General features: G+C 38.6%; 10 protein-coding genes across 18 annotated transcripts; 4 read left to right on the forward strand and 6 right to left on the reverse strand.

Annotated features, from left to right (window-relative positions):
- The first annotated feature begins 25,615 nt into the window (after positions 1-25,615).
- hdac12 (histone deacetylase 12) lies at positions 25,616-29,689 on the forward strand. The gene is made up of 8 exons (XM_079481643.1): positions 25,616-26,032; positions 26,112-26,255; positions 26,353-26,512; positions 26,926-27,122; positions 27,782-27,932; positions 28,787-28,903; positions 28,992-29,134; positions 29,355-29,689. The coding sequence occupies exons 1-8, from the start codon at positions 25,883-25,885 to the stop codon at positions 29,376-29,378; spliced, it is 1,086 nt and encodes a 361-aa protein (XP_079337769.1). The 5' UTR covers positions 25,616-25,882; the 3' UTR covers positions 29,379-29,689.
- Positions 29,690-30,081: 392 nt separating this feature from the next.
- Positions 30,082-40,082, reverse strand: trmt9b (tRNA methyltransferase 9B). The gene is made up of 5 exons (XM_079480897.1): positions 39,877-40,082; positions 33,881-34,145; positions 33,410-33,583; positions 30,797-32,129; positions 30,082-30,650 (listed from the first exon to the last, which is right to left on the reverse strand). Exons 2-4 carry the CDS (start codon positions 34,032-34,034, stop codon positions 31,177-31,179), a joined length of 1,281 nt encoding a protein of 426 aa, XP_079337023.1. The 5' UTR covers positions 34,035-34,145; positions 39,877-40,082; the 3' UTR covers positions 30,082-30,650; positions 30,797-31,176.
- Positions 40,083-41,119: 1,037 nt separating this feature from the next.
- Positions 41,120-65,136, reverse strand: pds5b (PDS5 cohesin associated factor B). 2 transcript variants are annotated; one of them, XM_079482161.1, is made up of 34 exons: positions 65,017-65,136; positions 62,417-62,543; positions 61,917-62,120; positions 61,320-61,406; positions 61,136-61,233; positions 60,366-60,492; positions 60,203-60,283; positions 57,448-57,588; positions 55,834-55,949; positions 55,646-55,740; positions 55,398-55,543; positions 54,260-54,411; positions 52,981-53,094; positions 52,555-52,636; positions 52,433-52,481; positions 52,191-52,330; positions 51,979-52,094; positions 51,791-51,896; positions 51,438-51,598; positions 51,139-51,262; positions 50,718-50,876; positions 50,271-50,339; positions 48,552-48,688; positions 48,073-48,196; positions 47,206-47,410; positions 46,063-46,177; positions 45,654-45,786; positions 45,246-45,365; positions 45,054-45,116; positions 44,818-44,960; positions 43,504-43,962; positions 43,267-43,365; positions 42,668-42,779; positions 41,120-42,021 (listed from the first exon to the last, which is right to left on the reverse strand). In XM_079482161.1, exons 2-34 carry the CDS (start codon positions 62,522-62,524, stop codon positions 41,986-41,988), a joined length of 4,221 nt encoding a protein of 1,406 aa, XP_079338287.1. In that variant the 5' UTR covers positions 62,525-62,543; positions 65,017-65,136; the 3' UTR covers positions 41,120-41,985. The 2 variants fall into 2 exon arrangements, with proteins under 2 accessions (XP_079338287.1, XP_079338288.1); XM_079482162.1 differs by lacking the exon at positions 65,017-65,136 and adding an exon at positions 64,513-64,645.
- Positions 65,137-65,348: 212 nt separating this feature from the next.
- n4bp2l2 (NEDD4 binding protein 2-like 2) lies at positions 65,349-68,961 on the reverse strand. Of its 3 annotated transcripts, XM_079480874.1 has the most exons (7): positions 68,942-68,961; positions 68,570-68,628; positions 67,461-68,368; positions 66,924-67,048; positions 66,721-66,809; positions 66,421-66,497; positions 65,349-65,981 (listed from the first exon to the last, which is right to left on the reverse strand). In XM_079480874.1, exons 3-7 carry the CDS (start codon positions 68,366-68,368, stop codon positions 65,858-65,860), a joined length of 1,323 nt encoding a protein of 440 aa, XP_079337000.1. In that variant the 5' UTR covers positions 68,570-68,628; positions 68,942-68,961; the 3' UTR covers positions 65,349-65,857. The 3 variants fall into 3 exon arrangements, with proteins under 3 accessions (XP_079337000.1, XP_079336999.1, XP_079337001.1); XM_079480873.1 differs by lacking the exon at positions 68,942-68,961 and having other exon boundaries at positions 68,570-68,696; XM_079480875.1 differs by lacking the exon at positions 68,942-68,961 and having other exon boundaries at positions 65,399-65,981; positions 68,575-68,665.
- A 1,148-nt stretch (positions 68,962-70,109) lies between these two features.
- mmp13b (matrix metallopeptidase 13b) lies at positions 70,110-73,047 on the reverse strand. The gene is made up of 10 exons (XM_079482336.1): positions 72,939-73,047; positions 72,625-72,866; positions 72,401-72,549; positions 72,196-72,321; positions 71,794-71,949; positions 71,593-71,713; positions 71,327-71,460; positions 70,987-71,146; positions 70,774-70,877; positions 70,110-70,623 (listed from the first exon to the last, which is right to left on the reverse strand). The coding sequence occupies exons 1-10, from the start codon at positions 73,032-73,034 to the stop codon at positions 70,523-70,525; spliced, it is 1,389 nt and encodes a 462-aa protein (XP_079338462.1). The 5' UTR covers positions 73,035-73,047; the 3' UTR covers positions 70,110-70,522.
- A 1,765-nt stretch (positions 73,048-74,812) lies between these two features.
- Positions 74,813-81,532, forward strand: inpp5ka (inositol polyphosphate-5-phosphatase Ka). Of its 4 annotated transcripts, none has more exons than XM_079482300.1 (14): positions 74,813-74,985; positions 75,151-75,261; positions 76,413-76,517; positions 76,606-76,714; positions 77,144-77,260; positions 77,390-77,565; positions 77,725-77,836; positions 78,293-78,402; positions 78,481-78,507; positions 78,972-79,191; positions 79,274-79,411; positions 80,024-80,107; positions 80,224-80,328; positions 80,544-81,532. In XM_079482300.1, exons 2-14 carry the CDS (start codon positions 75,188-75,190, stop codon positions 80,622-80,624), a joined length of 1,458 nt encoding a protein of 485 aa, XP_079338426.1. In that variant the 5' UTR covers positions 74,813-74,985; positions 75,151-75,187; the 3' UTR covers positions 80,625-81,532. The 4 variants fall into 4 exon arrangements, with proteins under 4 accessions (XP_079338426.1, XP_079338427.1, XP_079338428.1 ...); XM_079482301.1 differs by having other exon boundaries at positions 74,823-74,985; positions 75,178-75,261; XM_079482302.1 differs by lacking the exon at positions 78,481-78,507 and having other exon boundaries at positions 74,823-74,985.
- Positions 81,533-81,751: 219 nt separating this feature from the next.
- Positions 81,752-84,973, forward strand: tekt1 (tektin 1). Its single transcript, XM_079482352.1, has 8 exons — positions 81,752-81,834; positions 81,945-82,135; positions 82,619-82,784; positions 82,879-83,007; positions 83,203-83,346; positions 84,032-84,257; positions 84,358-84,554; positions 84,632-84,973. The coding sequence occupies exons 2-8, from the start codon at positions 81,946-81,948 to the stop codon at positions 84,789-84,791; spliced, it is 1,212 nt and encodes a 403-aa protein (XP_079338478.1). The 5' UTR covers positions 81,752-81,834; position 81,945; the 3' UTR covers positions 84,792-84,973.
- Positions 84,974-87,010: 2,037 nt separating this feature from the next.
- Positions 87,011-104,598, reverse strand: mag (myelin associated glycoprotein). Of its 2 annotated transcripts, XM_079480726.1 has the most exons (12): positions 104,524-104,598; positions 97,382-97,503; positions 95,977-96,098; positions 94,905-94,983; positions 94,406-94,777; positions 93,991-94,281; positions 93,143-93,400; positions 92,434-92,697; positions 91,885-92,193; positions 91,711-91,810; positions 90,759-90,861; positions 87,011-88,929 (listed from the first exon to the last, which is right to left on the reverse strand). In XM_079480726.1, the coding sequence occupies exons 4-12, from the start codon at positions 94,951-94,953 to the stop codon at positions 88,768-88,770; spliced, it is 1,908 nt and encodes a 635-aa protein (XP_079336852.1). In that variant the 5' UTR covers positions 94,954-94,983; positions 95,977-96,098; positions 97,382-97,503; positions 104,524-104,598; the 3' UTR covers positions 87,011-88,767. The 2 variants fall into 2 exon arrangements, with proteins under 2 accessions (XP_079336852.1, XP_079336853.1); XM_079480727.1 differs by lacking the exon at positions 90,759-90,861 and having other exon boundaries at positions 87,017-88,929.
- Positions 104,599-105,533: 935 nt separating this feature from the next.
- lsr (lipolysis stimulated lipoprotein receptor) lies at positions 105,534-114,669 on the reverse strand. 2 transcript variants are annotated; one of them, XM_079480913.1, is made up of 11 exons: positions 113,850-114,669; positions 112,048-112,374; positions 111,660-111,779; positions 111,297-111,353; positions 109,057-109,203; positions 108,776-108,967; positions 108,637-108,687; positions 107,930-108,058; positions 107,242-107,530; positions 106,590-107,046; positions 105,536-106,406 (listed from the first exon to the last, which is right to left on the reverse strand). In XM_079480913.1, the coding sequence occupies exons 1-11, from the start codon at positions 113,887-113,889 to the stop codon at positions 106,371-106,373; spliced, it is 1,845 nt and encodes a 614-aa protein (XP_079337039.1). In that variant the 5' UTR covers positions 113,890-114,669; the 3' UTR covers positions 105,536-106,370. The 2 variants fall into 2 exon arrangements, with proteins under 2 accessions (XP_079337040.1, XP_079337039.1); XM_079480914.1 differs by lacking the exon at positions 111,297-111,353 and having other exon boundaries at positions 105,534-106,406.
- Positions 114,670-116,077: 1,408 nt separating this feature from the next.
- tmem106ba (transmembrane protein 106Ba) lies at positions 116,078-121,406 on the forward strand. The gene is made up of 8 exons (XM_079480915.1): positions 116,078-116,560; positions 116,975-117,160; positions 117,290-117,353; positions 117,979-118,138; positions 118,244-118,384; positions 118,669-118,718; positions 118,800-118,853; positions 119,095-121,406. The coding sequence occupies exons 2-8, from the start codon at positions 116,983-116,985 to the stop codon at positions 119,213-119,215; spliced, it is 768 nt and encodes a 255-aa protein (XP_079337041.1). The 5' UTR covers positions 116,078-116,560; positions 116,975-116,982; the 3' UTR covers positions 119,216-121,406.
- Positions 121,407-121,896: the final 490 nt, after the last annotated feature.

Below are 121,896 nucleotides of genomic sequence, written 5' to 3' on the forward strand. Positions count from 1 at the left end.
CACATGTCATTCCAAACCTGAAAGCTCTGTTTTAATAGCATGTAAACACTTCTGTTTTATTTCATTCAAGAAAGTGAATGGTGACCGAAACTATCAATCAACAAAATGATGCTTCACATCCCCTGTTGTGTTTTATATTCATTTTCATTTTCATAATAAAATATAATAAAACATACAAAAAATGTAATGCAATCATACCATCAATCAATGTCAATTTATCAAACATACATCTCTAAATGCATCTCTAAATTTAAAAATGGCAACCAAACTTTAACTTGCCTTTGGTTCTTGCATGCAAGAGTCAATACGATTTAAAGACTCATACTATGCATCTTGCATGGCATGAGGACGAGTAAATTATGACGGAATCTTCGTTTTCATGTGACCAGTTTATCCTAAAAAGATAGATCATCTCTGTCCAGTAACATGCGACTGATTTCAAACATTCTTGAAATACGTTTCATGCAAGCAATGAGTGGCATTCAATAACACCCCATCATCTGTTCCACGACCTAAGACTGTAACGCGTATCGTCACAACGACCCTTTCCGCCCTGTCAGTCGTGAGAAAATACACTCGTCATGGCAACTAGGCTGGTATGAGTAAGTCGGAGAAGATCAGCTCATCATTGTTATCTTCCACGGCAGACAGAATGAAAGAGGGCCATAACTGCACCGCCGCAAATTGGCCACATTGTAAATCTCAGCGCTGGTCCATTGACATGGAAATGAGGAGTCAAGTGCTTGGCTTTGGCATCGTTCTGGGCTTCCTGCCACGGCCATACCACCCACAGAGTGTGCCAGCCACCTCTACAGGGAGACGGGAATGTAGCAATATGTCATTCTTAAAGGCCACCAGCCATAATCCGCTCGCTGAACTGCTTCAAATGCAGGTCAAATAAGACTCTTTGGAGAAAGAAAATCCTCCTGGCTTGCTATAGGGATCGTTCACGATCAAACCAAATCCTTATTTTATCATGCACATATACATGGGTACAGTTTTACTCTCTAAGCATCCGACTCTTTTTAGATGCATACCCAAAACATATCCACATACACAGGAATAAACAACTCTAATGCGGCCTTGCCCAGCATCATTGGTAAAGCTTTGTATATAGCGCCATCTAAAGGTCAGCATGAAAAGCATTATCTTTAACACAGAAGAATTCAGTGGTGTATTACTTATTAAATATTGTACAGAGGACTATCATTCATAGTTTTAAAAGGAATTCAAATAATCTTTTGCACGGAGACAGCTCATCATTCTGGCGTTTCTTGGGAAGGTGCAAATGAGACAAGGACATGAGGCGTAGCACATTCTTTCACACGTTCCTCTTAAATCACGCATGAAGGAAGAACGAGTAACATGAGTAGAGAGTTTAGCACGTGCAGAGCAGACAGGTGTTGGGGTCTAACAAACATGAGTCATTACATTCTCATTTCAGAAAAATCATTTAAACCTCCGGACATCTTCCTAACTCCTGTTATTACACCACAGTCGAGTTCTTTGAAATCATTTCAGTCACATATTTAAAATAATCATTGTTTTGGCTTAGCTTAGTTTTGTCTTTAAGAAAATCTGTTAAACAATGGCAACCCTGACATGCTTACGACAATAAGAATGAGGGAGTGTTTGGTCAACTTTACTCTTTTCCTGCTTATCTACAGTTTGGTATGAAAGGTATGGAACATTTTTTACAGGAGCGAGCGTGATAAAATGAGCTGTGTGTATTTTACAAATATCCACGTGAAATCGTTTTAAAGGCAAATAAAAGAAGGGATGGGCAGAGGTAGAAAAAATGAGATCAGGTTCGAGGGAAACACAACACAAGCATGAAGTGAATGAAGTTCACTGCTAAAAAGAAGAAAAGTAAATCACGCATTATGTTTCCTAAGGTAGAGTACAAAGTATATGCAAGAAAGACAAATCACAATTTGGAATATGCACATAAATTCAAAATATAATTTCATCGTTTGGTATCCCGCTGCGACATATACAGTACGTAAAAACCAAAAGCACACTTAAAGGGACAGTTCATCCAAAAAGAAAAAATATTTTATCATTTATTCCTAACCTGTATGACTGTTCTCTTTCTGACGCACACTAAAGATGATATTTTGAAGAATGTCGGTAACCAAACAACACTGACCCGCATTGAATTCCTTCTATGGCTATAAAACCACTGTTACATTTCTCAAAATATCTTCTTTCGTGTTCCACAGAATCATATACAGGTTTTGAATGACATGAGGGTGAAAAAATGATGACAGAATCTTTTTTTCTCGGGTGAACTGTCCCTTTACGGCTGAACCAAAGGTCTGTTTGTTTAGTAGTCTGGACTGAATTTCAGTTCTCAGCTTAACGGATTTAAGACAAACCCTGAGCTGAATATTTGAGGACTATCAAAACAGCGCTGTAAAAATGTACAGATGTTGAAAACCAAACACATCACAGCTAAGCTTTAACAAACCTCAACAGGCCTTTTAACCGAACAAAAACAACATGGCTGTCACCTCTGTGCTACTGCTGTCCTCTTCTGCTTCATAACTGCTGGTGCTGATGGGCGGCAGGCCGATGCTGGAACCCGCCTGTCCACAAGCTCCCTTCCGTCTCTGTTTGTCAAAACCAGCTCTCTGCCATCTGGAGCAAGCGCGAACCTCCTTTGTCATGTTTGGAAAAACCTCATCCCCATGAAAAACCACATCAGGTCCTTCATCTTCAGAAGACGTCTCGCAGGTATCCGAGCTCTCGTTGAAACTTTGGATCAGTCTTAAAAAGCTGTCGTAATCTGCAAACGTGATGGAGCTGGGCTTGTGTTTGATGATCCGTGGTAGATCTGCATCCTTGGACACGGGCAAAGGTGCAGAGTACGGGTACATGAGGTGGGAGGGGCTTACCGGAGAGGAGTCAAGATTGAAGGCGGAGCTTGAAAAAGATCTGACCTTTAAAACAGAGATGTCATGGCTGTTAGCCACTGGATTGTCGGAGGTATTTAACAAACGTTTGATCAACGCGTCATTGTTCTCAAGGTTTGCTTGGTCAGATACATGATCACCGCCATTCATTTCATATTTTGAGCTTGATGTTGAAGTGTTTGGTTGTTCGCTTGGGTCTTTCTCTGTCACAGAGACACATTTCTTTCGATTTGGAAGCAGACGAGGCCCACACTTGCTGATTTGCACAGGAGAAAATCGATTCAGTTTGCTTAATGAACGTCTGCTAAATTTTTGGTCATCATTACCTCCGTTCTTCAGCTCAAGGGTTTGGTTCTCCACACTTGTACCTGTTAGAGTTTCGAAAGTAATATCTCTTGAAGTTGGACTTTCATCCACGATTGAGTCGGCCTCTACTGTCATTTTGGGGGCCTCTTGAAACTCTGATGACAGGTGCTCCTCTAAAGCCATGACGGGTGGATTGTCCATGTTTTAATTTACAGTTTGGAGTTAGCCATAAGGAATATCAAGAAGAGTCTTTGATTGAAGCAAGAAATCGCCATATTTGCCATGTTCCAACATTTGGAGGGAACTACATCCTCTGTGCAAATAGACACGTCACACCAATCATCCTGTGAAAATAAAAACAGAAATCAGATTGCTTTCGATAAATATTATGCAGTTAGCAAAAAATATGCAGTTGCAACTTTACATTTACTTGACTCAAATGTCAAAACGGAGAAAGAAAGAATTTCGGATAGGGAGAATCAGGATTACGATTCTCAAGCCGACATACTGGAGATTAAAATGAATCTTACGCAGGCATGTTGGAATAACAGGGGATCTGAGGGGTTGAACATCTGGCTCGACTGAGAGTGTTCAAGTCTGGATCTGTTGAAGGCAAGAGAGTGGTGACATCAGTGCAATGTGGAATCCGGCTTTGCTCTCTCCAACGGCTGATTTACACCCGTCCATTCATCAGAAGACCTAAATGTACCAGACCAGGCTGTGGTTAGCAGACCCGCTAACCCCGTCATTACCAGCCCCCCTCCCCACTAAACAAAAACACACATTTAACCATGAATTGTTCTGACTGGTGGAGAAAAACAACATTCCTTTCTGACACAAGAGTTGAAGTACTTTAATAGACAGTGAAGCGCTGTTATTATTCTTGGAGAGGTTTCTGTACACCAAAGTGATGTTAAAGAGTAAATGTTTTGTGACTTCTAAGGTCCTACTTTGGTTTACGGAGTGTTCTACCACAAGTTTACATACATACACGGTGTAAAAACAATAGGAAGTTATTACCTTACTTTTTGACTAACTCTTTTGTAGTCCTGGTTCGCTCGGTTGTTAATATCTGGGGATTTTTAAATGGATTCCTCACCGTGGCTGCGTGAGTGCACTTTGAAAAAATGCTCATTGATCAAATGATTCGATCGGCATATCATCTGTCAGCCTACTATGATCTGATTGGTCAGACGGTCTAGTCTGCTGTGATTGGTCAACTGCAGTGTCGCAAATGGAACGTAGGCGGGCATTACACGGAGTGACGCAAATCTGACCCGGAACTTAAAATTAGGACGACAGATGACTCGTTCGCGTGATTCAGAGTCTACTCCTTATTCTCAAGCCAATAACTTTTGTTATTCGTTCACTTTCGGCTTTTCAACTTGGCAGACGGCTTACATGCACACACTGAACTAAATTGAAATGTCATTTTGTAATAGTTATTCTTTAAAATGTGATTTGTTGTGTCATATTTATTAATTTGGTATAGGCCAACAGTATTTCTCAGTTGCATTTGACAGGTCACACCATTACAGAAGATAACCGTATGAAAAGAAACGATTCATTGATAAATCACTTGGATATATTTTTAAGGATAAAACTGATATGGATGTATAGTGCATAAGTGTTTTAAATAACGTATTCGTCTGTTTAAAGTGCTGTAAATGGTCACCAATTTCCATAAGTTATAGTAACACTTTTTAACTTTAAAATGATGTGTACCGTAAGTACAAATATTCCATGCGATCTCCTTAAAAAAATTTTTAGGTCACCCATGTCTGATAATGCAAAAAGTGCATTTATAAAAGTATATGATGTTATAAAATATTTAATGAAATATAATAACAACTACCAACATATATCACGATAACATAATTTTGAAATATCTTAACAGTCAGCTTAGAAATAAAAACCACATATTTCAATGTCCCGACCTTCCCCTATGGAACCGTCTATAGTGCTTATCAACAGATGCAAAGACGAAATATGAATATTCCCATGTGCTCCAAAGCATGCCTAGAAAATCTAAAGTCTCTCTGCTTTATCTGAGCTGTTAAATATGAGAAGGTGGGCAGCTGGCAGCCCTGACTTTGGCCTTCGCTCCTTTAATGCGTCGCTCTGTGCTTCTCGCTCATTCTATCCACATCACACACGAATCATCCAAGTTCACAGAGGCAGGAAAACACACACCTGCCCTTACAAATATCCTCAGGGTTTTAACTTTTCAAAGCTGATAAGAACAGTGACCAAACACTCGGCAAGGTCAGCAACTCACAGTCACCTACAGGCTTTCCACGCGTCTCTGCGCCCAGTTTCCCATGGTGTTTTAAAACATGTTAGCTCACTTCTAGCTGGTCTATCACTAGTTCATTGCAAATAGATTTGTGGCTTGTACACAAATCTACAGAAAGAAAGGGCCCAGAAACAGAAACGCAATGTCCCGCATGAGAAACAGTGTTGCAGAAATAACCCTGATTAGATCTCGTCGATTCACCTCCTTCCTTTTGGTTCCTTTCTCTATAAACTCACAGTAAAAGGAGGCCTCTTTATTCCCGGCTGTATAAAAGATTTAATCCAAACAGCCGGGCAGGATTCGACAGTGTGAATGGCACTCGAGCGTTCTACAAGACTCTCGTTCGGCCCCAAGTGTTGAAATTACATGAAAAGAGGCGAGCAGTGTTATCTTTACGTGCTGTATGTGACTGTAAACTTTGCCATTTTCATTCATTTTATAGAGATCATTATTATTTAACTACACTGGGAAGGTTCCACAAGATACTGTGTGTAAGGGTCTAATAAAACTGTAGCACTCGTGTAAATTGTGAATACTGTAACTGTACGACTCCTGTATGTCAGTACACATCAATACTTCTGTAATAACCAAATGTTTATTATTGGAGATGTATTTTTAAATGTGTTTATGTAAGCATTCCTGAAGTCAATGCTTAACATATATTTTAAAAAGCATCAGATTTTATATGACATATATTAAACTAAATGTTAAATACTCCCTCCCTTCTTAGTCACTTGGGATAAGTATCTACTAAACAAATAAATGTCAAAAATTTTTTACAAGTTAATTTATTTATAAAACTTGTAAAGTTTAGACCAATTCTGATCATCTTTTTGCCTCCATTAAATACAACGCATACATACAACATTCAAAGTCAAACAAAAAAAAGTAGTATTACTTGGCCGGTTCATAACTTCATCAGTATTTAAGAATCTAAGAGTTGAACTATACAAATTCACACTTGAAAATCTCAACAACTCTTAACTCATACATCCACCTGCGGAAAAGTGGTCACCAACAGTTCACTTTAAAGGACTTACATATGCACGATATGCACCTTCTTACCTTCAAAGAATTCTGCCTCTGCCAGGAAGTCCACAGGCTGTCAAGTCACGATAAGAAACGTGAAAAGTATGCAAGATCCCATTAAACCCAAGAAACGCATGTGCACGGACACACTGTGAATACAAGAGCCACTTTTACTTCTCTCTGTGGATATTCAAGGCAACTTCTGAGGTAGAGGTGCTGTCATTACACATTCCCCAGAATCCCCACAGGCAACGGGAAGCCTCAGCATGCAGTGACTAAGTCATTCAGAGCTGAAGTGGAAGGGGCAGAAGAATGTATAGTTGTTAGAATGATGGTTTGGGGGCGGGATTAAAGCTGAGGAGAGAGTGCGAGAGAGAGAGGAGAGATACTGTTGTGTAAACAAGATGCTGCACACGGGATATTGGGATGTAAATGACCTGCCCCGCACTGGATTTAATTGTGAAGGACATGTTTCGGTGTGTGCTGGTCCTGTGGCTCTGACCCTTAATCCAGGGAAAACACTTAATAAATAGAAGAGTAAAGAAGAAATTTTTTTTGAGAAGATGCACTGGATATATTCAGTTGGATAGGGGTTTTCTGTCATGATTCTGCTGCATCATGTCATGTTTCTCTTGGTTTTGTGGCAGGATCATGACAGAACCTCATGTTAAATGTGGAGAGAGACAATTATTGTTCTTATGGCCTTCCATACTCTCTCCGGTCTCGTCATTGTTCCCATCCTCTTGTTACCTCGTTATTGATTAATGCCCTACACCTGTTTCCCTCTTGATTTGCTCCCTTATTTAATGCCCTTGTGTCTTCTGTCTTGGGCTGGTTCATTGTGGTTTGTGTGGTGAGTTCCTGTTGTGTTAGTTTAGTTATTTGTAGTTTGTCAACAGTTTATTCAAGTCTTGTTTATGTGTAGTTAGTTTTAGTCCTGTTCTGTCATTATAGTCCCATGTTTTGTTATGTTACCCCCACGTGGGTCTTTGTTTTATTATTTATTAAATTATTGTTAACCCCTTACCCGCTGTCTGCACCTGGGTCCTCTCTCCGTGTCTCACCACTCGAGAATCATGACAGAATGAACCAGCCATAATCGGACCCAGCAGACAGAGGGATCGTTGTGGCAGCAGTTGAGGCTGCCGGATTCCCCTCCAGGGTTAGAGGTTGCCGGACTCCCTTCCAGGGTCGAGAACGCCGGACTCCCTCCTGAGTCGGGGCCGCCGGACTCCCTACCAGGGTTGAGACTGCCGGATTTCCGCTCAGGGCCGAGACCGCCGGACTGCCTTCCAGGGTTGAGACCGCCGGTCTTCCCTCCAGGGTCGAAGCTGCCGGAATCCTGTTGCCTGCAACCGATCCCCAGCCGGGCATTCCAGGTCGGTGCAGCCGGGCATTCCAGGTCGGTGCAGCCGGGCATTCCAGGTCGGTGCAGCCGGGCATTCCAGGTCGGTGCAGCCGGGCATTCCAGGTCGGTGCAGCTGGGCATTCCCGTCTGGTGGAGCCGGGCATTCCCGCCCGGCGGAGCCGGGCATTTCCGCCTGGTGCATGCGGCCATTCCAGCCCGGTGCATGCGGCCATTCCAGCCCGGTGCATGCCTGTTCCGTGTCTGCCGGCTACCCTGTTTCGTGTCTGCCTGCTGTCCCGTTCGTGTTTGCCGGCTATCCTGTTTGTGTCTGGTACCTGTCATGCCGGCTATCGTGTCCGTGTCAGCCCTTGTTTGGACTTCCCTTTGGACTCTTGTGTGCCCCTTCCCTTGGACTCTTGTGCTTGCCCGTTTTGATTTATTGTATTGTCATGTTGTATTATGTTGCCATTGTCACAGTCTGTCTTGTCTTGTTTGTGCCTTGAGGAGCATCAGGTTGCTGCTCCTTTAGGAGAGGCTTATGTCATGATTCTGCTGCATCATGTCATGTTTCTCTTGGTTTTGTGGCAGGATCATGACAGAACCTCATGTTAAATGTGGAGAGAGACAATTATTGTTCTTATGGCCTTCCATACTCTCTCCGGTCTCGTCATTGTTCCCATCCTCTTGTTACCTCGTTATTGATTAATGCCCTACACCTGTTTCCCTCTTGATTTGCTCCCTTATTTAATGCCCTTGTGTCTTCTGTCTTGGGCTGGTTCATTGTGGTTTGTGTGGTGAGTTCCTGTTGTGTTAGTTTAGTTATTTGTAGTTTGTCAACAGTTTATTCAAGTCTTGTTTATGTGTAGTTAGTTTTAGTCCTGTTCTGTCATTATAGTCCCATGTTTTGTTATGTTACCCCCACGTGGGTCTTTGTTTTATTATTTATTAAATTATTGTTAACCCCTTACCCGCTGTCTGCACCTGGGTCCTCTCTCCGTGTCTCACCACTCGAGAATCATGACATTTTCCAGTGAGCTACCTGATCCAACAGGATTGTGGGATATCATGAATTTAAACATACATTTGAATGACTTTTATCCAAAACAACTCACAGTTGTTCAATCTAATCCAGAGTTTCTGAAACTTCAGAGGCATAAGGCAGAAACTTAAAAGAGTAAAATGTCTTTACTATTTTGTCATCATTTACTCACACTTGTGTTTACTCAAACCTGTATGACATTATTCAAAATATCTTCTTTTGTGTCCTGCGGAAAAAATGAATGATGACAGAATTTTATTTTTGGGTGGACTAGCAAGATGTATCAACAGTTTATAGAGGTTTCATGTGAATTATGCTCTCGCATATGTGAAAATACTGCAGTGTTTACTATAGTAAAGTAAGATTTCTATAGATTCTATATTGATTTGCATTACTATAGTAAATATTACAGTACACTGTTTATCAGTTTACTACAGTTAAAACAAGATTAGTACAGTATACTATATAGTATAGTACAGTAATTAAAACGTTCCTATACTACACTATACTATAGTAAATACTATATACTTATCATATCTAGATGACAGTTATGACAATCAATATATATTTGTTTGTAAATTATAACACTGCATACTATTTACAAATGACAAAGTGTTTAACAAAACCACATGATACATTCACAAATCTTTTTGAAGTTAAATGTTATATTATATCGTTGCTATCCTTCTGGAACCTTCTATGTCCAAATTTGCTGCTTTTCAGGAAATGGACAAAACAGTGAGCTTTTTCAATCATTCCATACTTAAATTGACAAGATTAGATATTTAAAAACCCAAGTGACAAACATATAAAGGGTTGCTAATAATAATGATTTACAACAAAAAAATTGAAATCACGAAATATGGAATTTAGGTTTCAGCCGCGTTATTTTTATTGGAATATTATGCAGCAATTTCCTAGTGAGGGATTCAAACTAGTCCTAGACTAACTGAAAAGCTGAAGAGCTATCAAAACTAAAAAACAACTTGCACTGACTTATCTTAACATACGTCAGTGCCATTGTGTTGTCTCAAAATGCACACAATTCTTTTTTTTGTTTGTAAAAACAACTTAAATGTCTTAATTTAACGAAGACCCAGTCCTGGTTTAAGCTAATTCTTGACCTCTGTGAACACAATGCTCTACCAATTAAACTACTGGACACTAAGCGATGAAGAATATGATACAGCCTTCAAACACCAAACAGCTGGACTAATCTTAATGCACATGATATCCAATATGTGTCTGACTTCCTGCAAAAGGACCATTCATCAGGTTTGGGACACAGCCCACGAGTCTGCTGCGCTTCAGACATGCTGATGTGTACAATTGTCTGATAAGGTACCTTCCTAAAATCCAGTTAATCTTTATATGTGCTGAATTTCCATCTACTCGCTGGTTCACTGATGTCATCCTCGCTCACACCAAAGGAAGAAAGTGTTACAAATCAACATGGACTCATCCTGACCCCGTCCAGAGAGAGAGAAAGAGAGAGAGAGAGAGAGAGAGAGAGAGAAAGCTCTTCATTCACAAAACACTCCTTCATTCTGCCTGTAGCCATTTCAGATGATCAACAATGCTTTCATGTAATTTACTCAAAGATGTACTACAAATAAAGAAGCCAGATGTGTCATTTATCTCAATGTGCTTCTGTTGCGACATAGTTGAGGCTACATTTTCTAAAACTGCATGTAGGAAAGTAGTGTATTAATATACGATATATGCAGATAAACAGGTATGGCATGCCAAGAACACTTTCTTTTTTTACATTTTTAGAAGTGATATCAACAATGTCCCAAACTACGCTCCGATTCAAAATTCTGTATTCCATGAACACATTATTTGCACTATGCAACCCACATGTATAGATAGAGTATAGAGCTTTCTTGCTGTATGTCAAGAATTGTCCCATTTGTGTCTATTTGATATTCCTCTTTTCAAGAGAGGAATCAGAGACAAAGTCGATACATAAAACTTATTTTAGAACTCCATTAAGTCTCTTGTGCTACGTATATAAAAAAGCACACACAGACATCGTACAAATTACACATTATTAACAACACTAGGTACACGTGAATAAAGGTCAAACCTTTCAAGCTTTACAAAGGTTTGTATTGTAAAGTACATCTAGAAAGGACCAAAGACGAACTGCCCCTTTTATATAGCGTAGACCCAGAAACCACCTTGTGTCCAGATGATTCAAGCTAAAAATGTTCAATCATGCAAATTAGATTTCCAGCTTCTAATTTAATGCGGTTTTATTCCCCCAGCACCTCTTCAGCATGCTTATACCTGCTGGAAATATTTCCTCGTTTAAATCCTGTTTGATATTATAAGTCATGGTAATAACCCTCATAATTCATAACCAGCTAAATAATTAACCAAAGAAATGCTGAATGACAGCCAAAGCCGGCTCAGCACTGCTGCTGCTCAGCTCCAAACGGTCCAAGACTACTCGGAAGACCAATAAAATAACTGCATTTTTAAGACTACTTTGAAAACTATTTGGAAGACTACTTCGATGACTACATGCAAGATTACTACGAAGTCTACTTGGAACACTACTTGGAAGACAAATAAAATAACGGTATTTTTAACTTGGAACTGTTTTTGGAATATGTTTAAGACTACTTGGAAGACAAATAAAATAAGTAAGACGTCAGAAAGAGAGTGCTTGTCATCGCCGGTGTGTACTACATGGGGATAACCACTAGGGCGGATGAAAAGAATCATGTTGAGCGATTGGCAGAACTGTATGAATGGATGTCTTTATACAGTGGTGAAGCCCTGGAGGTGAGGTGACCCTCTTCTTCAAGCTGCGGGGTTACTGAGAGTCCTGCTCAAACACAGCTGGATCTTCATGTGGCTCAACCAAAGAGCTCCTCTGATCTCCCCACTACTGCTCTGACAGTAGCCTTGTTTCTCTCTCTCTAAGACCAGTGGTGTTACACGGAACCACCCACACGTAACAGTACAGTATTGCACAATCAAGCATACGCTGCAAGTTGGGCCTACTTTGTATTCCGGTTCTATAGAACCAAACTCCATTTCTGGTAGACTTTCATTATGTAATGAAACAACTCCGTTGGCAACCCATTTGATCTCTTTGAAGCAACACTTTAGAACTTCTGCTCACAGTTCCCCCATGTGGTTGATAAGCGCATTTGTCTGTTACCAGTGTCGTAAATAATGTCACGGTGTAAGCTTCCCTGTGGGGGCTGTGTGTATTGACCTTAACACCAAACTTACAGAGTGTGCTTGTAGCTGCTATGAGGCTGCTCAGGTAGATAATTCGTCTGAGTTGTTCTAATTTTAGATCCATTATTTTAAGCTTGAAAAACTACAAAGTGTTTCAGAAGACATCTCAACAATGTCAATATTATTAGGGGCCAAGCCCCGAAGGGGCCATGGCCACTTCTGCTTCTGCTTCTTACTCTTTTTCTTCTCGTTAACCAATGGGTGTCTACGGCAGTCCTATGAACCGTACACAGAAAATGATGAAACTGTGTAGTCCTCAGAAGTCCTGTGACCAATTATGGGGTCTCTTGCACTCACTCTATAGTGTCTACAGGTTCCTCGTGTCGTGCCGGATCGTACGATTATGTTTCTCTCATGATTGGATGATCATCATGTCCGCCATCAATCGTTATATCTTTCGAACCGCAAGTTATATTGGCACAAAATTTGACACGCATCACCAAATTAAAGTCCCAAACGTATCCTGGAAGTTTCAAGACAGCGTCCCCTAGGGTTTGTGAGATATTACCTTTTATATATTTTTTTATTACCCTTGAACGCTGCTCAGTGCAGCAAGCCAACTGAGTGGCGCACCTGATAAGTTGTGTCTGGTGAAAGAGGTCGCCGATTCGAACCTCATGTTGCGCATTTGTACATTTCAATTTGCAAGTTTGTGCACAAATAGTGCAAGTATGTAAACAAATGAAATGTAATGTGATTTTAGTAATGAACTAAAATAAAGTGCGATGAATGTAGTGCAACTCAAAGCATTTTACAACACACGTAAATATATGCAATCAGAAACGAGGTAAGTACAAAATGCCATTCTTTCGTTGTCACCTCTGACATCTGTTCCTCCAGTACGCCGTATTTTCGCTACTTTTGCTCTACTGTCTGATTATGTGTCGTGGGCAGCGTGGGGGGAGTGTGGGTTTCCCCAGCACGGGAAAGAGTGTGGGCGGGGTATGGTGGGTACGCTGGGCAAAGCGTGGGCCTGGCCACGGTGGTGCTGCTTGCAGCTCTTTTTATTGTATTATTAGTATTGAAAATGTCAATATCAACCTTAACATTTATCCAAATAGAAATTAGTTTACCTATATGCCTGTTGCTGGAATCAGCTTCCAAAAATGATCAGAGGTGCCGAAACATTATCAACATTTAAATACAGACTCAAAACTCATCTTTTTAGCTGTGCATTTACTGAATGAGCTGCACTATATTTCATGTATAATCAGTTTATTCTAAACTGTTTGAATTAACTTTAAATCAATTTGGGTTTTTAAATCATTTTAATGGTTTTTATATTCCTTGTTTTATTGTTGTGATTATTTTAGATGATTATATTAATATTTATATGTAAAGCACTTTGAATTACCATTGTGTATGAAATCTGCTATATATGTAAATAAACTTGCCTTGCCTTGCTTATATTTATACATTTTACAGCTTCATACTCTTAATGTATTTGTCCCATTTGTCTCGATTTTTATTTTGCAAAAGCAATTTTAGAAGACTTCTTTAGTTAATACTTAAAAGAAGTTAGTTAATACTCCATCAAAACTCCTAAGTTATATGAAGGAGCAACTTATGAGCAAAACATTTTCTTTTGAGAAGCATCTTTCTTTATTTGCCCTATGACATCCGGACCATGTTTTTACAATTACACAATTTGCCATATTTCAATATCAGCCAATTTTTATTTAGGACATCAAGCAGGTTGCGTCTCTATATATCTAAAAATGTCTACATCATACAGCACAGATCAGCTCATCAGCTTTCTGTTTGTCACAAAGAGTGTCTGATTTTTATTAGTATGTGTTGGTAAGCATCACAAGAACTCAAGGACTCATTTTGACCACAAATGTCCACAAAAAGGTTAAAAGAAAAAGTCTAGTTCATCATTAAAATCATAAGAGTGTCACTATAGAATCACAAGCCAGAGCTGGAGACTTAAAGCCATTAAGAAGTTAAGGCATCTGTTTTCAACATTCCACAAATTCAAGTGGAAACGGAGCTTTGTATTATTGTTTGCTCTTTTCTAAGTGCAGATTGTGCAGCTTTATTCAGCTATGAAAAGATTGAGTACATGGGTTTGTACATCAGTGAATACAGTGGGTGATATGGAGTGTTGTGGAAAAATGTGGGCATGCGGTTAGCAAATCTCCAAGGTGAGGAAAGAGACAGTCTGGCAATACTTAAATAGCTGGCTAACATCAATCTACTGTAAGCAAAAATAAGCGAGGGATGGGAAAATAATGGCAATCCTTTGTACGGAATTCTGCTGAAACAGAATTAAACCACCAGCACTTTCAAAAAGGCTCGACCTACGCTCTACCCACGGCCTCCGCTAGAGATTCAGACGCTTATGTAACATTTAACAGCCTCTGTAAAAACACAAAAGGAACAGATGAATAAATGAAACACCAAAGCACCACAACCTGTCAGAACATTCCAGCCATGCATTTATCTTTAACTCAATATTCCCGTTCCGTTTCAATTCTCTGACAGATTCCCAACATTCCAGAAAGCCTGGGCAGGTGTTCCGCATTATCTCTTCAGCTCTCACTCCGGTCCCGTATGCGCCCTAAAACTCCCGACCCATCGACATAAATCTATCTTAATGCCCCCGGTGGCAACTAACCCGTCGACCGCTTTGAGAGCTGAAGCTCATGCTCTCATTCTTCAGCAGAGGCCACGGATCAAAGTTCTCACTTTGTTCTTCAAACAGCTTCCAAGTCCGGAAGATCGTAAGGTTTTGATGTTGTGCTCGAGGAATCAGAAAAAGTGCTGGGACGGCATTGACCCATAAATTTCACTGCCGTATGAAAAGAGAGAGTAGGACGGTTTCAAGGATGGAAACTACTTTACATCCACTCCACTACTACAATGAACACGAGACACTTCACACGCTATTCTTATCAGAACTAAATGTGCCTATGGAAAAATTTGGTGAAACCAAATGTCAGACATACATCGCACATACGCCACATTTGAATTGAGGTTCAGATTATGAATTTTTAAAGAATCTACTGACATATATCTAGAATATGTGTTCTTACTTTTTTCAACTGCAGATTTCTTTGCCCCAATTCTTTGCTCGCTTGCTATGTTTAGTTATTTTGACATTAAAAAAGTGTGACAAAAAAACACCATCTTATGAATATGACTACATTCAAGATATTTAGCTAAAAAAGGAACACCGCTCATCTGTATGCCGTCTGATAAGATCCACTTTCGAATAGATTTTCTTAGAAGCAGTTTTTGTGTCTAATACGTTTTTAACCCTTTTTAAATACAGCGCCCTTCACTATTATTGGCAAATATGAGCAAAGAAGGCTGTAAACATAAATCTGCATTGAACTTTTATTTAAAAAATCTAAAATATTCCAACATTTCTTTTAAGTAAAACCTGGGGGAATATCACATTATGAAAAATGTGCAAAACATTTTGTTATATCTGAAACATTTTTTTTAAATGTTGATAACTTGAACATGAGTGTGTTTCTTATTATTCCAATAAAAAGTGCCCTGCATAACAATAACAGTGAATTATTATCAACATTACCACTTGTTGGTGATGTGTAATATGATTTGTTTATCTAAAAAACTGTGCTGTATACTGCAATGCAAATAACACTGATCTACGCTGCCTGATGTGATCCGTTGTGCACTAGATGTTCCCATTAGCAGTATTTCTGCATGGCACATTTATGTGAAAAACAGTTTTGAAATATCTCTGGTTTTAAATACTGGGTTGGGGTTTACATTTACGTTCAATAAAAACTGCAGCGTCTCATATTTGAAGTATTTTGCCCATATTTCAGGCCATGTGGCAACAGATGACAACATTCCTCAGATTTATGAATAACCAAAGTGTCATTGCTCTGGCTGTGAGGCTGACTCACTCCTATGTTCATGACAGTGTGATTGGTTGGTGACTTCCCCAGAGGATTATAAGAAACCTCAGTGTTGATGTTTTCCTCATTTGCGCTCGTGCGGTTTGTAGATTTCCAGATTCTTTGCAAAACCAACGGCAGGACTGCCGGGGCGTCTGACACCAGCTGAAAACACTCAAGGAGGAAGTGAAGAGCAGGAAAATGCCTCAGAATTAAAAGACGAGATATGACTTGAGATGTACTGAAAGAAATGTTCAGGATGCGCTTTGAATATAAAATTCTGTCTTAAATTCTTGTCATGTTGTTCCAAATCTGTAGTTGGTTATTCTTTCGGTAGAACACAAAAAAATTATTTTAAAAGGCGTCAATTGTGTACCGGTATGTGTGTGTATGTGTGTGTGCGCGTGTGTGGATCACACATCTCTCAATGGGCAGATGACAGTGAATGATGGACGCTTATGTAGTGACTCATCTGATAAAACACCTGAAACATATGATAACAGAAACCTGTCACAAAGCCTGTTATTTCAGCTGTGTAAATCTGTGCCTTCCTGTGATTATCACTGTGAAATTGTGACGGATTACAGACTGGTTGTGTGTGTGTGTATATGACCTCAGCTGTATTTGTAAAAGAAAAAGGCAACACGTCAGAATTATTCAATGGAATGATTGAAAATGCAGATTAATTCACCTTACAAACATACTCTAGCCTCACCTGCCTTGACTTGCTTGTTCAATGGGCAACATCAGGGAACAAATTCCTTCTAGTGAAAAGCAGAAGCCGACGTGAGGAACGTGAGCCGTGGTTGAGCAGGTCTTGTAGTCTGATCAATTTGTTAACTCAAAAGTAGCATTTCGAGTAAGGTTTCAGTTCTTTGCATTGAAGGACCTTAAAGAGGAGAAGAAAGTAAGACATACAGGGTTGCAATAACATGAAGGTGAGTTCATGACAGAATCTTCATGTTGGGGAAATTACATTTAAGTCTGATAAGTCTGTTTTTTTAATAGTTTCAGGCAAATTGCTGCAAAAAATATTTTTCTTGTCGCAAATATCTAAATATTATATTTCAAATATAACATTGTTTTTTAAAAAGATTGTTATGCTTAATATAAGCTTATATCAAAAATATCTGGCAATGGGGTTAGAAAACCATAAGTTAAGCTCTTAATAAAAAGGTCTACTTTCTTACCCCATTGGCTGATATTGATGCATAAATTGACTTAATTTGTATGACTTTCTTCAGAATATCTTAGTTCATTTCGCATCTGAAGGAAATGTTTGTGCTGCAAAACAAGACATAAAAATGACACATAAAATGTTCCATTCAAAGCATCAACAAAGACATCAGTATGAACAAGACAAGTTGCCCATTCTAAGATATACAATGCGCCGGCAATAAACACTGTGTTTGGCAACACATGAACATGGTTATGAGTCTCCCGTCCCGACTCAAAACCAGTAGCACTGAAGGTCAGAAGAGGTCTCTGATTAAATAATTCAGCTTGGCTTCTGTTGGGCTTACAAAGACTAAGCTTGCTTGAACATGGAAACAGGCGCATGCTGCTTGCAGCTGGGCACACTTGCAAGTCTTTTAAATTGATGAATCTTTATCAAAGCATTTAGTGCTTCACCACAGGAAGACACACTTTGCTGATCATCTGAGTCGCATACTGTACAAGTGTGCCTTGTTGCCCACGTAAAGACAAGAGTGGATTTATGACAGGGTTTAGGAATGCATGAGTCAGAATGAATTTTTATTTTGGTGGATTTCATTTACAAAGCCTTTTCCCTTTTCGGGGTATAGATGATGATGGTTGCAAAAAACTCGCTGCTATGATGCTAGGGGTTTGCCGGGGGTGTTGCTATGCCGTTGTTGGTGGTTGCTAAATAGCCATTTTTGGTAAATCCATCTGAAGCATTTTCATCTTCTACTTGACAAGTAAGAAATTGTGCAAGACACATTTTTCAGGTGACTTGCAGGTCTTATAACAGAAGTGATGCCGGAGGGGATACTTGCTCAGGATTGACTTTACTAAGTCAAGCACGAAAATATATAAGGAGTACGGTACAAATTGGAGAAGACAAACCTGGTTAAGGTATTTACCAAATGATTTGGCAAAAGGACAAACAACAGCGTATCAGGATAAAAGTAAATGGATTTTATTCCAAAATCCAAAAATAGCCTAAAACCAAAAAAGCCAAAACGTATTCATATTTTGTTAATCTTCTCTTTTTTTTGTTGGCTTTGATTTGGTAAGCTTTGCTCATGTGTTCTGTTTGATAGGACTTGGTCCGTTTACACTCCAAACACAACTTTGCAACAACCATACAAAATCTTAAGTACATCTTGAATAATTTGTTTAAATAAAGGGTGAAGAACTCAGTTGTTCCAGGTTAGACATCACTTTTGGCCGATTCTGTTTGTAGCGTGCAGGTTATGACAGCAATAGATGCGTTTACGGTGTTGGGTCTCTACGCAGACTAATGGAAAAAATGTTCTCCGTGGGTACAATCAATCAAACCATTCAATAAACAGAAAACAATCCTCTGAGGTGTTTCAGAAAACACAGGCATGTTGCCATGTGTTCAGGTACAAAACCGCTGATAACAATAATGACACAATAACATTAAGAGGTCACAGCTTCCAGCTTTAAATGCACACTGCGGCAAACTATTTCCTGTCACAGATAAAGCAGCGCAAGGTGACATTCAGCTTCCCTGTTATTTCTACTGTTCGTGTATATTGTTATGATTAACAACAAAAGAAGGGCATATGAATAGGACGAACAGCACACAGCAGGGTTTACAAAAGTGAAAATGGACATCTCACTTTATTTAAATAAATCAGGTATTGCAAATTGTGTACGAATGTCACATTGTTGTATTTGGAGTGTATACGGAAGCTCGGATGTGAGAAGAATGCGAGGAGGCTTGGCAAAAAAATAACACACGTGCACTAAACTCGGTCAAGGACCAAGAGAATGACTGCTGTACTCAAAAACAAAATATTAACATCAACAAATGAATGGTTGGCTTTACTGAAATAAAGAGAAAACATTCCTTAAAATTCTTATTTTTAAACAGATACCTTCGTAAAGTTTGAGAATAACGGCAAATAAACAGGGATGACATTTTTGTTTCTACAATTAGCAACTTGTCATTCCAAAGTGATATCACAAAGAACACAAAAACAGAAGAGATTTCAAAATAAAAATAACAGAAAACTAGCCAAGCTAACAAAAAGCACCATAACACGCAGCTTAAACGCACAGTTGGTCTTACTGTGCCCGTGAGGCTGTGGAAGAGCCTGCTGGGGGATGTTTTGAGATTCAGCATGTGTGAGACTGACACGGGTCTGCCAGGCGATGAGCGCCAGGATCGCAGTTGTACCGGCACCTGCTCGTTTTATTGTCCCTTCTACCCAAGCAGCCCTGCTCAACCGCACCAACTGAACGAGACAGCTGCCGCTCGCTCACGTGTATCAATGCAATGGATGGATTCACCACTCCTGATGGGCGAATAGTTTGATACCGAACTCACACAACACAGGATAAGTGACCGGAGGAAGTCTTTGTATATTCAGTAACTGGAGTGTTGGGACGTGAATGTGGTTATTGAGTTTTTTCATTTTCTGTTTTTAATGAGAGGAGCCACATCTAAGATCCAACCAGCTCTTCCCCTGCCACTCAGAATTCACAGAAATACTTTTTTCCACATTGTTACCGACCAAAACGAAATAAAAACGAATAGTTGATCTCTAAAAATGATCTTTGTTCACGTGCTTAACTCTAACGATGAGATGACAACGAATGCAAAAATCAATTTTCACTTTAAAAACTTGGACTTAAAAAGTGTTAAACCCCACATAACACATTTACTGTAGCATGCTCAAATCTGGCACCCACTCCTTCTCACATTCTCCAGGCAAATGAAGAAACCCCACCATGCCTGTGCATTTCTACTTAAAGATGAAAACATTAACATAAAAACGGCCTCCTTCACATTTATTTAAAATTCACAATAATAATACTAATAATAAAATAATAATAATAATACTTTTATTATTAATAATAATAACAATAAAAGGTCGCCTACATAACTCACCATCACTCATTAAAATTATTGTTTGATTTAGTTGACAACCTCTTCCCTTGCAAGAAACCTCTCCTCTTTTTATTCTGAACGTGTTTAGACTGTTGTGTCATTGTGTCAGATGTACGAGACTAGCTTACATGTGCGTGTGTGTATTTGCACAAAAAAGAGGGACGTGCCATATATAAGTTAAGGTACTACTGGACGTACACATGGTACCTCGAGCAAACGTTCAGTGCACATACAGCAAATACAGAAGGGACAGATATTAATCGTATTGTCCCTGCTGGGGCTTTGGAGAAATGATGGTTAAATGCGTGAGTACTTCCTGGGTTTTCTACCCATAGTGTATTGAATGCGAGGGTGAAATGTTGATAGCTTTCAGAAGTCCACAAAACACAAACAGAGGAAGGTCGCAATCTCATTAAAACATACTCAGCCGGTTATCCCCTCACAGATTGAACAATACCACCAGCATGAGTGCACTGAAAGCAAACAGCTACAGCAGGAGCCCTCTGGCGCACGGTAATGGATTTATTATGCAGTAACAGGGACCATTGAAGTATGTACAAAAATCTGAAGATCTAAAGCCTGGTGTGTGATACAGATTAAAGAGTAACTATTAAAATGTTCTTAAAATACATTTCAGGCAGTGTGTGAATGTAAGCCGTCTGCCAAGTTGTAAAGCCGAAAATGAACGAATAACAAAAGTTATTGGCTTGTGATCACTAGACAGATGAATCGCCGAATGAATCATTTGGGGGTCAGTCAAGAAGTGAGATAATAATAACTGCCCATTATTTAAAATGAAAGTGTTTTAACACCGTGTGTGTACGTTGTACACTTCATAAACTTATGCACAATAACAAAGTTTAAACATTAAAGGTCCAGTGTATGAAATTTTGAGGCATCTAGTGGTGAGGTTCCAAACTGCAACCAACGTATCACTCTATCGCTCCCTCTGCCTTTCGAAGCACTAAGATGGCTGATACAAAACTAAGATGTCGTCACATTATCTTTTCTTTGCCGAAGGAGATAACGTATTTACAAAACGTGTTCTGAGTCAATCACTTGGGACTTACCAAACACAGAGGAACTCGAAACATTTCTCTGATAGAAAGGTCCAAAATGTCATCTTCTGTGGCACGAGTTTAGGGCGGGACTTTCCGTTGTCCAAGCAATGGAAGATGGAGAGCTGGGCAGGAGAAACCTGTTGGAAACAGTGATGATTGTTGTGCCGCTAAGTGCAAAAGACACACATTTGGATCCCAAAACATCATATGCAAGAAAAACTTGCATGTTAGCTACCTCCCAAGGTGTTTGCTCATGCATTAAAGTTTGTGTAAAAGAAAAGGAAACTAAAGATGGCATCAATGAATCAAAAAAATCTTGAGTTACTTACTGATTGGGTCATCTGTATCATTGCGTTTGACTTCCTGATTCGTTACGTCCCTGTCACATAAGCCATTATGCTACCCGAAGGCTACAATGATCAGCCTCCCAAGGACGGTTGTTGCTAGAAGGGATACAGCAACGGCTGAAAGAGAAAGAGGCAGAAAGAAACCCAGATTTAGCGATACAGAGAGAGAATGAAGATGAATGTGCGGCCTCTAGCCAAATAAAACTGATTAAATTTTCAGCACCTTGGATTGTGATGTTTTATGGCCCTGTCAGGTGCTGACAGTTCTTCCTCATCTCTTCATCAATGGATGAGTCCATTCCAACACTCCTTGGAATATTAATACAGGAAAATAAGCAGCCTTCCTTTTTACATTGTATACCACATCGGAGAAAAATACTGCTGACAAAGAACTTTACTGATCGAAACATTGCCGAACATTTTCATTATTTTATTCACAAATATGACCAAATGTGCAAAAAATACATTATAATAATCTATAATTATTTATGTTAAAAAACTTCAGCTAAGCTTTAAACATTAAACCCTAATTCGTATTAAAAATAAACAAATGTCTGACAAACATTCGCTTCTAGAATAAAAGTCGTGTGTACATAATATATGTCTGTGTACTGTGCATAAATATATATTTAGGAAATGTATGTGTAAGCGTTAAGTAATTCTAAATGAATATGCACAGCACACATACAAATGTTATGTAAATACAAACTTTTATTCTGGATGCGATTAATCGCAATAAATCGTTTGACAGCCCGAGAACAAAAGGTTTTGATGAATCATGGAAACGGTTCTTTACTCATAGATACTCAACACCAACCTATGACTTCAACATTTAATCACACCAATCTTGGTTATGTGACAATAAATAAAAGATTTTCATTAAAATAAAGAACACCCATCACGTGTGCAGTGGACAGTCATTCCAGTGCACGCTTCGAGGAAACAGGGCAACGTTTCAACATGTACCTGGTACATACCATGTATGATGCGCTGGAGGGATTGAAACGTGACAGCCCGTCAACAACACATCTATGAAGATTTCTAAACACCTTGACTTAAGGACCTAATGTCCTTAAAATGCAATTTGTCATTGAGAGGACACCTTCTTATCTGAAGGAACCACAGGCATGACTGAAACAGGAAAAAGCCCCCAGATGAAACCAGAATTTAAGCATTTTGCTCGAGGACACAATGGCAAAAGGTGAACATAGTAACTCACGCATCCATCACACCTTCCAGGCTTTGAACCTACATCCTCTGGGTTATCAGGTCAAATCTGTCAGAATGTTGAATTTTCACTATTCGTTTGTACTTACGCTGAACTGAATTGTTATATAACCATCATAGACATTGATCACCCTGATATCCACAATTTTCAGATTTTCAATGGTAAAAGTAAATTATAACATTCAGTCTCACGCACACTGAATATAGTAGAATTCTTCCAAGACATGAATGGTTGTCATCGCACACTGGATTAACACAATCATACAAATGTTCAAAATGACACAAGCCAACTCATACCAACGTACTGATGCTACACATTTACAGTATAAGTGAATGAACCGGGTCTTATCCAGACACGCAGCTGCGTTCATGTGTCGGTGTTGACGGGTTGTGCACTTGAGGGATCTTTTATGTAAGCGTATTGAGGTGCCACCAGCCTGCTCTAACAGATGCACAGCACATACTAGCTGTATGATATAATTCCAGAGGCATCTGAAGAATGAAACTCGGATTTAAATCAACAGCCTCAGGCGAGGCACAGGAACATCTTGAGCGTCTACTGTAAACAGAAAGCGCCCACTCCTGAGAGAATGCAGAGATTATTCTCTTGCATCTGAGGATGTATATTCATCCCATAAATGGCCAGAATGGAAATATGAGCATTTCAGGAATTGGTGAGGGCAAAACACTATGGGTCATTTTATTCAACACAACATTTAAGAGGAAATCAGAGTACGGGCATTCCAGACATGTACCTCCTTGTGAGCGTCATACTTGACTGACATAAAGTCTAATGATGGAGATATGAGAAGTCTGTACATATGTGGCATATGGCTCAAGTCAAAAGCTCATTTCAGGCATGCTTTGAACAAGTGGTTCACTGATATTCTCTACCTCAGAGGAAACGTATGCAACATTTTACAGTCACTGTAGCGTATGAGATCCCTATGGATGCGTGTGAGATTACCTGTCTCAAAAGAGACAGAAAACGAATTGGACAAATACAGTGAACCAATGAAAGACACGTGGTAAAACAAGCACAGTTTTAACTGACAACGATCAACGATGCTTGAAAGTCACGTGGTGAGGAGTGTGGAAAATCACAGAACCTTTGACAAATTACACCAGTGCTTCCACAACGCTCATGCAGCAGTAACTATTAGTAAAATGTAGTAAAAATATGCTGCAATAACAAATAGCTTTAATGCAAACCAATATGCACACGGAATCAATGTCATGATGAAAACAAAAACTGCTGTACTATCAATATCGAGGATCGGCCAATCCTTCTGAGAAATGGTTCATCTGATGACTGACAGGTTTATAAATATTACGTTTTACACTCACAATGTATAACCATACATTATTAATAACAATATACACGGAATGGGTTTTAAGCTCGAGAGGTTTAGGTTTGTCACGTTAAACAAAAACATAAAGGCGACCTTTAGTGAAATGCAATGTGTGCCATATATGTAGGCCTACCTTTAGCAAAATATGAAGAGTTTGGTTCCAAAACGAGATAACTCCTTCTTTAAGAATTTTCTAAAATGATGTTTTTCATTATGACGTCATGTTTTTATTGCGTTTTATTGTGTTAGTTAGCTGTATTCTGTTAGTTATTAGTGCTTCAATCAAAACCAACCAACAGCAGTTTGACTTTCATCAATTGGAATGCACAGTAAAAAAACATGAGCTTTGACAATTTTGAGAGTTCTCTCATTTTGGAACCAAACTCTTCATATACACTTTGCGATTCATAAACTAACATAATTCATCTGATTTACAGTAACAAATGTGAAGCCAACGTGTGCTTTCAACCTAAAATATCACCTACCTGGATGCGTTAACGACACTGGCGACGCACTGCGCGCAGGCGCAATGCATTTTGTTGCCAATACGAACGTCGTTTCGGGTGCCCCGCCCATAAAATGCCGCAAACGAGTTTATCTGATACATCGAAAAAATATAGGTTTTGGTTTTCACGTTTCTCGAAAAAGGTTTTTTATTTTTAGTCCAAGATTTCTTTACAGCGTATTCGTGATTATGAATTGGGAATTAACATTCATAATTTTAAATACTTGTGTGAAGGTGGCCAAACAAAGTCACAACAGTTGGATATGTATACTAATATGTAAAATTCTAATATTTATTCGTTCTGTGAAAGAAACGTGTTTTTTCAAGGAAAGCATCACAGCCACCACAGACTTCCAAGTAGATTTCTGCATATGCAAAAGCACACTGGGGCATTTAAAGTCACAAGTCACTATGGCAAGCCGAATTAGCTTTTAATCATTCTCATGATATGAATTTTTTATATCAACAGTTAGATTTTTACTAGTGAAAATGTAATTACTGATATCGAAAAAGCAATTGTTACGATTAGAAATCATTTTCCTGATATCAAGAATTATAACTTTTACTGGTAAAAATCTAATTATTCATAACACAAATTGATATCCTGCGAATGATTAAAAGTCGATTTGGCTTCCAAGCGTTTTTCATATCGATGCAAAACTGTACTTGTGAAAATCCAATCACAGATATCAAGAATAACAGTTCAAGAATGTGATCAACATTTTCACATTTCTACAAGTGGGCTTTATATGTAATAACTGATATAAAAAATAGCAATTGTTACTAGTAGAAATTCTATTCTTGATGTAATGAATTATTATTTTCACTAGTAAAATTCTAATTGTTGATATCAAAAATTCATATCCTGAGAATGATTAAAAGCTAATTTGGTTTGCCATAGAACATACAGCTATTGACACCGTCACAAGGTTGCATTGAGAACTTCTCGCTCACTCCTCAACAGACGGTGGCAGTAGCACACTTCCATTAAAACATGTTGAAAACACAACAGACTTCAGATAGATACACAAGAGTCTCATTTAGTCTACACTCGTCGGGCGGCTTGGGGTTATTGGATATCTTTCTCATGCAGTAATCTTCAATAAGCTACAAAACATTACGTCATGCGCTTATAAACATGTTATGCTCAAACTGTCTTCGATTACAGCTGTTGTCAAGCGTTGGTACTTGTTTTATGATAGCGTGATAGCTGTATATAATGTGTTATGTTGTAACAATGTTTCATTTATCATGTCGCACATTCGCGCATAGAGCAGCCGTAAAGCCCACAGCATTGTTGCGCGAGGACACATTTCTGAAACGAAACCCATTGCGTAAGACACAGAGGAGGCTTTTCAACGCCGAACGTGTAAGAATTCCTCGTTATTATCACATCAGAACCAGTCCAGGCAGGATATTTTCCTTACAGGCTTGCTTCCTTTTTTCAGACTTGCCTTGAATCGAACGCACTTCCAATAGTTCATCATGTCAAGTACACATGCGACCTCCCAGAAAACCACAGGTTCCCCATGGGAAAGTTTCCTAAAGTTCTGGGGTGTCTGCTTAGAGATCAAGTCATTACAGATAAACAGGTTTGGGCTTTTTCAGATAATCTGATGTGTAACAAATGGATATTTAATGATACACCTTATTTCAACTTATTACAACTTTCACGTTGCTGTTTTGTAGGTTTGGGCCCCTAAAATTGCATCCAAAGAGCTTCTGGGCCGTGTGCACACCGAAGAGTATCTGACCAACTTTATTGGTGGAAAGATCAATGAGAAAGATCAGAGACGCACTGGATTTCCTTGGAGTGCTGGTTTGGTACAGCGCTGCAGATATGAAACGGGTATGTTATTTAACATGGGCAGAAAATGGGATAACTGTCATTAATAAAGCTCTGTATTTCACCCAAAATCAAGAGAAAATGATTGTGAAAAATAACTGCATCTAAAATATTAAGCCTATTGTTTTTATTGTGGTCTTACAGTATGATAGTGAAACACCCCACCCTTCAGAATTTAAATACAAGCATCTAATCTTCATTACTAAAATACAGTAAACAACATTCTGTCTAAAGTCATTTTTATATGATTAAAATTGCTATGAAATAAGATTTATATTAACATAACATAAATAATCGCTATGATATGCTTTCCCGTTATTTCTGAAGCAGCCAGTAGTTTCCACAGCTGTCACGTTGTTTTATTTTCCTGCCTTCCTGTCATGTTGTGTATTTCTCTTATCTGAGATGTGTTCCAGGCGGTACTGTCCTGGCAGGTGAGATAGCCCTGCAGAGGGGACTAGCGTGTAGTACAGCTGGAGGGACCCATCACGCTTTCCCCGGCTACGGCTCTGGATTCTGTCTGCTCAATGATCTGGCAGTGGCTGCCAAACAGCTGATGGGTGATGCCACTTCTAGGAAGAAGATTCTTATCGTGGATCTGGATGTACATCAGGTACAGGGTTACCAGTGATCGGTCATTAAAACTAAATGGATTGTGGTATACAGTCTGCATTTGTGTGTGTGCGCTATGCTCCAATTTTTATGAAAGTGGTTGTCTGAAACTGTGCCAGAAATCGCCCATTTGTAAATGTCTTTGTTCTGTTGAACGCAGATAAATATATTTGGAAGAATCCTTGTAACCAAACAGTTCATGGCCAACATTGACTACCATAGCAGGAACATTTCCTTAAAAGTTCTGTTGAACACAAAAAGATATTTTGAAGAATGTTGGAAAGCAAACAGTTCTGGGGCACTTTTGACTGCCATTGTCATTTTTCATACTGTGGTCAATGGTGGCCAAGAGCTGTTTGGTCGCAAGCATTCTCTCAAATATCTTTCTCTGTGTTCATCGGAACAAAGATATTTATACAGGCACAACTCAAGGGTGAGTAAATGATGACTGAAGTTGTATTTTTGGGGTGAACTGTCTCTTTAAATTACCAATGCTTCTGTTTTTCCATCCATATTACGTTTGCATGCTACACTGAAAGAACTGCTAACTAACTGATACGAGTCACTGCAGTATTTCTTCATTTTGAAACAGTGTTTCTTTGTTGTGTTTTGACAGAAATGCTGAATTATAGAGAATGTTTACTTTCCTCTTTTCACTAGGGTGATGGCACGGCGTTGATTTTTGAGGAGGAGTCAGATGTTTTTACCTTCTCGGTGCATTGTGGAAAAAACTTTCCTTTGCGAAGGCAGAAGAGTGACCTGGATATCAGTGTGGAAGACGGTACTGAGGACAAAGAGTATCTTTCAATAGGTATATATTTTTGGACTCGCACTTAAAGCTGCAGTCCTTATCTCAGTTTGATCCATAAAATGTCAGTTATACGCAGAGTTATTATTTGGTTTCTATACCAGATACAACGCGAAGCGTTTAAAAACTCTTCAATTGTAGCGTTTGATATCGCGTAGCCTGATGTAAATAAAAACTCGAAATAAAATAGAAAATACCGCTTACTTTACATCCTATAAGTCATATATCTGAAACATGTCGTCTGAAAACATATATTATCTACCGCTTTTGTTCTGATTACATGAAACAAAGACTTATCACGCTAGTGACGTCTTATTTAATAATAAAATTAATTTCTTATAAACAGTTTCAAAGTGACAACATTAACAAACGTTACTGTGCTTAACTTCCGGTACACCTACACAAACAATGGAGTGCCTGTAGATTATTTCTGACAACAAGCAAAAGAAACTGAGAAGAACCGTTAATTGGCTAAACTTGTCTCTCCAATATTTTAAATTAAGACTGCAATACCAAGCTCAACCGCTAGATGTCAATGTACCGTAAGCTTTTTTTAAATGCAACAAAACTACAGGACCCATTCAACAAATTGTTTAGTTAATAAAATGAACATACAACAAAATTGCACATCGTTTATTTAATACAATAAAATAGTAATATAGAGTAATATTATCGTAAATTAAATTAAATATAAATAGTCTTATTATTAGACACTAGCCAATCACAGACCGTAAGTAAACGGCAGTCCAGACACACACGTCCGATGAAACTGTCTATAGGTGTCTTTGAATATTAAATATGAATATTTGTGCTCTAATAGCATAATACCATTAACACATCGGTCATTCCCTGTGCAGTCCAGGAACACCTCCCTTGGTTACTGGACACGTTCCACCCTGATCTGGTGCTGTATGATGCCGGAGTGGATCCGCACCTGGAGGATGAGCTTGGAAGACTTCGCCTCACAGATCAGGGTGAACCGTATCACTTCATCATCCACATATATGATCACAATGAGAGCACAGATTTATTGTATTGATTTCATGCATTTACCCAACACAGGACTTTACCAGAGAGATCTTTACGTACTTCAGACAGTCATTAAAAAGGCCATTCCTGTGGCCACTGTTATCGGAGGAGGATATTCCAGAGATATCGATCGTTTGGCACAGAGGCACTCAATAATTCACAGGGCTGCATCCAAGGTGAGGTAGCAGAATTGGATGGGAGTAAAGAGGGCAGTTGATCTAAGGATGACACGTGATGCTCTGCTTTTTTGTGTTGACATTATTATGAAGCAGCGTGTTATGAAACATACTCTCAATATTTTCTCTCCCTTTTATTGCCTGAATGTAAACAGCAATATTGAACTGTCAGGGCTATTGTGTGCTCATAATGATCCATTATGATGATTTCTTCTTTCAGGTTTGGACGGAATATGGATTGTAATCCCATGATGGAAATGTACCTTACGGCAAACTGAGAGACCGTCTTTTAACTTTCTGCAAATACAGTCATCAATGTTGCCAAGGCAATTTCATTTATTAATAAAATGTAATATTAAAAATCAGTTATTTATAATTTATTGTTGTTTTGTTCTTTACAACAAGTTTAGTTAACTAACAATGAAAATGCTAGTATTTTTTCATCTTAAAGCTAAAACACATTTTTAAATTAGTAATATGCCATTGCATTATATATTGCGATACATCAAATGTATCATATTGTTTTTTTAACAATATGACATCTTTTTGATTTGCTTCAACATTTGTAATGTTTTCATATTGTTTCTATTTGGTGCATTTACTACTTGGGGTTTAACATTTTCACAAATTTGTTTAAAATCATTTTCAGAAACGTCCCTATATCATTTTGTATTCATTTACATCCAGAATGTATACATTTATTAAGCATTGGATGTCAGTTTGAACTGAATACATGTTGTATCTACAACAAAAATATTAATATAATAATATTATCTTAATTATATATAAAATTGTAAATAAATCTTATTTTAGGTTTAACAAATAATATAAATGTGTATGTTTTGCTCATTGTTTGTTTCTGTGAGCTAAAAGAGTAACAAATGTTAATAAATGAGACCTTTTTGTTTAGGGTGTTTTACAGTAGAGAATCCTTCTCTCAGTGGGTCAGATAAAAACAAAATGGTGCTTTTATTTTATTCGACAGTCAAAATACATAACCACAAATTAAAAAAATGGTTCAAGTTCAGAGGAAAATTTAAGACCATTGCTTTTTACATCAATACAAACACAATTTGCAATAGCAGCACTTGTTCAAGTTTCGCAATGGAAAGTGCAATGAAGTTAAGTAACATTAGAAAAAAGGTTGTTAAAAAGCTTCTGCAACAGACCACAACACAAAAGCTCAGTTTTACGGTATAGCTAAACACACAACACAACAACTACTACACAGATAAAGTCCTGAAGAGAATTCAATAAGAAAACTCTGGTAATGTGCTCACATTGTTTGGTTCAGAATAATGTGCTATCTTTTCTGTTTCAGGCAGACATTGCTTAAGACTGTTAAAAGTAACACACCATTAAAACCAGTGCAAGTTAAGTTCATTATTTATAATTACAACCAAAACTGATTGTGTAAGACATCACAGATTAGGTTAAAAATTCTGTCATCATTTACAATACATTTCTTAGTTCGGATGAACACAGAGAAAGACATTTGTAAAAATGCCAAACAGTTCTTGGTCACCATTGACTACTATAGTAGGAAAATTTGCTTTATAAATGTATTTGTTGTTGAACACAAAAGAAGATATTTTGAAGAATGAGGAAAGCAAACTACCATTATCATGTTTCCTACTATGGTAGTCAATGGTGGCCAAGAACTGTTTGGTTATAAGCATTCTTCCAAATATATTTCTCTGTGTACATCAGAACAAAGAAATGTATACAGATGTGGAACAACTGGGAGGTGAGTAAATGATTACAGAATTAAAATGTTTGGGTCACTGTCCCTTTAAGCAGGATATGGGCACATTTGTAAAAACAAAACGTAGTGTCTAGTAGCATTAGTGTTACTAAGAAAATAAATAAAATGGTGTCTATTTGAACAACACTAGACAGAGCGTTAATCCCTTGCTTGTTATTGCCATTGATACTGAACCCCTAGCATCTGAAATCAGTTCTCATCCAAAAACTTAAAATCTCAAACTGTGAGTTTAATTAAATATTAATAAAAATAAATACATAAATGTTTAAAATGACATTTAAACCTTCCAAACTTGGATCTTCTCAGCCACCACACACCAGTTGGCATGGTCCAAGTAAGTCTGGAGAACATGAAGTTCATCAACATGGTTCTCGATCAACTGCGTCAGTTCTCCTTCCCTGAATACGTGGTAGTACCGCAGACAAGAGTCCTTCATCTGTCCGTCATTCCATTCTTTCATCCCCCTGGTGTCCCTCAGAGACGCTGTGCTTTCTTGTCTCTGCATGGAATGTTGTCTGTTTGCTGTGCTATTAACCTCCCTGTGTTCTTCATTACAGGACTGCTCCTTTTGGTAGGACACTAAGTCTGGAAGAGGAACTGAGGAACAATCCTGTATGAGCTCAACACGGAGGGTTTCGTTTTCATTACCAGCACTGCTGTTGTCAGTTTTATGGACTTGAGGGTCTGAGATGAAGACATCTTCTTCAAGACTGGTTCTGGAAGAGGATGAAAAGAGGTTTGAAACCTGTCTAATGAGACCCCTGCCGCTGGCCCGCAGGCTCCTGCTCTCTGCAGCTTCATCTGCAGGACTTTGGAAAGTGCCGGAGGTGGACCTGGACACGGTCAGACTGCCGAAGTCCAGCACTGAATCCAGAGATCTGGAGAAGAACCAAAGCCTCTGTTGCTTCTGCTGACTGGGGCTGGCGAGCTCGCCCTCGTCCACCATTGAAGATGTGCTTTTCACCTTTCTGTACTTTTCGCCTGAATCGGCGTCGTCGCTGACGCTTTGGGTTCCGTCGTCTCTGTGTCTGGCCCGTCCAGGTCCTCTGAGGGCGGGGGATAGAGGAGGATTGGGATTCCATGGAATGAATATGTCTTGTTTCTCAAACTTACGCCTCTTCTGCTCCATGGCCCAAACGTAGATCATGATTCTTCCTCCCACCCGCAGGCTGCGGGCCATCTCCTGTATTGCTCGGATACGCCGCTCTTTGGTAGACATGTGGTGGATGACTAAGCAATTGAGAGAAATTGTATTCACAGAGGTCGTCATTTAAAGAACCCAAAAATGAACATGACACAGGTAAGGAACATACATTAGTAAATACAAAAAAAGCATTATTAACATGCGATCTGTAGCCTTCGACTCCATAGCACCTCCTCTCCTAGAATTGCATTTTTCTTTTGGAATTTTCTTTGTGTATGGTTTAAGATCGAATGATATCAAACTGATGTGACTGATTTTCCTTCATATTTAAACCTATAAAAGTTGCTGTTTGCCGCTTTAAATAATTTTATATTAACTGATAATATCATCATTTGGAAGAACTGATAATAGTTACAAATAATTTTAATATATTTTGTATATTTAATTTGGCTATTTCATTTAGATATGCATGTATTTTGTTACAGTATGTTTTTATTTATGGAATATTTATGTATCTTTCTATGTTGTTGTTTTTTGTCCTGTTGGTTATATAGTGCTAAATGAATATATATATATATATATATATATATATATATATATATATATATATATATATATATATATATATATATATATATATATATACATATACATATATATATATAATAATTTTATATAATAATTTTCATTGCCCTTTAAAGCACGCACACGCACACACGAGTTAAAGTAAAAACAACATTTTTTATATATTATACATCTTAAGGGATATTATGTTGTTATTTAATTATACTTATAACTAAAATAATTGTTAAGGTTTTCCTTTCCAGTTCTTACATCTAGGGAAGCGCTTTAACACTAAGTCTAAAACCCAAATTCAATGCAGTAAACACAGTTCATGTGATTAGACGCTCCATGTGTTAGATACGGTTTAAACCATCATGAAACAGTGATCTCATCATTGGCCACATTAATGTCGCTGGGGATTCATGAGGGGTTGCCAGGTGACCCATCTGTACAGCCTGACAACAAACAATCCCAGAACTCTACCGAGAACTGCTAATCTCCTGTAACCTAGTAACACCTTGTTTCCTTCGCCTCATAGAGCTTAAATACATGACAGCTCTATCTCAGATTAATGGCAGTAGATTGATATTAAACGTCTTAATAATTGAATTACCATGTTAACCTGGACCTATCCAATGAGATGTAATTGACGAATGTTCATTCTTATTAAACAATATGTAAACGGTTTTTGTGAAGGCCTATGCTGCAGTACACATGCGCTTTCAAGCTAACTTTACTGCTCCAAATTAAACACAAATGTACACAAAAACTATTTAAGATCTTCAATTTGCAGTTGCATTACCTGCGATAGAGAGCACTGCATCAAAACAGCCGTCTCTGTAGGGTAAGCGCAGTCCGTCGCACAGTTGCACCTCATGGCCCTGACCCCACGCAGAGTCCACCAACGGCCGACACACATCACAGCCCAACTTAAAGATGTTCTCGTTGATGTGCAGATATTTACCATTGCCGCATCCTGCAATATTTCAAAATAAGAATAGTCAGGCAGTTTCCAGTCCATAAGGCTCTGGAGTGTTTTTCTGCATTGTACTGATATAACTTTGGTGCACATTCATCCTTATTATTAACTTTATTATGAAAAATTGCTTTCCTTTCAGGTGAACACTGTCGACAAAAGCAGTGCCTGATAACCTTCCATTAACCGTAATTGTGTTCAAAGCAACAAAGCGAATCAAAGTAGTTATTTTCAGCCCTAAGAGAGTCCTTTTTCTAGGAAACAGTGAAAGCACATTCATCTGTGAGAAAAACTTACCTACGTCAGCCACGATGCTACCGGGCTCCTGCTCCAAAAGGAACTGTTTGACCTTGGGCCAAGCCTTGTAACGGCTGTCATTGAAGTAAGGTGCAATCCTCTCGTACACAGTGTGAACATGCTCTCTCTCCAGCTGGCTGGCAGCCTCGTCCATGCTGCTCTCTATTAAACCTCACAGAGCATCTTCACCACTTAGCCAAAGGATGAGACAGCAGACCCGAACATCGAGTTCCTTGCTCTTAATGCTCCCGATCCAAATCCATTCCTGTAAGAAAAAGAAAGGCTCTGATCGGTTGCTTCGCTAATGTACTTTTTGCAATTGCAAATCAATGCTAGTGCTGGGGGGTATGATCATAAATTTATATAGCAGTGTTTTCCAGATTTATACCGGTTTCCGGTACATGGCGTTTTTTTATAGCAATTGAGTGACTTAAAATGGCCTTTTATACGGTCAAGGTGAGTGAATATTGAAGAAAAAATCCACACTTGTATTATATAAGTTAGCAAGTCCCACAAAATGATTTGTTTATAAAGAGGTGGCACTCGTGATGAAGTGAAGGAATCAGGTTGAAGTCAAAATACAGAACCTTTTAATCGAGCAAATTTCGCAAACAACTTAACTACACAATGTAAACAATCCCCTTCCCCTATAACAACTGCGAAGTTTAGATTTATCGAATGGCATGCGAAGGTAATTTGCATACAAAATATTTCAGCAAATAAATTGAGAAAAAAGCTCGATAATATATATGGTTAGAACTGGTGCTTCCAACTTTAAGAGAATAGTCAGAATGGCTTGAGGGATTGATAAAACAACAGCTTAATTTTCAACCGGTTTATAACAAAAACACACATTTCGGTGTGAACCGAAATACCGCCCATCACGAATCAATACCTGTATAGCTTACATTTAAGCATTAAGGAACTATAAAGATTTACACTGATAGACACTGACCATGCAAAGTTGAGGAATGTTATGCAATGTGCAACGTTTCAATCGGATGGTGGAAAGCATCTGCAGACAGACTGTGAGCAATGCTTCTCTTCTCTACCTTCTCATATACAACAGTACGATCTAGGCATTCAAGGAGTGTCTCACATTGATTATTCATCATGTATCAATATGACACAAAACACCCCCAAACAATCAAAATGAAAACTGTCTTATAATTTGTTAACCCTCATGTCATCGCAGATGTAGGAGTTTCTTTCGTCAGCTGCTCTCCTAGATGTTTGTTTCTTTTCGTTTCAATTTCACTAAAGACAGAAGACTTCTTAGTTTCACTTCATCATCATTTTGCTTCAGAAGACATTAACCCTGAAGTTGGGAGCAATATATGGATATAAACTGAAAGATATTTAAAGGTGTTTTTTTGGAGGATCTATTACCGAAAGGCAATATAATATGCCCGACTATGTTTTCAGAGGTGTGTAAAACCTTACATAATGAAGCGTTATGTTTTTATTACCTCGGAATGAGCTATTTCTATCTACATACACCACGGGTCCCCTTACGTGGAACTCGCCATGTTGTTTCTACAGTAGCCCTAAACGGACAAACTGCACTACAGAGCACGTTTTGTAAATACGTTATCTCCTTTGGCGAAGAAACCAACTGAAAAAAACTAAATCATATACATACATCTGGTATAGGATGAGGGTGAGTAAAATACAGTATGACAATTTTCATTTTCAAGTGAATTATTACTTTAATATACCGGAACCTTCATCTCCAGAACATAACCATCCCATTTCTGCTACAATTTCATCCTACAACTACAAAAATGACTGTCATATAGATGCTTCCATATCATGGCAATGAAATGGAAAGAGTATATAGTGGCAATACTGATATCTATTAAAAAAACAGCTTTCTGTTTTAAAAAAATGTAGTGAGATTCCGTGTCTAATAAATTCCATGTTCTCATCCTTTCCACCTGAGAACATTTCACAAATTGTTCCTCTCCTGCCACTCGACAGCACACGCGCAAACAAGAGCTGTTACACACACACACACACCTCCTGACAACAGCACACATCACTAATCCAGACGTCAACACACAGCCGTACATCATTTCTCCTCCTACACACACACACTGGATGTGCCAGGATGCTGAGGCTGTAAACACAAGTGTAAAGGGGTAACAGCCTGCGATTCCACAGATTGCAAGCATGCGCCTGTATCAGCTTTATTAAAATGCAAAGCGGACGTCGCTTTTCAAAGCATGCTGCCACCTCTGATGTGTTTTCAAAGGCTTGCTCGTGATATAAGCTTAACGCATTAGCTTTTCGCTTTGTGTTGTATTTACTACAGTGCTTGAAGAGCAACAGAGTCGATACAACTCAACAAGCTGGATAGAGAGTAAAGCTTTCGAGAATCTCTTAATAAAGACTCAATTATTCAGACATTCGGCACCGGTTCATGCATTTCAAATGATATATTACATCGAGTTACATTGCTAGAGTGTTCAGCAGCTAGCATGTAACTCGTCATCAACATTTGCATACTGACTATTTGAAGAAACAAAACATGATCCTGTTTGGTCCATTGATGCTTTAAGATATGTGTGTAGACCCACACGAAAGCGAAATCGCAGATTTTAATATATTCATTATTTATCATTAATGAGATTAAAATCTCAGAAAATGTATAGAAATCTGTAATCCATTCGATTTAGAAGAGAATGTAACAAACTTTGCTCGGATTTGCCAAGTCTGCCATAAAATGTCGATATTATAGTAGATTTCAATATTCAACATGAAATGTATTATCGGCCACCCATTGTGACTAATAGACCCCTTCGCAATTTGCATCCCGTGTATTTACCCATCTAAAGTCAGCATTTAACTGCAAAGACTGTGTTTCTTGTGTGCCTGCTCGATGTCGTGATAATAGAAGACATGCTTTAATCCATTTTCATTCATGTCTATTCTCTCGCTGTCATGCAAGCATCAGGAAATGAACATCTAATTTATTCTCAAGTAGCGTGTCACATGGCATCGGGTGAATGTGAAATACTGAAACTTCAGGCAGTTCCTTTAAATATGTGCAGGGACGCGTGGAGCTGTTAAACTAATTGCCTTTCGGTCGGTCGAGATGTTGCGAGTTGCGAACCGAAGCTACGGATCAATGAGGGAACATTTCAAAGCAAATCCACATTGGATGCTTATCTACTCCACTGCATTTCAAATGACAAAGTTCACTCAATAACCTCACGGTCCAAACAGCAAATCGATGCAACCTTCATGCGGACCTGTAGTAAGGCCAAGACGGGTCTGCAACGGAATACAATACAATAAAGGTTTCACAGGTTACTTTTGACTTTTACAGATATTAAACTAATGACTGAAATCTATAACTGTTGGTGTATAATGTGTAACAAGGCTTTACTGCTGTAAAGGGCAAATGATCCACCGGGGTATTTTGTTGAGAGCAGAATTGTCTTGTTTCATAATGCCTCGGTGGTTTAGTGATGTAGTGTGCTTGATGTGTTACGTAACAAAAAGGCTCTTTTGGCTGAATCACATGTTGCCCTATAGCAGAAACTCCCGGATGAGCCATAAAAAAAAAACACAGCATGTGGGCTACTTATAACTGTGACAGAATGTACAATGCACTGGCCAAAATGAGAACATTTAAACGGAGATGCCATTCAACAAGGACCCTAAGGGAGATGACAAACGTCTTACACAATAGATCTTTTTAATAAAATCCCAGAAACCAAGTATGCTAAAGCAAACTCAAACTTCAAGGAGTGCTAAACCACTCCTTTCCTGAAGGAACGTTACAAAAGCATGTTGTCCTGAATGTGCTTTATCGAAGTGACATTTAACAACTTAAATCTCACTTCATACAGACAAAATGTCACCGGTTGTCACCTTTACGAAACATCAGACCTCTGTCAAACATGACCAATTGTTTCTGTGACCATCCCAAGCCCTTCGGTTATTTTAAAGGGCATCGTGCCACAAACACTTTTCCTATCCATATGGATCCCCAGCTGGTTTGCAGTGCGATCGAGACCTCTGATGGTCCTTCATTAAGGAGACTATTTTAAGATCACACCCACTGACAGAAGGATGGGAGAAGAGCGTTTGGGCGTCATCGCAGTTTGCCGTACACAGCCATGTCGAGACTCGACCGCATCCGATTTTCCCCCTCAATTTATTAAAATGCTCAGCTCGACAGGCGTTATGTAAGCAGCTGCAAGCTGAATGCTGGGAGAATACAGAGCAGCAGCATCTAAAATTAGAACCCAGCAATACCCGACAGACAACTATTCTATTACAGACAGAGGATCCGTTCCAATACTAATAAAACACAGAATGAACAATATGGAGCTGAATGGTTTAGTTATATATGTGTGGGCAGATTATAACAGATGCAGTACAAATTAAACATCGAATAGGCTTTTTATTTCTTTGAGACTTTTAAATGCGAGTACCATTTTCATGTAACATTTTCATAGTATATTCACAAAGACGTCTATTGGTAACCGTTCAAAACTACTAAGTTTGTTATGATACACCATCACGACTCCATCCAACACGTGATAGCGAATTACAATACGATGGTATCACAATATTTGAAATAAAACTTAAAAAACAAAGTAAAACATCATTAATAGATTACATTCTCTACATTCCATTTCAATTATCCTTTAAAAATAATCTTTGTTTTTATAGAATTGACAGCATAACTTCAATCCTCCTGTACGTCACTTAAAAAATGTATTGGTCTGTCACTGTATATTCAAAGCGCATTTTATTACAAAAAAGAAAATAAAAAAACAGCTTTAAACAATAACTAGTCTACTTAAAAGCAATTAAAGACATATTATATGTTGACATAGGTCACGTGTTAGCAGCTCGACCAATGGGACAGAAGACATTTATCAATTAAATAGCACATTTTCGTAAAAGAAGGTATATCGTGTCACAATAATGTATACGGCTACACGCCTACAGAAAACGTGACATGCCATTTCATGCATTCTGACTTCTTTACGATGTCAAACGTGCTTGCTTCTCAAGCTTAACAAGGCCAAAAAACGATTTGAACGTACGACGTAGTATTTCTGTGCTCGATTCACTCGGCCAGGGATCGTACAGGTTTCGGAAAGTTTTTTTCGAACATGGATCGGACAATTCTCGCAGAAAAGCACGCCCATCAATGCTTCAGCCGACGGAAGTCTAGCTGTGTTTGTTTGCTCAATGCATTTGGGTAATGAATGTCATATAGACGACAGATATAACACTGGATTTGGAGATCGTTTGAAGCTGATACCAGCGCTGAAAAATGCCACTCATGAACCGCACGCGACAAGTCAAACTAAGCAGTATGTTTGTGTTTTGTTGTGGGCGTGTACATGCATGATGTAAACAACACAAACTTACAGTGAATCAATGTGATGATGTATTGCGTACCCCCCCCCCCCCGCCCAGATATGACTCCAGTCGCTTTTCTTCCAGCTGACTCTGTCTTTTATACATCTGATCGATCTACATACTCTTCGAAGATATTAATGAATGCAATGGTACTCAAGATTAATATGCCTGTCTTTAAAATCTACAATACAAAAACACAAAATACAGAAATGCATCTATGAAAAAAGTACTTGGAGATTTGTGGTCCATTTAAACACACACACACACACATAAATTTATCAATATTATAAAATAAAAAATAAACTCAAAATGTATCATTTGACTCACTGATCTCAGTTCAAGTAGCTATACCCAGCACACATGCTGACATTCATTCACGTTCAGAATGAACCTCTTTAAACTTTGAAGCGACATGAGGTCACCTTATTTTGCGAGGTAACTTAAAGCTCGTTACAATGAAAATGCACGTCACGTTACGTTACGTTACACACGCACGCGTCAATTCAAAACATATTTGCGCAATTCATTCCTGACGTTACAGACTGAAAGTTGAATCGGATGTTTATCTTCAACACAAGCGCCACAAACATCCCATGCATCAAACCTACCTTCTCCCATCTCAAGAGTGTGCTCGAACATACATAACATATCCGACGAGAGACCGAATCTTTATTTCACGGCATTATATTAACGCGACATCCGAGCGAGAGACTGTGTATAACCGGCGGATAAATACATGTTCACCGCGGTCGACCCCGTGAACCGAAGCGGTGTCCGATTCGCTAACGAGTGAATCTTTGGAGCTGATTCTTCTGAAGATTCGGTCGAACCGATGCGCAGAGGACACGAGCGATCGCTTGAGACGGTAAACGTTGTGGAGGTGACGGCTCGAAATAAGACTAGCGTAGATCTGACGTGTAATATATTAGTATACACGCTTTTTGGAGCACACTAAATGATACTAAAAGCAATTAAAATGTAACCTATTTGAGAACCCAGTTTAACATAACATTAAAAAAATAACATTTGTATCAGGAAGCACAATCATATGCATAGAATGTAAATGAGAAGGAACGTAAAGTTACGCGATGACCTCTTTGAAAACGCGAGTCAAACGGGGAAATTTGAACGTACCGTTCAAATGAGTCGACTCCCTGGATGAATCGGATCAACCAACGTTGCTAGACCGATGAGTGAATTAAAACGAGAGCGCAAGGAACACAGGGCGTAACATCCGCGGCTGCCATTGGTCGGTTCGGTCACGTGTCTCGACAAAACAAACACACACATGTCAAACGGACGAGACTGATCAGGATTTCAGTTCAATGATGATTCAGACTTTCACTGCAACGAGTTATCGGAGGTCGACACAAAGGAGCAGAACATTGTATTTAAAGGCAAACATTCCTGTTAAAAGTTCATAAACCTTACAAAAATACAAAATGATTTTATGTTTGTACGTGCATGGCATTGAACAAAAAAAAAAATTCTTATTTCGTGTAGAATACAAAACCTGTGGATGTTAAATGTTATTTATAAATTGTGCAATGTGTTTAGGTTTTGCTTATTATAAAAAGGGAATTGTTTTTCTTGCTTTTAACTGAATTGCTGTTGGCAGCAACCAGGGGACTTGTGAGGGTGTTGCATGAATATTGCTGCTCTGCACAAAGCTTGTATAATAGTGCTAAAAGCTGTTTATGTTTTGATGGATTTCCAGATTTTAAGTATGCACCACACAACAGCTGGTCAACAGATGCCTGACTAGGGTACACGAAAACCCATCTTTGATACATCTAACAAATGTTAAGCATAGATATTCAAACGACACAAGAAAATAATCAGATCTTTTTCAAGATTTGGAGTGAGATTGCTCGCAGGTATCTTTAATATTTCTCTCTCGCACTTTAAACGTCTAAAGCCATTATCCACATATCATTGAACCCAGAAAAATACCTCAAACTTATTTATACAGAATATTTTATTGGTTCAGCAGACTGAAAAACTGGTTCAGGTGGTGGAGGGGGAGAATATCATCAATTGTTTCCCAACACACAGCCAATATTAAAACAAGATCTCTGTACCGTCCTCTCCATTACAAACACTGATAAAATCAATACTGGGCTGTAAAAAGTAACGAATCTGCGAGTTCATCATCAGACCAGTGTTTCTTTTATCTGCAGAGGCACATTTTCACATGCACAACCATATGCACACGAGAATTACACAAATGAGAAGGTTAAAAAGGAAAGGATAAAAAGACAAACAAATAAAAAAGGAACTACAAAATGGTTATTTATGTAGCACATTACAGAATGATATACAGAAGACAAACAGAACAGATACAGTACTGCTAAAAGTTGATTTTTTTTCTTGGACAGATCAGCTGGTGCAATATATTTAAAGCTGGAGGTAAAAGCTATACAAGTTGCCTCCCTAACCTTGGGTGGGGGGAGAGTAAGAGCCCAAAAACAAAACTATTTACATTTTCTTTCTTATAAGATTAAGATCACATGGTCGGCACACATAACAAAAACTAAACGGTCATGGAGGATAGGTGGAGCAGAAGCGAACGACAGAAAAGACTGCAAAATACAGCTGAAGCAGATGCATGGCTCCAATAAGTCCAAAGTTTCCTCCAGTTCACTCTTTTTCGGGACCTTTATCTGTCAAGTACACCCATCTCAAAACGCTCTTGAATTTTGTGTTTTTCCATGCACTCATCTTCGGTCCCTTCTTCCTGTCTTCCTCCGCACCTAGAAAGAGAATGCTTTTAGCCAGTCTGCCCAAAATGGTCAAGCATAAGAGGAATGCTCTTTTATAACATATTTTCTTTTGATTAAGAAAAGCTCAAATCTGTAAATATTTGTATGTATATGCTCAATAAATGTATTAAAATGTTTAGTACCGTTCTAAATTGTATGCCTGCACAACAGTAAACTTATAATAATGAATTATAATTTAAGTTGTTAAGTACGACTTTGTAGGAAAAGTAAATTATGAAGTCATTTAACACACAAAAATGTAATGTATTAAAACTTGCCATTTTACATAGTAATACTACACAATTTTTGAAAAAAAAAATGCAATATATGATAATTTGCTAAATTTTCAACATTAAACACAACTTTTAGTATTTTTTTAATAACTCCGCTATGCATATTGCAATGGTACATTTCACAATATTTCAATAATTTTGATACATTGTGCAGCCCTACTACATACATGCAAAAGTTACAGATTGCAGCTTTAATACAAAATGTAGTAGTGTATAAATGTCTTTAACATGACAGGAAGGAGCAATATGAATAATCTATGATTGGTCCTGAACTTTATTCCGTCAGGATTATGCAAACAACACCTATAAAGCCCAGTAGGAACCAGGAAATAAGATGAACTCACTTTAGGTGAGGAGTCTATAGCCTCATCCTCTCCTTCATCACTCTGTTGAGCTGTGTCTATCTCCTCTTCAGACTCCTCCTCCTGGTTGGCAGCAGCTTTCGATCTCCCAACACTGGATTAGATCAAGCAAATCAATTAAAAACCATGAAAACACACATACACAGTCCCCTGCCATTATATCAGGTGCGCCACGCTCCTCCAACTGTGCCCTCCACCGCCCCTCCTTGAAGGTCAAGTTAATTTTATTTTCGCACCAGATCACAACACAAGTAATTTAAGGTTACCTTTCCTATAAAACAGGTCTATGTTGTTCTTTTATTAATCTATGCGTGCATCCAATACGCACAAGGTTTGCGGCACATAAACTCTGCTTTATACAGAACTAGGAGATAGAATATCGGACTTAAAATGCAACAAGACGGACATGTGTGTAAATTAAATATTACGTCACTTTAGACACAAACACATTACTACTATCAGTTAATAAAAGACATACAATAAGATGACTTTGAAAACGTCTCCATGGTACCGGAAGCACTCAAGTTATTTTTCATTAGAAAGAATTATATCGGTGACATGGAGATGTCTCTTGTGTGTACCTGGCTTTCTTTGCTGCCGTCTGTGCTTTTGGAGGTCTTCCTCTCCTTTTCTGAGGTGTGGACTCCACCGAATCATTTGGGGTTTCTAATGCCTCCGCTCTGTAAAAATTTAATTTACAGTTAAGTCAGGAGACAAGCTGCTCTTGAAAACATATCTAATGACTTTTGAAATATTCATAGCTACATTTTACTCCTGTTGCTAGAGACTACTGAACTATTGGTATCGTGTTTGCTCACCTTGGTTTGCGTCCTCTTCTACCTTTAGGCTTCACCTCCATATTCTCACTTCCCCCATCATCATGATCTTCCTCCTCTTCTTCCTGTTCCTCGTTCTCTTCCTCTGGAGGTGGAGCAGCCTTCCTTCGGCCCCTCCTGCCTTTGATGGGCGTATCGTCCTTGGCGGCAGCCGACTTTGGGGGCCGTCCTCTACGCCCCCTCTTAGGTGGACTGTTCTGTTCGTCTTCCGTCTCCATTGTCGTTTCCGCCATGCTGCTGTCCTCTCCCCACTGATCCTCTGCGTCGTCCGTGCTCGTGTTGGCTTTCTTCCGGCCCCGTTTGGGCTTAGACTCCTGTCCCTTGTCATCCTGGTTGGAGGCGGCACCTCGCTTGCGCCCCCTACTGGGCTTTTCTGTCTCAGATGGGCTCTTCATTGAAATATCTTCATTCTCACTGTGGTCAACATCAGCTGGGTCCAATCTTGGTGAGAAAAAAGCCATGTGTTGAATCAAACAGGATCATACAATGTGACTTAATATAAAGACGTGCACAAGTTGGATCAAAATAAACACCCCAAGGACAGTTATAAACAGCACTGAAAGGAACATCCCCCCCAACACGATGGAAGCTCTATGCTGACATGGCACACATCCAGTAAACACTCATTCAAAAGACTCTCAATGACCCCTGATTAGTGATGTTTCTATATCATAAAAGCTCAAGCTCTAAAAGGGGGCCATCATGCACCCATCCGTCCGTTTCCAAGGAGATGCTGAAAGGCAGTCTGATTACAGAAAACCATCTCCGGAGAGCTAGTTTAGACCACAATGGGAAGAAAAAGCCAGATTGTAGTGTATGAAGAATGTATCTTAATAACATCTTAAATGGATTCAGACTACACGAAGTCACGCAGCAGACAGACTCTTTCATCAGAGTCAGAGCGTTATTATATTTATAAGAGATGGAGTGCGCTTCGGGTTATTTATGGACACAACCAGTTTTACGGGAAATCTGGAACGAGTTTATTTTAGTGCACAGATCATGCCATAATAAGGGACTTTGCCTTTAGCAAGTAGTGATGTTTGCTGTTCAAATTAGGGGTCTCGCAATACACCAATACTGACAGTAACCATGATACGTTTTCTTTCAGGGCATCTGCAGTAAAAGAGAAGCATTAGCTTGAAGAGAATATTGGCTAATTCATACCATCCCAGTACCACACTGATCCAACATAACCTTTGTTCATTCAACAACAGCAAACAATCTGAACCAAAATACTCATGTCATTGCTTTAAAGATCTGCATGAGGAATATGAAACGCTTTATTCAACTGACCGTCCTTTACTGCGTCCGGGGGAGCTGGGGTTAGAGTTGCTGCTGGCGTTACTCATGGTCTCCATGCGTGAGAGTTTGGTCTGCAGTTTTCCTGTGGCCGACAGGGGTTTGTTCACCGCACCCAGCACGTTGGCTGCCTTTGGCTTAAGATGGGAAAGACAATCAGGCGGTTTTAACCTTCAGTTTCACCGAACTTTGAGATATCGAAAAGCACAGAATACAGGTCGTACGCGTACCTTTCCTGGAGTGAAGAAAGATTTCATCTCAGGAGGCAGATAGTTTTTCGTGTTACTGAAATTCTGAAAGCCAGCGAGAACATTGAGTGTTTAGTCACAGAGTGGGGAAAAATCAATTGTACTGCAGGTCTCTGAAATTTCAATCTGCTTTGTGAGTCTGTGCCAGCGGGCAGAAGGCGGTATTGTCAGCACCTTGTCTGGCTGTGTGAAGTAGCGTGCAGGCAGTACTGGATCTTTAGGAGACTCTAAACTGTACGTGGTGCTCTTGGACATGACAATGTTCATGGCTACGTCGCAAACCGTGTAGAGTTTCTGCATGAGAGAGAGACACATACAAACATTAATGGTTTGTATTTTAGTGGAAGAATAACTATTATGGAGTACAATTTGCTTTCTTAAGCCAATAAAACAAGGATTTGTGACAGGTGCTGTTTTACTCACAGATGGATAAATATTCAATAGTAAACATTTATGGCTGGTAAATTATCTCAATATAATTGGCAAGTGTTGGAAAACGTTGATTTTGGACCATGATGGAAGATAACAGCAGCTGTTGTGAAAGTATCAAACACAAAGCCACATGAGAAAAATAACACAAACCTCATTTATCTTGGGATCGTCAGGACACTGTCCGTCTTTAGTCTGTTTTATGTTTTCGATCATCTTCCTGATAAATGCGTGACTGTTGTTTTCATTTTTGGCCATTAGGATCTCCAAAACAAACCACAAAGCCCTGCAGGAGAGAGAGCGAGAAAGGAAAATCATCTTATAGATTAAAGGCACATGGCAACTCTCTAATACCATTTATAAGCCATTTCAGCATCCAGCCAAACATCTAACAAGCACCACATTTTCTCCACCATTTATGTCCATTTATAACATCCGATAAACAACACACTTGGAAAAAAATACCTTTCCCCAATGATACAGCTGACGTTCTCAAACTAATGAATATGTAAACATCTTCCAATGAAAAAGGACAAGCAGAAAATGACACATGTGGACTCACTCTTTAATGTCTTTGAGCTGCTCGATGTCCTGGACTTTCACGTAGTCTGGATCGTGGACCAAGAGGTGAATTGCATATGGCACCACGTACTCCGGTAAGAGCGATATCAGCTTCTCTGCAGTACACAACAAACAAGCAGAGATATTGTGATAATCTGAGCGTTAGAAGCACCTGGGTCCCAAGATAACAAACAATAGCCTTTGCCTCATGAATATGAATTACAAATGGGAAAAGACTCACGTCCTCCAAGAATCTCAGACTAACAAATTAAAATGAAAAGGCAGACGTGCAATGAATTTATTCCAAAAGAAATAGATGAACAAAACCATTATAGCTGCCAGATGAATCTACTTGAACAACTGCGTTTTCAACTAGGGGAGCACTGATATGTACATTTTGGCAAATAACGATAACTGATCATGAATTAACATTGGAAGCCACTACCCGATATACAGAATCTAAATATTAATATTAAATTCCCTAAGACTGAAACAAAAAAGGCATAAATTGGACAACTCCTATTTTAAAAACAGGAAACCGTTAGTTTTCTTTTTCTCCTGAAAATCATGTACCAAGCCTACTTTACACCAGTTAAAGATTATTTAACCTTCAAACATTTCTGGTATATTTTTTTATTTAAGAAACAAATGATAGATTTTCTTCCCGAGCATCCCAGAAAATTGTTCTCAATAGCCACATGTCTAACTATTAGGCAATAATATATCAACCTAAATTTTATTATCAGCCGATACGATAACATTAGAAATTACGATTTATCGGCCAATACCGATATGGCCAATAAATTATCGTTCATTACTATTTTCAACACAATGACCCTGATAAGCAGTTGAATCTATACGTTTTTATTGTGTTGTATGATTAATGATGAACTACTACTAAAATATAATGTGCTTTAGAAAAGGGTAAGTTGCCTAGATCTTCCGATTCCTTAATTCTAATATTGATTCCTTAAAAAGCCAAATGCGGATATGTTCTTTTTTTATCTAAACATTCTTTCAGCTATATGTACAGATTACTATCAGTATGGGTATTCCCTGAGCATCCCATGACCTAACACACACTCCCTACAAACCAAGCTACAAATAAGATTAGTTATATTGACATTATATTGGCCGTCCATACCGCTGACTGCTGCGTGCTGTTTCAGGTACTCCCGTCGCAGGTTTATGTTTTTAACCAGGCACTGGCGGGCATGCGCCCTGCGCTCCTTCACTGGGTCTTTGGCACACAGTGTAAACACAGCCAGGTACTCCAGCGGCAGACGCAATCTACACAGGCCTTTGTGCAGTTTCTGGGCAAAAGCCTGTCGCACCTGGTAGCACTCATCCTGAAGAAAACAAGAGATCTCATTAGTCATTAGTTAATTAGATGACGATGTCATTCAAAGCCCGAGACAAACCCTCGAGGTAAGGGCTCGATCAAAGACACTAGGTTTCTAGGACACCCCATATAAACATTTGGTTTCAAATCAGCACGTTTGTCATCATGGAACAATTACATCAAATCCATCATATAGATGTGAAACTATGGAAATGTTTCCAATGAAAAAAGGTTTAATGAGTTCAGAAGTTTAAAATAAAAGTAAACAATGACATATTTATTTCCGGGGTAAGATATCCCCCTTTAACCACCAAAACCATTATGCCTAAGGGATCCGACAATGAACAAAAATCCTGAAGCTGACTATTAATTTGATCAGATAAGATATTGTAACACTGCAATGGCAAAACTTGGTTTATAGCAAACACTCAAGTGAGGCTTCCTTAAAGAAATGCTGTTCGTAAACCGGTCATAAGAATAAACTTCACAGCAAAACTAGTGATGTGGAACACAGTGACTCACAATACCAGCAAACAGGCCATAAGTCAGGGTGTTGTGAACCATTAAAAGATTATGGGATATTTCTATGACATTAGGATAATGTTGAAACCGAGAGCACAGCTATTCAATTTACCATCAGTCTAGCAAAAAGATTCTAATCATGCTTACGTTGATGACGAGAGAGCAGAGCTGGTACTGCTCCAGGGTGATGATCTCATGGTAGCACGGCTCCTGAGCGAGCCGAAGAACAGCACAGCCGGCCGCCAGCCGTAAACGAGACATGTCTGGCTTCCTGCACGCCCACACATAGGAAATCATCATTAATAAATCACACGACATTACAAAATCAAACGCATCATGATTTGTGCAACACATTTGGCCTATTGTAATCAAATCAATACTGTTACAATGAACTACTAGAATAGTATGCTATTCCCATTACGATAAAAGCACAAACTATTTCCATTTCTGCATTTGGCAGACGATTTTATTGAATTATACATTTGTTTCTGACTACAGTATGTCCAATACCCTGGGATCGAACCCATGATCTGGTGTTGCTAGCGCAATGCTCTAACCACTGTGCAATAGGTAGGCAAAAAACGAGTATAACTGCCATGTTTTTAAAGACTTTAATGATCACTCACCCCATTTTTCCCTGCTCTGTCAGGTCGCCGTCACTGCTCAGGATGGCCGTGAGCATTCTCAAAGTGGAGTTGCCAGATTTACTCTGGTTGTTCTTCACGCCGAGCAGCCACCTCACCATCAGTTTAATACCCTGAATCTGAGACACATAGGAACATTGAATTCACACACTGCTGCTTCACTTATTTCCACTCCTTTGATTGTAGCCATTCATTTTCAATTAGGGATACTGATAGTAATAAAAATTGACCGGTTAATACTATCAGTTAAACAAACATAAAAGGTATGTTTATTTTAAGTAAAATAATATTAATTATATTTTTTATTAATAAAAATAATTTAATAATACATTTTTAAATAACTTAAATCATACATATTTTTCTTTCACAATACAGAAAAGTAAAAACATGCTAAACAAGTATAAAATCACAGAGCGACTGTGTGTAAATGCCCTACAAAACATTTGAGACGGATTAAATCCGATCATGATTGACTAAAGTGGACAAGTGTAATACATCTGATCGTTGAGGCCACATTTGTCAGGGCTTTACTCCTCCAAACGGAGTACCACTGGCAGCATTGCTCAAGCTCAAGTTCGTTGTAAGAAAAAGTAGACACGCGGCAATCGCGCTCACAATGGACTGTGACATTCTCTGTCTTCCAGGCTCAGCAAAGCTAATAGCAGAACTACTGCAAGGAATTTCGTTGCTAGCCATCAATTTATCCTTTACATAAACTGGATGTTTATTTATCCTTTACATAAACTGGATGCTTAGCATCCTACCCGTGGTTTCCCTGCCGTTTTTCAGATGTGACGTAAAAATACGAATGTGAAATATGAATAAGTAAAAAATTATGTTTGTATTTTTGGTGGCTATAGCAGATTGGATTTACAGTATACATGTTTAGCTAAAACACATCTATGCCCTCTTTGGATATATATCCTGGCTGGTGGAAAGCAAATAAAATCTCTGCATTCCCGGGACATCCGTGGCATCTGAAAGGGTGTTTTCTGCCGCGGGTCTAATTGTCAACAGGTTCCAGACAGTCACAACAACACGTAAACATGTTACCTTATTAAATCAAAATTCCAAGCTTTGAGGTAGACCTGCTATTTTTATTTGATAAAAACTTTCTGATGGATTAAATTTAGCCGGTTCCTCTGTGTTTTGGTTGTCATCAATTATTTAAAGTTATTTTCTTGCCTGTTTATTTTATGCTTTGAAGAAAAACTAAAATAATATAAATCCATTGTCCAAAACGCCTGCAGGTTCGTGAAAATGTGCAAATATGTGAATGCAGGTGCTGTTGTTGTCATGTTAAAATTAATCTTTGAAAGTTTTTTTATTTTTAACATGTCACAGACCCGCGTCAACTGTAGCTGTGTCTCATTTCGAAGTCTGAGTCCTCCGGATGTGAATGAAACGAAGTATGTATTTTCATTTAATTCCAATTTATTATTACAATCTTAGCGTTTAACGGTTAATGTTCAGATAACCAGTGTCGGTTCTAGGTTAGGGAAATGAAGCAAAATGAGCATCCCTACTCTCAATGCCAACACCACAAACCATAACAGGTATAATAAAGGGACATTTTGTAAGTTATGGCTGGAAGGAGAAAGCTGAAGGCACCTGCTGTGAATTCAATGCAATGCTGTAAAAATAGAGAATGAATAATAAATGGCAAGGAAAGCTAACAGCAAAGGACATTCAGCGTCTCACCTTAGCTAACGTTTCAGGAGAAACCTCATCGTCTGGAACCCACAGCTTGGTAGTTTTCTTGCCAGGAATCTTCGAGACGACCAAAAATTCAGATCAGTATCGGCAGCCACTCACATTTTTATTACTTTGTCTGAAAGTTTGCTAACAATCTCAAACTAAAAATAAACCGTTGTCGTCACAAAAGGTGAGGGGAGTCACACATCTACTTGCTTTAAAAGCACAACAGAATGAAATAAAACTGTTCCTACGTGGCTGTATATCCTTGAACCTCCATATCAATTAAACAATATCAGTGCTTAGAATTCAGATTATTATATAATTACATTGCATTTAAGCACTTAAGCTGTAAATCAGTCATTCCCATAAAACCGTATTCAAAGACTAAACTAGCTGCTACAGATAAGTAACTTTACTTCAGAACAGTATTAAGGTGAAGCTACAACTCACCCGGTCATTCATTAACAGGTCTTTAACGATGAAATTGGCCACTAAAGATTTGAGCGGAGCTGCGAACTGTTCTGGGGCCAGCATGGCCAGGTGTCCCAGTGTTGTTAAAGGTGTAATGAGCTGCTCCATGTTCTCGGTGTCAAGACCTTTATGCAGAGGCTATAGAGCGGAGACAGAAAAGCTGAATCAAAAATTTAATGTGAATTATCTAAAGTCACGCATATCTGCACTTCTGTAACATCACACTCCATCTAAATGATAAAATGACTACTCAGATTCCATCATGTTTAGTGCTATGGTCTGATAAACAGCGAGATAAATGCAATCAACCACATCATAGACTAATAAACCCCACTGTGAAAACCATCTTCCCTGAACTGAGGCTCATACATTTATAACATTCACATTGAAATTGTGTTACCTCAAATATTTGTGCGAAGTGAGTGTCTCTGTTGGTGAACATAGCATGGATGCAGTGGATGGCATATTTGGCCTGGCGAGGCTGACCTTTCTTGGCTTTTTGCTGCAGTACTGGTAATAAAACTCTAGGGGGAGAAAGTAAAACAAGCAAAAGTGAATGGGAGTCAACTGTACTGAACAACAGCAGCACACAACAGTAAAACTAGTTGTTTAAGACTGTGTCTTGAGTTAAAATAAAGTTTAAATCTTGTTTGAAATCCAGACATGCTCTTTTGATGATCGAGACGGATTCAAACTTACGATTTGATGTGTGGGAAGCTCTCCTCGAGTTTGCTGCCTGTGTTTTTGAAGATCTGGAGTGCGGCCTCCGCGACCTTCTCATCGTCCATCTTTAGACAGCCCAGCAACGATTCGAAGGTCTCGGCAGAGTGGAACGACACAGGGTGGGTGAAGGACAGGACCTGAGTGGTGAAAAGATAAATCAGTACAGCAACAAAGACGTACAAAATTCATCATTGTGATCCCTTTGTGGTTTAGCCTTATATGGCACTGCAGAAAATTTCAGCTAAAATGGATCTAAGAATTCAAATACAACCCAAAATGAAATCTGACGGCTATAAAACCGCTATAAAGCAAATGTAGAAGACTCTGACCTTCAGCAACTCCAGACCAGCTCGGATTGCTTGCTCGGTCGGGACTCCCTCATCTTCATCATCAGCAGTCCCCTCTATAGATTTGTTCACTTGTTTGATAAGTGCACTGCGTAGCGAGAAATAAAGATACTGAATGAAGCTCTGAGCATACGATATCAAACATATTACCTGTAAAAAACTCAAAGTACCTGATTGATTCTGTGTCGATATGGACAGGTGCTATCCTCTCCAGTAAAAACTTCACCATCTCCAGGAAAGGGTTGCTGGGCTGTTTGGGGCTGCCCAGCTTTTTGGTAATATCTTTCTGTGATTAGAAAAAAAACCACAAACTGAGACAACTTGAATTCCAATGCTGAGAACCCAAAATGTACAAATTAATCAGCCAAAACGAAGATCTTACCACGCAGACCTCCGCCTGCTTACACGAGCAGGAAGGGCTCACGAGAGTCTCCAGCTGCTTTCTGATCTTCTCATCTTCCTCAAGAACTTGAGCGAGCTTCTTTACAAAGTCCTGCGTCTTCCCAGGGTCAGGAAGATTCCCTTAAACACAGATAAAGACAGAGAACGTCAGCTCCTGCTACACTATAAATAACCAAATGTCTGGAGGTTATTGGAGCAGAATAAGGAGAAAGCACAACTTACTTGTGATCACCATGACCTTTGAGAACACGGACTTGTTGTAGGACTCAGACTGAGGGAAAGTTCAAATCAAACATGTAAAACCTGCATTCAAGAATGCCTGACCACATGAAACAAAAACCTACTTTTGGCTGCTTTACGATATCCAGAAGATCCTTGACGTTGTGTCTTAGCATGTTCTGACACTTCCACATTTCATTCAGAGCTCTGTTAGAGAGATGAACCACAAAAAACACAATCAACATGTCACACTCAACTGGTAGACTTGCAACACCAAGCTCACGACATTAAATTCAGGAAACAAAACACACAATGGATAAAAATGTCTAAATAATGCAAGTAATGTATGTCTAATAAGCACCCTGCAGCAGACAAGGATAGCACAAAGACATTTCAGGAAAAGCAAGTCACTACAATTTGAGGGAAGGTTACACAAACAAACATTTACTACTTTCTAAAAACAAACTAATAAAGGTACTTCAAAATGGGCTTCGTTCTACAATTTCCATAAGCATGTTTTACACAGATAAACAAGGCATTACTGCACCTACTTGACAGCATTTCCATCCAACGTGGCATACAGGTAATACAGACACTTCATCCTCTCTGACGTCTCCAGATTGTGCGGCACTAGATACTGCGCGAAAATCCTCTCCACAAGTAACCTGACGCAAGAACAAAAATCTGCTCTTCAAGCACATCAGTCATCATTTGTTATAATAGGAATTCACGTTCCAATAAGGTGGCTCATTCGTTTTTTTAGACATCTTATTACCCAATTTCAAATGAGACTGCTGAAAGGATGACATCTCAAATTGATGAGCCAATCAAAACAAGACTGTATTCCAGCACTGTGGCGATCGAAGCATGAATGATGCAACACCATTACAATGAACTCAACAATGGGGAATAGTCAATCTCACGGGGGCTGAAATGATTACGAGATGATATGCAGAACTGCGTTTCAAACAAATACAGTCGAAAACTCCATTCACAAATAAATATCAGCAATAAAAGTATGTGTCGCTCTCTGAACGCTTTCCAAATTTTCAGATCAGTGAAATTTAAGCAATTTCAGTTTTTATAGTAATAACCATATAAGCGTCCACACTAACAGATGATAAAGCCTTGTTTATTAAGCTTACACACATAAATAAGATAACCATTCGAACCTAAATGGATTTAAAGAGCTTTGCCGATTTGATCGGCACACGTTAAACTGAGTGCTCAGGTTGAGTACAAGAGCGCTGTGAAAATCCTCAAAGAACAAAGCACTGGCTCAGAGAGCCTCTTATTTCATTTGAGAAACCTGTCCAGTAGCTGTCAATCTCTTGAATTGATATCTAAACCGGCACAAAATTCGCTTTTAAATTAAACCATAATTAATGTTGTTTGGTCGACTCAAACCCATCAGCCAGGTTTGTTAGCATCGGTGCTATCGCATGTTACTGAGGACAGTTTCTATAAACTGTTCATCAATAGTTCTCAAAATCCTACAGCTTGTGAATGACTTTACACGATCGGGTTGCACAAGAGGAGATTCTGCTTAACCGCCAACATCTGAACAACTTTCATATTTCATGCCACATTTAAAGCCTCAGTGAGAGCGAGAGCCAAAGTCATTAACTCTGCAAAAAACCTGTTGTTTCTATTTGCATACCACCGGCGTTCTCTCTCTAACATCAATAACAAGTCAATACGGAAAACCTTTTTTTTTTAAACAGTCGCTGCATTCTCCTCATACACAAACATGATCGTGTTCAGGTGTGACAATCACTAATAGGATGACAAAAGTAGATTAGAGACCTATGGTTTGTCATCATCACTCACCGGTCATCGATGCTGTTCTGGTAGTAAATGTGAAGCAGTTTGTCTTTGATCCATGAAATTTGTTTGGATCCTTCTTTGCCTGCCTCCGCCTGCAGGGCGTATTTCTTATAGATCTGAGCCAGGCCCATCATGGCCTCCTTACGGACTCGCCACTGTAACAGAAACCCTCTCAGTCAAGATTATTACGTTTCAGAACTTCTGTGCCTTTCAAAACAAGCCGTCGTAAAAGACCGGGTCAGCAGAACATTTACAAGGAAAAACTATTTGAATACGTTAAGGGTTTTATTTCTTTTTAAATAATTCAGTACTGAAAGTAACCTTCTGGGAGCAACACGAATGCATTGAAATGTTAAAATGCAGTGCAAGTCTTCTGGGGGAATGCAAACAGATACACTATTTTAAACAGAATTTTATATTTTCTATATCTATAAATTACACTGCCTGAGTAATTTATTTTAGCAAAATGTGTCCAGTTTAAGACGGTTTTATGAGACAGAGAAGTAAAAAAACCCATACAGTTTTCTGTCATCACCACTGCAAACGAAGCTGAAAAGCCACAATCCTGCATAAAAAAGCTTTTGTTTGGTGAGCTACATAAGCAGAGATGAGACGGAGGTGAGCTGGGACTGCTGCAGTCTCATTTGTCCAGGAACACACAATGGCCTTCAATTAAATTCCTCCCTGAAAGCGTTTTGAAAAGGCTGAGGAATGGTTATATGTGAATTATAGTCCAATTTATACCATTCGGTCCCCTCTAGCTCGGGTGGCTAAAGGAGACTGCTGATTAAATTATGGAGAAAAGAAATGGAGTGTGTCTGGGAAGAAACAAGAAGCTAATGTATTTCAGCTCGGCTCTGACTGCGATGATGTCAAAACCTCATCTTAATTTGGGTTTCTGATGAAAGAAGGTGCATGGATATTACAATAAAAAGAACTGCAGCTCTAATGACAACGTAGAAGAGACAAAAACAAACACAAAAGAACTACAAGACTTTCTAGATCACACCGAAGCTACATTTCCTTAAAATAGGACGTGATTTCTGATACAGGATAGAAATCTCTGTAGTAATTATTAAACCACAGAATATCCTCAGAGAAAATCGTTTGGATTAAATAGGTCTGAGATCTCAGCGCTCACCCGTTTGTCAAGCGTTCTTTCCCTCACAAAGTTCAGCAGGTGGTCATTGACCAGCGAAAGATCCTTTTTGGAGGCCGTCACAATGGACACAATGACATCATGCCGAATTGCCTCTTCTGGATCATGTGACCTCACTTTCAAGAATTCTGTGGAACAAAAATCTCAATGTAAAAACGGTTGTCCAAAAGAACCCTTTCGGAAACCCTTTCAACAGATTCAACCACACTGGCTACGGCTGTGAGCGGTACCTGTGAGATCTTTTGCCAGATCTGGATGGTTCATTAAGCAATGGCTGGCGAACTTCACGCATTCCAATCGAACAGGGACGTGGATGTCGTTGAACCTAAAGGGACGCAGATGGTTAACATCTTCTGGCTCTTACAGTTCAATAATAATAGAAAATATGATAATGAAGCCTGTGGTGCAGGAGCTTTACCTTCCGAGATAGCATTGCCAGAGAGGTTTGTTCTGCGAAGCCAGCTCCGAATCTTTTGCTCCGAACATCTTGGCCAGCAGCTTAACCACTTGCAGGCGTTCATCATTATCATTACTCTATACACACACGGGTACATTCATTACAGCCCAAAGAATGAATTAACCCATTTGTTCAATTTAAGCTCCCCATTATTGTGTTTTGCATTAAAAAACGAATAAGGCTTGCGAAATCACATGGTACAAACAGACTGATAACATAAACTAAACCTAGTTGTATGTACATGTACACACGTTTAACAATCCACCCAAACAATGCAAAATAATAGCCTTTCTTCATTCTCATTAGAGTGACCTGAATAAACAAACAAAGAGAAATGCCTGGGGATTGTTGCCTGCAGTGTAATTATATTCTCACATTTAATAAAAAGTCAAACACATGTTAATCTGTTTCTCTGTAAACCAGAAAATAACAATCAGATTTTAAAACAAACGTGGTTAAAACATTTCAATGCGCATAACAAATGACTTTTAGGAGTCAAATATCTGCCAGAAACACAAATAAAGCAGGTTTTCTATTAATTGCTCATAGTTACAACAACATATAAGCTAATGAATCAGACATTTATCTGGTCATTAACAAAACAAACTCATAGGTGTAATCATGGTTTCAAATCAGTAATTCTGAAGGTTTTATAAGGTTTTCCACCCCACAAGCCACAAGAAAAGCATGACTCAGTCGTAAACAAAGCACTGCTCCTTCGATGATAGATAATAATCACGAGCTATCAAAAATGCCCTACAGGCTAGTGAGGCTACGATAAGAATCTCATTTTAAGAGACACACGGTTGCAGTGCATTCCAAAACGGCAAATATCTGTCCAAAACTACACCATAAACAAGCCCAAAAACTTTAAGGGCATGCGTTTAGGTAAAATTATCTTTATTTTATATTCTGTGAACGACAATATTTCTCCTAACTTTCAAATAAAAACATATGCTGCTATTTGCATTTGCTTGCAGGTCAAAATAACAGAAGAGGTGCGCTGTTTTTTATAGACCTCTAATACTGCAAAGAAAACAAGCTCATATTCACTTTCAAGCAATGCAACAATATTTGTTCATGTATTTAGGAAAAGTTAAAAAAATATTTTGTGTGATAACGTAAATTTTAATGTGTCTTATGCTGTCAGTCTTTCACATGACTATGTCACTCCTGAGGTTTGACTTTGTTGACGTTCAACAGACACTGGACTGGAATGACCACAATACATCTAGGAATGCTTATTAAATGAAAAAGTATAATGGTCTCTTCATTTTTTCCACAGCAGTATGTGGCAATTGTGACACTATCTGTAACAATAATCCTGCCTGGTACTATACAAATAAACATATAAATTGCTCAGTTACTAACAAATCTGACAAATATCTTTTCCAGGTAAAATAACTGTCAAAGAGAAAGAAAATCATTGACAAATCAATCATAATGACAGTTTCTGCAAGCCTAGATACCTTGTGACAAAGAAAGAGAAGGAAAAAAAAATCTCTCCGCCTTGTAGCCAAGATTCAAGCGGACAGAACAGCATGCAAGGTTCACGGTGAATCAGAGCTCTCTTACCTTGAGCTTGAACTCCAGCTGAGGCAGGACAGACAACAGGAGATGGCTGTCGATGTTGTAGAGCTCCAGGATGAGGTCAAATACGTGTTCTGACAGATCACTCACAGACGTCTTCCCCAACATCAGAACCTGGTTAAAAAACTAACCCACAGACAACAAACGCACATCAGGAAGAGTTCCTTAAACATCTTGCATCCAAAGCCGGCAACTAAAACACAGATAGCAGGCAGTGTTTCCCATTCATTAATAAGACTATGGGGGGCACGGCCCAGTTTCAAAACGAACCAAAACAAATTTGATAGCATATATGTTATGAGAAGTAGCCTATGACCTATGCTATACATTTCCATTATAATTTATCCACCAAACACAGAGGATGCCTATTTGACGAACACAGTGAAATCTCAGACCTCAGAATCTTCCTCCATTCATATTCTAGACTGCTCCCCCTGTCATGCATAAGGCATGGAAAATGTCCTATTGGGCAATTCAATGTGGCTGAAATAGAGGGATTATAACACCTAGTCCTATTAAGCGAATCTGTGCTGTTCCATTTTGATTTATTCATCGTGGCCACACTATCCAACACTGGCCGCCAATAATAGATTTCATGATTTACATTTTTATTTGACTATTTCAAACTTAAAATTGTATAAAAGCTGAATTCATTGTAGATTTGCAAACACTCAGTTGCTCCGGGAGCATAAAAGGACGAGCGACAGGAGCGTACGACGATAGAGGACCATCCCTGGACTATGTGTTATGTTTTATTATGTCTGTGTGGCCGGCAGTCGACTGAGGGTGCTGTCTGCATTTTATTTTCGGTTTGTTGTTTGTTTATTTTATTAAAAGATGTTCAACATTCGCCGGTTCCCTCCTTTCCTTTTATTGAACCTTGCTAGAATATATTTTACACAAAAACAAACAATAATAATAATTACCCAATTCTGACTGGTAATCTTATTATTTAATAAAATAGGTTGATGCTTTAAGCAAATATCTTATGCTAATGTCAAATAAGATGGCATTAACAAATGGACTGCAACGCGTTTGTTTTTAGACAGTGACTAGATCGGCCATTTGTGTAATTCCAAGCCATTTAATCGCAGAATGGCCTATTTTAGTCTCTGTATACATGTTAAAGCACATCATGGGCAAAATCCTGCAGGGAGTATACGATAGACGTCTCAACTTCCAGACTCTGGATTTTCTGTATACGTTACAATATGCTGTTCAGTTCCCCATCCATGATGTTGTTTAAGAGTGCTTTCACACCCAACTCACTTAGTACGGTTGAAATCACAGAGTTTGTTTTTCTTATTGGTGCGGTTCACTTGGGCAGGTGCGAATGCAGCAATCGCACTCGAATGCGCACCAAATAATCATACTAAAACCTCCTTAAAGAGGTGGTCTCAGTACGCTTTCCAGCGAACCCTGGAGCGGTTTGTTTGTGGTGAGAAGGTGATCCGACCTCATAAAAAATTGGTCTGATGACCATATTACATCCCAACTTTTTTACAAACTCACAAGAACAGCGCATTCCTTGTTTAGCAAACAACTCAGGGAAATGGGGTTTTATAGATCTGTGGAGCAGTGCTGGGTTAAGGTACAGAAACTCCGCCAGCAGTACATCCAAGTGTGGGATATCCAAGTTCCCCTGGTACAATGACCTCAATAATATACTTGGGACAAAACCGGACGTTGATCCAGGGGATGTTGTTGAGATCGCCATCACCGCTAACAATGACCGATGCTAGCACAGTTGCGAGATGTTGACAGTGAGTTTGTTTCGTTTAAAAAAGCAGTTTGGGAAATACGTTCTCGCCAACGAGTGATGTGGATGTTGTCACTTGACTGAATTTTGGTTCGTTTCAACTGGTATGAATGGTATGGTGTGGAACGAAAAGGAACCAAAACCGCTGAAAAATGCTACAATGTATAATTCTTTTAGACCAAATGAACCAAACTAAAGGTGAGAAAGCACCCTAACAACCGGGTATAAATGGACCTCGCGCTATTCGCCTACACAATGATTAAATTCAGGCAAACTCTAGCACATGACTTCTTTGGACAGTTATGAAAAGATTATACACAATTTAATACCATAAAATGACATTAATACTTTAGAGAAAATGAAGGCCCTCAAAAAGTATTAAATTGATTGATCAACTTTTAATACTTATTAAGACCCCAAGGACACCCTGGCTAAACTCCTGAAAGACAGTAAAGTATATTGCAATACCATGAGTTTGAATCCCAGATGACAAAAATACAGACACACCTTGAATGCACGATAAGTCACTTTAAATAAAAGCATCTCCCAAATGCCTAAACATAAATGTAGTATAGACAACAAATACACAGAAAGTCTGATCTCTACAGATTTAGTAGAGTTACAGAGGGACCTCAGAATTGATTTTCTCTATTTCGTCTGTATTTAATGAGCACAGCAGGGAATAGAGTTCTACGCATAACGGCACAGCAAGCTCCTACGGGTGTTTCTGATGAATATGTTTAAGCTTAACATACAGTTTCAAAAAGGAGAAATACACCTAATCTTTGGCTAAAGCTGCAAGCCTCAACGCGTTTCTCAGAGCGATCGGGTAAGAGTCGACACATGAGTTTATTACGTGTTACTCGAGATTAAAACAAATGAGAAGACCTTTACATAATCCCTTTAAGCCAGCACCATTTTGACACGTGGCAGGATGCGTGTTCTGTGATAAATGAACGGTAATACATCACATGTACTCACATTGGTAATGTACGGCTCGATGGCTTGAGCAGTTCTCTTCAGCAAAGCTTTGGCCAAATCATATGCTTGCTTGTTGAGATTCTGCAGAAAAAAAGTTATGATCGGAAAATCGAACGAGTAATGTCTATGTTTGTAAACAATGCTTTTGAGAGGTACACCGTACCTTGTGAGCAGGGACCAGGTTTACCAATACAGTATCCAGGAGTTCCTGTGAGACTGAGTCACCTTCGCAGACAATAGAGCTCATGAGATCCACCATATGCATGTGGACCTTCTGGTTGTGTCCATTGCTATTCAAAACAAACAACAAGAAATGGTAAACAACAAGCAAGCACTGGCCTAAAATCATGAGACGGTAAAAGCAAACGATTGCAAGATGGGAAACAAATGCAATGGAGCAAAAACAATGCACTTCAAGGTTTTTCATTTATACGTGACAGGCGAGTTCTGCCGGGTCCTGCTCGCATAGGACGTTCACAACTGAGTGAACAACAGTGGCCAAGATGAATCCCCCCCCTTTATAGTGCACATCCAATGAAGGGTTCCCACCTGGGATTTGCGCACATCATTGTCATCCGACCGAATGCAGGGAAATAATATCAGCGCATAGGAGGCTGACAGCTCATTAGGAGATAACAAATAGACTGCAGCTTCATATTTACATCTCAAACAGAAAACTGTAAACCCAGAAGGTGCTTTATTGAATCATGACAGCCGTTATGTCAAGATACGCAGCTGTACGGCTTGACCGGGAGGCACAGATACCGCAGTCAAGTCAAGTTTGATTAATATAGCGCTTTGCACCAGGCATACTGTTTCAATGCATCTTTTCAATTGCAGTTGCCTTAAATAATATAAACTCCTTATTGAACCATTAAAATATCTGCTCAAAACTGTTTTCACAGATTACTTAGACGTAAAGAATACACCCACTTGATCACTTGGAACAGTGTTCTGTATAGCTGGGTAAAGATCTCATTGCTGTCCTCCAATTCAAAGCAGATGTTGTAAGACTTCACCCAAGCGATGTTCTTAAGACCAAGGAGAGAAAAGACAAGATCAGGCGATGAATTAAAAACCACAGGAAGAGTTATAGATTGTTGCTTGGATGACGTACCTCCAGCAGGTAAAAATATCGATTAAACTGGGCGCTCTTGGTGTCTTCTAAACCTTTCAGCTGGCGAGTTATGAACATGAAAATATCCTGAGAACAGAAACACACAGAGCAAATTTAATATCCGAAGCACCTGCAGAGGCAAGAGCACACAATGAATTCCATGTATTATTTTTGCTGAACAACTCCATCTTTCACTGTCTTCTGTATCAGCCAAAGAAAAACAGAGATGCATACAAACACAGACATCACCTTTAAAATATTCATATGTTATTTATAAGAACCTCTGAGAATATGCTGACCATACAAATGTATTAGAATGCTTCTTTCCTCCCAAAAAAATCTTTGTAATGAAAAACAGGATGTTGCTTGCTCATCTGTAGTTATTTTAATATAAGAATCATTCTCTCATTTCAAAATGTTTATGTCAACATCTGTTAAAAACATTTTGCTAGTTATGCGACATGAAAATGAGCTAACAACCTATATATACAATGTACGTCATTTTATTTAAAAACATCATTTTTTTTGTGTAAAGAAGGAAAGTGCACCTTCAAACCCAACAGAATCAAATATTTGAGCTCTTCACACTGTTCTAACCTTTAGTTTATCAGGCGATGTGTACGGCGCTTCGGGGGCGTAAATGCGAAAGATATCAGCCAGACAGCAAGCCACAAGCAGCCTGACGTCTTTGTCTGGATGTTTGAGAAAGAAATCAGAGGCGAGGTGCAAGGCCAAGTTCAGATAGAGCTCCTTCTCCTCCTCTGAATCCTGATCCATGTCCATGAAGGTTTTCACCACCATCTGAGGTTCAAAAGCAGAGCATTGAGCCAACCACACATAACCGTGTTGTGATGCAAGACTCGCTTAATGGAAAACACACCTTCGCTTAGCAGTCTCATTAAAAAAAAAAAGATACAAGTGACAAATCCACAGAGGGACAGAACGGTATCTACAAGCTGTAAAAACACCTCGGAATACGAGCAGAAAAATGATGGTTTCATTCTGCTTGACAAAGCTGCTTAGGTCTTACGTTGAACAATTTTAAACATGAAATTATTTCCAGTTTCAACTTGCCAGAACAACCTGCCGTTACCTACCTTCAGTCTCCGCACCATCTCCTCTTTTGAGATCTTATCGGAGATCTCCTTCACCCCCGGCGGGTAGGTGATCTTGCCATCCGTGGCTCGATTCTTGGAGTGAGCCATGCTCTCCAATCAGTGCTCGCTGCAAATACAGCAGAAACGCATCAGCCGCAATATTCCACACAAACAAATAGAGAATCTACATCAATTATTTGAGAAAGAAGAATGCTTTATTTTATCAATGGCACAATGTACTGTTAATGTCAATTTCACTTCAGACTACACCCAGACACACTGAAGGCGAAAGCTCTGTTTGTTTTTGGAAAATTACAGGATGTCGGCCAAAACCTCACCTCCTGCGGATGGTTAAATATTGACGACACTATAAAACCATTTTTGGAAAGAGCACTCTCATGCACTACATTACTACATAACCTATCAAGAGCGTTTCTAATCAAAGAAATTCTGTGTGTTTAATTCAAACTGACACGCAAAGAGACTTTGCAGATTAACAAGCTAAACACTACAACCACGTGAATAACAATATCTCAAGCAGATCCATTTAAATAGAAAGTCGACAACTCGATGCATCTAACTGCCTTGAAAGTGATGTGTGCGTGTAATCTGTTGAGATATAATAGCACATTTCTGCCTAATGGAATTAAGAGGAACCAAAATGACTAACATGGACTCCACAATATTAGAAGTAAAAATGATTTTAATGCGAAATGCAATAGGGAACTGTATAATACATGATAACTGCATTAAAATATATCATGCATGTGTTTTAAAAACAATTCATATAAAAGTACAACAACACCTACATCACGAATCAATATAGGGCAAAAGTATGAATAATGCAAAGGGACGTAAATACGCTCACTTCAAGCACCGTTTAAAGTGATAGTTCAACCAAAAGTGAAAGTCTTGTCATCATTTGCTCACTCTCATTTCATTTCATTTCTGTATAAATTACTTGATCTGATGAACACAGAGAAAGCTGTTTGGAAGAATGCTAGCAATTCTTCAATTCAATTCAATGACTGCCATAATACGAAAAATTAAACGGTAGTCGATGGCGCCACAGAACTGTATGTGTTTTTTTAGGGATGCACCTATATGTATATTTTGGCCGATGCCGATCATTCTTAAACACTGGTAGCCGATAACCGCTAAATTGGCCGATATACAGTACCTAAATATTAATATAACATCCTCGGAGACTGAATTCGCCCCCCAGAAAATCACGTACCAATCTTACTTTACACGAATTCAAGATTCTTTAACTTTTAAACTTTTCTGGTATGTTTATTTAATAAACAAATTGTAGATGTTCTCAATAGCCACAAGTCTAACAGGTCTTAAAACAGAAAGCAATGTGCCTATAATCTACACATTCATACTGCACCAGCGATGTTTTGCTTATAGCAGTAAGTCAATGATCACGACAAAGACATCACTGTACTGTATTTAACTTCCGAGCAACGTCCACCCGAAGTGGTTCAAGCAGAGAAATGATTCATAATTGATCGGCTATAATAAATCACTCTGATCTTTACTATCCATATTGGTATCGGCCGATAAATGGTCAAATGTTATCGGTATCGGCCGCTACCAATATGGCTGAGAATTTATGGTGCATCCCTCATTTTATTCCTACCATGGTAGTGGATGAGGTCACAGAATTGAAAATTGCTTACATTCTTACGAATATCTTCCTTTGTGTTTAACGGAACAACAAAGAAACGTATATAGGTTTGAAACAACATGAGAAATTGAATTTTTTAGTGAACTATCCCTTTAAGACAGTAACGCTTCATGCAAACACACACAGCGCAGTTCATAACACCTCTGAAATCGTACACGACACAACACATTTCCAGACAGTATTGGAAAAGCAACTTACAGCAGGTTGACTTTCTAAAATAGATGTCTACTGATGCCTTTGTGTTCCTTTACATCTGTCCCTTACGTTGATAACCAAAACAAACCCGTCTCAAATACAGAAGGTGTCATTTTATAGGTGTATAACCCCGTTTACATCCAAATTAAACCCCTTCGAAAGCTTCTTGACGTTACAAGATCGTATTAATTTCACACCACTAACTTACAGCTCTTATGTCCAGGGTCCAATGCACAAAATCACATCCGAGCCCAAAACTACAACGTTGTAAACGGAAATCGCACGATGTGCGAATCGGATGCGGCTTTATGTTTCTCACGAAACGATTTGGCGGTTATTTACTTAAAAGACAGCTAAGCTAAGCTAACGGGAGCTAACGTTACTAGAGAGCTAAACACAAACACGCTAAGCGCATAGACACACGAGGACCATGAAAGTGCGGTCTTCTTGAGCAACCATGATGATAAAGATCACAAATGGTACACGCTAACGTGCAACGCTCGGTGCGCTACGTTTTTTAAGTTAAAAGATTTGGGGGGAACACCGAGACAGATGTCCTCGCATGGGTTACGAGAAGACTAGACATCCCCCGAAAAGGGGCAAACACTAACCAAAACGACCAAAAAAATAACAATTTCCACCAACAGAACCCGGCACGTGACAAACGACCGAATAACACACCGAAAACGTACAAACTGAAGCAAACGTTTACCTTATTGGAAAAAGTGCGCGCTCCACTTGCTTCTCCCACCACTATGATCCTCCTGTCGGCTTCAAAATGGCGCCAATTTGTCCCTGGCTGCACCAGTCAGTGCAGCTCCGCTCCACACAGACCCTCCTCTAATACTGAGGTTTATTTATTAATGACCATTATTATTATTTTTGTGGAGGCTGTATTAGTAAAAGTGATTTGGGTTCGATATAAATAAATCCCAGTAATGGCAATGTTTATGAGCAAGTGCATAAACTAGCGTTTATGAGCATTCGGTCACACTAGCGGGTCTAAATGTGCGGAGTAACAGCGACATCTATAGGTCGTGATGTGTATGACCGCGGGCCTCCACCTTCATACATAATGAAAGTTAGCAGATTTTCCATTGTTTTAAAAAAGGCTTTATTTGCATTGTATCAAAACAAATAAACACAAATAAAAAAGAAACACGTTATAGAAACAACGTGGTGTCGTTCTGTCGACATAAATTATCCGTCGACATTGTACAGTGCAGATGAGATACAAAACGTGAACCTTAAGATCAATGTTTACTTAACTACCGAAAAGCTTAAAAACACATAGACCTAAGTCTAGTGTACAATATTCCACTTTTTATTATTTTACAGAGTACAAATCTAGAAACTTTAATATTGCTTGAATGCAGTAACGATAGTCCCTACATTTTTATTAAAAAGAAAGTGATAAAAATGTAGGTTTCTTAAAAAAAACAAGGTCCTTACAGGTACAGACGTTTAACTTCACATTAATCCATATTCATAAATCAAATTCCTATATTCTAAAGTACAACATGTCCGTGGTTCATGGCAGTCAGTAGATTATGTTAACATGCTCTGCTTTTATGAGGAGGCTCCGCAGAATTCATCACGATGTCAATGTCCACAGGCCGCTCGAAACGATCCAGCATCTTTTCTATTGTTTCTCGAGGGACTCCGTGTTTGTTCCTCCTGTCGATCAGAATAAAAAACAAGTGAAGTAATTACCAGGACATCCGAGCTCAGCACATCTTATTCATGACAGAGAAATAAAACATGGGAAAGTGTTTGATGCTGTGCGCTTTCGTCTTCAGAAGACATACGCTAATCTTTCCCACTGTTTAAATTCACCCTGAACAGTCTGATCGGAAGCTAGCTTTTGAGCCACGTTTGCTCCTAATCTGGCTTGCGATCATAAATGTCAAAGAGCTTTGATTCAGACTTAAATAAGAAATTATTTTTCAAGAGGATATGAAAGGTAGTTACTGATTCTAGAAAACATTCAAAAACATTTCATTCACTTAAACACAAATGTATTATGAACCTCTGTAAGACTTGATTTAAAGTCTTTCTCATTTAGTGAATATTACACTATGTTCCTTTCACAACATGAGAAAATGTACAGACTTACTTTTCTAACTGGATAGGATCATATTTCCAGCTGGTTTCTGGTTCACGAACGTCCACTTTATATCCGTTTTGTAAAGCCTGGGTGAAATAAAACACATTTGTGAAAAATATGTTATAAGCAAATACTACTTATTTAAATGGACTTTGAGGTAAAGGACAATAACCTTATAACCTTAATAAACCTTTTTTTATGTTATATGATATTAAAACTCCTTTATTATTACATAACATCTCTAGATGCCATCAGACTGTAGCTGTAATCGATATAAAACATTATTCTAAATACAGACATTCAACTTACCATTTTAACGTAAGGCTTCATCTCCCAGGCTTTAATGTTTGTGTTGTCGATGATAACAGGTGAGCGACCTTCGGACATTGCATGCTTAGCTTTGAAATGGTAAAGCGACATGGAAAATTTGCCCGTTAATAAAAATGCATCAATTGATCATTGTTTTCAAATAAAGCAAATAGACAATAAAGAATGTTTTCTTTTTTTCTCACCTCTCTTTTGATTCCAGTCGTGAGCATCGGCAAGCAGAGTGCCATCAAATTCATATGCGTTGTCCTGGAAAAAGTAGTCATCTGTACTTAGTATTGTTCCATTGGGGCCACAGGACATAAGTTCTCTGCAAGGCATTTTTATTCATATAAAAAAAGTCTAGGACAAACTTAATAACCCAAAACTGCTGCTATTTATTTAAAGGCGGGGTGTCAGATTTATCTTAGATGTTCAAATCACCAAAACAAACACACCCCTGTCCCCATCTTTTGCTTTGGTCAGCGCTCGGCTCAACTAACGTCCGTCCTGTGCACTGTGCACTTAACTGCTGATTGGCTACAAGTTTGTACTCAGCCCTACTTTGTCTAAACAAGCGTAATTCGGAAAACGGACACCACGCCTTTAAACGTGACACTATTTTGATTCAATTTCGAATCATTGTCTACTGTTTTATAAAACGCAAGAGAACAATATCGAAGTTCCGTTTTGTTTATTCCCCACAAATTTATTTTTTAATTCCGGATATGCTAGCGACTCACCTGGCCAAAGTGGATTTCCCAGAGCCCGGGAGACCCCTCAATAATATGAGACGTAAAATGTTATAACGATGAAGCTGTGGTTCAGGGATGTTCTGCTGCCAGTTTGATGTAGACGTTTCATAATCCTCAGAGAATCTAGAATCGCTAAATGATGGACCCCTGGCATTGTCATGCCATTCATTTGGCGGTGACCATGGCTCTTCCCATGGTGCCCTGTTGCTGATGTTCTGCTGAGGTCTCATATGTGGAGGATACATGGGACCTGGTGGGGGAGGAAAGAACTGGAAAGCTGGGTTTGGTGGTCCCGAAGGAATCCATGGTGGAGGGGGATGCCACGGGTTTAAGTGTCGCCTTTCGTCAAAACCTTCATTACCATATGGTGTGCGGGGTCTCCATCTCCTTGGACCTCCACATTGCCACTGTTGTCCATTGCCCTCGTGTGGATCTGGGTAGGGTCTGTAAGCTCTGCTGTGATCAGTTACTACAACAGAACTGTCCCTCTTCTGCCGTGGGTCTCTCCGGGATGGATTCTGACCCTGCTCATTATGGGTATCGCCGTCAACCTCGTCACTGTGGTCTACTTCATGAAGCTCTTTGTAAAACTCAGAAAGCTCCTTCTCAATGGATGGTGGCTCAGGACGACATGACGGGCCAATGAACTCAGTGCTAGTGGAACCTAAATGTCTAATGACACGGGTTCTGTCCTGTTGCCTGGTGTCTTCTAAGGAACACGTGCTAGTACGTTCATCACTTACATTAGTGTCTGAATTGGTGTGACTGTTGGAGGTTAAAACCGCTGATGCCTCTGTGACACCACGTAGGTTAGTATGTGTTGTGTTTGCATAGGCGACTTCTACATTTCCACCCTTAGAGGGAGAAGTAGACACACTGGCATTGACATTGGGCATCTGTTAAAACACAATTATTTAAAGTTACAAAATCACACCGCGATCACTAAAATGGAAGAGCAACACTTAACATATAACGTTACTCGGTGTCTCGCCCTATGAACGTACTATTACAATTAAACAGTAGCTACTTAAGTTTCTTGATTTGTATTTGTAAGGATTTGTATTTTTTAATTAAACAAGCAAGGTTTAAAAGATTACCTGACATTTAAACAATTCTTGTGTCGATTAGCTTCCGAAGGTTTCGATCTTCGGTAAAACTGAAACAGACAGAAAGAAAACAAAAGTGACGACCGAGTCCACACCCGGAAGTAAGCGTTTTCAACATAAAAGCATACGTTCAGAATAATATAAATAAAGATAAAAAACAAATATGTATTTTAAACCACAACTAATGCAATCACATAATTGTATAAAATAATGTAATATTTATTATATATGAAATTATATGTGTACAAATATATTATAACAAATGTCGTACAGCTTGTACATTACTGTGCAGGTTTCACCTTATCAGGTCATCAAAAAACTATTCCAAAATTACTTTTAACCAGAAATGAAAATACAAAATACCCCTTTAGTTAAAGTCCCCGTGAACCAGAAGTTGCGCTCATTTTTACTTCCGTATTCTGACACATGTCCGAGTGAATATTATTAACTCCCCCTAGTGTTTGTTTATGTATATGTTTTGATACTATATTATTGTCAATAAAAATAATTTAAGGAGAAAATTATTGGGCGTGGCTTGCGTTACTAACTGCGAATTGATTGGGTGTATAAAGCAGCTGTTGCATTTTATTTATTAAACTGGCAGCATGAGGAGGAGTTATTGGACGCTCCGCCCAAGCCGTCTAATTTACTTGTTTGAGTTGGATAGTAATTTCAGGGTGGAAGTGCATTTTCAGATTTTAACTGAAGATCATGAGGGTACATTCATTTTAAAAATAAAATTACCCACATCCATAAGCTATTTACTCTAAACGCTTCAATATTTCATGAACAAATGCAATTTTCTATTTCACCGGGACCTCTCTGGGACCACTGGGATAATTCTCGTAGTCAAATCTCTAGATCAGTGGTCTCCAACGTGGTGCCCGCATGAACTCTGTAAGGTGCCCGCTAAACAGGGCTCACCAATAATTCTCAAGACTACATCGTAGTGAAAGTTTATAATTAGCAAGTGTTATAAATTTTAAAGTGCAAAAATATCTGAAAGAAAACTGAATTTGGTTCTGTGAGCGTAAATATAAGGCATCACATGTTTAAAGTTTGAAATTATGTTATCAACAAGTAGCCCTCTAGACTAGAGGATTTTAGATATTTTGGTAGCCGTCGCTTACAAAAAGGTTGGAGTCCCCTGCTCTAGATCATCATGTGATCAGCAAGACTGTTAAGATAAAGTTTAATAAATGAATATAAGTATGCCATATAAACTTGTAACAAACTTCACATTGCAAGACATCAACTTGCCAGCTTTATAAATTTACTCTTACCACCAAAGAACAGAGCTATCCTATAAAACTCCCAATCTTGTTTAAAGTACATCCAGCACAAACATTGTGGCTGTATGTGGGTTTTGCGGAAATCCCCTTTACTTGGGGCAGCAAAAGAAAACAAATTTCAACATGATATTTTCTAGTCATAGTGCTGTATCAGCAACAAAGTCAGATGCTGGGGAGAGAACGACAAAACTTGTGTCCGTAGTATGACCATAAACTATGAAGGGACAAACAGACTATGTACATTTAAAGTATTTATTTATTAGTGATAAAAGAAGCAAATAACAACTCTTGACAACACAAAAACACAAAAAGCCCATCACCTTATTTTTTGGATACAAAAAAGAATTTAGAATCTCATCGTAGAAATAATTCCATGTGACTTTTTTGGGGTTTAGTTTAGCATTTAGTTGAACAGTGGTGTTCAGTGTACATTTCACTTTCTTAGTTGATAGGACTTCCATACAGAATCTTATAGAAGTTACATTATACCAAAATATCCCAAACATGATTCCAGAATCATGGTCTATAAATACAATGACGTAACAGATTCTTACTACTGATTCAGCAGCTCAGTAGTGTGTTTTGAAATGAATGCTCATTTTTCACAGCTGATAGTGATTGACAGTTTATGGTAAATCCACATTACAATGGCTCAACAGTTGAGTATTGAATTGGCCCTCATGATGCGTATGACTTTCCGTGAGCTGTAGCTGTATTCAAACTGCAGATGCTCGTGATAGAAGTACAAATATCCTGTAAAACAACAATCAGTTTAATTCCAGGATTTACCACTCAATTGTACAGTAAGTCACACAATAGTTGTATGCAATTATAAATGTATACAATGACATATGTGAACAATAACTGAAAGCTGCATTTAGGTTATGCAATATCTTTACATACCGTAATGGTAGGCGGCGGCATCCACCTCATCTCCTATTCCAGGAAAGTCTTTCTCAATGGATTCTGGGTAACCACTGTCCATGGTGCCTGTTTGCTCATCAAAACTAGAAAATAGATGTAGTTCACATTAACCTTTTTGAGTGCTGGATTTTCTGAATGCTCAAATTACCCAAATAGCCAAATAGTTCATTTCTTTAAGGAATTGCATTATACCTCCAGTATTCTTCATCAGTGAATAGCAGAGTCTTCCCCGTGTCTCTGATGTAAACAGCAGCGTCTATTTTGCGGATAGTCTTCGGGAGGCCAAGCTTGTGGATGTATTTTGGATAGCCCTCAACCAGATTGTAGCCATTGAGAGCCCACATTTTGATTCCTGTAAGTTTTCAATTATCATTCTTAATGATTAATTAACGTAGTCATTTTAAGTGTCTGTAAAGTAAATCTTGTACATTAAACTTAATGATTTCTGAAAATGTACAATAACAGCATGGTATAAAATATAACAAAAAAAGAATAAAAGGACTATTGATTGGAAGTTTGTATGAAAACTAACCACTGAATATGATGACGACATCTTTCTCTGGATTCTCATAGGCAGCATCTACTTTGTTTGGAATTTCCGGCCAGGTAGATTTAATCAGGGTTTGTTCAGGCTCAGGCATTTGTGGATGTAATCGCCAATAAAACCTGCCAGACGATAAAAAAAATTATAAAACGAAACATGTCATTCTAGAATATATTATGTAGCTGCAATTATTGCTGAACGTTTTACGAGAACAATTAAATTTTATTGGTTTCTTAAAGTTCGTGATACAGCACCTATCTTTGAAAATGATGGTCTCTCCGCGGAGCTCAGTAACCGCATCAAAATCCAGTTCAGGGTCACATTTGTTCGGAGCGTCTGGTTTGGGCTTGACTTTTCTCTGGTTGGGGTTTGAACCTGTGATTGAAAACGTAGACATTAAAAATGATCATTGGGAAATTTTGACTAATTTTCAGTGAAGATTAGGTTAAACGTACCATAGAGAGACTGAATGCCTTTAATGTCATCTTCAGATAGAGGGTAACCCTTGGCATATGAGTACACCGGATACATCAGTGACCCGGAGTCGGAGGAATGTGCCATACCAAGAGCATGACCAAATTCATGGGCCGCGACCAAGAAAAGATTGAATGCTGTAAAGAACACAAGCATGATTAGAAATGTAAAAAGCAAAACTTTTTCTCCTTTACATAGGGTCCTGTAAATTTTACATCTCAGTTGGTCAAACAGGGTCATGTTTTTGATTCCACTGTATATTTAACAAATGTATGTAACATAAAAGCACAAGAAGTCACTTTGGACAAAAACTTCTGTCAAATGTATAAATGTAACTTTAACTACAATTTATTGCATCCTTGGTGTATTTTTGTAGAATGTACCATGATCGTCTTTGGTCCATGTTTCATCCTCATCAAAATGTGTGTCACCACCAAGGCCATTTCCAGGGGGGTAAGCATGAGCGAGAAGCCCTTCGGGTCCATCGAATGGGTTGAAGTCTCCATGCTCTGTCATTCACATGAAAAAATGCTTAAATAAATTGGTTTAAAAAACACGATGTCCAAAAATGAATAAAACCAATGATACCTTTTGCTCCAAAGCTGATCATGATGTCAGCATTTCCCTCGTGAAGTTTCTTAAATATCAATGGAGTCACATCACTCCAGACATTAAAAGCATTTCGAAGGGCTCTGTCCACATCCGTCTTCTTTAGGTCAGGGGTGTAATTGAGTATCCTGATTACAAATAGAAATATATTACGAAAAATTAAACATAATTCTTAGCTTGTTCTCTTAATCTTAAACACAAACCTGAAAGTCACATTTGTTGTTTTCCACTTGAGGTCTCTGGGAAAGTGATTATATTCAGCGACATCTGGAACCCCGCAACGTGCCATTTTCATGAGCTCCACGGTGTCATCGTCCAGCTGTCCCGTCACTTCCAACCTTAAGAACTTTTGCATCTCTCGAATCTTCTCCTTGTACATGGCGTCTGATGACATTCCTGCTCTCAGGAGACCGGCTGGCATGCCATAGAACTTTCTAAGATATTTCTGCAAACATTTATACACATAAATCAGTCAACAAGTTCTGCTCATCCAAATAAAGTTATCCAAAACCCTTACCTTAGCTAACACCTCCTTGTCTTTTTCCTCTGTTGAAAGAGGTTTTGCTAAAGCATGAGCTGCAAGTGCCAACAATACCACTGCTGTGAGTTGCATGTTGACCGGATGATGTTCTGCCTGTTCTGAAGGGTCCTTTTATAGGCATCTTTCCTATCCAAAATTGTTTGTGATTCATGTAAAAAGTACCTCAGCCAATCCACCACTTCCTCTAACCGAGTGCCAGCAAAGTGTGGTTAAAAACTGCTTTTAGGACACCTGAGTGAGCAATGACATCACAGCTGGTCTTAAAAGCGCTTCTTTTTGGCAATTGTAAATGTTGAGTCATTATGGTAAAATAACAAAATTTGCTTTGTTTGTACTTCTTGTTGTTATTCCACGGTTATTTGTAGTTATATATAATCATTTCGAAGTGATTTTGAAGCACCATAAGAGTATTTTTCTTACACTTGTTTATATGTAGAAAAATGAAATGTTTTATTCAAATAGAAACAGAGCTGAATTCCCTTTAATGGCTTCAGGTAACTATTAATAACACTTCCAGACTTCTAACATGATTCTGAATCAGCTTTGACTAATATCAGGCATATGACTCCAAGCCAAAAATAATGTTATATGCAAGCACAGGCTGTGTTTTTGAGAAAATAAATCTGCAAACTATAAAAATAACACCAATCCGAAATGTTTTGTGAATCTGCACAGCTGTTAGGGGCTTTTTTGATGATTTGCGAACTCATCTCATACTGCTGGTTTTAGATCATGCAGCCGGGCGACAGGAAACAAGCAGGATTGCCTCAATCCAGAATATTTTTAGTTTTGCGAGCGCTGACATGTCTTGATAATGGTGGCTGTCCCTCTGTGACCCAGTAGCCTCTTTAAGTGATAGAATTCCTCAGCTGTGAGTCTGTAAAGTACAGACATTATACGTGCAATTGTCTACCTTTCTGGACATGATTTATTATTATTTAAAAAATGTGCGTACATATAAAGCATCCACTCAATAACACGAATACGCAACACTAAAGTGCTTATATCTTATGTCATATTTTCAAAACAATACAAACAATATGTAAGACACTTTTAAATTGTGTTTTAAAGGACTCTCTATTTTACAATTTTTAAAAACAGCAATGAAATCATTGCCACCTACATCTTGGATCTGCCTCAAAAGATGTAGGATCTACATCAACAGTGTATATGCAAATATGCAGAATGTGTGTGAGTCACTGCAAAACAAGACCATTGGGGATTTTTATGGTTCAAAATGTGCACCATGATACACATTTGCAGGGATTTATGAGCAAAGGGATGTCAAGAGTTTAATAGTAGCTTCCAGCAGTGTAAAGGACAGCCTACATGTGAAGTCCAGACTGGAATAAATTGCTTAAGTCATTTAAAAGTAAATTATGGCCTTTGATAAACATTGTTGAACGAAAAACAAACAAATACATACAATTATTTTGCAATTTTCTTTTTTGTTAATGTGTATTCTCAGTTTACCTGTTAAGGGGAGTACGTTAGTAGAATAATTTTTTTAAATAAAACAACTTTTAAATATACAAACTACGTTAACATACAAATTTAGCAAAAATATAGGTTAGTGAGGGAAAATCTAAGGTATAACAGATAAGAAAATTATGATTCTATTATCTTCTTGGACTGCAAAACCTTTCTTTAGGGTTTTCTTTACGCATTTAAAAATGTGAGAGGACTTGTTGAAATCCTTACAACAAATACAACGTTTTTTTTTAATACTGAATAAAGTACCCTGTATAATTCAAAGCTTACATATTCTTAATGCTTAAATAAATAAACAAAACATCCTGTTTTCCGAATCGCAACAATCGCACAGCAAGGGCTTTTATTTTGACATTTTTATAGTTACGAGGAGTTTGACGATATTTGGCGTCTGCTTCACACTCTCCCGCTGATGTAAATACAGTGCGCGGCTAGTGATGTGATAAGTTATTATTGTGTTCTCAAATGGTTTAACACCACAGAGAGCTAAAGACTGCGGAAGAGAACACGGCAAAACAAGCACGATTATCAGGTAGCTTGCATATTCATTTCGGTATTTATTTTTTGTTACAGCATGTGCATGTGGAATGACAGTAATGAGTTCAATGAATGCTTGTTGTATGGTGTTAGCATGGATCCTAACACACACTATACTCATTAAACTCATAACCTATTATGGTTTTTGCATTACTTTTAGTGGAGATCGTGCTCTTATTTTGGACAGGTGAGGCAGGATGGAGGATTTGTCAGGTGCTCTGAATTCTATCAGTTTGGGGCAGAAGGACAGTGAGCTCGTGGACTCTTTTGGGTATGTGGTTCTTCATTCAAAGCAACATTTGTGATCACGTGTGTATTTTGGATTATGAAATATTTGGAGTATGAAGTATTTTGCAATAAAGACAGTCTTTTCACCTACTAAAAGGATATGATCTATCCGTGTGACTCATAACCTGAGGTTCAACCCTTCAACCTTTCGACGATGGCCAATCAAGATGTTTAAAGTAAACTCAATCCTACCATCTCCTGTTCTGTCAATGGTCAGTCTTCGGATATTGGTAACCCGTGGTGTTACATCGAGCAGCGCAAACATGTGTTGTTTTCTAACAATGTTCTTGAAGATCGATTAAAGACCTTGTGTTCAGAATTCTCAAACAAGGTGGACCGTGAAGCCCCTCATTGTTTGGAGAAATGGTGCAAGAATAAAGCAGGGATTTGACTCATTGGGATTAGCTTTCTCAACACACGATTATGTTCATGTGTGAAATCCCCATTAAGGTTTCCGAAATAAGAACACTAAAATGATGTTGCACGTTCACATTATAAGCATCAGTATATAATGGCCATGTATAGGTGCTTTATATTGTAAATCATAATGTAATATAATAAGAGCTGTGCAAACCTTATCTTTAATCTCTCTCACTTTTTAGTAATTGCCCAACTGTAATCTGGGTACTGTAGTATAATCCCCAGTCTAATTCTAAAATTTGACATTTTGTTTTGTTTACCGCTCACAAGACCAGGGATTGTCCTGAGGAAGAGCTTGTCAAGCAGCATAATAGCTGAATTGTTTAATGCAAATATGCAAGTGTGGTTGGAAAAGGTTGTCAGCACTAGCAGGTAGTCCGCCGGTAGCTGATTTGCCTTTCGCCATGCAGATTGACATGAGTGGATGATGACCTAAATTTTTCTAATATCACAGGCTTTAGTCTTTAATCAATATTCTTTAGAGACATTTTTAAATTGTCTTAAATCGCTAAGCGGATTATGCTGTCTCAGATGACAAAATGCATGGGTCATTTTTGTCGGTTCATGAAGTGACAGCGTGAAGTTATGTTAATCTGATCAGATACGCGAGGACGTGGAGGAGATTGATTTGCATGGAAAAACAGTTTTTCCTCGAATAGCATTGAACACTGTATTGTTTCCATCTGAATACTGCTTTCTTTCATATACCTGCAGGCTCTATGTAGTCACGTGGAATGTGGCCTCGGCTGAACCTCCTGATGATGTTTACTCACTGCTTCACCTCAGTTCCCCAAAGAAACCAGACATCTATGTGATTGGGTGAGTGTTTGAAAGATCCCTTGTGTCCCTCGATGAATTCTAAACCTTCCCACTTCGACAACATCGTAGCTTCTAATCTTTCGTTTAGTCTGCAGGAGGTGCGGGCAGCCCCTCTAAAGTTCGTCTCAGACTTGGTCTTTGATGACTCCTGGAGTCATCTTTTCTTGAGCACGCTGGCTCCTTTAGGATATGTCAAGGTGACGCTCTGGTTAAACACAGTTGTTGTTTTTAGATATATCAAATGACTTATGAGTTAAGACCAAGGAGGATGTTAATGAGAAATGTTTGAGCTCATTTTGAAGGGATAGTTCACCCAAAAATGAAAATTCTGTCATCATTTACTCACCCTTTTGTCGTGACTTTCTTTCTTTCAAAAAACACAAAAAATATATTTGGCATTGGTTTTGTGTCCATACAATAGAAGTAAATAGGGTCAGGACTGTTTGGTTACCAACCTTCAAAATATCTTCCTTTGTCTTCTGCAGAAGAACGAAAGTTATAAAGGTTTGAAATAACTTTTTTGGGTGAACTATCACTTTAAGAACCCTTAATAGCTTCTATAGATCATGCAGAACAAAATGTAAGCAAATTACAATTTTCTTTCTCTTTCATTGCGGCTCATTCAGGTCACCTCCATACGGATGCAGGGTCTTCTTTTGCTTTTCTTTTCAAAGTTGGACCACGTTCCCTTCATCAGAGACATTCAGACCACGTACACCCGCACAGGTCTATATGGCTACTGGGTATGATCGCTATTTAGGGAGGTTTCCAAATACTACCTCAACATTGCAGCAAGTTTGCATCAGATATGCATGTGCTTCATGAAATGTTCTTTGGGTAAACAAACCCTTCTGCGTTTTCTTGAATCTAAGGGTAACAAAGGGGGTGTGTCCATCCGTCTGTCCTTCTACGGTCACATGCTCTGTTTCCTGAACTGTCACCTGACCGCCCACATGAACAACGCCTCCCACAGGGTGGATGAGTTCGAGCATATTCTGGATGCTCAAATCTTTGATGCCAATAACACGCCACGCATTCTGGACCACAAGTCAGTACATGATAAAAGAATTCTGTGTTGTGTCACAAATCATTATTTTTATTTTCAATTTGTATTGTTTGTTTGTTCTTTTAATGATTATTCCTTATAATTCCTTTATTAATCTTTTTGGAAATGTGTTTTCTTGGACGCCGTGGATTGATGGTCTAGGGCGGTGTTTTGGTTTGGGGATTTAAACTTTCGTATTGCGGATCATGGTATGCATTTTATTCGCACCTGCATCACCAGCCAGCGTTTCAATCTGCTGTGGCCCAAAGATCAGGTACTCGCTTGAAGTTGTACTATCCGTGACATTGTAAAGAACCGTTATGTTAATCTATATAAACGTACAAACACATCAATGAAGAATATTTTAAATATATAAATCACCGACATGCTGTTTTAGACTTAAAGTGATTCTGCCATCTCTAAAGAAATTCTGTCAGCATTTATTCACCCTTTTGTCATTTCAAACCTGTATGACTTTCTTTCTTCTGTGGAACACAAAAGAAGATATTTTGAAGAATGCTATTTACTGGACCCCATTCGCTTGCATTGGTTTTGTGTCCATACAATATAAGTGAATGGAGTCCATTGCTGTTCGGTTACCAACTTTCTTCAAAATAGGAAAGAAAGTCACACAGGTTTGAAATGACAAGAGGGTGAGTAAAGAATGACAGATATAGTATTTTACTATCACTTTAATCTCACGCATTATTTGGTTGTGTGTATATGTCAGCTTACCATGATGAAAGAGAAGGAAACCGTTTTGCAGAAGTTTGAAGAGGGACCTCTTGACTTTCAACCCACCTATAAATTTGACTTAAACTCTGATAGCTACGACACGAGGTAAACACACATATCATCTCTTCTCAGGAGACTTTTTCGACATGGAACGTTCACACGTGTTCTTCTTTGTCCCTGCAGGGTACAGAAGGCATGGTTTGGTCTTACGTAAGCTCTAAAATAAATTCCCATAAGCTGCTTAACAAGACCCTTCCCACCCTGCTTATCTCTCATTACTTGATTCCTAATTTAGCATTTCCCTTGGACAATGAAGTGAGATTGTTTTCCTAGCCTCTATCCGCAGCCGACAAAGCACATTAATATAGACCAGTGCACAATGTTACCCCCCCGGCTCATCTTCCAATAACACGACTAACTGAAACCAGAAATCTATAATAAAATGCAGTAGAAAATAGCTTTAAACTGTGTTTGTAAATTGTTTGATAGTGCTGTATGATATAATGCAATTTGCGTTTATGTGCTGTTGTTTCCAAATGCGTAAAGCACTTGACCATTGATCAAACATGATCATTCCAGATCAGGAATTTCCGATACTAACTAACTCCGATTAGCAGCGTGTTTTTTTATGTCATTCACGGTGTCCTCTTCTTCCTCCATGGCGATTTGGCTAGTGGTAAAAAACGAAAGCCTGCCTGGTGTGATCGAATTCTTTGGAGAGTCCTGTCCAAATCCTTACAGGAGGGTGTCGTTGAAGATGGCTGTGATAAAGAGGAACAGAAGAAAACACGGGAAGAAGATTTTCCTCTCAGAGTAACTCAGGAGTGTTACACCGGTAAAATGGATTACAACATTAGTGACCACAAGCCTGTAGTTGCCATCTTCTGCTTAGAGGTGAGCCACGTGTACAGTATACATTTATGTATGCTCAGCGAGAATTGAACTTATTTTAGAACTTATGTTTTTATGTTATCAGTTGAGGAAAATGTATGATACGCCGTTGGTACATGTGTGTGCTGAGGGAGATTGGAGTGCAGATTTGGACGCCCTGATATCCTACAGCCCTCTTCAGTCTTTTTCATCCGGTGCCTGGGACTGGATTGGTTTATATGAGGTGGGTATTGTGTTCTGACTTATACCAATTTTTGTTGTCACATATCTGTCTTTTCATATATAATATGATACACACATTTTCATATATCCTGGAAGATAAGGGATATGAACATTTGATTTCTAATAAAAACTTGTGTCTGAATATGCCCCTTATCTCCTAGTGCACTATATCTGCCATTTTGTAGTGTCGTCAAAATTCATAAATAAACAACTCATTCCCTACCTTTATTCACTACTTTTTATCCACAATGCATTTTGATTTTGAGTGTACATCCGATGTACAGTCGCTCACTTATTTCCCATGATACAACGCGAATCAACCATCTGACCAGAGTGGTTGGAGGAGAGTGACTGTTAATGCCACGAATGTAAAAATGAACTTTACCATTTTACAAAACAATCCATAAAGCCACCATGTGTAATATAAGCGTTATGACGAATGTCCGCAACAGTACTGTGAGACGCAAGATATATTACGACACTGTCTGAAATTGTTCACTCATTTTTATTCACTTATTCCCCATAGTGGACTATTTAGCTTCCGCTATAAAGGGAATAGTGAATGAGTGAACAAGGGAATTCAGACGCAGCTTTTGTGTTTGTCACTTCACAGGTTGGCTTCAAAAGTATTTCAGACTATATTACTTACACCTGGGTGAAAGATGACCAGGTGGCTTTCATTGATGAGCTGTTTCAGGTATGGTTTTAAGCCCTTTTGTTACACACATTGTTTATTACAGATATTAATATGTTCATCCAGTTAAGTCCCAAGCAGGGAAGTACTTTTTTAAATTGAAATTCCTTTTATCAAAGGTTTATGTAAGCAAAGATGACATTCCAGTTCGGGGCGGAGAATGTGTGCTGTGCTATTACAGTAGCAATTTGCAGTGCATTGTGGGTATTAGTCAGCCTTTCAAGGTGAGTAAAAGTTTGCAGCAATATTTTATGTAGGCAGAACTAATGTAATAAATTTTTTTCTACCTTTATAGTGGTTCCCTACATGATATCAAATTTAGATATATATATTTTGACTGTAACGTATTTTGTGAAGGCAGCTTTTTGGGTGACTTGACTGTAGTGCCCCTGAAGACTAGAAGTATCAAATACTGAAATAAAAATAATCTTTATTGTAGGTGCAGGGATCCAGAGCGGCGATTGAAGAGGGCTGTTTGCCTGAAAACATTGATGGACTAAATCAAGCAGTAGCCAGTTAAGACCAGATTTCTAATGTACGTGGTTTCATACACTGTCTGCCCACCTTTCTAAAGATCCGCGCCTCAGATGTCAAGCCAAACATACCGGTGAATTCAAGTGCAATTTTAATCCAAAATGTAATTTCCATTTATCGGTATGGCGTTTATACAGTAGTATTGTTATTTTTTTAAGTTGCAGCCAGCTTTTGACACTTGTTAGATTGTGATATTCTGAATAAGCAGCAGTTTTTACTTTGCTTTGCAGTTTTTAAAAGTCTTTCAAAAGCATTTACAATAAACGAAGAAAACAATGCCAGTGATGTACCGTGACATAATATGAGACTGATGGAGCTCAGATCATTTACAGCACAGACCTAATATATCCACATTTACCAGAAATAGTAAACAATACATGAAAAGTGTAATGTTCAATGTTACTGCTGATGTTTATCATTCCGTTTCATTTAATGAAGACTGTTACACTGTCAAAAGTTCTTTAATTGCACATTGAGATCTGTTTATATTTGTAGCTCATACAGAATGTGATGCTGTAATTGTGTTCAATTTAAATAACGTTCATTGTTACGTGTGTCGTTTTATTATATTGCTAAATTATATTTTTCCACTGTGTGCACATTCAAATTCGACATTAATACTTAACATGAACGGACTATTTGCAGTCCAACTTAAAAGTATTTATTGAATCAAGTACGTCCTCTGGAGTCTGAAGAATGTTGGTTGTTTTAATGTTAGCCAGTGCTTAAGTATGAATAGAATATATTTGTTATCAAATTATACTGTGTAAAAGTAAATACTATAAGAATCAGATTTTCTCTGTAAGTTAATGAATTTGTTATTTGCTAAACGAATCCAAATGCATAATGTGGGCATGAATTGCGTTTTATTTAAATAAAAAATCTGAATAACCCATTACAGGCTACTTTGCTTTTGTGATACACAGAGGCCAATAACTATGTACTGCACTCAAACAGAAACTGCAATTTGCTAATAATAATAATAATAATGTCAAGTTATAGTTATTTATTAAAATAAATCCAATTAAAATTTGGATAAAAGCGTCTGCTAAATGACTTCATGTAAATTAAAAGGAGACAGTGCTGCCCCAAGCGGTGAATAATGGTAAGGTTGGCATAACAACCGTGTGTTTACGCGCTGTCAGTTGTCCTGCAAGGTTACGGTACGGCTAACGTTACTCATTTAAATATCCGAGGTAAGTTTTCCGTATTTAACTTTGTCACTATCATTTAAACACGTGTAAACTCGGGCTATAGGAAACGTGAATCTGCTTTTCGACAAAATGACGTGTTTCCTTTTTTTAAGGATGTCGCGGCTGACGGGACCCCCTAATACATTTCTACCCCGCGAGTGGAAACATGCGAACCAGCTGCAGTTCAGAAGATCAGAGGCAGAGAGAACACGATCAGAGAAACTGACAGCCGAGAGCAAACGACTGATCGAGGAGAGCAACACATCTACCAAACGCACGCAACAGGATGCGCAGAAGAAGCTTGGTATGCGACACATCTAAAGCACGTGATCGACGGATCCAAAATATGCATGTATTGAAATTGCTAAAGAGTTTTGGTGACACGGGAAGTGCCGTGACTCGTGATGGGTGTCACATACTTAAAACGTGATCTCTTGGCTCTTTTATAGATAAAGGCCATGCTTCTGCAGAGCAAGAGATGGAGAGAGGAAGTCAATTTGATTTCATTTGATCTATTTCTCATAATAGGACATATTTGTTTATTTTCTGGATAATAACATGTAGGCCTAGTTAAAAAGAATCACTCACCCCAAAATAAAATTCACATTCAAAACCTGTATATGAACACAAATGAATATATTTTGTCAAACGCATTTTTATGTTCATACAATGGAAGTCACCGTTGTTTTGAACGCTCTTCAAAATGTTATTTTCTCAGGTTTGGAGTGACATGAATGTGAGTAAATACACATTTGACACTGCCGTGTATAATCGCTGTGTTCTTCAGAGCAGAGAATCCAGGACATCAAATTCTGGAGGCAGGAACTAGAGCGGACGTTTGAGGAGATGGTGCGGGAGATCGAGACCCTCGTCGTCTTTAAGAGCCGTGTGGAGAGAGCTTTGGAGAGCTGCTCTCAGCCTCTCCAAGTTGCTCTGCAATGTCTGGCTGAGAGGTACTTCTGACTGTAGACTTCGACTCGTTAGGTGGTCCTCTAATGAAAAATGGTCAGTTTTGGTAATCGTGTGATGTTTATGGGACATTTTCAGACAAAAGCGGGTGGCCATTGATCTGGTGCACGATGAGGTGGAAGAAGATCTGTTGAAGGAGAAAGAGGTGATGGAGGGCGTGATGGTTCTGCTAGAGCGCACTCTAGAACAGATTAATGAACAGATGAGGTTAGTGGAACTAGAAACCTTGATCTTTTAATTTAGGTAGAAATGTAATTCTTATCGCTAATTGTCTACAGAACTGATTTCAAGCTTTTGAGAGTAATCCTTACATAAAAACTGTTTAAAGTCATATGCAGCCAAATGTGAATATGAATATTCAATTGTTAATATTTAATTTAACGTTCTGACTGTGCTTTTCAGGCTTATCCGTTCAGTGAAATATTATTTGGAAAAGGACCTAAAAGACAAATTTCAGGCTGAATCTATTGATGAATTCTGCTCTCTGCTCACTAACACGTCGCCTGGTGGAAATGGGGGGAATTCTGAATTATTTACTGGTGTTGGGTAAGACAAGAAACAACTGACGATGTTTTCACAATCTAAAGTTTAGTCGTTTCTGTTATTGGATGCTCACTTGGCCCACTGGTCAATATTAGTATGTAAATATGTTTCATATAAAATATGAATATGTATGATCACATAATCATATGTCGTTTTTTTTATTAAGCTGTCAGCCAGTGCAAGGATCATTGTCACAAAACTTTCATGGCCCTTAGAATATGTTTTCTATTAATATACAATATATCAAATAAGAGAGCAGGAGAGCCTCTACTTTTAAAACAAAAAAAACACTAAATTTTATCTTCATTTTTTTATCTCTTCCTGAATATAGAAAAACGTTGTCCAGATCAGATTTAGAACGATGATAAAAATTGATAATTTGCTTGTTTTTGGATCTGTAAATGCTGTACTCTATCAGATTCAGAACAGCACCCCCTACTGTATAACAGTGAAAATAACTGATAAAACTCATCAAGTATTGTCATAAATGATGGAAAATAGTTAGTTGCGGTAATGGTGGTGTTATAAACGAAAACCTCATCAATGGCGGGGAAAGAGTTAAATGCCTATATGCTATCTGGTGTCTAGACATAATTTCTAGACACTAAGATTAAAATGAAGCGAACTGTTTAGTTTTACCTACATTTGTAAAGAGTGTGCACCTACAAGTGTGTTTTCTACACCCCAGAATTACGTTAACCCCTGAGGAATGGGAGAGCATCTGCAACATCAACATTAGCAAAGCAGAGAAGGAAAAGAACAACTCGCACTCTCTGAGAGCTCTCGTGGAAAGCCTGCTAGAGCAGACAGCCACGGACATGCGCAGACAGCACGAGGCCACGGGCAGAGCATTGGAGCTGCGCATACAGGAGGCCAAAACTGCCAAAGCAGAGCTGGAGTACCAGCTGGATAAGGTCAACACTAATGAATGTTGTTTTGGTAACAGGCAACAAACCTGACTTTTATATGTTTATCAGACGAATAACAGCCAAACAAACTTGTGCTTTATTAAAGCTGTTAGCGGAGACGGCGAGCCAGGAGAAGAATCTGGAGAATCTACGAGTGGCGATCGCTGAGAAAGAAGCTCCACTGAAGGTGGCACAGACTCAACTGTCTACCCGCAGTCAGAGACCTAACATCGAGCTCTGTCATGACCCCGCTCAAACCCGACTGTTGACAGAGGTCATGGAGCTTGCTAACCACATCGAGAGGTATGAATGATTCGGATCAAGGGTCTTGTATACCTATGCCCCCAATACAAGAGTTTTCCCTCTTCTGTTTCTCTCAGACTGACCGAGGCCATTGAGCTCTCCGAGATGGAATTGAAAGCTCTAGCAGGCCAACAGCTGATCCTAGAAGAAGAGATTCAGGTGAAGTCCAACTCCATTTATATCGATGAGGTGATCTGCCGACAGCTGCGTGAGCCTGTTTCTATTCACAACTACTGAACGGAGCTCAGATATACAGCCACAGAGCTCCAGATACTCATCTGTGTTCTGGAAGAGAAGCATCATCAAAATGTAAAGATTTCAGTCCCTGTTCAGTTTTGTTTGCGTGGTGCACAACATGACATGCATTTTAAAATGGATCTGGCAAAGCTGAAACTATTAAAAGTGTATCTTTGTCTCTGAACTTTCAGCCTCTTGATGTTTACTTTTAGAGTAATCACATTGTTGCGCAAATATATGATTGATAGCGCCGATCTTAATCGAAATGTTGTTATTAAGTGAAGGTAAGTGAAAGGCAAACGTTAAGACCCTCTCAAACCTCTTTATTATACTCTTTATTTTCAATGGGCAATGAAGTTTGTAAACACTTGAAAAATGACTCTGTGGGGTTTTCTTCGTAACAAACATTTTAACAAATTCATCAAAATTTGCCATTTTACTTTGATAATTTGAGTTACTTGATAGCAATTTGTTGCACACATTTCTTATACATGTGCATTTTATCTTGAGTAAACTTGACAAGGGAAAAGTTGTAAAGTTACATTTACTTAATACATTTCCTATCACAGACACACGATTTTGCATAGGACTGAAAAATGAGAGTAAATGTAGTAAAGAAAATGGCTTTTGCAAATGTTATGACTCAATTTAGCAAGGTTATGCACTGTATGTCATTTCAAATGTTACAACCGGTAGTGCCCTACAAACCCTGACCATTACATCTACAGTAACATTCAATAATGGATATTGTGGGAAAATATAATAAATTTATGTTTATTTCCACATTATTAGGTACTAGTTTTAGTTTTAACTGATAAACACGGGTCATACAAATTGTGCAACTGCAGATATCACTATTGTAATGCACCTCTCAGTGCTGAAACAAACCAGTCAGATCTAAAGAACCGCTCTCACGTTTTGAGTTCACTTCGAATATTAGGTAAGAAATGCTTAATTTTAGCAGAATTTTTCATAAAAGGCTACATGGAGGCCTTTTATTCCTTAGTCTTTTAACTCATTTGATCAATTTGAACACAAATTACCAGCCAGCAGTTGAACTTCAGCATTTTTGCTCTGAATTTCTGTCTTATCACATCAGCAAGATATACTGGAAACTCTTACTCATTTTAACTCTATACTTGCAATGACAGACTGGGTCGGGTTAGGTAAGCGCTAACTTTTGTAGAACCTAGTTCAAAGGAGACCCACAAAACCCTAGTGTTGAAGTTCCTTGTTTTGAAGCTAAAATTGGATTCAACTCTAACACCATGCAGTGTTACTTTGAGCTGGGAATCTTTGTTTATGAGGAATCTGATGGTGAATACAGATTTAAAGAGCGGGTACAAGGGAATGTGCATATCTTTCCTGAGACGGTAACAATTAATGTGAAAGGTTGGTGTGTTTAAATGTCTGATGCTTCAATCGGGAAGGATTTCATTTATGTTAGGAAGGATTTATTTTGGTCATAGTGACAAAGTCATCCAACAGCAATGTGAAAGACTGACAGCATGACAACTGTAATACATTTTGTAACTTTCCGTAAATATGTTCAAATATTACTTATAAAAAGTATAATATAGTATAAATATAGGTCTGGAAAATGCAGAGCATCTTTTCTGCTAAATTGACCTGTTTGTCCAGTTTTCATTTTCTGCAAATAAATATGAATAGAAACTATTTTTATTTGACATTTGGGAGAAATATTGTTAGTAGTTCACAAAATGGTCTCTTTACCTCTTTATCAAAGAGGCTTTAAATTAGTTCGATTCTAAGATAAGATTTGTTAATGCAGATAATACACAGCTAAAGACAAGGACATAAAACAAACAATCGATCAACAAACAAACTGTTATTTAGTTTAGCTTAATTTGTTAGCTAGCCTGCCTTTACAAAGTGTCTTTTCTTTTTTTGTATAGTCAAGAAAAACATTTCATCCAGCTTTCAGTTTACTATTCCATGTATGTTTTTGGAAAATAAATGAGTAATTGCATGCATTTCTTTACAGCAATTGATATGGTTGGTTTATTTGACATTTTTATGTGAATAAAGGGATATTACACTTTAAAATAATCTATGGGTTGTTTGAATAGGTTAAATAAAAAGCATTTGCTGGGATAATTTAACCCAATTGTTGGGTTTGTCCATTTCTGACCCAATGCTAAAACAAAACAAAACAAACGTTGATATTTTACTAATGAAACTCTTTTAAAGAACACAATCAATTTGAGACTGGAGACTTTTATTAACCAAAAAAGAGAGCAAAGAACATCAAATTACAACTTATTATGAATAAACAGTGCTTATTTAAATAAAAATGCATTCATTTCTGCATTATTATGTCAATGAGAAAACAACATTATTTCGATCAATATTATTGCCATCACACAGTCACATACAAACAAATATCCTCTACAACACTGTGAAAAATTAGGTTTGAATTCCGAATCTTCGCTAACAAATAAATAACTGGTAAAGCATTTGTGTAGGTTATACATCTTCAGTTTGCATTAATTGCATATGCACATATAATGTCACGTTGTGTTCGATTTTCTGCAAAATATACACCATTGTAGCACAATGTATGTTCCTGTTGTGCAGTCAGAGGTTCACAACACAGAACTATATATCATGTATTTACATACACTGGTATCCCATCAAAGTTCCTGTTTGAATGTAAGATTTATTTAATATAACAACTCATTAATCTGTTAGTTCAAATTGTATTTCAAGGGCGGATCGCATATACTGATCATCTAGGTAAACTGACACAACCTTACCGGAGGATTACATAAAACATGACATTTATTTTTAAGCACCTGGGCTAGTCTCATCACGTTTCGTTCTGCTATGTAAAGGATTTTTTAAGGATAACTGCTCCAGTGATCCATCAAGCTTGTAGTGTTTCCAATATTACGTATTACTTTTACTATAAATTCTCAGCTTTACTGCATTGCAGCGTGTTCGGGGCTGTTAAGAGAGTGATTTTATTCCTCTGTTTATTTAGAACAGGAATTAAAAAAGCAATTCAAAAAACGTACAAATATAAATAAACAGAAGAATAAAGGTTTTGGAGGGGGAATCCAGCAACCATTCAATAACCAGTTTTGAATTGAGTGAGTGGGTCCGTTTTCGTTCATAAACGTAAATAAATAAAGATATAAATAAAAAGGTATTCATTTAGCTTACACTGAAATCCAACACAAGGGACAGTTCACCCCCAAAATGAAAAGCCCGTCATTATTTCCTTACACTCGAGTCATTGCAAACCTTTTATTTTTCTATGTTTCTGTGTTGGGGGGGGGGGTGAATAAATAGTGACTGAACTTATTTCTGGTGAACTATTCCTTTAACAATCTCTTCTGGAAATAAGTATCAGCAGGCAAATATTTGGTGTGTAGACTGGTACACACAAAAAAAGATCAACTGCTCCATTCAAGGCAGTGTTATTCCCCCCAAACAAACCCAGAGATGGGTATAGTGCTTTTACATCGAGGCCCACGCGGTACCTCGTTCCCTGATGCATCGACTTACAGCGGACACAGTGAAGAAGACCACTAGATACAAAGTCTCGCCTGCAAACCATACCAATTAACGTTTTTCAGAATGTTCTGGAGAAGCTCAAACATTTGGGAAACAAGACCATGCTTGTTTCTCGAGATGCAGTAGTTGAATTCTATACGCTCTTTCGGAGAACAACAATTTCTGGTATGGTTACAGTGGAAAATCTTGGAAAGACATGACTGCACTGTATTCCAAGTCTTTCGAAGACAAAACTTTCTTTCTTTGAGTCCTAATGCCCTTGAAGAGCCGTGGTCACCATGAGACTAGAAAGAAACTCAAAGACGTGACAATGACTCAATGATAACTGAATGTTTATTTTCGTGTGAACTTATAAATATTAATGGATACGTCCAATGATTGGGCCCTAGTGGCCACTGTGTCCCGTTTGGTCGAGGCATCAGGGAAGAATCGCGGTTCATTTAGTCTTAATCTCAGTGTAGTCACTGCCGTCACCGTCAGGCCTCCTGAAGCCTCCCTCCCGGTGTCGACCGTGAAGAAATTCAAGGGCGGCGTAATTCAGCTCTTGCCTCTCCATGCCTCCAATCGGGCCAACAGATTGGTAATCACTGTCGTCTCCCTGAAAAGAAAAAGCCAGGAGTATACTCATACAAACAGCTGGAAAATCCCAGCAATGTCACAATAAAAGTCCTGTAGAAGACGATCTCAAAAGCAGTGTTAGCTATTAGCTACTGAACAGAATGAGGTAGCCAGTACATGGTGAACTGTTAGCTTTAAGGCAGCAGTAGAAAAGCGGTATTAAAAAATATAAAAAACGTGCTTATAAAATGGACCCCAATTTTTTGCCCCAATTTCCATTATATTCTTATTTTCTTTCACCTCCACCCATTTGTTTACATGCCCTTCTTAAATGTCTTACCGTGCCTTCCTCTAGGATGGAGTTAAACTTTGAGCCCAGGAGCTCAGTCTTAAGCTACGTTAGGGGAAGAGAAACAGACAGAGAATGCAGAGAAGCAATGAAAGAGGAGAGTATGGTGGTGTAAGCATAGGCTACGCTGGGACTCTTTGTTGTGACGCACCATCCACACTCAGCATTATGATGATGGCCGTTCGGAATAGCATACTATTTCTACACCTTAACATACTATAACTATTACATTTGGGAAATCGCACTTTACAGATAACTCTATCCCACAATGCAATATGTTTATATTTCCTGCGGTGTTACATGTTTATTGTGCTAAGATACACTGGATTTCGTAATTTTTGACACGAAAATGGTCACACAGTTGCCAAACTGTTTCATTTACTATAAAAAGACTTATTTTAAGATTTATCAACAGATTTATTATACATAATGAAGTATGCACTGCACAGTATTCAGAAGAAAAGTAAGGAAGTATCCCATTCCAGACACAGCCAGTGTTAAAGCAATAAGCCCCAGGAAGCAGTGGGTTACAGTGCATTTTATAACGGCTAAGGGCTTTGTGGCACGGCATGACGCGACCCCGTAGCTGTTATAAGATGCACTGTAACCCACTGCTTCGCAGGACTTATTGCTCTTATAAAACGGTTATTCCATATCCGTAGCAAGGCTTCATAAAATAAAGTAAATAAAATGATATTTAGGCTATGTGGTGCGGTCAGCCGTTATAAATCGGGGTATTTTATAACGGCTTAGAACTCCGCTCAGCCAATCAGAATCAAGGACCAGAACTGACCGTTTTATAATCATCATTTTGTCAGGAGTGCGTATTAGTAAATGGGAAAGTAAATTGATAAAAATATCAGTAAATTGTTTCACTCTTCATGTCACATGAAACATTTTCTTACGTTGTTTTTGTCTTGTTTTCAAATCATCAGAACACTCTAAAACAAGATATATTCACTTAAGATGCAAAATGACAAACATCTACATCTTGATTTGAGAGAAATCTAACAATCTCTTGTGATGTTTTTGCTTAATACAAGAAAAATTTGTTGGCAAATGGGGTGCGAAAAATGATCTAATTCATAAGGAAAAACAAGATTATTGTCTTGAGCAAAAATGTCACGACAGCTAAACAAATTATGGAGTGATTTTGCTTCTTAACAAAAATATATTGTTTGTTTTAAAGATGTTTATATAATTGCATTTGAAAACAAGACAAAAAAGTAAGAAAATCCATATTTATAATTTATTTTGCAGTTAAACAATGCAAGTCACACGTCAGCAATTATTTCTTAGAATGTTTCATTGTGACAAAACGTTTAATGCTTAGTGTGGAAAGCTACACACAACAAGAGAAGGGCCAGTACATACTGTATCATCATTTGCCACACATACGCCACAGAAAAAAAGACCACAGACTGTTGTTTAGATTTATTTTGCTCGCTTTCAATCTCTACTGTATTATCAGTGTGCAGGTAAAAAAAAGTCATTTCTTATTCATCAGGGTAATATCTCACCACTTTTTTCCTCAGACTCTGTTTGTCCTTCTTGACCGAGCTGTAGAACATTTCGGGATTCTCCACTTTAGATCCCACGTCCTGCCCAGGGTTACCATTCTCTCTGGGGAGGGTGGAGTCAGAGGATCAGACTCCGTCTCTCACTCAACGATGCTACAGACTAACTGACTCGCGGCAACACTTTAAAGGAGCCTTTCACACGAAAATAACAATTTTGTCATCGTGCACTCGTCACGTCACGTCATTCAAAACCTGTACAATCCGACAAGTACAATCTGTTTAAGCTGATCTTGTGGATTCAATTAAACTGAATGGGGCTATTGAGCTCCAAGAATGAGGTTGACCTATAAGAATAAATGTCATAAAATTCCATCAAATAAATACAAAATCTGTTTTATGCAGCTTATAGGCACAGCAATATCCTTGTTCGTGTTCCACAGAAGAAAGAAAATGATTGGAGGGTGTGACATGACGGTGAGTATGACAGGACTTTCATTTTCGTGCCAACGATTCCTTTAAGCCTGGGCATCCATTTTGACACAAGGGGATCATTTTCACCCTTAAATAAAAAGGCCTTTGTGCCACAGTGTCATGTTTGGGGCTGTTTTTGTTTCGTTCGTTTCATTTTTGGTGGCAAAATTAGATAGTAGAAGTGGATAGTAGCTGCTGCAGAGCTCAGGGGTTTTGAGGCTAAAAGCAATGGAGGGGCAATTGAACCGGCAATGGTTCTGTTAGTCCGCAGTTTGGCCCACTGCGCGGTCACCGTCGTACCAAGCAATCAGATTGGATCATCTGTGAGTGGGTTATGGCTTGAAAACCAAATGCCAAAACAGAAACAAACTTAAACAAAACTGAAAATGGATGACTAGGCTTGGGAGTTTTAATATATACAACCTCCGCACTCCGTGTTCACCAAAACTTCTTTTCTCTCTTCTTTCTGAAAGATACTCACTTTTTATTGTTTTGGCCCACGTATCTCACAGCCGCGATGATGAAGGCGATGACCGCCACACCTCCAATAGTCCCCACTATAACCGCCATAATGTATTTTTCTGAAACGGTGAAAAAAGTGTTTTGCTGTTATTTTGTCACGTTTTTGAACAATTTCTGCAAAATATCTACTCACTCTCCTGCTGCAGTTCCAAGCGGATGGTCTCAGATCCGTAAGTGTTGCTGATGCTGCAGTGCACGTGGACGGCCGTGTCACCGTTGTTCCCCCGTTCGCCTTTGTCCCGCAGCTTGATGATGCCTGTGGACATGTAGTGGTCTGAGTGTGTAAAGAAATTGTAGCGATTGTTGGACCCGTTGATGGTGATATTAAGGTCAGGCAGATAGAATTCAATTGCAGGCTCTGGGTTTCCAGAGGCGATGCATATGCACTGAACTCCCTCACGAATTATGGTACACTTGGAATCGTCGAGGAGGACCGGGGCGACTGGAGAAACAACAGAAAAAGTTGAAACTTTACTATTTTCCAAAGTGGTGCTGAGATTGTTTTCACAAATAGTTTAAACTTGTTTGGCTACTGTATTCCAAAAGTCGTACTTTACATACAGAATAAAAATGATGATCTTAGTGTTCTAAAAGAAGAAAGTACATCATAGTTTAAATTTGTATTTTCAGCAGGGAATATCTGGCTCTTAAAGCGTTCACATCGTGTCTTACAGTAACTTACATTCTACAGTAACGTTAAGCGAGCTGCTTGCTCGGCCGTGTTCATTCTCAGCTATGCACTTGTAAACTCCGTCGGCTTGCGGCTGGATCTCATGAAGCTCCAGCGTAGAGCCCTCCTCCTGTGCTGTGATGGTGCCCACCAGCTCTCCATTCTTCAGCCAGGTCAGCGTTGGCATTGGGTTACCCTTACTGATGCATTGTAGGCTTAAGGAAGATCCCTCCACCGCTGAGATGGATTCGTTGATCCACGGCTCCCGTGGAGGATCTTGCAGAGAGAGTAAATAAAGAAGATTGTGGCTTAAAATCATTTGACCTGTTTTTTTAAATTCTTCAGTGTTTTCACATACATTTATGAGCATAGCTCATCATTTTCATAAAAATGTGTTTTCTGATGTTCTCTCTTTTGAAAATAGTCTTACGTTTGATGTTCCTTCTGATGAATGTGTTTACATAACAAACAGCTATCTGTTTTCCAGTATGCAACAGGAACACGACATACTGCATATTATAAACTAAATATATTTTTAAACTATTGACTCATTAACCGGATATAATGTACTGTATATATTTATCTATTAGTATCATCAAGAGATGAAAAACAATTTTGCGACTATAAACCTGAGCAGTCTAGTCAAACAAACAAAAAGGCAGAAATGGCACTTGAAATAAAATCACTTGACACGGACACGCACTGTGGACTTTTTACTCACAATTTACAGCCAGAAACATGGACGTGTTCATACTCCCATAGCCATTGTCACCAACGCATGTATAGATGCCTTGATCTTCAGGAGTGAGGTTCTCCAGAAACAGTGAAGCATTGGAGGCAATAACCGACGTGAGCTCTTTATTTCCAAAGAACCATGTTATCGTGGGACCTGGATTACTGTCCACATCACAGTGCAGAACCACAGAGCTTCCCTCCATGACCTCTTGAGACACGTTCACCCAGACCGTCCGGGGGGCGTCTACGAGAATACATCAATAAACACTGGTATTACTCAATGAAAATTACAAAGTAATTAAAAACAATCGTGACGTCTGTGCAATCATGCGCACGATGTGCGAGTTGCGTAAGATTGTAAGTGAATGTGACGCTTGACAAACGAATTGAAAACTCTCGCTCACTTTAGCTCAAAACTCTTAAGTTATAGAAATAAATGTGTTTGTCATTATTACTCGTGAATAAAGACATATATCAAATATCACAGAAGCAAATTTTGACTTAATTGCTATGTACGTTCTCTTGAAAAAAATACTGTATATTTTGTTTATGACATAGCTTTTCCATTAATTGCACAATGTTCCAATGTTTGAAATACAGGACGCAAAATTGAAATAATTACGATAAAAATGATTTATTACCATTGACCAACTTGCTTTCCATCATGTTTAAAATCAACACACACTTCTTGGTCACAGGCAACTACTATCACGTATCACTCTGCTTTGTCATTCACGTGCTTGGAACTCATAATTACGATATTTCCGACTCCACTTGAAGGCTAAACAGCTCGAGTTTTGGATAAAAGAATAGGCATCTTTTGGTGAAACTCACACTTGACGTCCAGTGATATGATGCGTTCGTAGACAAAGGTAGTATTTGGGTAGTGGACCCGACACCCCAGTAGCTGACCGTTGTGCATGGGTCTGGGTGTAAAAGTGAGGGTGATGGACTGTACGGCGCTATCTTCAACACTATACGGGGTGAAAAGGGGATCAGGCAGGTAGTCTGTGTACATCCAGTGGATCTCTGGGGTCATGTCCGGACAGCTGTCTGGGACGTAGCAGGTCAAGTCCAGACTCTGGTCGCTGATGATCTCGTCTGGAACATTGATGTTTGGCTGGTCTAGGGTACGGATGGGTATGTTAAAGTAAACATGAAGTAAAAAGGACAATATGACATACAACAACCAGCTGTTTTATTGTTAACATTCATAACACTGAATAAATGAATCAAACTCCTCGGTTACCTAACACCTCGAGTTGTGCGAAGTCAGGAAAAGTGTAGATGTTTGCTCCGCCCAGGTCTGCACGAAAGTAATACTTCCCAGAAAGTTCTGCTCCAACGTTATTTATCAGCAATGTGCAGTTCTTATGTGTCAGGTCACCCAAAAGCCTGGTCCGTCCCTTGTAACTTTCGTGAACTATATCTGTGCGGGACTTAAACACCACTGGGGGGAAAAGCTGGGGGTAAGGTTGGCCAAAGTACCAGATCCCATGTATAGCAGCCTTGTAAGGCCTGATACCGGAGGGGTAGGTGAACGAGCAGGGTATAACCACACAGGAGTTCGTCATGGTTGAAATGTCTCTGGGCATCCACACATTCCACTGAGCACTTACATCTGTTTAGAAAGAAAGAGTTTTGTAAAGGATATATCACAAAATATTTTTTTTATTTTTATTTCAGCGTATGATAACTGATACAGGCACAACACTTGTGAGGGAGGAGTCATGCGCAGGTTTTTTTACCTTTCAGAATAAACAGAAGAGGCAACAACAACAGCACCAAGCCCTTCATGGTCTGAGTCTATCTCTGGACCATAGACGTCTGTTAAAAAAGTAAAAGACTTGTTGCTTTCCTTGAACTACATTGCACAACAAATGATACTTTTTAACAATATTTATTTCTAAGCAGTGTTTTGATGGGTGCTTTTTCGATGACGTTTCTTACCGGTCCTTTACACAAAATGTATGCTTCATTTTGATTAATATACATTTTATGAAGTTAAAGTATATATTTTAGCATCATTTATGTACTACACTGTGAAAACACAGAAGATATACAGGTCATTTTTTGCCAGTACATTATCCGTTAATTTTACGGACATTTCTGTTAATGTTCAAGCACAAAGCAATACAGTTCAAAAAATTAAATACAGGTGAAATAAGTGAAAAAAATTTAACGAAACACTATAAAATAAAAAAATATATTTTTTAGTAAGTGTACTACTACTTCAATAGTATTCAGGACTAAATTGCCCCACTTTTAGTTGAAAAAATTGTACTTCTAAGTGTACTTTAAATGTAACAGTAGTAAACTTTGGTCAAGAACATAAAATACACATATTTAACCCTATTATGCTAATTTTCCTTTTGTTAATCAATCAATTCATGAGTCAAGTGATCCCACGCGCTTTATCTGCTTTTTTATCCATACGGCCATTAAAATGATATAAAAATACTTCACAGATGTTTTCCTTATGTCACTTACAAACAACACAGACAACACAGACAACATATATTCATTTGTCACTTAATTCTGGAAAATCATATTGAAAAAAGGTGCTCATTCTCTTTTTGTAATGAAAAAAAGATGAACCTTTTATGTTTTTCACTTACATTATCTTGAATACATTTAATGCCGAGGTTGAAAAACAGGTCTCACAGACTCATAACAACACAAGACGTAATATCTATAAATGCGATCATTTCATTTATGGTATGATGTATGTCTCTCCAGATTTCAAAGTGACAAGTTACATTTTTCTTAAATTTCCATTTGTGTTATTTGTTGTATGTAGTGCAACCTGATAAGCGCTACCTTGAACTGCTTAACCACAACCAGCTGTATTACCCTCTCCCCCTCCAACAATATTGGCACTGCTGTTCTTCCCTCACAAGCAAGGGGACGCTCACATCAACTCAGCGTCCCTTCTGATTTGTCTAAAAACAACAGAGAAACATGACATCAGTATCAAGAGACGACATGAGCCTTCCTAACCCACACAGATGAGCGCTCCACGCTTACTCACGCATGCTCTCGAGCGCAACGTACAGGGCCGCAGTGTGTGGGAGAGAATTGCTCATTATGAGTGTACGACGTCAGCCCTTGCGTCTTTGGCACACATATAGGCAGCACTGTTCATAATATGACACATCATCCACAGTCATACAGCATCACCCAGCTGCCTCTGTTGACTCTATTCACGGACTCCACTCGCGTGTCCGTAGTGTGTGAGATTGCAACACATTTACATACACGCACACGCATGTACTTCAGTACTTCAGAGCAGAAGGGGAGTACAGATGGAGGAGGATCTTTCATAATCTCTATGATTATTATCATAAAAGATTCCCATGATATCTCGCGAGTTTGACGCAATTATTATAAGAATAAACTTTCAGAGACTGCAGTGGCCAAACAGGGGCACACTATAGGCACACTTTCAGTCGCAATATAAACATATTTTTGGCAATATAAACAGTGGCCTCAAAAAGTATTCGTAAATTTGGGACATAGTACTTCTAGAATGAATGATGTTATTGAATAGATGTATGTTATTGTATTTACCAAGTGGCATAAATATAACATAGGCACACTCTTTAAAGGAATAGTTCACCCGTAAAAATGACAATTCTTGTCATCTGCATGGTTTTCTTTCTCCTGCAGAATACAAAAGAAGATATTGGCCCCCATTGACTTCCATTGTATGGATACAAAACCACGGAGACAAATCTTTCAAAAACTTTAGAAAACTTGACTTTTGGAATAATTGTTAAAGTTTTAGGGCCTGGTGGATGTTCAGAATAAACTGTATAGCTTAGCTTCCCAAATACTTTTTGGAGCCTCTATTTGTCAAGATAATGAAAAAATAATAAATGCCACACACGTAAAAAACATTTTAAAGATAACAACACCATTTATGATTTGTTTGCTTTACTGTTATTGCGAGTCATTTAAAAACACAGCAACAATACAACCCATAAGGAAACGCTTCATCAAACAATCATCCCAAATTCTTTCCACATTAATTATAATGGAGTAATTATATTCACACCAGCTGTTCCAGTAAGACCCAACTCATTTATATGCCCATCACATGAGTGCTTTAACCGCTGTTATTTGGAGCTGAAAACCCTGGCACTAGCAATAGAAGGATGAAGCAATCCGCCAGCCAAAACAACAAACAAACCATTCATACTCCACAAATAGGTCTCGCACTTGCCTCATACCAGATCCAGATTTCAATCTTGGGTTCTTCTGAAGTGAAGGAACCGTTCCTCTGCTGGTTTTCTGCTCCTGGTTCTTCAAGATCCTGCTTGTTCTCCTTCCTCAGAGGTGCAGAGACTGGGAAAAAGGACATAGAAAGGAGGGAGTGAGATAGGATAGAGACTTTGTGTGCCGTGGGTAGACTTGAAAATGCATTCTTTTCAGTGGCCCACACGGGCATTCCTTCATTTCTTCTTCTTCTTCTGCCAGCCTGTCTGGGCGTGACTGTCTTTCATAGTTTTTGGTATTTTTTCTGGTGTGCTAGATTCAGTGTGGTCTACAACGTTATTTATCAGCAATCTGCAGTTCTTATGTGTTGAATGTGTCTGTTTAATGTTCGGTTGGATTTGGTTTTCTTACAAGAACTCTCCGTAAGCTATGCGGTGTCATGTAAATGTGTTGCAATTCAACTTTGATGCACAGGTCACATAACGCTAAAATTTGAAAGTCAGTATGTAACCTCAAAGTTAACACTACTTTCCTAACGCATGTTCCAGTTTTTTTCTCTCTCCAAAAAATATGTTTCTTACTCGTAACTTTTTCTAAATCTAAAACATCTCTGCTGATGTCACTGGACCATCGTTGGCTATTGGATGCTTTTAACCACGATGTGGTCTGATGCCTTGGCTGTACAATGCCACTTTTCACCATCATTTTCAGATGGATTAAATTAAGACCTGCCCTAAAATTGTATTATTTGCTACACTCATAAACATGATTGGAATTATGTAATCTTAATCTAAATCTCAAAGTCTATAATTTTCAACTCCAATAAAATAAACTTTTATTGATTATTAGAAAAAAGCAATACTGAAGCCCCTCCCCTAACCCAACCCCTAAACCTAACCATCATTGGCGCGAAAGCAAATTGTACCAAAACGTACAAATGAAATCACACAAATTCATATTCAAATTCAAATTTGCCAGCTCATAAAATAGTTAGGAATTCATGTCAGATTGTGTAGGATGTTTTAACGGGAAAATGTAAAGTACCCTGTAAACTCGCAATTCAGACTTTAATGTAAAACTGTAAAAAAATGTTTAGCATCAGACAGACAAAACGAACATGTGCTTCGTTTAACAAGTCTTTAGCTTTAAATGTTTAAGAAAAATCAAACAGGAATATACAGAGGCTGTATAATGTTATTTCTTGATTCACCTATCGCATCCAGAAACAGCAAGACCAATTCGGTGGCATTTTAAGAAGTGGACAAACAATTACAAAGTATATAAAAACCTGAACACCCGCGATGAATTACTAACCCATGGTAAAGTTATCATCAAAATAACACAGGGTAACCTGAAGTATGACCATTGTAAATAAATAAAAGCCTTTTATACATTTACAAACAAAATGAATGTTGAGACTCAATGTTGAGAATACATTCAATCAATTATCTTTGGTATCAATGATGGACAACAGCCATAGGAACTTCCATGATTTATGGAAGAGGGGGTGGGGGGAACGGACAACAGAGAGCCTGTTGCAAGGTCAGGACGCACAACATGCCAACGCACCCCACACACACACACGCTAGAAAGCACACATTAAAAGTGTACTGTAGCACAACGCTGTATTATTTTAGTAAAGCTTTTTAATGACTTACATCTTTTGCTCAATGTTTTGTGCATGTGTGTATTAGAAAAAGAGCGAACCACATAATCACAGTTGATCTATAAAAGGTAGTTTCTCTTATTTTTGCACCAGAGGGATGGTGAGTAATAGCTACATGAAAGGACTCAAGTAGGCGTCAGAAACAACTACAGAACTAGTCAATAAACGGTGTCATAAATATACAACTCAGTGACATGAAACAACAAACATTGTTTCTAAATGTGAAACAAGTGAACTTTGTCCATGTACACTCATATGTAGGCTACATGTCCCTATCATGAGAGTGTTGATTTAGACAAAAGCATCTGACAAATGCTTAAAATCGAAAGTAAATGTTCCCTCTAAGCTAAGGCTATGTCTACACTTTTCATTTTCAAAATGCTCCAAGTCCACGCTTTAGCTTTTCATGAGTTTGCCACACGCTGGCCATCCACACTGTAACGTCTGAAAAGCATAAAAAACATGAGAAGCTTTTTCTCAATTGCACGAAGGCAAAGAACGGACTTGTGTTTTTGTGGAGACCGGACTTGCGAGTCAGCCTCGGAAGAACGAACTTGGATGGACGTGCCGCAGTGACTTCTAAGACTTCAAGCGGATTCGGTTCACGTGCACGGCTGCATGCGATGCATCCTTGATATCGATAACACATCCGGGTACTTTCATGCATTCTCTGTTCTTGTGTTCTTGAGTATTGGAATGAACTTTGACGGTTGAGAAACGACCTCGGTCACATAACGAAAAATGAGTCATCGTTTTTGAACGTCTACATTTTCCATATCCCCACTATGACATATGACACGTTTTCAAATTTATCCACTATTCCTTGACAAAAACAGTGTTTTGACGTAAGGCCAAAACGGAAACACATTAGTGTGGACACACAGACCAAAATACACACATCTTTGATTTCATGATAACATGTCATGATCCGAGTAGAAAGGCAGTGCTCTTTGCTGGTCGAGTTCTTTGCAGCAGGTTTGGTCACAGCGTGATGTGCTGTTTGGCCCGCGTCCACAAGCTCAGGCATCCTCTAAATATACCAAAGGAGCAGATGGCAGTAAAACATGAGCGCTGACCCTCCTACACCGTGGTCAGCGAGAACGTGTTTTTGAATGTGCACTTGGTAGGGCCTATTCTAAGTAGTGTGCACACCTCTGGTGGGAGGGATTACAATGCTAGCCTAGGAGTCAAACCGCACATGACATGACATAAAATGCCGATATTCAGAACAGAGCTCAACAGCTCAGATATGAGCAGCCCCATCGTATGAGCTGTTATGGCCGGATGAGTCAGATTGTAAACATCTCTCAAAATTGAAATGCTCAGATCAGGGCATGTGTAACATCCATGAAGCAGCTCGCCCACGCCGGGGCTCTGCTAGAACAGCTTGCTGCCAAAATGGCCAATCGCCGTGTTCAAACAATTTGATTTATTATAAACGTAACTGAATCGATTGACTGGAACCACAGGGCTCATCTTAAGTGAATGTAAAATATTTTCATTTTTTTATCATTTTTTGTGTTCTGCGTTCGAAACTATTTTATCAGGTTTGACAGTATAGTATATTCTTTTCTTCCCAGTTGGGAATATATACTGCTCATAAGGGCAGATGGTTCTCAGTAGTCTACCTTCACAAACCAACAGCCTCCTGCCCACATTTCAGACCAAGACGACAGGCCCAGATCCAATTCTGTAAGTGCAGACCCACTCAGCTCTTCCTATAGCACACGCTTCATGTTACACGTCATTTGTGGCACATTTGACATTTAGTCCACGATGCTTTATTAGTCATTTTAACCAAAATGAAACGTTACCTAGGAAACAGACTCATCAATAGGAACGACTAGGATCGAGAGTATTTAAAGGAAAATAAATCATGCACTTTGTTTTTCGAGTGATCACATGTTAAACATTGTATGTTACACTTTGGCTAACCTAAAGTGCGATATGTTGCTTAAAGGCATAGTTCCCCCAAAAACGTCATTTACACATCCTTCAAGTCATTCCAAACCTTTATGACTTTCTTTCTTCTGCAGAAAACAAAATTGAGATTTCTATGAATGTTGATATTGATAACCAAACAACATTGGGGCTCTATTGATGTCCATTGTACTGACACAAAACAGAAGAGTCATATAAAGTTTGGAACGAAACGATAACAGAATTAAAATTTTTGGGTGAACTTGTTGGTAGAACATTGCATTACTCACACAAGTCATGGGTTTGATGCCCTTGAAATAACCATACTGTACAAAAGAAATGTAGCCTATACCTCAAATGAAAGTCACTTTCCAAGCCATAAACAGCATGAGAAACAAACATTATCATTTTCCGACAACTACCAGGCAGCAACAGATCAGCCTTGCTTCTTTCTCCGATTTCCAGATCACAAATCTAAAACTCAAAATCTGAAATACACCAATAAATGAGCAACACTGTACATGATAACCTATAAAAGTCTCCAAATCACACCAGGACTCACCAGGCAATGTGTCCCACGCTGTATCTCCTCACCAAAGCAAAGCATTAATCAGCAGAGAAAACTGTAGTATGACATACACTCACAATGGCCACACACACACGCACGCACGCACGCAGCAGGAATGAGGGCCCTTTTTGCCACTTTCTGTACCATGCCCCGGGCGGGGGAGAAGGAGGTGGGGTGGTTTCTCTCCTCCTTTTAACTCCTCCGTTCTATATGGAAATGTCAGACGCTCAGAGCAGGGAGCATTGTTCCATCCACTCAGACCATTCATAAAGTGCTCCGCTCGACCCACAATGCACTGTACTGTTCCTACAGGTTCGGCACACATGGATGCTGCAGCGTTCGGTGCTCGTAGGTCAATCCAACCCCAAATCAAAAAATGTGCCCACACACGCGTGAATATGTGCATTATTTACACTGGAAGGAATGAGGGGAATGTAAGCATTTTCATTAGACAGCCGTGATGAGCGTGCCGACAAAGCAAATGTTACGCATTCTTTGAGCTGTTTAAAGGTTTTTGCATACGGCAGACACTTTATACAAAGAGAATTACAGTGCATTGAACATATACATTGTATAAATATGTGTTCCCTAACCATAACAAAACATTTAAGCCTCCTATACAATCAAACACCATTGTGTGTCTAACAGTCTCATAGAAAACATGTTGATCCAGTTGTCACTGCCTCTTACAACAGAGCAATAAGTCAATCAGCATAGATGTAAATGCTATTCTCAAACACACTCGTGTCTAACAAACGGCACACACACACACCCCTGCCCGTTGTGCTTACACAGTGGCTATTGTTTAGGCCGTCCCAAGGATAGAACAGAACGGGCAGGCTGGAGACTGACACCACACAACACAGGGAAGTCGATGCACACAGCTAATTGTCCAATAAATCGTGACAATAAGCCATTCACTTTTCACGTCTTACTGTTTTCTCTCATGAGTTCTCATTGGATGTTACAGTGCCATATTTGAGCAATAAGGTACGAGAGGAAGACACACGAGAAGCTGTTGTTGCTAAATTACTTACAAATGTGACTGATTCAAATGTTGATAAAAACTTATTGTTAAAGGGACGCAAAACATTTTTCTTCTGCGCCCAAAACATTTTTCTTCTGCGCAACACAAGAGAAGATATTTCGAAGAATGATGGTAACCAAAAAACACTGGCCCCCATTGACTTCCATTGTATGGAGACAAAACCACTGAGATATTTCCTAAAATATTTGTGTTTCCCTGAAGAAAGAGTCATAAACAGGAACTAAATGATTGTGACTAAATGATGAGAGATTTTTTTATTTTGGGGTGAACTCTCTCTCTTTAAGTGCGGTGGTACTAAATGGGGTTCAAATAAACAAATGTTTTCATGCTTAAAGCTAAAATTCAACATACATTGAACTTTTTACAGTCAACTTTAACAAGAGGTGAATAAAAAAAGTATTAACTTGTTTCTTTCACATTAGTGACTAAACTTTAAATGTAAAAGTGAATTGAATGGCTTAACAATGTGTTGTATAGTGTACATAGGCTACAATGTTGTAGACCAGGTTTAAAATTCAACACTTAATAAAAAAAATTTAACTACATGTATGCCCAAAAGGCCTAAAGAACAGATTGAAGACCCCCGGTAGATAATGTTGATATAGTTTGTAATGTAAACTAAAGTGGCCTACACAACTGACACACTGTATTGGTCCAACACCATCACCATCTATTTTGTAAGCATTGGAGATGCAGAATACAGACCACTACACAGCCCCCCCACCCCCCAGCAGACCAGCTTGGTTTTCACCAACATGAGTCAGATTTTTCCTTATTCTAATGCCACATCTATGACACTACTATAACAGTAGCACACGCACAACCCGGCCCTACCAGGCCTCTGGTTCGAGCCATGATGTCAGTGTGCCTGTAGGCCCGCTGTGAAGTGGGGGTGATGGTGTGCAGCACTAGGAAAAAGGATCCATTGTCCTTCTATTGTCTTAGGGAAGACTGACTACATAGATGGTCTGTGGTCCAGCGGAAAGGTGGAAGAGAATAGGGCACAGGGAATCATGGAACAGGGTGACTCTGACATTTATTGACGACACCTGTCTGAAACAGGGTCAGAAGAGACCTAAAACAACCAATGAGAACGTTTAGCAATGCTATTCATATCAATTAGAAGCAAGTTTACTTAAGTTTGACAACCAGAAAGTATTTTTCTTGAAATAGACTTTCATTGTTCTACGTTGTCGAAGTATGAAAAGAAAACAAAAACCCAGTCTGATGATGTAATCTATTAGACAGATTCAAACATATACATACAAAATAGAAATTGCAAATGTGGCAGCTGAGATCCACAAGTAATTCACTGTCTGCATAAACGGTATACTGTACAGTTGATGTAAAGTGACCAAACAGGTTGCACATTAAATAAAAAGACAAGCTTGTGGACAAACCCAAATTTATCTCCATAAAGCTATGGGACATCTACCCACAGTGGGCTTTGGACAACTGGCCTGCTGCCATCTATGTAGTCAGAGTGGAATTAGCCAATGTTTTAATCCTACCCTGGAGATCAAATAATTTTTGTGAAGCATGGACCGAAAAATTTGAATGCCCTGGTTAGGACGCAACTATGCTGAGAATGTCATTTCTGCACAATATAAATATAAATAAAATGACCTTTTACTGGACCCATAGTGGTCTCAGCATCACATTCGATGCTCTATCATAAACAAGACCCCTTACAAAACGTTGTTTTTAAAGTTCACAATAGTGTATTTACATTTTATATTGGAGTGTCAAATGCATAAGCCATATTTCTTAATATCAAGTTTTAATAATTGATTTCCTTTTTAATTATAACATCTGCTATAACTTTAAATAAAGTGGACACTCGAAACTCCAATGTGAGGTACCAAATAAACATCTCCTGGTTCCTCGTTGCATGTATGTTTCTTAGAGTATCATGTGTGGGTTAAATAGGATAAAAATCAGACCTACCTTATCAGACGTCTTCAGCAGGAACAGACAGACAGAATGACTATAATTCAAGTGTGATGGCACTCACTCTCTCTCTCTCTCTCTCTTTGCCTATTGCATTTCAATCCCTCCCACCATCCTCTCTTTCTCTCTCTCTCTTTCTCTCTCTCCAACACTCCTTACTATTTATCTGGTGGCGTGTGCCACTGACACAATGTATTGTGATTTTTACACCCAGATTTGATTAATAGCCTGTTTTAACAAACAAACCAACAAATTATATAAACACAGCGCTCTAAATCACAACACTGCTTTATATCAAACTGAAATTAGAATTAGCATTTTATATTGCGCAAACTATGCAGTGTTTAGCATAGAAAATATAGATTAAATCTGTTAAATTCATGGTTAAAATAAGCTCGATATGTACTGGTATACTCATGATTGCATTAAACGTTCATTACTATGAGATTTTATTACAAAACCCCCAATTTCACAGACGTCAGTCTGATCCATGAGGTTATCTGCGCTTTCGTAAGAAGCGCTTGTCACTGGTCCTCATCTTTGCTTAGAAACACAGGCCAGGCTTCCTTAAGGAATGGCTGCTTTAAGACACCAGATGGAAGAAAACATTGATGGCTACCTCTCCGCTGTGATCTTGGCAAGACACCAGGGGTGGATTTCACAAACTACATCTCACTCGCACATACGTAGAGGCAGTTGTTGGTCCTCCTCATCCATCTGGGTTGGAAAAGATGCTTATGCTCACCAGGCAACACCAGATAACAGCCAGCCTGCAAACACTATGGTCTGCATTACCTACAGCAAATGTGCACTGTTGATACATGCACATGATCAACTTTTAAAATTTGCATCAGTATTATTTGGTGTGTGGCATATTTATGAGGTAAACAAACACTATATGTACAGAGGTATTCTATGACATATATTAAGTTACAGTACAGGTGACTGCTATCCAGTGGCCAGCATTATAACAAAATCCTGAAGTCTTAAAATGCAACAAAATTTTTCTCAAGATAATTTCATACATTGGAAAACTTTATTGTCAATCGCAGTATTTATACAACGAAACTATATGAGGTTATGACATCACTGCACAACACATCTCTATGGTGACCCACAGTAAGACCAAATCTGAGTTAGTACATTAAGTATTTCTAAGCAAAATGTATAAAAATATATACACATTATAAACAAAACAGAATATTTTATAAAACTTTTCATTTGATGCATTAAAAAATACAAAATTACAGCACAATCATTCAACTGCAGACGATGCACACTCCACACACACGCATGCATGCATAATTCCAGTTCATCAGAATCAAACATTTCTTTGTATTACATTAAAATATCTTGAATTAAAAAACAATACCTGAAAAATTAGAAGCCTGCATCTTCTCACGACAACTGAATATGTATTAAAAACATGAAACTCATGCAGTGTAACACTGTGGCTACACCAGATACGACATCGCAACAAATTAGAAAATGTATGTTGATTCAATTATTTAGGGTTGAAGAAGCTACAATGGGTTCTATTTAAGAAATTTATGTTTTATTAAATGGGGCGTGTCACGTCTGGTGTAGTCACGGTGGGAGACAGCTCTCATAGTTCAAACCAGACAAAAATGTTGATCGGATATTTCAAAGTACTTCTTTCAAGTTTACAAACAAGCCAAAGCTGTAAAAGCACATCATAATCTAAACCGTTTGTGGCACTACAATTAATATTATGCAAACATAATAAAAATTCAAGAAATTTGAATATACACACAAATCTCAGCACCCAATTACTCCTGACTCTTCCCCACCCCAAACATCTTTCAACTGAGCATCCATCACAGTTATACCACCAAACTCTCTCTGCTCACGGCTCCATTCTGCGCAAAAAGAAACACAGATGACTTGTGTTATTACGAAAATCATATCATGACTGGAAATATTACAGAAATGCTTCCGTTTTCCATTTGCATTTTCCGATATGTACAGACATTGCCCCTTTTTTGGTTTGTCTGTTGATACAATATCCTAAAAAATATAAGGTTTGTAAGGTTGGTTCATACCTTCTTTAAGTTGCTCTTTTTGTTTGATGCCAAACTATCACTGTCGTCCATGTAGGCAGGTGGAAGTGGCTGAAAGTTGTAGTTTCCACGACGATCAGGGTTTCCAGCAGCCGGGGCGAGGGGCAGAGGTGGAGGTCCTCTGTTTCCCCCTCTGTTACGTTCAGAACGGTCACTTTCGCTGTCCAGATGCTCTCTGCTGCGGCCCCTCTGCTGCTCGCCCAACTTTTTCTTCTCCATGGCCTCCCGCAGGAAGCTGTCGTCGTAAGCATCCCGTCCTCCGCGATCACTGTTGCGCTCCAGATCCTGCAGGTCGTCTCGACTACGGCTGCGGCGACCCTGAAAGCCGACCCCACGGAAGGAGTCGACGCGGCGGGGACCGGGAGAGTAGTTGCGGCGCCGGCCGTCATCGGGGACACGGTCATTACCTCTTCCACTGCTGCTCCATTCATCATCTGAACTAAACGGGCAAAATAATAAGACTGATTCGTAGTGTCCTGATCTCCAAAAATCCAGCAGAGCAGAGCTTCCCATATTGAGAAAGTTCATGCATGTATCAAACAATCAGTGAATGGACAGCCGGTCTTACAGACTTTATGTGTTATCTCTTACTGGTTTGAGTTTTATCAAAACAAATTGTCATTGTTTCACTTACCCTCTCCTGCCGCCCCTGGGCCCACCGTCTCGTCGAGCGGGTGGATAGTCATCTCGGTCTCTGTAATTGCGGCCAAGATCATCCAAGTTTTCCACAGAGCGTGCACGTCCGCGAAACTCGCCTTCACGTCTGGGTTCGTCCCGACGGACGTGTTGAGAGACACTGCTGATGGTGCTCATGTTTTCATCCACGTCGTCGTACACCGTGTTGAGCTGAGGAGGTCTCGAACGGCCTCGGTTCCGAGAGTCTGGATTGTCATGCAGTGAGCTTACCTCACTCATAGCATCCACTGAAAGACAAGATAAAGATCAAAAGCAATTGACATAATGACCACACAAATGAGAAAAGACAAGCATAAAATAAGACCACAATATAAGATATTAAATAAAAGGTTGCATTAATCAATTACAACGCAAGCATTCCCTAATAACATTTATTCATTTTTATATTGCATATTTTCTGAAATGTATACGTGTATGCATTAATAAATACAAAATGAATATAAACAGTGCACAGACATATATTATGTTAACATACTTTTATACTGGATGCGATTATTCACGATTAATTGTTGAACAGCCGAAGCTTAAAATAAGGGTTTGTTACCAAGAACAATGGTTTGTTTGTTTGTTTACCAAGTCTACACCTTCAAAATAGAGGACAGACCCCCACATCGGTCAGAACTTACAACGATTGTATTGCCCTGGAGCGTTTCCTGGGCGACTGGGGTCGAGGTTGGCTAGTTCTCGCTCCATATAGTAAAGCACCCGAGTCGGGTTTCCATCTTGGTTGGCCTGAACGCGGTATCCACTGCGGGCTAAAAACAAAAAATACTTCAGATCTGTGAAGCTGCACGGCTGAGCCGAATAATGTAAAAATATCTAAAGGAAACTCTGGACTAGTCATTCATTTACATATTGTCTACTTGAGTATTTTGTACAATTCTAAGAAAATTGCCACGGCAAGTAAATCAAATTTAGTAAAAATTAATGACATGCTTTAGAAAAGAAGAGAGGATAAAGCTTTAGCATCACATACATGCACAAGATTCTCTCATTTTTAGAACCGGGACGCAACCGGTGCGACAAACATGACATGGCAAAAGATATTGGAAACGCATTAGAATCCATTATAATTTAAACATTTTAAAACATGGTGTAACAGTACTTCCTAAAACATTTTTGCTGACTCGTGTCACATCAGAACAGAAAGTTTTGCTACGCATAACCCCCATTGAAAAAGTTTGCAGTCATTTCAAGATCTGCATTCGCGTGATCATAGCACTCGAAGATCTATTCCCAACCCTGTTTGCTTGCACACAGAGTCCGTTTCAAAGACAAATCCAAGTTAAGTACAGTACAGTACAGTACAGTAGTAAAGAAATCTGCCGCTCACTTCCTCCGCTGTCGTGATCTTGCAGCAGTGGCAACTGCGACCCCTGACCAACTGTACGGAGAGAACAAATGATCAAACCATAACACCTTTCATTAATGCAAAAGCAAGGTCGTTCAATTTAAAAAGTTTTATTTCAAACCTGAGCTGGCCCCATCATAGTCTCTGCCGTAGCCGTTGGAGGGTGGTCCGCCGACACCCGCTGGCATAGGTAGCATGGGTATGCCCGTTGCGGCTCCATAAGCTGGTTGACCGTACATGCTTGGGGCGTAGAGGGTGGCTGCGTACTGACTATGGGGGATGCCTGACTTCACCATTTTACCAGCCTCGTATACTGTAGACAAACAGTCACTAAGTTAGACATTTAAAATAATCATAATGCGAAATAATTTATACTAATGGATTTGTCATTTCAGCACTCACAGGCACGTGGACAACAGCAGCGCTCTGGGCAGCAGGGACAGCTGACGTAACAGCAGCAGGTGTGAGGACAACATTGACACCAGCAGATCCCCATCAGGAGCAGGAGCAAAAGGAAGCCCAAGACCACCAATACCACCAACAACCAGTCTGGACAAGAACAAAAAACACATAGTTCCTTATTTCATTTCTAGAGATGGCTATTTACTATGTTAAATGAATAATAAAAAACCTCAAGGGCTAGTATCCTCCTACTTGAGACATTACACAATATGTGATATATGATGATGTGACGAGTTTATAGAAGATGTCTGTTAAAGGAGCGGTTTGTAAGATCCGCCTTTAGAGGGGTTATTCAAAATAACAACAACGGCGTAGCTTCATGATGCTGTGAAGAAGCGTGGAATAATAGAAACTGTCGTCTTCAACTCCGCAATGTATAGCTTGATAAACTCCAATACTGTTTCTGTACCTGAGAATTTCTCTCCCTCTGAAACTGTGAGACGGAGCAACTCACACTGTGCAGCCATGCCTTGTTAAAAGACGCATCTTAATACCAAGTACAAAAAGTAACTATCAAATGGTGCACACAATTTCCAAAAGAACGCGACCGTTAAACATACAGAGAGAAGGGTTTTTTTTCTGCTCTGACAGCCGCAAGACACGCTGGACAATGTCAGTGTGCGTTAGAAATCTGAAACGAAGAGAAAACATTCTGCTTGCTCAGTAAGTTTTTCATCATTAAACCGAACTTTTAAGTCTTCAGCCAAAGTTTAAAGTTTGACTTGTTGTTTCCCCTCGTTCTTTTGTGGCTGTTTAAACGCATTTGACCTTTCTACTGTCCGATAAAATAGAAGGCTAACTGTGTGTTCACATAGAGCGCGAATGAGGCGTCAAAAACGCGCTATTCGCGAGTAGTTGGACGCTTGAACATTTTGTGTTTACTCGCTTCATTCGCGCGTGAAATTCGCTTCATCGCGTCATTCGCGTCATTCGCTTCATTCGCGCATGAAATGAAGCCGCAAGCGCGTCTATCGCGTCTTTGCATTGACTTAACATGTAAATCACTCGCGCTTGACGCCTCATTCGCGCTCTATGTGAACACACAGTAAAAGCTAAATATAACTAAAAACGCAGGTATGAGCAGTAGGCTGCGCTTTCTATTTTCCTTTTCGCTTAGATTATGATCATTTGACTAATAGCAGTGTTTGCCAAAAAACATAAACAAAAAGCATGATTCAGAACAGTTTGAGAAGGTGCTTAAAAGTTGAGCAATGTATTATTACTATGAATTAGACCGCTATCTTGTAGCCTGCAATAAACACTTTCTCAATCAAGTGAACTGATTTGAAGAGTGACATGTCTTCAATAAATTATTAATTTTAGCAATTTTCTGTATCACTTCTGATCACTTAATTCGATTTTAAGAAATGTTGATATATCTGCCTCATATATCATCTGGCCTGATTTTTAAAAATCGCCATTGGCCAGAGAAAAACCCATATCGGTCGAAATCTAACTGTAAGTACTCAACTGAAATCTATAATATATTACGCAGCCCTACTGGTTTTAGGATATTTTACTGACAGAAATTGGTATTTTTTATGCAAGTGCATTCAGCTTCATGTGTGCACATGTCTGTCAATTCTTTAGAAATACCACTTCTGTAAAGAGCTGCAGTATAGCAAACACATAAAAAATGGCACACGTAAAGAGAAACCAGCTGGGCAGGTTTCGACCGCACAACACTCTTTCAGGGCACAATTCCAATACGATGCCATAACAACATACTATAACACAGACACAAAGCGACTAAACTCTCTGTATCAGACAGATACAGATACTCTGTTTCAAAAACAAAATGTGACGAACAAAAGCATAAACTAAATAAAATCACGCATCTCAACCATACTGTTGAAAATGTACAGAGCTCTCTGGAATACTTGATTCTGATTGGCCAAACTCTGTGGTCAAGCATTTTTGTCAACGACAACTAAACTATTGACCATAGTAATCAACCTGTTTCCAATATTCGTTTCAGTTTGCTCAAACCAACAATTTTAACTCAAATTAAACAACAAGATCAGTCGATTCGGACAAAGATCTGTAACTGTTATTGTTAAAGTACTTTGTGAGAATGTGTCAGTATATCTACAGCTAGCGAGACCTGATGATTCTGGCTGGTGAGGGATTCAAGCAAAGCCCCAAATCTAATGAAACCTCTACAGAAGTACATATTCTACCTTCCATGATCAGTAAATCAATGCCAGGCAGCAGGTCTGTAGTATTTGACTTTCTCTCTGTGAAGGAAAGATAAAGCCATAATTACTAAAAAAGGCCGCAGCACACTGGCCCAAGTAAAAATAAAGAGAGATCTGAATTACTAACTAAACTACTATTTCATAGAATCCTTCACAAGCAAACTGAACTGAACTACCAGGTCTAAAAACAAAAAGAAACTCAAGCAACTTCCTAGATCTAAAATAAAAAGCGCCAAACCCAACCAAAACACAACAAAGTCTGAATGAGTAACCCGTGCGCATGTCTGTGATGTAATCAGCTATGATGAGATGCTTATTATGGTGTACAAGAAGGTTAAAACTTACCGAGCACAATGAGTTCTGTGTAACACTCGCCATTTCCTGTAAGGTCCTGAGATGAAGCCACGTTACAGACGTACACACCGCTGTCGCCCCATGCGGTCTGAGAAATGGTAAGGTCCGCCTCTGAGTAAAACATTTTGATTTACTCGCAGGCAAAAACGAAATTATTTTATGCAAACTCATGAAACACAAAAGAAGCATCAATGACATAACACAGCATTTTTTTCTTGCAAATCTCGATTAAAAGAATGAGATTTGGACTGAAATCTCCAGAGTTTTGAATCAATGTCGGAAATTTAATTTCACTCTTTCAAACTCTACTTAAAACACTATTCCTTTAAAACCTCATTAAAATGATGCATCTCCAGTAACGCCACACATTTTAACTTACTATCAGTGATGCTGATCTGGCGACCCTGATACTCCGCCCCAAGTGAGATGGCCGTCTGTTTTGAAGCCACTATGCGAACGGTCCTGGCGCTGTCCGCACACTCTATGTTGGGGTTGTAGTTGGGGTTGGCATTAGCCAAGGCATTGTCAGCACTGCTGGGGTTCATCGCAGCTTGGATGGGGTCTCGGCAAAAAGACTTATACTTCCAGGTGACCAAAGGGGGCATTGTAGCCGTGGTGGAGAAATCGCAGCGAAGGTTGACCGGCTGGAATAATATGACCACCAGGCGTGGGTAAGGGCAGATCACATTGATGGCTGTGCTGAAACCTGTGGGAGAGAAAACATCTGTTAATATAACAGCATTCCATTCATGTAAATGTATATTTATATCAGATTTCACAAATGTAATTCCTAATATAAAGAGAGATTAAAATGCCTGTAAAGACTGCAGTATAGAATTGAGATTCAGACTACATATAAACTTAAAGATCTTGCTTATAAAAGGTCTAAGGCTTGTAAAGTTTACATCAAAACGGACAACAGAAAGCTTTTCAGAGTTCAATAAAGAATGGTGACTCTCTTGAAAGCAAAACACGAAAACATTATCGTGAAACTAACAACCAACTCACATTTACACCCCACTCACATTTTTTGGTTGTACTGAAGTCAGACCATGAAGTCATTGTTCATCCAAATATGAATATGATTTTATCACTCACTCACCCTGACCCTAACATCATTTCAAACCTGAATTACTCTGCAGAACACAAAAAATTATATTTTCAAGAACCTTGATACAGCATTGCCCACCATTGACTTCCATTTCAAGGACACAAAACCCCCAAGCCATTTCTCAGAATATCTGCTTTTGTCTTCCAGAGGAAAGAAAGTCTTTAAGGTTTTAAACTGATTTTCTTTATCTATTCACGACCACTATAATAAAAAGTGATGTAAACAAACAGTGTGACATTGTTTCATGCATGTCAGATTTTGTTTGTAAATATTTTCAAGCAAGTCAAAAGTAAATAAGAGATCCTTTAACACAAAGCTCAAATAACAACAGCTATAATTAAACAGTGCTTTCATGCAAAACTATTTAATGACACCTTTGAAAATGACGGCGGAATTGATTCTGTGGCTCAAACAGGACCCCAATGTGTCAGGTCAATGATTTCTCTTTTAATTAAAGTGACACTTCTCGCATGTGTGACGTCACAATGTGACCTCAAACTGTAGGGACTTCAAAGCACGTCTTTCAACGGATGTGACTCACGCGCCAGCTGACCGATACCATTTTAGAATGGGACCACCTGCATGCCCACGCTAATCCTTTGCTTAACAACAACCAAATATATAACAATACACGTGATTTCTAAGATTTCCAAACCATTGCACTACAATATGTGCCAAGTCTAACGTTACTGTAAAATATATATGGCATACGTATAATATATAGCCTATGGTATATAATGGTTGCAATGATATTCAAATAGTAGTGACTTTCCCCTTTAACACCATTCGTTAAAAATGGGTAATAATAATTATTATAATAACGTAATATGTTCTCCCAAATATGGTCAAGTTTAGTACTTAGTACACGACAAGAAGACGCTGTTTGTTGTTATTGGTCGATACCCAGTAAAGCTAGGCCCCAAACACATCTGTATTAAGACCCAGTTCTGTAATAAACAAAAATAAAAGAGGCTTATGCCGAAAACTGTAGATTCATCAACAGATAAAACAGATCGTTCAATTGCTCGCACATGGGCTTTGGTGACTAAAAAGAAAGAAAACGCCCCTACCTGTTAACAAGAAGAGGGTAAAGAGTATACCCTGCGGCATGTTTACTCGAGATCCGTTAAAACATAAGGGTTATAAAAATATTAGAATCCCAAAAACGTCCGAGAGAAGTGTCGATAAAAGAGCTTTGTTTTTCTCAGACAGGTGCGTCGTCCATTTCCTACTGCGGGGAAGGTCTGAAAATGTAACCCGAAACTCAGGTGAGCGCAGAGGGCCTTTGCTAACGCTTCGCGAGAATATTCACAGGGGTCTCAATGAGAGCAATAGTTTGCACGTTTAAAACTGCGGACTGGTAAAAACATCTTTTGTTTCTTCCACAGCAGAAAAGTTGGTTTTAAACAAATACTCTGTAACTGCACAGCCGACCCGACGACAGTAACCCAAATCGTTTACTAGTACAACGCCCTGTAATCCACCTTTGCAGGAAGAAATGGTTTAGTCCACTGCTGATCTTGCGTAGGCCTGGTTAAAAATCACCAAAGTTGTAGCATTCTAGCTTCGGTAGACCTGCTTTGATATTTTAACTTTGATACTTCTATGTTTTCCCTGTTCCTGTTTGTAAACGAATGCAACATTGCATGACTTTTAATACTTATCTCTTTTTAAATCTTAACCGTCTCTCCTGTACCCGTTGTAAGGCCACAGAACTTTGTCAAAATGTACAATAGTAATATGAAATGACTCGCAGGGACAATTTGGTTGTAAATAAAAGCGTAAGGCAGCAAAAATGTTTTACCATACTTTGTGGTTTTGCTTTTATACATGGGGAATTCAAACAACCCAGTTTGTACAAAATCTATCCTTCTACAGCTTTAATGGTTCTCTAAACAAATGTGAATTATTCTTTTATATACCTTTACATCATGAGAAAGTAGGAGGAGCTTTTATTACTGGCTACACGTTCACTGATTACTATAAACAGATCTAGATTAGTATTTTATTTTGTATAACGCAAAATTGCAGTATAGTTTCATTTGAACTATTGTATGTATAGTCTAAATAAAGCGGACAAGAAAGACCTATAGCAAAATTTCCAGTACTAAAGATGACGTATTTTGTAGGCTAACCCGGAAGTAAGCGCCCCTATCTCCTATATAGTGCACTATATCGGGTGTCCGCCATTTTTGTAGTGTTGTCGTCTCGCTCACTCATATTTCCCATGATGCAACGGGAATCAACCGTCTGATTTGAAACGGTTGGTGGAGAGTGACCATCAATGCCACTAATGTACGCTTATAGAGGGTAGGATGTGTCGTCACTTGACCGCATAAACACCATGTGAGCATGCCGGAGCGCACCCCAAGGGTGGCAAAACACTCAGCAAAATGACTGCTTACAATATCAGGAAACGCAGTTCTGCTCAACATTTCAGTGTACAGGAACATGATTCCTTTGTAAGTCATAGGGAAGTCGTAAGGATCACCGTCGTGCTTATTGCTCCCTGATCTTCTTACGATTTTATAAAATAATCCATCAAAGCCACACATGTGTAATATGCATTATGACGAATGTCTGCGACAGTACTGTCAGACGCAGAATAAATCACGTCAGTGACCGAAATTGTTCACTCATCTTCATTCACTTCTAACCCCATATATGGACTATTTAGCTTTTGCTTTATAGGGAATAGTGCATGAGTGAACAAGTGAGCGATTTCAGATGCAGTTTATGCGTCCGAAATTCCCCTTTTCCATACTATATAGTAGGCGAAAGCGAGAATGGGTCATGATGGTATGTCGGAAACCTCGGTAGGCCTATGCCAAAAACAGTAGGTGAAACATACCCGGATGGTCGACTGCTTCCGTCAAGATTGTGAGTGAGTGTGGATCGGATGTGCACTTTTATATCCCATTTCAAGATTCAAGATTTATATTTGTCACAAACACACATATAGATAATTTACAACCGCCAATGTAGTCAGGACAGCTCCAAAGAAGGATCATACAAATTATATAAAGTTAAGGTATGTATCCCATGATGCCGCAAAGGTCAAATTTAAAAAGTAAATTAAATATATAGTCGATTTATTTAATGCAGGCCGTTTTTAATGTAGGTGCCAATAAATAAATTCATACATTTCTCGTGAACTTATGTTTTTATCAACGCTCGACTTTATGAAGATTTATCAATGTAGGCCGTTTTTAATGTAGGTGCCAATAAATAAATTAATAAAAAAGTAGGTTGTTTTTAATACGTCATAGGTCAAAGAGCATACAAAGGTCACGTGACCACAAAACAGCGGCCGCAGTATATCCGAAATGTATTCATACTACTCCCACTCATACTGTTCAGAACGTGCTGTTTTATCGGCCGATATGTAGGAACTTATTCAAGTTTAGTACGTACTGTCACAGTATGCGATTTCGGACAGCAGAATTTAGCCTTTAAAGCAAGTCCGAAAAAGCTAATTCGCTTCCGGGTTTTGCATTGAAGAATACGTCATCTCTGAGCAAAATCCCACACACGGGTTTGGACTGGCATTGAAAACACTTCGACAGCCAATCGGAACAAGAGGTACGCAGCAAGCCTACCGCGTGATTGGCTATAACATTGACGTGCGTAGCTTTAGTCCAATCATTCGACCCCGTTGAAGATAGGAGGTGGGGTTTGTCGAGTTTGCGAAGTAAGCAACATTGGGACAGAAACAGAATAACGACATCATAGTGACTGACTGTAGTATTATTCAGGCAGAAGACGGAACTCTTAAAATAAGGTAATAGTAATCGTTTCATATTACATCATAAAAGACCTTAAAGTAAAACTAAAGCATTTCATATGGAATTTGACGGGTTTTGTAACACGGCCTATTTGCAGCGGTGTTACATGTTATCAATGAGTATAAAGTAAAAACTGATCCGATGCATTAATATGATATACAGTCAATGCGACCGTATAACGTAGATCTCATATCATCTGTTACCATTTGCATGTACAGCACTTGCATGTCTGTTTACCAACACACAAAGCCAGTTTACTAGGTTAAAGGTCACTACTGAGTGGTTTGTCAGCACGTGTCTGGTTTACCAGTGTTTTCCCTCAGTTTGACCATAAGACTAAATGCATTCTCAGTCACGTGAAAAGTATGTGTGCTTATTTCAGATTTGACGTTGACTTTCTTTCATGACAGGTGCAACCATGGGGAAGTCTCTCACTTCTATACCAAAGCAAAAAGAAGACGAGGAGACTCTCACTGACTCGGAGCCTCACAGCGAGGATGATAAACACGATGTGTCACAGTTTCCGTATGTTGAATTTACAGGCAAGGACAGTGTCACCTGTCCAACCTGTCAAGGGACAGGGAGGATCCCAAGAGGTGGGAACAGATCTGTCAATCTACAATATCTATCTGTAGATTTGTTTAAAGCAAAGTGGCTGTATATTATATAGCTCTTTATGTGTGCAAACAGTTCATTTTAACTTCCTTTTATTGTTATTTTTACAGACCAAGACAACGAGCTAGTTGCTTTGATACCATACAGTGACCAAAGGCTAAGGCCAAGACGAACGTAGGTTCCGTGAATTGTTTCTGCATGAAATTGGATAATCGCATAGGGCTGGGCGATATATTTAAAATGTGTTATATCAATATCTTTTCATTTTAAACATTTTCATCCTCGATCTTTACAATTTTGCTCTTGAATAATTCCGTTCCCTTGCCCCATTAAACAACTCGAATTGCGTTTTAGAAGATACAAAGTGCAAAAACACAAAGAATGTGACCAATACTTTTTATATTAAATACAAATCCTCCCCATGTTACAAAATGTTAGTTATTTTTGGAGATTAATTGATCATCATAATTTATTTAATTCGTAGTCTTATTCCACACCTGTCTGGCTTGCTGTAGCCCTTTTTATAATGAAAAAAGTTCCATTTTGTGAGAGATGAGGGGTAAGTCATCTTTGACATATTCATCAAAATATGGTATTTTATGTCTTTGCAGAATTATCTTGATATTGTCTTTGATACATCGCCCAGCCCTAGCACATGCACAAACATATTGCACTTACATAAGTATTATGTAGATATAGTGGAAATACTATCTCTGCATATGACTGTACATGGAGACATATCACCACCCAGTTTCAGAAACTGTCTTGACTTTATGGCATTTTATTTCCGACATCACAGGACGCTGTACGTGTTTGTGTCAGTCTTTCTGTGTCTGCTGCTGTCTGGCCTGGCCGTATTCTTTCTGTTCCCTCGTGCTATTGACGTCTCCTACGTTGGCTTGAAGTCAGCCTATGTTGCCTATGATATGGACCAGCGGAAAATCTACCTAAATATCACGGTATCTGCTTTTTCAATTGAATTTCAAATGTACCACTTTTGCCAATAGTCTTCTGACTATGTTTCGGTTTGATTTTATTAAATCTAGATTTCTTTGCTTCCTCAGAACACCCTGAACATCACCAACAACAATTACTACCCAATTCAAGTGGCCAACATCTCAGCACAGGTCCAGTTCTACAACACTGTTATTGGAAAGTCTATCGTCAGCAACATTACCACTATTATCCCTCTCGATATGCGACAGGTGTGTGTTGGTCGAATTAGTTTGTAAAATGTTATATAAAGGTGCATAATAAAACTGTATCCATTAGCTTAAGAAATGTTTTGATTGATTAATATTTGGGCCTCGACAAAAAACATAGTTAGAACATTGCTTCTCTGAGTAAGGTGCATTCAGATAACTGAAAGATACAAATGTAATGCTTTCGGTGTACAGTAGCTGTTTTTTCAGTTGCATGTGACATTGTAATCTGCTTTTCTCTGCATGTAATGATTACATTAGCAAAAATGTAATTTCCTAATTTATAGATTGATTACACCGTTCCCACCATCATAGCCAATGAGATTGGCTACATATTGTAAGTACCTGACCGGTTATTGATTTTCTTACACAGTTTATCCTTGTATGTGCATTTTAATTGTTATTTTTTGTTTTTCAGCGACTACTGCACCTTGCCGACAATTAAAGTGCATAACATTGTTGTCATGATGCAGTAAGTATTTTTCTTTCAAGTGAGTTAATCTGATTGGCTGCTGGCTGTGGTCTGTGACAAAATTCCACACGTATTGTCTGTTACCTTTACCTTTACTTTGATTTATAGAGAGGTAAACAATCCGATTTGATTTATTAATGTAGTTATTCTGGACATTGGATGGCATGCTGGGTTGGTTTACATAAAAGGACATTATTCACTTCATCCACTTACTCCATTTATTCCAAATGTGTCCCTCCAGGATGACTGTAACCGCTGTGTACTTTGGCCATGCTGAGCAGGTGTCTCAGGAGAAATACCTGTATGTGGACTGCAGGACAAACACCACATCTTCTCATGGACACATGAGTATAATACAGTGATGCTTTCCCCACATTGAATGATTCCTCACGCTCTCATGTGATGAAACAAAAACGGCATGCTTGAGCAAATGTTGAAAGATTGATCAGTGAGAGTTAATGCCTTATTACACAGAAGCACTTTAGTATAATTTGGGAGATGGGATGGAAGCAACAGAGGTTTTACCATAGGGCTGCAAAATATCAAACCACTAGAATGTTATCCGTTAATCTTTTCCGTTTGTTTTATACGTTTCCCAGTGTGTTACATTTTAACACGTTAATGTTATTCTTTTAGTCACTTTATTTTCAATCTCATATTCAGTATATATGTAAGCAACATGTTTCAACCCAATAGCATTAACAGATGCCTCTGTGCCTGGCCACTTCCAGCCCCTCAGACTGTCATGTAAATAACTTACACATAACAATTACACATACATTTGTTTTGTGTAACATTTTTTATTTTTATCATGGATTACGATTTCGTTTTTATTTTGGAAAAAGGCCTGATTGATGTCATCTGGGTTTTTGCACGGGCAGTAATGCAGCATTTTATGTTGTATAGACGCTTTCATCAGACACCTGGCCTGAAGTTAACTTTAGGCCTTCGTTTGTTGATCTGTCTGGCTAGTGGCTAATAATATAACTATTTATATTTTATTTATATCCACATTTTATTGTATATTAATGGTATTAAATCATCAGTTAATGGGGGCTTATTTTAAATTGTATTTTTTCATAAATTGTATTACATTTAAGTTTAATCAAGTAGCAGTTCCTCTAGTATTATAACCCAAATAATACTGGCTAGACATACTTTTAACTTGCTGGCTAATGTAATATATCAGCAATAATCTGCGGGGACTCTATTCTTTGCGGATGTCAGTTAAATTCGTCCCATAAAAGCGTGCATGCACAGAAACGTTTGTTTATGTTGTTGCCTTGAAACAGTCTCATTTATCTTTTTTCTTAGGTCACTAAATTCCACCACAAATGTTTCTCCTTGACATTGATGTAGAACATTTATTAGATGTTGTTGTGTGTTTCATTTCCTTGTTTTATGTTGAAACTGCACTTTTACATTACATTTTTTGATGACATTGAACATTTATTTTAGGGTAATGATATATCAATAAATATGATTTTTGTTTTATACAACATTTGTGTTATATATTAGTTACAAAACATTGGTTATTTGTTATTATACTATGTTTATTAGTCCAAATTGGGCATATTTTCATACATTTAGTTATTATTAATAAATTCATAAATTTAGGACAGTGTTTCTCAACAATTTTTTAAATAGGACAAAATAAACATAAAAATATGTTAACAACTAAAAATCTAAAGATTTATTAGTGTTTGGTTATTTCCTTTATAACGAATATACAGTAAAACCAATAATTATTTAGACCACAGATATCATTTATGATATTTCTTTAATATTGCAGCTCACTGTAGTTCATGTATGTAAGTGAGGATAGCAAAATAATGTAAACTGTGACATATTATACCCCAAAATTCTTCAGTTGACTATCAGTAAAACTATTTTGTTGAATAAACTAAATACATTTGGGATCAAATGATTCAGACACTTTGACCTGACCATGTTTTGCTTAAGTGTTTTCTTTTAAATTGCTAATACACCACAGACTGTGGAAAATTGGTATTATCTAAATGTGTACTTAAGTTTACCAGCTGACAGCTTTTCAACCTAATCCATTAAATACCTTTCTATCAACGTTATCTGACATCGCCAAGATACATTTGTTCTGACACAGTTTAACTCTGAGTTCCTGTCATATTTCATTACCATTTTCTAAACCAATAAACTGTAATAATGTGAGAAACGTTTAAAGTGTGTATAAATTTTGGTTTGACTCTACATTTTTCTGGATTTAGATCCACTGACTGTGATGTGACTACCACAATATTCCACTAGATAGCGCAAACGCAATGCATACAGGAATGGACTGCAGGAATAAAAAAACTGTTAATTCTAAAACATGTCTCCAAAGCATGCATACTTATAAATGCTAACAATATACTGTAAATGTGCTCTTATTTGTTTAACTAGAAGTATGTTGCGTTGTCTTTTGCATGGTTCGATAACAATGGAGACGTTTATGAGATGCTAACTCGGATTAAGCCAGTGTCTCTTTGGTTAATTACCTAAATGTATTATATTCTGTTGGATTAATTTCTGCCTCTGAAATAAAGTAACAAAACATTATGGTTGACCCCTAAACCTAGGCTATGTAAACATTCCAGTCCCATATCTTCTGCGGAACTTTGCACATCTGTAGTAGTTGCTAAAGTCTCACAACTACAGCTCTCTGGTTAATGTCACTTTGATACAATTAACCCCTGCGCGCTGTTTTGGTCATTTTTGTCCTTTTCAGTTTTGTTTTCTTTGTCATTTTGGCTGTGTTTATGCAAACATCATAAATTTAGCAAAAGGTGTGTATTTTTATTGGAATATTTATAGTTTGCTCTATTTTGCTTTCATAAATGTATTTTTAAACTATAGGTACATACAATTGATACACTCAGGTCCGTTTGGACATAAATGTCCCCATTGAAACCCATTCAAACTACAAATTTGTAACTGTTTGCTATATGCAAGCGCATCAAACTAGTCAATTAAAACCTAGCACAGTATAAAAAGCTAAGAATACTGAGGTGAGTAAGGTTTTTCTTTT

Source organism: Barbatula barbatula (genome assembly GCF_947034865.1).
Source record: "Barbatula barbatula genome assembly, chromosome: 19".
NCBI classification, from domain to species: Eukaryota; Metazoa; Chordata; class Actinopteri; order Cypriniformes; family Nemacheilidae; genus Barbatula; species Barbatula barbatula.

What these genes read in the sequence shown, in the direction of transcription:
- mmp13b (XM_079482336.1), bottom strand. Translation starts at nt 73,034, where the DNA reads ATGCAACTCACAGCAGTGGTATTGTTGGCACTTGCAGCTCATGCTTTA. An exon ending in ACAAGGAGGTGTTAGCTAAG is followed by an intron (nt 72,867 to 72,938) that starts GTAAGGGTTTTG and finishes AAATGTTTGCAG; the next exon opens with AAATATCTTAGAAAGTTCTA. An exon ending in ACAACAAATGTGACTTTCAG is followed by an intron (nt 72,550 to 72,624) that starts GTTTGTGTTTAA and finishes ATTTGTAATCAG; the next exon opens with GATACTCAATTACACCCCTG.
- mag (XM_079480726.1), bottom strand. Translation starts at nt 94,953, where the DNA reads ATGAAGGGCTTGGTGCTGTTGTTGTTGCCTCTTCTGTTTATTCTGAAA. An exon ending in CATATCACTGGACGTCAAGT is followed by an intron (nt 93,401 to 93,990) that starts GTGAGTTTCACC and finishes GTATTCTCGTAG; the next exon opens with ACGCCCCCCGGACGGTCTGG. An exon ending in CTTGGAACTGCAGCAGGAGA is followed by an intron (nt 91,811 to 91,884) that starts GTGAGTAGATAT and finishes TCACCGTTTCAG; the next exon opens with AAAAATACATTATGGCGGTT.
- hdac12 (XM_079481643.1), top strand. Translation starts at nt 25,883, where the DNA reads ATGTGTTATGTTGTAACAATGTTTCATTTATCATGTCGCACATTCGCG. An exon ending in AAGTCATTACAGATAAACAG is followed by an intron (nt 26,256 to 26,352) that starts GTTTGGGCTTTT and finishes GCTGTTTTGTAG; the next exon opens with GTTTGGGCCCCTAAAATTGC. An exon ending in GCGCTGCAGATATGAAACGG is followed by an intron (nt 26,513 to 26,925) that starts GTATGTTATTTA and finishes GATGTGTTCCAG; the next exon opens with GCGGTACTGTCCTGGCAGGT.
- n4bp2l2 (XM_079480874.1), bottom strand. Translation starts at nt 68,368, where the DNA reads ATGCCCAATGTCAATGCCAGTGTGTCTACTTCTCCCTCTAAGGGTGGA. An exon ending in CGACTGGAATCAAAAGAGAG is followed by an intron (nt 66,810 to 66,923) that starts GTGAGAAAAAAA and finishes ACCATTTCAAAG; the next exon opens with CTAAGCATGCAATGTCCGAA. An exon ending in GATCCTATCCAGTTAGAAAA is followed by an intron (nt 65,982 to 66,420) that starts GTAAGTCTGTAC and finishes TCTGATCGACAG; the next exon opens with GAGGAACAAACACGGAGTCC.
- tekt1 (XM_079482352.1), top strand. Translation starts at nt 81,946, where the DNA reads ATGTCGCGGCTGACGGGACCCCCTAATACATTTCTACCCCGCGAGTGG. An exon ending in GAATTATTTACTGGTGTTGG is followed by an intron (nt 83,347 to 84,031) that starts GTAAGACAAGAA and finishes TCTACACCCCAG; the next exon opens with AATTACGTTAACCCCTGAGG. An exon ending in TGGAGTACCAGCTGGATAAG is followed by an intron (nt 84,258 to 84,357) that starts GTCAACACTAAT and finishes GCTTTATTAAAG; the next exon opens with CTGTTAGCGGAGACGGCGAG.
- inpp5ka (XM_079482300.1), top strand. Translation starts at nt 75,188, where the DNA reads ATGGAGGATTTGTCAGGTGCTCTGAATTCTATCAGTTTGGGGCAGAAG. An exon ending in CTCCTTTAGGATATGTCAAG is followed by an intron (nt 76,715 to 77,143) that starts GTGACGCTCTGG and finishes CGGCTCATTCAG; the next exon opens with GTCACCTCCATACGGATGCA. An exon ending in AAGGCATGGTTTGGTCTTAC is followed by an intron (nt 78,508 to 78,971) that starts GTAAGCTCTAAA and finishes CGATTTGGCTAG; the next exon opens with TGGTAAAAAACGAAAGCCTG.
- tmem106ba (XM_079480915.1), top strand. Translation starts at nt 116,983, where the DNA reads ATGGGGAAGTCTCTCACTTCTATACCAAAGCAAAAAGAAGACGAGGAG. An exon ending in AATGAGATTGGCTACATATT is followed by an intron (nt 118,719 to 118,799) that starts GTAAGTACCTGA and finishes TTTGTTTTTCAG; the next exon opens with CGACTACTGCACCTTGCCGA. An exon ending in AACATTGTTGTCATGATGCA is followed by an intron (nt 118,854 to 119,094) that starts GTAAGTATTTTT and finishes GTGTCCCTCCAG; the next exon opens with GATGACTGTAACCGCTGTGT.
- trmt9b (XM_079480897.1), bottom strand. Translation starts at nt 34,034, where the DNA reads ATGGACGAGGCTGCCAGCCAGCTGGAGAGAGAGCATGTTCACACTGTG. An exon ending in TAGCATCGTGGCTGACGTAG is followed by an intron (nt 33,584 to 33,880) that starts GTAAGTTTTTCT and finishes GAAATATTGCAG; the next exon opens with GATGCGGCAATGGTAAATAT. An exon ending in TGCAGTGCTCTCTATCGCAG is followed by an intron (nt 32,130 to 33,409) that starts GTAATGCAACTG and finishes TCAATTGCTTAG; the next exon opens with TCATCCACCACATGTCTACC.
- pds5b (XM_079482161.1), bottom strand. Translation starts at nt 62,524, where the DNA reads ATGGCTCACTCCAAGAATCGAGCCACGGATGGCAAGATCACCTACCCG. An exon ending in AAAGGTCATGGTGATCACAA is followed by an intron (nt 52,331 to 52,432) that starts GTAAGTTGTGCT and finishes TCTGTGTTTAAG; the next exon opens with GGAATCTTCCTGACCCTGGG. An exon ending in CTGGTCTGGAGTTGCTGAAG is followed by an intron (nt 51,599 to 51,790) that starts GTCAGAGTCTTC and finishes TTCACCACTCAG; the next exon opens with GTCCTGTCCTTCACCCACCC.
- lsr (XM_079480913.1), bottom strand. Translation starts at nt 113,889, where the DNA reads ATGCCGCAGGGTATACTCTTTACCCTCTTCTTGTTAACAG. An exon ending in CACAGAACTCATTGTGCTCG is followed by an intron (nt 111,354 to 111,659) that starts GTAAGTTTTAAC and finishes TTTCCTTCACAG; the next exon opens with AGAGAAAGTCAAATACTACA. An exon ending in CTATGATGGGGCCAGCTCAG is followed by an intron (nt 108,688 to 108,775) that starts GTTTGAAATAAA and finishes CTCTCCGTACAG; the next exon opens with TTGGTCAGGGGTCGCAGTTG.